At 35.9% G+C, this 123,629-nt stretch overlaps 6 protein-coding genes across 15 annotated transcripts; 1 reads left to right on the plus strand and 5 right to left on the minus strand.

The window, feature by feature from the left end:
* Positions 1-3,256: 3,256 nt before the first annotated feature.
* On the minus strand, positions 3,257-5,189 carry LOC133815812 (UPF0481 protein At3g47200-like). Its single transcript, XM_062248605.1, has 2 exons — positions 5,009-5,189; positions 3,257-4,852 (listed from the first exon to the last, which is right to left on the minus strand). Exon 2 carries the CDS (start codon positions 4,825-4,827, stop codon positions 3,484-3,486), a length of 1,344 nt encoding a protein of 447 aa, XP_062104589.1. The 5' UTR covers positions 4,828-4,852; positions 5,009-5,189; the 3' UTR covers positions 3,257-3,483.
* A 43,471-nt stretch (positions 5,190-48,660) lies between these two features.
* LOC133817105 (probable adenylate kinase 7, mitochondrial) lies at positions 48,661-50,703 on the plus strand. The gene is made up of 4 exons (XM_062249504.1): positions 48,661-49,101; positions 49,614-49,754; positions 49,912-50,154; positions 50,265-50,703. Exons 1-4 carry the CDS (start codon positions 48,748-48,750, stop codon positions 50,415-50,417), a joined length of 891 nt encoding a protein of 296 aa, XP_062105488.1. The 5' UTR covers positions 48,661-48,747; the 3' UTR covers positions 50,418-50,703.
* A 201-nt stretch (positions 50,704-50,904) lies between these two features.
* On the minus strand, positions 50,905-56,570 carry LOC133817104 (uncharacterized). Of its 2 annotated transcripts, none has more exons than XM_062249503.1 (9): positions 56,412-56,570; positions 55,112-55,903; positions 53,746-54,902; positions 53,077-53,374; positions 52,724-52,951; positions 52,280-52,453; positions 51,841-52,038; positions 51,642-51,755; positions 50,905-51,484 (listed from the first exon to the last, which is right to left on the minus strand). In XM_062249503.1, exons 2-9 carry the CDS (start codon positions 55,808-55,810, stop codon positions 51,149-51,151), a joined length of 3,204 nt encoding a protein of 1,067 aa, XP_062105487.1. In that variant the 5' UTR covers positions 55,811-55,903; positions 56,412-56,570; the 3' UTR covers positions 50,905-51,148. The 2 variants fall into 2 exon arrangements, with proteins under 2 accessions (XP_062105487.1, XP_062105486.1); XM_062249502.1 differs by having other exon boundaries at positions 55,112-55,924.
* Positions 56,571-66,886: 10,316 nt separating this feature from the next.
* LOC133817106 (probable inactive leucine-rich repeat receptor-like protein kinase At3g03770) lies at positions 66,887-72,843 on the minus strand. Of its 6 annotated transcripts, none has more exons than XM_062249508.1 (8): positions 72,484-72,843; positions 70,741-72,247; positions 70,449-70,630; positions 70,074-70,317; positions 69,705-69,916; positions 69,588-69,613; positions 68,641-68,752; positions 66,887-67,512 (listed from the first exon to the last, which is right to left on the minus strand). In XM_062249508.1, exons 2-8 carry the CDS (start codon positions 72,089-72,091, stop codon positions 67,282-67,284), a joined length of 2,358 nt encoding a protein of 785 aa, XP_062105492.1. In that variant the 5' UTR covers positions 72,092-72,247; positions 72,484-72,843; the 3' UTR covers positions 66,887-67,281. The 6 variants fall into 6 exon arrangements, with proteins under 6 accessions (XP_062105492.1, XP_062105491.1, XP_062105494.1 ...); XM_062249507.1 differs by having other exon boundaries at positions 70,449-70,633; XM_062249510.1 differs by having other exon boundaries at positions 70,515-70,630; positions 72,484-72,842.
* Positions 72,844-78,253: 5,410 nt separating this feature from the next.
* On the minus strand, positions 78,254-84,622 carry LOC133817107 (pentatricopeptide repeat-containing protein At1g73400, mitochondrial). Of its 4 annotated transcripts, XM_062249512.1 has the most exons (4): positions 84,539-84,622; positions 81,919-82,063; positions 80,642-80,689; positions 78,254-80,464 (listed from the first exon to the last, which is right to left on the minus strand). In XM_062249512.1, exon 4 carries the CDS (start codon positions 80,426-80,428, stop codon positions 78,671-78,673), a length of 1,758 nt encoding a protein of 585 aa, XP_062105496.1. In that variant the 5' UTR covers positions 80,429-80,464; positions 80,642-80,689; positions 81,919-82,063; positions 84,539-84,622; the 3' UTR covers positions 78,254-78,670. The 4 variants fall into 4 exon arrangements, with proteins under 4 accessions (XP_062105496.1, XP_062105495.1, XP_062105497.1 ...); XM_062249511.1 differs by lacking the exon at positions 84,539-84,622 and having other exon boundaries at positions 80,642-80,686; positions 81,919-82,170; XM_062249513.1 differs by lacking the exons at positions 80,642-80,689; positions 84,539-84,622 and having other exon boundaries at positions 81,919-82,170.
* A 1,250-nt stretch (positions 84,623-85,872) lies between these two features.
* On the minus strand, positions 85,873-91,658 carry LOC133817108 (protoporphyrinogen oxidase 2). Its single transcript, XM_062249515.1, has 18 exons — positions 91,516-91,658; positions 91,225-91,264; positions 90,765-90,900; positions 90,556-90,621; positions 90,208-90,258; positions 89,981-90,037; positions 89,767-89,840; positions 89,601-89,637; positions 89,346-89,411; positions 89,069-89,109; positions 88,615-88,747; positions 88,316-88,495; positions 87,943-88,017; positions 87,447-87,570; positions 87,202-87,310; positions 86,984-87,058; positions 86,770-86,876; positions 85,873-86,282 (listed from the first exon to the last, which is right to left on the minus strand). Exons 1-18 carry the CDS (start codon positions 91,550-91,552, stop codon positions 86,152-86,154), a joined length of 1,539 nt encoding a protein of 512 aa, XP_062105499.1. The 5' UTR covers positions 91,553-91,658; the 3' UTR covers positions 85,873-86,151.
* Between the last annotated feature and the right edge of the window lie 31,971 nt (positions 91,659-123,629).

Here is a 123,629-nt window from a genome sequence, read left to right on the forward strand (position 1 = left end):
TACTTTGGCACAGCTATATGCTTTTTATAAACAACAACAACCATCTCAGTCATCTCAAGCTCAACCATCTCAATCTCAGTCTCAGCCATCTCAGCCTGTTATCAATTCCACTACAGAATCATTTCTTCAAGGACAACTACAACTTAGTGATGACATTGAAGAAGATGATCTTGAATACTACTTGAGTGATCGTCGTGAGAAACTTGATCCTACCTTTGATATTCTACGATGGTGGAAATAGAATGGATTCAAGTATCCAATAGTTGCACGTATGGCAAAAGATGTATTAGTTGTTCAGATGTCTATAGTAGCATCTGAATCAGCTTTTTCTACTGGGGGAAGAATCCTAGATTCATTTAGGAGTTCCTTATCCCCGAGGATGGTGGAGGCTTTGATTTGTTCTTAAAATTGGTATACTTGTGAGTCTGAAGAGCCTGTTGTGCTTCGACAATACATGGATGAGATTGATGGTTTAAGGCATGTGAACAAGTTTTTCCAGGTATTTATTTACTTAATAGCTTATTCTAATTGAAATATTATATATATATATATTATAGCTTATTTGTATTAATTGAATATTTGTCAGGTGATGGCTCGTGTATTACCTATGTACCTGAGAATCTGGGCAGTGGGTTTGGGAGTGGGAGTGGGACCGATAAGAACAATTGAAATCTCAAGGTAACTAGTTGAATTCTAAGATTGTAGTTTAGTAGCTTTATTTCTCTTAAAAGTACCATGTAGTATGTGTTATATATACATTATAATTTTATTATTTCTTTTGTCTTAGGAGCAGGTGGTCATGGTTGCTTAATGCAGGCCATGAAATGAATGAATGCTGGATTTTGGATTGGACTTTGTTTTCTATGTATTCTTTTGAAATTTGAACTTGATTTGTGTTGTTGTAGTCGATTAGACTTAGATTTAATTTGTGTTGTAATGGACTATGGACTATGGACTTTGGACTTTAAGTTTAAACTTTAATCGTGTGTTGAGATTTGTGGTTGTAGTCTTTTGGTTTTAAATTTTAATTGGGTTGTGTCTTGGATTGGACTAATAGATATTGGAGTATTAGACTTTTGATGATGTGTTGTGATTTGAGATTATGTTATGCTCTTATGGACTTTTAATTATGTTTCAAACTTTAAAATTTGTAAATGTAATTATGTTCTATATATTTATGTTTTAAAAACGCACAAAAATGGATTCCAACATTCCAAAAATTTTAATTTTTAACTAAAACTTTCAAAAAAAAAAAACAATAATAAATTCGGTTTGGTTGGTTTAACCGACCAAACTGCAGTCCAAAACGGTCGGTTTTTTCTTTTAACTGGTTTGGTCAGTCGGTTTTTGGATTGCACCAATCCAGACCGAAAACCGAATTCTGGATTTTATGTTGTGAAAAAACCGCCCAAACCGACTGATGCTCACCCCTATTCTCTACAGGGGATTTTTGACTCCCAACTACAGATTTTTCGCATTTTTATATTAGGTAATTCCATTCACACCATTTTTCTCTCTCTACACTCCCTCTTAATTATATCTTTCTAAATATATTTTGATTATGAATTTCACAAACATACTAACTTGTTATTTAACAATAAAATTATATTTTTTCACACACTTTCTTTCAATGCATCAACTAAATATTAAGTTTTAAATAAATTATACATGTTAAATTTTTTATTTTTTATTTTTTTATATATTATAAATTTTTATTAATTATCAATATAAAGTTAAACAAGTTGTGATTTACTAACATATTTTATGAGGAAAGTTTTTTATCAACTTTAATATTTTATTTTATTTTGTGTTTAAGGAAATAAAAATTAAATTCTTGATATTTCTGAGTTGATTCTTGAACTGATCAACTTTTGCCTCTATTTCGGCAACAAAATACTGCTCCAGAATCACGAGTAACCACGAGTATAACAATTGGTCCTGCTTAAGCCATTCTTTATACTTTGGATTAACCTGATTGCGCTCCCTTGCCGCTTCATCAACAAACTAAGATGGTGGATCAAAATCGGAATCTATGTAATCTAATAAATCGTGACCACAAATTGCAGCAAAAACCTGAGGCCGCCATAGAAGAAAATTGTGATTATCAAGCTTTATTGACAATGTATGCGAGAAAACAACGGCAAAAGACAAGGAACTAACAGTACCAGATGGATTTGAAGACGCCATGAACAAATGCAGAGAACAAAGAACGAAGAACAACGAAAGAGAAGGAAAAGGATCGCACTACGGCACTGATACCATGTAAAGAGTATTGAAAGTATTGATTTCTATATATCTGAACAAAGAATACAGCCCAAGTACTTATATAGAGAAAGAGCTAAATAGAGCTCATAACCAGCTAAACAACCTAACAGAAAACTGTTAGACAAAATGAACAACATTAGTTACAAGTAACAGACAATACAAACTTTTTGAACTCCTAACAGAGGTATTAAAAAAAATAAAAAATATATTTTAATAAAGTATGAGTTTAGAAATATATATTTTTTAAATTTATTTATAAAAGGGTAATTTTGTACTAGGATGGAGTGTGAAAAGAAAATTTAGATTTTATGATTGTAATTAAAAGTGGCTAGAAAAGGGAAAAAAAAAAGTTCAGAAGCACCTTTATATTACCAATTCAAATTCAAATGACCCTTATATAATTTTTTCTTTCCTTTTACCTGGAGTAGTCACTTGACGCTGGACTAGAAGATTTTTCCAACGATGAGCTAGTACATGCCTTCTGAAACATTCTTATATTATATATGGTATCAGATAATGACTAAATGGAGGTATATTATATTTGAGCTTTGAGATGAAATCAAATACTTAATGTTAAACCATGATTAGCTGTGATTAACTGTTGAGTTACCTAATATTTAATTCTGTTATTGTTTAGCCAATGTTTAGTGTACAGGTGTCACTTTTCACAAATTTTGAAAATGAGCTCTGCTATATATATTGGAAAAAAAATCTGCTGTCCTGTAATACTGTCTCGTTCCTGTCCTATTAATTAATTTAAAACTATTCATCTAATTTAATTAACTATTAATAAAATTATTTGACAACATTAAAATGAATTTAAAGAGCTTTTAATTCTCTCTTTTCAATTAATGCTAAATTCTTTCTCCAGGAAGAGTAATAATAATTTCAATTTATTTTTAAAAGAAAAATAATCCCAATTTAAATTTAACAATAATATCAATTGGTTTATTATAAAATTAGTTGAAAATCCTTATTAAAATTTAATCTCAGTTAATTAAAAGTCCTATTTTTTTTAAACCCATGTATTTGCATTACTCACAATACTTGCCTCAAATAAATATTTTTACAGGGTTACATGGAATACACCCTCTAAAGAAGATGATCCGATTCTCTTTGACTTAAATGTAATGAAAAACTGAATAGGTTACAAAATCAAAGAAAAGAAAAAATACAAATACTAAAGATTACAAGTACAAAGGTACTGCTATATAATATTTATTTATCTTTTCCAATAATGGCAAACACAGTCTGTAAAAAAGTAAGAATGAGCGCAATAGAAGCAGCAATGACTGAAATGAGTGCCCAAGGGTGCTTGAAATAGTCACGCGTAAGCACTCTTCGATATCTAGGCCAGTGGCGACGACGATAGTTGTTTACTTCATTCGTGAGCGGGTAATAGTAATACTCCTTGACAAAAGTGTCGATGTAGAGTCTGTTAAAGAGTTTGGTAGCATCATCAATGTTCAACCAGTTAATAATGGCCTTACTCTTGCACAGTATTTGAATATCCGCATTACCATTGATGAGGTTGTCCAAGAGAAAAGCATAAGAAGTGAATATGGGCTCGTAATTAGGGCAACACTGCTCCAAGCTGATGAGGTTTCTAAACACTGTTTCAGTAGTCTCTTGAATGAGCAGCTCTGGGATCAACATGACACCTGTTTTGGAGCAGAATGTAATGTCCAAGAGAGAAGGCGAGCGAGTGTTTACCTGGAATTTGATCCCAGAATTCCAAAGATCTGTAGCTGGATGCATTGGCTCCCATTGATGACTTTTTTGTTTTTCTATAGTAGAGGAATTCAAAATCAATGACTTTCTCAACAAATCAAGAATGTGTTTGTATTCTGGATCAGGATCGGCACATAAAAGAGGCTTCCTGGGAATTGATTCGTTTGAGAAAATGTTACCAAAAAAGTCAATGACCAGTGCAACAAGAGGCATGTTCTCATCTATGGATGGAGTAGCAGTTGTTCTAGTTTTGGTCAGTTCAAACAAAGTTTCAAGAACCAACCAAGGCATTTGGTTCTCTAGCAATATGAGATCATGGTAGAGAAATTGGAGTAAACAAGGCATGGTGAATATTGGATCATCTGTTCCTCTGAGATGAGTATATGATTTCTTACGAAAAAGCTCTATGATGAAGCAACCATCAAGCACCAACATCTCTAAGAATTCTTCTTCTTTCATATCATCAACTGGCCCTGCGTAGTACTGACGAGCCTTATTCTGAATCTCATTAATGGCTTTGGTGAAATTCTTCAACAAATTTGGATCAACATTTGGATTTGGTTTGGAAAGACGAGAGACAAGGTCAAGCAAGTACTTTTGCTTTATCTTCTTGGTGGGTTTGAGTTGCTTACTGTTATGGTGGAAAGGGCCAAAGGAAAAAGCATTTGGTGTAAAAGCAGCTGTGTTGTGCCTTGAAAGTATTGTTGGGACTCTGAAAATGCTGCATAGAGAAGACATTACTAGATTACCAGATAGCTCTTTTTCGAACTTACTACTTACCAATGCTTCGACATCTATAATTTCATGGTTTTCATCACATTTATTCGACATTGAATCTTCAATCCTCGTATGTAACCTTCAATTATTCCATTGCAAAAAAAGAGCAAACAAACAAACAAAAGTGTGTGAGATTGTGTATAAATGTAAAACTGTCATGCATAAGTGTTATAAAAGGGCTAAGAAAAGAAAATTGAAAACTATATTTTGTGTTGAAAAAAATTAAAAATCATACCACAAATGGCAATCTCTTGCTCGGAACTCGTGCTTCTTTTTTTTTTCTTTCTTTTTTAGAATCAGTGAAATACTTCGTTTATTTTAGTGATGTATGTAACACCATGATATATAGGACTTCTTGCATTGATATGTTCTAATGTGGAATATGTATTGCTTTGTCTTCACTTAATTAACGAGAAAAGAAAATAAAGTACAACTTCATCAATTATTAAATATTAAAAAGTTGATTCAAGAGCTTCAATTTAGTACTAAATTACTAAGTAAGTATAAACTTTTGCATCTAATAACTGGCTAGTTTCGAATTATTAATTATTAAAATAGTCGATTCAAGACCTTCACTTTAGTACTAAATTACTGAGTAAGTATAAACTTTTGCATCTAACTGGCTAGTTTCGAATTTAAGAGCTTTTCTGTACTTGTGAAATTCAAAAGTGCTATCTTTTTTCGGTTTGGGATAATGCATATATACTTTACTTCACCGTTTGTATTCAGACAACTGTTCAATACCTTGCTTAGGCATTAATTAACTAATGGGATTCCGTTTCAAAAGAGTTCATTTATTTATTAACTGGAGTAGTCTAATATTTTATAAATTCATTTTCATTTAACCAAATCTAATGATTATTCATCCACCATCATTATATATATATATATATTAGATACAAATAAAGTGGAATGTATATTCTTTTTTAGCTTTATTTATAGAATTTATTAATTATTTTTATTAAATTTATATTAGTGTCATATAAATTTTAAATAAATATTCTATTTTAATTAAATAATTTATTTATTTTTGTTTAACTTTATGTTTGTTGTAGTTTTTTAATTTGGGAGTGACACAAATTCAAATAGGTATTCTCTATTTAATTGTTATAATATGTTTAATGTAATATTTTGAATACACTAACCACCTTCTATCATACTTTTCTCCATTTGACAACTTTCTTATATAATAAGTAGAAAAGTGTCTACCATTTTCATCCTTTGGGAAATTGAATTCAATTACTCTAATTGGACTTTTTTCTACTAATAAGTCTATTAATTTATTATCAAGATTTTCCCATCTTTCCGGATCATAAATATAATCTAAATCATCGTTATTGACATTCTTCATCAACCATCACATCATCACATTTCATTTTTCATCATCTCCTAAATTATCTAAATGTAATTGTTCATTAGTTTATTTACTTGAGTTACTTCCATCTTTTTTGTTAGTGATAATAAACTTATCTAAAGCTCCTCTTTGAGATTCAATTAAACTTTCTACTCTCCTTTTTTTCTTAAGCTTTTCATAACCCGATGGATATTTTCTACTAGACATGCTTCAATTTTAAGTACCAAAAAAAATCACAATGAATTCAATAAAAAATTAAATTATTGCATATAAGGATAATTAATAATAATAATAAGTGTATGAAAGAAAGATATAACCTTGATTTATAGCAAGCAAAAGCAAGTGTGTTAACCTATTAAAAAAATCAATACTTCAAAATTTAAATTAAGATATAAATATATATATATATATATGTCAACAATAATATTAAAATTTATCATATAAAAAACAAAAACAAAAGGAAGAGTTGATTGTGTATGTGTACCTCTATATATGCTTTCACTTTTCTTTGTACTCAAAATCAAAATCATAAAACCAATAGCATATTTTAAAGCATATAAGATATAGAAAATGAGAAAATTGTATAAACAATAATGTGTATAGAATAGGATAGCTGAAAGGTATATATATGGTAATTGATTATTTAAAAAAAATCCTAGTTAATTAGTCATTAGCGTGGCAACAGTTGGAACATTAAAGAAAAATATTGGGATGAGTCTAGCTTGATCTTTGGTAATACAAGAGGAATTAATATTGGCGTGTCTATATTGGGATATAGAGAAGGGAAAAATTGAGAACTACCCACTTTTAGGAGTAGTTAACTAAAATTAGACACTAAATATATTTAGTTGAACTTTACCCATTATTATCATGAGACTTCCCAAATTACCCTTATTTGAGCACATGGTTCTAAGTGTTGTTGTAATGTGTATTATATGTGTTGTTATAGATTTTCTACACGCAAGTATACGTGTTCGTTTAACAAGTAATATAATGTAAGAAAGGTCGAACCCACAAGGACTATTACCAAGTACCAATCATTAATCCTAATATTCTATTTGGTTAACAATAATTTGATTATAAGAATTAAGTAAAACTATTGAAATAAGAACGTAATTGCATGAATAAAGAATAGCAAAAGAAATAGAATTCAATAATTAAATGAACTAGGGAAATTAACTTCATCTACCATTCACTTTATATTTTAGTAACACAAATTATACTATTTGTTTACCCAAAAGCGGCTGCTGATGACGTGGTAAGGATTTCTCACATGTGGTTGACACGTGGCAGAGTCAAAATAAGGCGGTGTTGTTCGGTGAACGACCAGCTACACATTGCTTCGTCAAGCCTGACTATTAGATACGACCAAGTTGGTCGTATGATTTGGTTTATTTCCTTAAAATATTGCAATCTCGTAATAACTACGTTGATTATTTTCTCATTATTATCTTGATACACGAATATTAAGGATAGTTAAGGCCCATTGGCTCATGTAACCCCCTTAAGCCTATAAATATGCATGAAATAGCTCAAGGAATGGACTTTTGATCTTTGAATCTTTTTCCTGAATATTGAAAGAGAGAGCATATAGTGCGATTATCCATCGTCTAGTTGTAATTCTCCCAAGGTTTGTGAAACTCAAGAACCCTAGTTCTTTGATCACGACATTGGGATTCAATGTTAATAATAGCACTAAGTGGACGTAGGTCATTACCATTTATTGGGGTCAAACCACTATAAATCGTTTTTGTTTATTCTTTACCATTAGATTAAACTCTTAATTATCATCCCATTTCCTATCGTATTTTTTACTCAATGTCGTTGGCCAAATCGAGGGTCAACATTCTGGTGCTTTCATTGAGAGATTGATAAAAAAAATGTAAGAAAATCTAATGGCAAAGACATCCAAGAGAGCTGGAGAGACCACTGGCGCTGCATCATCCCAACCTCCTCCCCCAAATGTGGCTGAGAATGAACCACGTTTATAGTTTGAAGAGGAGGAGTTAGATTCGGAAACACTGAGGGCAACACTAGGGGTATTGCAGGACGAGTTGGCTAATCTGAGGGCCAATCAGGAGAATGTTGCGGAGACAATGGCGCTGCAGTAGAGAGAAATTGAACGTCAGCGCCAGGAGCTGAGTGAACGGTAACCGGACATGGACCGTCGGCAGAGGGATGCCATGGCCGCTCTTGAAGCAGCCATCTAATTAGCTCGGAGTCAGGTTGTGCCAGCCTCTCAGCCAGATCAGCCACCGACTGCGCCGCCTTAGAGAGCTCCCAATCCTAGTCCTCTACTCCAGCCAGCAAGCCCTCAAAGGTCGGAGCAGCCACCTGTGGCTCAGGATGATGTCCCAGCTAGGGATCCTGAGCAGTAGCCTCCATCTCAGCCTGGTCGAGGCAATCCCCAGCGCCATAGGCAGAATAAGGCCGGGCAGCCGCCCCGCAGCCCTAGACGCCCAGGGGACGAAGAGCCAAATCCACCGAGCAGGGGACAGCGTCCTTCTGCCAATAGAAGGAACATCGAGCCAGGCTCTGCGGCCAGGGGCCCCCCACGACATAACAATGCACGGGGTCCCAACGACCAGCGCAGGCCTCCCCCTGATGCTCGGGAAATTCCAGCCCCGAGGAAGAAATAGCGTGAACAGTTGGTCACGCCGTAGTCGGCCCCAGTTTAGAGACGGCTACGATTATAATGAAGCTGACTCTGGCAGAGGGAATGCTGGTTGAAGGAATGAGGAAAGAGGCGGAGGCAGAAGCCCCCCACCTAGAGAAAATAGGCCAGCTAGCCATAACGCTGGGGGGCAACCCAGGCAGCAAAACGTCTATGATCGGCTAGGAGTTAGCGAGCAGAGACGCAGGGATGATGATTTAAGGGACGTACTCAACGACCATCGTGAAAGGCATGATGAGTATGTTGTTCCTTCGACTAGAGGTGTTGAGGCCGGCTGCTCGAGTGGAGATGGAGGTGGCGTGTTTTCCTTCGAAGGAACAGTGGCTGGAGGTTCCTCAGTTCGGGCCTTCTTTGAGGTTGTTTTACTGCTCTCCCTCCGAGTCCTCTTGTTGTCTTTCTTCCTGCCTGAGGAAGCAACAGAAGCCTTGTAATGTTTGAACACGTCTTCAGACGACATATCTGCACAAAAAAGAACAATACGAACAGTGAGACAAGATATATAGATGGAACTAAAAACGAAAGTAAAGAGATTATGAGTAAAGTGCCCGTGCTACAACTACTGGTCGCTACATTACTTACTGAATTATTTACTGCCTGGAAGAAATCCGAACTTAAGTTTGGAGTATACTTAAAGTTGTCATCCTCGTCAAATAAGTGACAGAGAATTGGCAAACTATCTAAGAATGAGAAAACAGTATCGTTCTCATTTGAAGACTCGTCGATGGGAGCGGAAGGTTCGGTGGCTTTTTTTCCCCTTTCCCAGTGGGACAGGGGGAGCGGCAGCTCGCGGAATGCTGGAGGGTTCCCTGATTGTCACTCCAGTCATCCTTCTCCTTTTAGGTTGTGACACGTTTGGGTGCTGTTCGGGAATCTCCTCGCTAGTGGCACTTCCCGCTGTTGACTCCCTCACATCCTGGCGAGATGCCAAAAGCCCGACCAGCCTAAGGTTAGCCTCTGTGCCTAGATGCTTGACGCTCTTCTCCACGTCAGTCATACTAGCCAAGAGGGCTGATCGGATTTCCATGTCTGGTGTGGGAGCCGGTCGCAGCCATGGACCTGAAAGGCGCTAAAAATCTAAGGGAAATGCAGGAAAACTTAAAGAAAAATAAACGACCAGGGGTGTAAAAATATTGCCTCCTTGAGTGAAGGCCAGGTTGTTGGCAACCATGTCTGTAGTCAAGAAGTACTCAAGGTGGTACCTCCCCACATTGGAAATAAAGGTTGTGTCACTCAAAAAAGTACGAGACGTTTCCTGGTGACAGAAGTGGAAGAACCCCGTGTTTTCTTGGTTAGGGTTAGATTTTAGGTCGAACAAATAGTTGACCTCGTGTGGTGTGGGGACAGGCCATTTCTTATGGCTATAAGGGATATAGAATGTTGAAAGCATTCTATATCTGTTGGGGGTTATTTGAAAAGGAGCGACCCTGAAATAGTTGGCCACTCCTTGGAAAAAAGGATGGAAAGGCAGGATCGCTCCTGCCTCGATGTTGGACCTCGACCAGGCGCTGAAGGCACCTCCAGAAAAATTCCCCTGTTGGTCTTTGGTAGGTTGGACTAGGGTTACCCCAGGAAGTCCGTATTTTTTTATATAATTCACAATCATCCTAACTGTTACTCGGCTAGGAGGGGCAACGTACCATTCAACATCTGGTTGAATGGCATTTCGAAGTTGAGCGTGAGTTTGGATGCTAAGGTTGGGGATATTTCTTTCTCGACCACTGGTAGAGGGAATTTCAGCTCGAGGAGCAGGCTGATTTGAAGGATTAAAAAGTTTCTTTTTCTGGGCTTTAGATTTTACTCGACCCATATTTTGGAGGAGGGTCGATGGAGTGTTTGAGGTGGCGCGAGAAAAGGGAATTTCAGGTACCAGCAACGACGGTTGCTCCTCGTCCTTGAGCAATTGGGCTAGCAAGTCGTCGTCAATAAGTCTCTCACCTCCCCACGGATCTTGCATGAAAAACTGCGAACAGAAAAAGGGGGAGATGAGAACTTAAAGCCTGAAAGCTTGTGTTGAGAGTTTGAATAACGTTGCTCACGTATAAAAGTTAAGCTTTTATACGGCCAGCAACATTCTAGCAAAAACATTAAATCTCTTACAAGCGGTTTGAGAAACAGATTAAAAGCAGAAGTAAAAAGTTTTTCAGAGAAAACTTTTTCGACTCCGAGAGGGAGGGAAAAACCCAGTTTTTCAACTAGCTTAAAAATAGAATTTTTACTTCGATTTTACGCCCTAAATCTACAGTCTCGACTACCAAACTAATTCCTAACTCCTATAAAACATTATATCACTACCCTATCAAGCATCGATCAATATGTCCATTTACCCCAAAACAGTCTCAGCTAAGAACATTCAAAAGTTCAGAGATAAAAACAGGCATAAGGAAGTTTTACATGGCATCTCAAACGACAGAAAGATTCTGGAAACTTACTTGGATGAAAGATAGAGTATGAGCATGAATGTTTCGAGCGTCTGAGCGAAAATTCCTTAAATCAGCAGTGAACACTTCAAGGTTTTTTGAGTTTCCTGAGCTCTGAAGGTTGAAGTTCTTGAAGAAGAGAAGGCGAGTGAAAGGTAAAAAGTAAAAATGTGATCTGGGGGTATTATTTATAGTGATCGTAGCGCCATAAAAGAGGTAATCATGGAATTATTTTTTTCAAAGTATGGGGAAGTGCAATAGCTGTTAGACAAGTTTTTGGGAAACCGAAAAGACTTGATTGGACATGATTGGTTACTTTTTTCGAGAAGGCATGGGCGGCTCTGACAGATTTGGTGGGGTAAGCGAAGGGTCAGTTTCCTAAGTTTACTTTATGCTGGTCACAGTAAAGTAAACTTGGGGGGCAAATGTTTACCCAAAAACGGTTGGTGATGACGTGGCAAGGATTTCTCACACGTGGTTGACACGTAGCAGAGTCAAAATAAGGCGGTGTTGTTCGGTGATCGACCAGCTACACATTGCTTCGTCAAGCCTGACTATTAGACACGACCAGGCTGGTCGTATGATTCGGTTTATTTCCTTAAAAGATTGTAATCTTGTAATAACTACGTTGATTATTTCCTCTTTATTATCTTGATACACGGATATTAAGGATAGTTAAGGCCCATTGGCTCATGTAACCCCCTTAAGCCTATAAATATGCATGAAATAGCTCAAGGAATGGACTTTTGATCTTTGAATATTTTTCCTGAATATTGAAAGAGAGAGCATATAGTGAGATTATCCATCATCTGGTTGTAATTCTCCTAAGGTTTGTGAAACTCAAGAACCCTAGTTATTTGATCACGACATTGGGATTCAATATTAATAATAGCACTAAGTGGACGTAGGTCATTACCATTCAATGGGGCCGAACCACTATAAATCATTTGTGTTTATTCTTTACCATTAGATTAAACTCTTAATTATTATCTCATTTCCTGTCGTATTTTTGACTCCGTATCGTTGGCCAAATCGAGGGTCAACACTATTCAATTTTCTCTCGTGATAGCAGGTCAACAAAAGTAACTTATATTCTTACTAGGATATATAAGTCTCAACCTTATGTAAATTTTCTACATCTCTGTGGTAAATGAACATAATACATGCATTAAGCAAGATAACCCTAAAGCTACACAAACCAAATAGGTACTCTCGTCCTATAATGAAATCTATGTCTATTCAATTACAACATAATCAATTCTCACTTCTCAGATTTCGAATCAAAATCATATAAATCATGTAATAGATGGCCAGTCAATCACAAGCATTAAGCATAAATTCGAATAGATCACAAGATATAATAGAAATCATAAAACTTGCATTAATTCAATATAAAGTTTCAGAAGAATCCATTAACACCCTAGAAAAAGAGTTTAGTTCATGACGAAATTCATAATAACCATAGAAGAATTAAAAAGCATCCAAAATACAGAAATTCAAAGTAGAAAAGAAGAAAATTGTGATGAATTCTTTGATTCCACTTGCAATCCTCCACAATGCGCCTCCAGTCGTCTTATATCGTTCCAATTACCCTTAAAAATGTCATTAAGAAAGCTTTTTATAATCCCTAATTAATTATGTGCGAAAGGAAAAAATTGCCATTGAAAAATGCCCTAAATTTGGCTTCCATACGGACTGGCGGCACGGCTCCATGTGACAGAGCCGCAGCTCTAATGCATTTTGCGATCTAGATTTCGTCTTTGGATTTTGTAGCGTTGCAGTGCTGTCTGATAGAGTCGTAGCTCTAATTATGATTTTAATAGAGCATCAGCTCTGTCTGATAGAACTGCAGCTCTAATTTTGGTAGATTCTTTTCTTCTTCTCTGAAACTCTTAGGGCTGCGGCTCTACACCATAGAGCTGCGGCTCTAATTCCAATTTTTCACCAAATCATCAATTCGACCCCCGGTTTCGCCTAGTTTCCATTCCTTAACCCGTTTAACATCGTTTCTTCAAGAATTAAGCGTTTTTCCTCCAATTTCAAGCTATTTCCTTAATAACCACACTTAATCCTGAAACACAATAAACACTGGCATAATATCTCACAAAACCAAATAAATGACTAAAATTGCATCTTAAAACTGTTGCGAAAATTAAAGTTACGCAAGTATACGTAATCGCAATTTGTAATAAATCTCGATAAGAACGAGTATCGTCCCACGAAGACTGATTTATCAATTACCAAATAATTAATTTCTAGTTTCTATTTGGCTAATGAAAACTAGATTTGTGAAATTTGAAAATAAGAAAACAGAAATAAATGAAAATTGCAGAAATCAAATAATAAAAAGAACACAAGGATTAAATTCACTATGAAACAATTAGGAATCCTAATCTTCTCTACTATCCACTCTATTATTCTTTAATTCAATTACTACTGAAACTCTTCTCACTGAAATGATAGGCATGCAAAAGTGTTAACTATTCGAGTTAAGAGATAGAAAACTCAACCTAATGTGAATTCCCTATATTTCTATGGTCAATTCAAATAATAGGAAGCAATGAATACAACCCTAAATCACATAAACCAATTTGATACTCTAGTTCTAAATTGAAATATATGTCTATTCAATTTTAGCATATTCAAATCTCACTTTTCAGATTTTGATTCAAATTCATAAATCATATGTAAAAAGTGCGCAGTCAATTACATACACAATAAACACAAATTGAATAGATTTTAGATGAAGAAGAAATAGATAAATGCATTAAATCATAATAGAGTTTCAAGAGAGTCAATTAGAAAACCTAAACAAAATTTAGTTCATAAACATCACTAAGAAATCCATAAACCTAAAATTAACATAAACTAAAAAATAAAAAGAGAAGAAAAGAAACTCTAAATGATAGATCCACTCCTCAGCCTCCTCTATCAGTCTAGGTCTGCAAAAAGTGCCTTATTTTCTCTCCTTAATCGTAATTTAAACCTAATTAGCGATTTTTTAAACATGAAAGGACCAAAACACCCTTAAATAAAAATCAGCATTTTTCTCATTTGTAGACATATCCTGCGGTCGCAGGATGTCATTCCTGCGGTCGCAGGAGTGCTCTAGAAATGCCAATTCTCTTCTAGACTTGCGGTCGCAAGACACCCTTCCTGCGGTCGCAGGAAGTGCTCCGAAACATCGTTTTCCACCAATTTTTGTCATTTTGTCAATTTTTCCATCATGTTTCCACACCTAACTCACCTAAGCCCTTCGACACCTGAAAACATACAAAAACCAGCATAAAATAGAACAAAGCAAAACAAACACCTAATACTTTACCTAAAAAACACATAGATAAACAAGTCTAAAACTTGTTTATCAAAAACACGCCTTAAAAACATACCAAAACTAGTCCTAACATGTGTCATGTTACAGTTAAATTGTAAATGCATTCTAATTGTAGCGTGTTTAAGGAGAAAAAAAAAGCATGTAATTGAAGGGGTATAATGGGTAAATTAATTGAAAATTTGGGTACTAAAATAAGAGTTAAAAATAGTGGGTAAAAATTAAAGTGGATCGTTTAAAATGAGTACCGGGTCTAATTTCCACTATAGAGAATGAGTCTAGATGCTTATTAAAAAAAACTCAAATATATATATATATATATATGGGCTCTTGGGTTGAGGGGCCTTGGCCCAAGGCGTCCACCCTTCAATCAGCCCTAAACAAATGTTATTTTGTCAAATGTAACATATATTGTGGACTTACAATTTGAGAAATAATTATCATAATAAGTTTTGTAACATATAGAACGGAGTTACAATTCTTAAGAAATGATGATTAAAAGTTTTGTAATTCTCACAAATATTCACCAATTGATGTTTTAAATGAGTTACAAATCTTGAATTTGATTTTCATTAGCTATAATATTTTATAGTTGTTGTGTGCATATTTTTAACTCCCAAGGAAGTTTGGTGGAATTAGAAAATCAAATGGTGGATGCAGTGTCGGCCTCACCTTAAGACATGTGAGTCAGTTGCCTAAAGCTTCCGAACATAAGAGGCCTCATCTTTTATATATGTATATATTACATTTTATATAAGTTTAATGTATACTAATAAATGACTAGTGTAAAACCACGTATAAATGTGTGAAAAGTATAATGAGAAAGACAAAACAAAAAAGGAAATGGAGCACAAAAAAATGAATTTTTTTTTTTTTTTTGGTGAATAAGAATCAATATATTGCTCAAAATCAACATGTACAAATCCAACTTTCCTATGAATCTACTCCTAAAGCCCCAACTGTATTACAAAGAAGAGGAAGGCTTTACAATTTTGAGAACCAATCCCTATCTATACAATTTTCCTTTTTTGGCATGAACATATACATTCTCATTTTAATATCTCTTTTAATCATATCCACTGTGTGGTTTGCATACCATAGTTTTTGAGACCATAAAACATCATTCCTCACTCTCCAAATATGGTACATTAATGCAGTAATTACAGCCATGAGGAAATTCCTTCTGGTTTTGCTCAAATTCTTCACCTTGGTAATCCACTGAAACACCTGTGCATATTGATCTGTTTGTACATGCCAATTTACCCATTTCTTCACTGCCTGCAAGCAACACTTGTTGTATGTACATTTAAAGAATAGGTGTTGAATATCTTCAGTGCTAGCTCCACATAGTAAGCAAGATTGATCTATACTATTGTTAACCGAGATTTTCGGCAACTATATTAATGAATGATATTTACTAGTAATAATAATGAAAATGGAAGATCGACACGAGGTTTTTACGTGGTTGGGGCGTTAACTAGCCTTAGTCCACGAGTCCATATATTAGAGCTAGAAGAAGCTTTTACAATGGAGTTTTCTAATTATATCTGAACAGAGTTTCTGCCTCCTCTCCCCTTTTTCTCTCTTTTTACGTTGTTCTACAGCTTATATTTATAAGTTGAGGGGGACACCGGGTCTGGGCCGGATCCGACCCGGGCCCATCAGAGGAATGTGCACAAGGGGCCTTTCTAGTGGGGGCCCAATATAAAAAGGTATACAATACACAAAATTCAAACCAGCCAAGGCCCAATTAGTTGACCTGTGACACAAGCCTTCGCCCGACAAAACGGCGCTTTGGCTCTGACCACTTCGAGTCACGAGGCTGATTCAGGAGACAAGACCGGTCAGGGTACTTGGCTGCGCAGTCCTGACACACCTGGGGGCAATCCCGAGGCGACCTTTTCTACAGGCGAAAAGTGGGGGACAATGCCCACGCGAAATGAGGCGGTTTCAGGATTCTGGACGCCTGGCCCTTTAACTGGGGAGGAGGTGATCCAGGTCCGTTTACCATTGGCCCGCTCCATTTACCTCGGGCCCGGACCATACCAGGCTCCGGGATAGGGACGCATAGGCCGCGACAGTCCGGGCGCTCTGGACATCTCCGGGACCGTTCAAGGTGACGACGAACCCGGAGGTACGTCCCGGACCACTCCAGATGGGCCCGGTCTAGGGTCCCCGGTCCATACCAATTCCCTTGGGCGATACTCAAACCAAGGGACCTTGGGCTAGGCCCATACGCCGGGTCGGACCTCTGACCGTGGGCCAGGGCGAAGGCCCAAAGCCCTTCCAGGAAATGGGGATAACACTTACCCCCCAAGCCTTCACCCAGGCTTGCCGGGAGGAGGGTTGCATCACCCTCGTGGCGCTCGCCAAGTTGTCTCCCCAGTTCCTGCCCAAGCTAGGAGGCTTGGCCGAAAGGCCGTGGCAGTGGCAGATTGCTCAGCCCGGACCGTTCACCGTGATCCGGGGACGTTTACCCTTGGCTCGCTTTAAGAAAAACGACACACGTGTCGCCATGTGATTGTTGCAAGGGCCTCAAAGAGTCGCCTAGTGTAACGCCCTGGCTACCCCATAACAGTTACGGAGAACGGTGAACCGGAAATTTGACCCGCTACCCGAGTCCTTTGGCTAAAAACGTGATCTAAGTGTCGTTAACAGGTTAAGGTGTAAAACCAGTAAAAAGGAAAGGGTACATTTCATTAAGTAAGTAAACTGCTCATGAGCCTTTTTAAAATGTTTACAAGTAGTTCATGTTACAAAAGAGTTGCTACAGTTCATATATACAATCCCCGCCGGTCTAAGCGGCAAAAATAGGGTAAACCCCTAGTCCCTCTGAGAACTCCTTGACCGTGGCGATCAAGCGGCCTTGTATGTACATTACATCGCCCAAGCTCTCCACTCAAGGCTGGCCAAGCTTTTCCTTTCCTTTACCTGCACCACAAAGCACCCATGAGCCAAGGCCCAGCAAGAAAACATAATAAGACATGATATAATATCAACAACATTCATAATAACCACTCAGGACTATCAGTCCCACAAATAGGTGACAATAGCCAAAAGTCACAGTAATGAGCATCGCTCCCTCTAGCCATGTGACGATAGGGTCACCAGGGCTTAACTGATAGGTGATTTCTTTCATAAGCTTGATCAGGACAGGTGCATGGTGATTGGTCACCAACATAACCTTCCTCACGACTCTAGAGTCGAAACTATGGACAACGTCCCTTAGCCTTGTGACAGACAGTCACCGGGGTCATATACCTTGGCTAAAATCATCTGGTCGTAGACCAGGCAAGCGCTTGTAAGTTTCTCGACCCTAGGGTCGGTCTGGCATTAATGCTATAGAGCCATTCAATGCATGATTCTCGACTTTAGAGTCGGTCCCTGACTAGTCAATGTCTCAAGCAGGTAATCAGCGTTCAATAGCATTTAATATGCAATCCATGTCCACACATATCAACCAGCATGCCTCAAATATCAAACCAAACATGCCATATATCTATACAGGGTGCAACTATATTCTTACACTGTTTTCTTACCTCTGGTTCGAGTGAGAATAATTATATGAACGACCCCTGAGAACGATCAACCTTTAAATCCTCGAAAGTCACCTGGTCATAACCAAAATATAGAATTTATCAATAAAAATGATAACCGAGGGTTCCCAAACCAAATCCTAGCCCCCGAGACCTCAATTACTACCCAACCGGGTACTAGGTCCAACCCCGAGGCCTATGGTTTGAATCCCTAAGCTAAAAACCTCTTTCTAGCAAATTTGGCCTTATGGGCCGTGGCCCCAAAAAGCCATGCCGCGGCACGCCCCCAAGCCCCATCTGCCAGACGCACATGGGCCGCGACACACAAAAGCTGTGCCGCGGCACCCAGCCCAGAATGGCTAAGTCGGCCACACAAACCAGTTTTTCTCCCTGTGAAATTCCCTCTCAAACCAGACCTTTAAACCATCATAAAACCTCCTCCAAACATGTAATTGAACCCCCTTACAACATCCTTATCTCACTCACACCAAACCCCAGTCAACTAACACCAAAAACCTCCTTTGATTCATACTTCCCACATCAAGAACATGAATTGAAAACTATAAACAAAAACAGAGTACCAGCTGTGATTAATGGAAAAACTCACCTTGAAACTTGTCTTGAACCTTCCACACAAGCTAACACAAGTCTTCAACCCAGCCCTTAAGTTTTTCCCTAGCTTGAATCTCCTCCAAGAACTCAAAACCCAAGGAAAGCAATGGAGGAAGTGGTGTGTACGGGAAGAGAAGATAGAGCCTCTGTTTTGTTCTGTTTTGTTCTACAGCCTTCAACCACTAAACATCATATAAATCCTCCCTAAAATGACCAAAATGCCCTTATGTCATCTTAAGCCTCTAAAGTCACCCCAAGGGCAAAATTGGTACTTCTAGCTTAACCCGTTAATCATAATTAACGCTTCCCAATTCCCGATAATTTCAATATCCTCGAACACCAATATTTCATAACCCGTTACCCTAAAATCCCTGGTAACGCTATAACCTTTAAATTCACCCCGAGACTCACCCCGAGCCCCGAGCTCAAACCTGTTATGACTAAACCGATAAATCATGTTTAAAGATCGTCTCATGTCGGAATACTCGAACCAATCCACATTATAATGTGGTCTCACAATATATCATTATCATACAAACAAGTATTCAATTATACCCTCAACGGGCCAAATTACCAGAATACCCCTGTAAACACATGTGGACTCACATGCATGCATTTAACATCATATGATAATATAATTCTCATAAACATGCATAAACACATTTAATGGCATAATTAAACAGTTATGGCCCTCCCGGCCTACTAATCCAGCCATTAACCATAATAGGGAATCCGGGGCATTACACCTAGGCCTCCCAGAGACCGCTAGGCCTAGACTAGGGGTCAGCGCACGTCACGAGGCGTCACATCTGCACGGGGGGGAGTCATCATTAGTGTCCCTGGAATGAGGTGGACCGTAGGATAGGGCGTCCTTTAGCATTCGCAACTCCTGGGCCGTCGGATTTGAGACGTCGAGGATCCAGACCAAAAAGGACTCATAAATGCCCCCTGCGCGATTCTTGATCGTCAGATGAAGAGGCACCTGACCGTTGGATCGTGGGCTCGAATTTGGGGGCTGATATAAAGACTCCCAGAGAACAACATTTGGCAGTTTTCCATTTTCGAACCAGCTTAAGAAAAAACCCAAGCGCTTGTTAGAGCATTGCATGTCCAACCTCGCCGACGAACTACTCCGCCGTTTGCTAGTTTTGCGTCACCGCCTGTTCCCCAGAGCCTCAACCTTCGTTCCTCAACCTGACGGTGTATCTCGGTTGGTCCCGTCGACGAATTACTGTATCGGCTGTGCCACTTCAAGAACGAAGTTCTGCCATCCTTACGGTCGGACAGCCACCAGCCTCAGCGGTCGACACCACACAGTAAGTCTTTTCTAATTCCGTTACAAACTCTATGAACTTATGCTCTCTAGATGCATGCACCTAGGCCCTGTGCTTTAGAATTTGTTAGGGAGGCTGCCCGGTTTGGGTGGCACCGTGCTCGGATGCTTACCTTAGTAGCCTTCCCTCCCGATCAGGGTCCCGGGGCTTTACAGGGTCCCGGGCCTGGTCCGACGGGACTCCAAGCAGTCCTTAGGAGACTCCCTGTACCTCGACCAACTTTTTTGGGTTTAGGTACTGACTGCTTGGTCTTTCTTTCTCTGTTCCCAGATCGTCAATCATGGCCACGGGTGTTACACTCCATTCAGAAGAAGAGGTCAATAGGGCCCTGTAGTCGCTCCCGGATCCAAGACGCCCACAGGCAACAGGTGGGAAATGGACGTAACGGCCAACTCGTTCCGGAACTACCGAATGATGCTGCTCCTGGAGACGAAGCTGGGCATCGAATTGACTCTGGGCCTCTTCCACAATCGCCTGGCTAGGCTAGAGGAACGGGCGCACACGTCCGTGGATGGATTCGGGGCTTGGAGCGCCGGACATATTAGCGCGGGAGCTACGCTCCCGCTTCATGACTACTTCGTGCGGTTCCTGACATACGTGGGGATCGCACCTTTCCAACTGCTACCGCAAGCGTACCGTCTGCTTGCCGGGTGGAAGGTGTTTTGTGTCGCGAAGGAGATCGCGGAGCCCACTCCGGCAGAAGTCTTGTACTTTTACAAGTTGGTGCCGCAAGTCAATGTTAAAAACAAGAGCTTGGACGACTTTTACAGGCTGTAGCCGCGGAGTGGCTACCCCGCTCCAACCAGCACCTGGAAGCACCCTCTGGATGTCAGGCATTACTGGTTCATGACATCCGGGTTCCTTATTGACAAGAACCCCACGCTGCTGCTAGACTTCCAGCGAGTGGGTAAGTATTCTCCCGGACCCTCTCTTTTACTCATCTTTCGCTTCCACCTCTTATCGTATCTTCCGGGTCACAGGTCCCTTCCTTCAAACCCCCCTTACCGAGTTTCTCCTGGAAAGGATGAGGTTCTATGCCAAGCTGACCGCGGAGGAGCTAGACGTTGGGGGCTATGTCAATGATAAAAACCTCCGGCTAATAGAGTTGTTGGCAGCCGCTCAGACCATTGTCGTCCCGAGCTTCTGGGGCATCCCGTGCGAGAAGGACAACGAGGTCCGGGAGAAGTTGGCCCTCGACCACATCGCCGAGGTGGTGAGAGCGGCGCGGGCCACGGCAGCCCAGCGTAAGAAGAATCAGCTTCCGGCCGAAGAGGCCACCTCGGAAGAGCTGGAGGAGCTTTTCGAAGACGCCCTACCAAACGCCGGGACTTCCGGGGCTAGTGTATCGGGGCGAGGTAACTCCCCTTTAATCTTAACTTATGCTCCCCAAGTCGGGGACTTAGCTAGGGATAGGCTAGAGCCGTCGGACCCCGCGTTTGGGGCTGATGGGGAGATGAGGCCTTCATCTCCCGTCCCTGTAGGATCAGGGATCCTAATGTTCCTGTCCGGGTTCCTCCAGTATGGGGGGTTTCTAACCCCGGATGACGTAGGAGACCAGATACACTCATTCGCTTTAAGGGAATTGAGTCTCGCCCGGGGCCTAGATGAGGGTTCATCCCGGGCTGTTCTTTTTTACTGATGTGTTTTCCTGTCTGGCTTATTATACTAACTCCTTTCTCCTGTACTTTTGCAGAGGATTCTGATATGTCTAACCCGGCCAGCGAGATGAGGAGGCTCATCAAGGAAAGGTCGGCCAAGAAGGCGGCCAGGAGGCCAAACGTCGTGGCAGGCCCGGAGCCCCTTCACACTAGTGAAACACCCGGGTCAGTGCCTTGTCCCGGCGAGGCTCTGGCAGTGGTCCCCTTCCAGGCCGTGGAGCCGACTGCAGACATCCCTGTCCCGGTGATTGATTTGGAGGCGGGCGACGCCGTAAGCCGGAGCTCAGGAAAGAGGGGCCCGGAAGACGACGCCAGGGAAGGGGAACGCAGGAAGAGGCCCCGGACGACACGGTCGGAAACAGCTGAGGATTCGCATGGGGAGAGTCGGCTAACCACGAAGGAGATCCCTGCTCCGCCAGTTCTTCCCCTCCGCCCAACTCTTCTCGAGGAGGGGGAGATCGCCCTGCGGGACGAACAGTCCCGGCTGATTAATCGAACCTGGGAAAATGGCCGGTGCTGGAGGGACGTCGCTTACAAGGCCCTGACAATCCATCGTCAGGTCGAGTTCTCGGACCGTCCTGCCGAGTTCAGCACTCCCCAGCCGATCGTAGACTGGCTAGCCGCCGAGGCGGGCTTCCGCCCCAAGCTGGGCCAAGACATCGCCCCCATGGCTGCTGACTTGCTAGATCAGGTTGGGAGCACTATGTCCAACCTTCAGCTGAAGAGGTACGCCACGATAGCTAACCCGGACGTGCTGTTCATCTCTCAGGCTCTCCGCCACCAGGCCACCGCGGTAATGTTCGCTTCACTTATATTCCTTCCGTCATTTGTTGGTTTTATTTTCTAACTTTTCTTCGTTCCAGGTTGACTTACTGTCCCAAATGAGTGCCGACCTAGTAGCCGAGCTTGCCATAAAGATGGAGACAGCCAAGCTGGAGCTGGAGGCGGCCGTGAACCAGAGGGAGGCTGTCAAGGAGACCTTGAGCCGGGAAACGGCCCATCTCCAGGAAGAAGTGGCCCGCCTGAAGGCGGAGCGCGAGGAGATTGGCCGCGCCAAGGCTGGGCTGGAAGAGGAGCTGTCTCGGAAGACAAGAGTCGCTGATGAAAGGGCGGCGCTCTTGGAGACAGCCGCGGCACAGTCCGCCCTGGACAAGGAGGAGATCCGGGCCCTGAAAGCCCGAGTCTGCGAATTGGGCGACTCCCTGCTTCAGGAGAAGGCGCCGCATGAGACGACCCGCCAGGAGAAAGAGGAGGCTGATAACTTGGTGGATGTTACATTCGACGAGGCCATCTATATGGCCTGGTGCAAGGATAAGAACATGAACCTCCTCGTCTTCCCTGACCCGCAATCGAAGTGTGTCGAATACGAGGCCAAGGAGAGGGAGGATGCGGACCTCCAGGCGGATGCGTTGTAGGCCCGTGTCTTGTCCTTGTACTTTTGTTACTGTTTTTGGCTTGTAATTAAACTTAAAACCTTGCTATTTTCTTTTGTCTTTTAAGAAAGCTTCCTTCCATTGTTCAGTGGAGATTTTGATTTGTTGCCGCGACTAACTGATTGCAGGGGGTTTTAGTCCTGGTTCCAACGGCCGAGGCCAGGCCCAACTAAATTTTCCAAGTTTCTAGCCTTGGCGTGGACATCGTTCGTCCGGGGCGGGACGAGCCTTGGGCTTGGTCCCCTTTTTTAATATACCCTCGGACATCATTCGTCCGGGGTGGGACCGGCCTTGGGCTTGGTCCTTTTTTTAATATACCCCCGGACATCATTTCGTCCAGGGCGGGACGAGCCTTGGGCTTGGTGCCTTTTATTATATACCCCCAGACATCGTTCGTCCGGGGTGGGACCGGCCTCGGGCTTGGTCCCTTTTTTAATATACCCCCGAACATCATTTCGTCCGGGGCAGGACGAGCTTTGGGCTTGGTCCCTTTTATTATATACCCCCGGACATCGTTTCGTCCGGGGCGGGACGAGCCTTGGGCTTGGTCCCTTTTATTATATACCCCCGGACATCGTTTCGTCTGGGGCGGGACGAGCCTTGGGCTTGGTTCCCTTTTTTAATATACCCCCGGACATCATTCGTCCGGGGTGGGATCGGCCTTGGGCTTGGTCCCTTTTATTATATACCCCTGGACATTGTTTTCGTCCGGGGCGGGACGAGCCTTGGGCTTGGTCCCTTTTATTATATACCCCCGGACATCGTTCGTCCAGGGCGGGGCGGGACGAGCCTTGGGCTTGGTCCCTTTTATTATATATCCACGGACATCGTTTCATCCGGGGCGGGACGAGCCTTGGGCTTGGTCCCTTTTATTATATACCCCCGGACATCGTTTCGTCCGGGGCGGGACGAGCCTTGGGCTTGGTCCCTTTTATTATATACCCCCAGACATCGTTTCGTCCGGGGCAGGACGAGCCTTGGGCTTGGTCCCCTTTTTTAATATACCCCCGGACATCATTCGTCCGGGGTGGGACCGGCCTTGGGCTTGGTCCCTTTTTTAATATACCCCCGGACATCATTTCGTCCGGGGCGGGACGAGCCTTGGGCTTGGTCCCTTTTATTATATACCCCCGGACATCGTTTCGTCCAGGGCGGGATGAGCCTTGGGCTTGGTCCCTTTTATTATATACCCCCGGACATCGTTTCGTCCGGGGCGGGACGAGCCTTGGGCTTGGTCCCTTTTATTATATACCCCCGGACATCGTTTCGTCCGGGGCGGGACGAGCCTTGGGCTTGGTCCCCTTTTTTAATATACCCCCGGACATCATTCGTCCGGGGTGGGACCGGCCTTGGGCTTGGTCCCTTTTTTAATATACCCCCAGACATCATTTCGTCCGGGGCGGGACGAGCCTTGGGCTTGGTCCCTTTTATTATATACCCCCGGACATCGTTTCGTCCGGGGCGGGACGAGCCTTGGGCTTGGTCCCTTTTTTTTTAATGTGTCTGGGATGATACCCCCCGCAAGTGAGCGGAGACGGGTCTGGGGTCACTTGGGAAAGAAATTCGAAAGGAATTCGCCCTGAGGCGTACATTTTCTTGGTGACGATAGTCCTTTACGACGTTTTACACACGTTGTTTTCATTGTTCAAAAGGGAATTAGCCCTGAGGCGTACATTTCTTACAACGTAAATACTAAACTGGGACAAGTCCTAGGACTACTGGTAGTATTTGCGGAGATGCTCCGCATTCCAGGCTCGCGGAACCTCGGAACCATCGAGCCGCTTCAAGCGGTACGTTCCGGGGCAGACCTCGTGCTGGATCTCATACGACCTTTCCCAATTAGAGCTCAGAACCCCTACTCCCGGATCCTAAGTGGCAGGGAAGACCCTCCGTAGGACTAGATCGCCGGTTTCGAACTTGCGGTTCTTGACTTTGGAGTTGAAATGTCGCGCGATCTTGCCCTGGTACATCTTCAACTGCACTTGCGATTCCTCCCGGATCTCCTCGATAAGATCCAGCGATTCCTGGAGCAAGGCGTGGTTCTGGGCAGGATCGTACGTGTCGCGTCGATGGGACGGGACAGTCGTTTCAATTGGGATGACGGCTTCGCATCCATAAACCATTGAGTAGGGGGTGTGCCCGTTTGACGTCCTTTCGGTCGTCCGGTAGGCCCACAATACGCGTGGGAGTTCCTCGGGCCATTTTCTCTTACAGGCATGGAGCTTTTTCTTCAACGTCCCTTTTAGGATTTTGTTCACGGCTTCAGCCTGCCCGTTCGCTTGCGGTCTGGCGACTGCCGAGAAACTCTTCACTATACCGTGTCTTTCTCAAAAATCCGTGAAGTGGAAGCTGTCAAACTGCTTCCCGTTGTCAGACACGATTTTGTAGGGGAGGCCATATCGACACACTATGTTGTTGATGACGAAATCTAGGGCTTCTTGGACGTGATCGTGTTCATGGGCTCCGCCTCGACCCATTTCGTGAAATAGTCTACCGCCACAATGGCATATTTTACCCCTCCCTTCCCGGTCGGGAGGGATCCCACAAGATCGATCCCCCACACTGCAAACGGCCAGGGACTGTTCATCAAGGTTATCTCTGTCGAGGGGGCCCGAGGGATCTTCGCGTACCTCTGGCACTGCTCGCACTTACGGACGTAGTCTATGCAGTCTTTCTTCATGGTGGGCCAGAAGTATCCTTGGCGCAGAATATTCTTGGACAGACTGGGCCCGGTCGTGTGATCTCCGCAAAAGCCTTCGTGCACCTCATGCATAATGGCTCCTAGTTCGGTCCCGGACACGCACCTGAGGTAAGGCATAGACAACCCCCGGCGATAGAGTTTCCCGTCCATCACGACGTACCGGTGGGCCTGGTATAGGAGTTTCCTGGCCGCGGCCCGATCATTCGGAACTTCCCCGGTGGACAGGTATCGGATCAGCGGCCCCATCCAGAAAGTGGAGTGGTCGACCGTATTGACGGTGGGAGCCCTGATGCTTGGGACGGGGAGATGGTTGACGGGAACCAGTCCGGCCAGTTCGGCCTCTGCATCGGTTGCCAGCTTCGCTAATGTATCCGCGAACACGTTCTTCTCCCGGGGAATCTGGCGGATGGAATGTGCCACGAACGTTTGGAGAATCTCCCTCGCTTGAGTCACGTATGCCGCCATCCATTCTCCCTTGGTTTGATATTCCCCTGAAATCTGTCTGACTACCAGCTAATAATCACTGTAAATTTCGAGGTTCGTTGCCCCTACTTCCCGGGCCAGACGCAGGCCGGCCAGGACAGCTTCATGTTCCGCCTCGTTGTTCGAGGCTTTGAACTGGAAACGGAGGGCATTTTGTAGCTGGTGCCCCTGTGGTGACACCAAGATGATCCCGGCGCCGGCCCCGTTCTCATTCGAGGCTCCGTCCACGAAGATTTTCCAAACGGGCGCTGCGGAAGATGCGGGGATACTCTCTTTTGGGGGAATCCCGGAACATTCGACGATGAAATCGGCCAGGGCCTGTCCCTTAATGGACACCCGGGGCACGTAGGATATATCAAATTGGCTCAGCTCCATTGCCCATTTCAGGAGTCTCCCCGACGACTCAGGTTTCTGCAACACCTGCCGCAGGGGATGGTTGGTTAAGACCTTTATGGCGTGAGCCTGGAAGTAGGGTCGAAGCTTCCGGGAAGCCATCAGTAGGCAGAAAGTCAACTTTTCGATCAGCGGGTACCTAGATTCGGCGTTTAGTAACCGCTTGCTCACGTAGTATACCGGGAGCTGTGTCCTTTCCTCTTCTCGTACCAGCGCGGCGCTGACGGCATGCTCGGTCACGGCCAGGTATAGGTACAAAGGCTCTCCTTCGACTGGCTTCGCCAGGATGGGGGCTTTGGCCAAGTGTTCTTTCAGCTTCTGGAAGGCTTCTTCGCACTCGGGTGACCACTCGAACCGCTGGCTTCCCCGAAGGACGTTGAAAAAAGGGACGCACTTGTATGTGGCCTTGGAAACGAAACAGCTCAGGGCGGCCACTCGCCCCGTCAGGCTTTGAACGTCCTTGTGCTTCCGGGGAGAGGCCATGTCGATCAATGCCTTGATCTTCTCTGGGTTAGCTTCGATTCATCGGAAGCTCACTATGAAGCCCAGGAACTTCCCAGAAGCTACGCCGAAAGTGCACTTCTTAGGGTTCAGCTTCATCCCGTACTTCCGGATAACCGCGAAAGCCTCCGCCAAATCCTCCGAATGGTCCCTCGACGTCTTAGACTTGACCAGCATATCTTCGATGTATACTTCCATGTTTCGCCCTAGCTAGGCCCGAAACATTCGATTGACGAGCCTCTGGTAAGTTGCTCCGGCATTTTTGAGTCCGAAAGGCATGACTATGTAGCAATAGATGCCCTTGTTGGTTTGGAAACTGGTGTGCTCCTGATCCGCCACGTGCATGGAGATCTGGTTGTAGCCCGAGTAGGCGTCCATGAAACTTAAGATCTCGTAACCGGACGTAGAGTCCACCATTTGGTCTATTCGGGGGAGCGGGAAACAGTCTTTCGGGCACGCTTTGTTGAGGTCCGTGAAGTCGATGCAAGTTCTCCAGGTCCCGTTAGGTTTCGGCACCAAGACCGGGTTGGCCAGCCATACGGGTTATACCACTTCGCGGATGAAATTGATGGAAGATAACTTCTCCACCTCCAGGTTGAGGGCCTCGGCCCTTTCCGCCCCCAAAGGTCTGCGTTTTTGGCGAACCGGGGTCGCGTTTGGGTCAATACTTAATGCGTGGCAGATGATATTGCGATCGATCCCGGTCATATCGGAGTGGGACCATGCCAGAAGATCCTGGTTTTCCTGGACTCGGGCGATAATGGCGGCCCGAATGTCCGCCGGTAGGCTCTTTCCCACTTGGATGACCCTGGTCGGGTCGGTTTCGCTGATGCATACCTCTTCTACTTCGTCCATTGGATCCAGGACACGCTCGTCTCCTATTCGCGGGTCCATATCGTCCTCATCCTGGACTACTTGCTTAACTGGGCGGAGGGCCGGCTCGACGGGCTCTTCCCGGACCATATATACGGGACGGGTAGAGACATGGTAACACTTACGAGCGCTTTTTTGGTCTCCGCAGACAGTCCCTATTCCTCCATTGCTGCACGGGAACTTCATGCATAGATGGCGGATGGAGGTGATGGCCCCGAACTCGACCAGGGCGGGTCGGCCAAAGATGACGTTGTAAGCGGTTGGGCAATCCACCACAACAAAGGTGCAGAACTTGAACGAGTGCTGCAACTCATCCCCCAGCGTCATCGGCAGCTGGACCTTTCCCATGGGGAGAAGCGCGTCACCGTTGAAGCCGTAGATTTGGGTCGCGCAGGACGCCAAATCAGCCTCCGTCAGGCCAATGGCGGCAAAGGCAGGCTTGAACAGCAAGTTAACGGAGCTTCCGTCGTCCACCAACACGCGGGATACCAGCTTGTTGGCAATTTGGGCATCTACGACCAGCGGGTCGTGGTGCGGGAAAAGGCTCTGGGGGACGGATCGGGCTGGCACCCCTAGGGCCCCCGGCTTGCGCTTAGGGAGCGGGTTGTTGCTGTTGGAAAAACTTATACAGGATCTTTATTTATTTTCATGTATATCTAATATTAAACAAATTAATACGAGATAGCCTAAAACATGTTTCTAAAATTGAATTCAAAGAGAAACAAAAATAGAATACTTACAGTATACGCAGCGGAATTAAGAGTCCTTCCTTCAGTTTCTCTAACTCTTGTATCCTCTCTGTCGCAGAGTATTATCAAGAAACTGAACCGATCTTCTATTTTCTTCACGATCTTCCAATGTATCCTTAGAACCACCTAGACTAGTGTGGGCAATTCTCAACACATGAGATAGATATAGAGAGAAGAAGAGAAAATACAAAGAGGCTTAGAAAAGGACTTGTGTTTAGAGAGAATATAAAACTATCAGAAAATCTGACTTATCAAAAACCCCTTGTTTTGACTTCTCTATAAGCACTCCTTTTATAGACTCAATTAGGATCAATAAAATAACAGCCATTATGAAGCCCTAGGTCGAAATTATCATGGGCTATAGGCCCGTGAAATTTCCCATTTGATTATAAGCCCATTGGACTTAAAATCAAGGCCTGTATTATTTTCTATTGATTTAATTAATTAAATAATTATTTAAATCCTTTATCAAATTAATTATTTATAATTTGAACCTTGATTTAAATTTATTTATTAATTTAGATACCAATTTATCTTAATTAATAAATCTGCCATAATTTTTCTTTTTTTCTCAAAATTACACAACTCTGTGAAACTATCCAAAATTGACCTGGTCAACTTTGATAATTCTAATTGATGATTAAATCAATTAATTGAGACTATCTAGATGATTTTATCCAAGGTACAATGGGGACCATGGGCCTATGAAATCAAGCTCCAATAAGTTATCATAAATCTAACAAATAAATTTACTAACTTATTAATTCCTCGTGACTCCACTATAGACTTGGAATTGCACTCTTGAATTCATAGAACGCTCTATAACAAATATAGATACGCTATTAATTATCCATTGTTACAACCATAATTGTCACTCAATCCTCTATAGACGGTCTACAATGAGATAGGACTAAAATACCGTTTTACCCCTCATTGTATTTTATCCTTAAAACACTTAGTTCCTTGTAAATGATATTTCAGTAAACTAATTTAATTACTGAAATGAGATCTCTATCATTTAACACCTTGAACCAAACTAAAAGGAAGCCATCGTTTCACTTCTTCATCAGAAGCTATAGATGTTCATATCTATGATTAACACTCCCACTCAATTATACTACCGAGTTCCCAAGATGTAAGTATGGGCTAGTCCGTAGGGTAAGCTGGTAACGAACAAGTCAAAGAACTCAAATAATACAATCAGTTAGAATACTAACCACTCAGAATTGAGATTGAATTGACCTATGGTCAACTATATGATATGACTAGAATAGATAATAACGGTATGTTTACTTATCTTATCAACTGTCAATATCGGTCCTGTCCGATGTAACAAATACATCCGATCTTATCTACTTTGCTAATGTTCTGGAAAGAACATAACACTGTAATGTGTAAGTAGATCATATCGTAGATTGGCAAGTCAGTGTAAATCCGGTGCACTGACTAATCTTAGGACTAACTTATTTTTGAACATATAATCATATTTATATTCCACTGTGATTACGTCACTATAAATAAGATTAGCTATATGCTCGGGATTTAATAGAAGTTTATATTAAATAAATAATCATGAAAATAAAACATGTGAGCAAAGTGATTGACCAAGTCAAAAAATGATTTCTATTCTTTTATTGATAATAAAATGAGATTACAAAGAATTTGGGTTTTAATTAGGGCATAAAACCCCAACAGTTGCGTCTCTGGTTGCGGGCCAGCTGTGGGGTTGGCTGCCGGGCCCTGCACGGCCATCAGTGCTTGCAGGGCTCGCAGAGACTCTTGCACCCGGCGGTGCGCCTCCGCCTGTTCAGCCATCCTGGTTTCCTGATCCAGGATCTGCTGCCTCAGTCTAGTCACCTCCGAGTCTTGTTGATCGTCGCGAGGGAGCCCGGGGTCCGCGGCTTCATCGTGATACTCCCCCTCGTTCTCCTCCTCGTAGTACTCTTCTTCGTTTTCTACTTCGTACTCTGCCTCACCCTCGTAGTCTTGCGACTCATCTTGGTGAGACGTCTGAGGAGGCACGTCTTCAAGCAGGTCTTGAGGAATGTGCTGAGAAGGCAGCGGGTCTCCGTTACCTTGCTCTGGGTTGGTAGGGTCGAAGGTGGTGTGACGCGTGTTCACCATCGTAGTAAAAGGCCTGACGTTGGCGCTAGCTTCCTTCAGCTCTCAATGAAAGCACCAAACTGTTAACCGAGATTTTCGGCAACTATATTAATGAATGATATTTACTAGTAGGTTTTTACGTGGTTGGGGCGTTAACTAGCCTTAGTCCACGAGTCCATATATTAGAGCTAGAAGAAGCTTTTACAATGGAGTTTTCTAATTATATCTGAACAGAGTTTCTGCCTCCTCTCCCATTTTTCTCTCTCTTTTTACGTTGTTCTACAGCTTATATTTATAAGCTGAGGGGGACACCGGGTCTGGGCCGGATCCGACCCGGGCCCATCAGAGGAATGTGCACAAGGGGCCTTTCTAGTGGGGGCCCAATATAAAAAGGTATACAATACACAAAATTCAAACCAGCCAAGGCCCAATTAGTTGACCTGTGACACAAGCCTTCGCCCGACAAAACGGCGCTTTGGCTCTGACCACTTCGAGTCATGAGGCTGATTCAGGAGACAAGACCGGTCAGGGTACTTGGCTGCGCAGTCCTGACACACCAGGGGGCAATCCCGAGGCGACCTTTTCTGCAGGCGAAAAGTGGGGGACAATGCCCACGCGAAATGAGGCGGTTTCAGGATTCTGGACGCCTGGCCCTTCAACTGGGGAGGAGGTGATCCAGGTCCGTTTACCATTGGCCCGCTCCATTTACCTCGGGCCCGGACCATACCAGGCTCCGGGATAGGGACGCATAGGCCGCGACAGTCCGGGCGCTCTGGACATCTCCGGGACCGTTCAAGGTGACGAAGAACCCGGAGGTACGTCCCGGACCACTCCAGATGGGCCCGGTCTAGGGTCCCCGGTCCATACCAATTCCCTTGGGCGATACTCAAACCAAGGGACCTTGGGCTAGGCCCATACGCCGGGTCGGACCTCTGACCGTGGGCCAGGGCGAAGGCCCAAAGCCCTTCCAGGAAATGGGGATAACAACTATCATTATATTTGGCAATGTGGTTTCTGGTGCATAGCCTTCCGAGCATAATAAGCCAGTAAATGAACCTATGTTTAGGTATGTTGAGCCTATTCCAAACTATTCTCCTCCAATGAACTTTGGGTGGAGACCCAAAAAGAATATCATAACCTGCTGCAATCGTATACTTCGTGGCAATAAATGATGCCATGTCCATTTTGGCTGTGAAAAATTCTTTAACAGCAACAAGTTTCCTCCAGTACCAACTACAATCTGGTGGATTCCTATATGTCCACCAATCTTTTTTAGATAGGTAAACACTATGAACCCATTTAACCCACAAATTATCCTTCTTTGCTGCAATGGCCCAAACATACTTACCCATAGTCGCAATATTCCAATCAATGACATTTCTGAATCCCAAACCTCCAGCTGCTTTAGAAAAACAGATATTATTCCAAGCCACTAAACCAGGCCCCGAATACACTCCCCTTCCTTTCCAAAGAAATGCCCTGCAAATGCCTACAATATCTTTCAACAGTTTTTTCGGCAAAATCATCATTTGAGCCCAATAGGCATGGATAGACATGAGAACAGAGTTAATCAGGATAACTCTACCCATATATGATATATTCCTAGTACTCCATTGTGTAATTTTCCTCATCATTTTCTCTAATAGTATTCCACATTCAGCAGCATAATTTTTTTTTGAACAAATCGGAATACCAAGGTAACGAAATGGAAGCTTACTTCTGGTGAAGCCTGATACATCCAACACCCTTTGAGTCTCATTCTCATTCATACCACATCAATAAATTTCAGACTTAGTCACATTAGGCAAAAGACCTGAACTTTTAGAGAAGAGTTTAAGCCCTTTAAGCATCCAAAGTATTGAAATATAATCACCATGACTAAATAGTAAAATGTCATCCGCGAAACAGAGATTATTCATCTTTAGGCTTGCACATCTATCATGAAATTTATATCTAGGCATAGAACCCACCTTGAGCATAATACGAGACAAATATTCCATACCTAGTACAAAAAGTAATGGTGACATTGGATCTCCTTGCCGTAATCCTCGTTTAGATGCAAAAAAACCATATAATGATCCATTAATCATCAATGAAAACCATGGTGTTCTAACACAGCACATAAAAAGATTGATAAACTTCTGAGGAAACTTAAAGGCATTTAGCATCTCTTCAATGTAATCCCACTCAATGGTATCATAAGCTTTCCTTAAATCCAACTTTATCATGCAACTCGGCTTACAGGTTTTCCTACCATAGTTTCTCACTAAATCTTGGCATATCATAATATTATGTGCTATGTATCTCCCATGAACAAATCCCCCTTGATTTTCCGCAATCAATTCAGGTAGTACCTCTCTAAGTCGTGAACAAATCAACTTGGAAGCTACTTTATATAGTACATTACAACAAGCAATGGGCCTAAAATCGCATACAGTATCAGGACATACAGTTTTAGGGATAAGTGTAATAGAGGTAGCATTGATCTCCTTAAGAAGTTTACCCAAAGAAAGAAAGGATATAACTGCAGCACTAACCTCCTGCCCAACTAATTGCCAATTATCCTGGTAGAAGGAGCTACTGAATCCATCTGTACCAGGAGCTTTCATCCCTGGAATGGAAAACAAAGCTGTTTTAACTTCCTGTGTTGAGAACTCAGTGGAAAAGATACACTTATGCTCTTCATTAAGAATATGACCTAAATTCACAATGGCCTGCAGTACCTTCCTCCTCTGCTGCATATTAATCCCCAATAATCTTTGATAATATCCAAGAAAAGCATCCCTTAAACCCTCTGGAGTATCTACCCAACTGCCAGTTTCAGTTTTGATAAACAGAATTCTATTTTGGTCTTCTTGCTTTTAATGATGCATGGAAAAATTGAGTATTTTCATCCCCATTAAGAACCCATGCTGCTTTGGCTTTTTGTGCCAAAAAAGATAAGTATGCTTTAAGGAGATGAGAAAACCGTTCACTATCTAACTGTTCTTGCTTCAGTAATCCAGAGTTTAGAGGATCTTTAAGCAAAGCTCCCTGTGTCTCTAACAACTGAAACTTAGCTTCCATTTCTGCCTTATGTAAGTCCTGATATCCTTCTCTGTTAATCTCTAAAAGAACCTGTTTTAATCTCTTCAATTTTGTAACCACCTTAAACATCTCAGTACCATAAACAGGACTCCTCCAAGAAGTACTAACTCGATCCTTATATGAAGTAGCCTCCTTCCACATACGAAAGTATCGAAATGGTTTCCTCCCTAACTGTATGTCAACATAGAAGGATATAATAATAGGATTGTGATCAAAAATACCTTCAAGAAAGAAAGTTACTTCAGATTCTTGAAATACATCAGTCCACTTCGAATTAACCATTGCACGGTCAATCTTTGAACAAACCCGTTCATCATTCTGCTGCTTGTTATTCCAAGTAAAAAAACATCCTGAAAATTTTAGATCCTCGAGTTGACAAGAAGTCATACAATCTCGACAAGCTATATCTACCATTTTCCTGACTTTTTTGCCTATTCTCTCATGTTGATATATAATCTCATTATAATCTCCTATTACCATCCATGAATCATCAATTTGCAACGCCAACCTCTGGATATCTTGCCATAGCCTTCCCCTTGCTTTTGCCTCATTAAAGCCATAGACAAAGGTGATGAAAAATCAACCTTTCCTATTTAGATTTTGGGCCAAGCAATGTATTAACTGGTCTGTACATTCTCTAATATCAATAGAGTACATATTTGGATTCCAAGCAACTACTATTCTACCTTTATCTACCCAAGAATTGTTATTGGTAAAACACCAACCAGAAAATAAACTCAAATACAATACCCCCATGCTTTTATTCTATATTTTTGTTTCAAGAAGACTAACCAACCCCACTTGCTTTGCCTTGATCAATTGCTTGATTTCTGAATGTTTGTGCTGGCTGTTAATCCCTCGAACATTCCAACATAGTATTTTATCCATTACAAATAGAGGGATCTCCCCCCCCCCCCCCCTCCAGTATTTGGCCTATGTACCTCCTCTATTACAACTTCCTCTGCCAATGTACAGTACTGATTTGTCACTAGAATCGGACTTGACTTATGCTCCTGCCTTTTAACACCTTTACTCACTTCCTGAAAACCATCTTCATCAACATTGTTCTTCACCGAAACCTCTTTCTTAGATTGCTTTGGCACCCATTCTTGTTTTACTGGCTGCTTCTTCCTACATAGTTGAGTTTCATGACCAAAACCAGAACAGTGATGACAAATAATCGGAAGCCATTCATACTCAACTTGGAGTCCAACCTCCTAATCAAATTCATTCACAAACCCAATGCTAGTTGGAAACTCCTGATCCAAGCTAACCTTAATGAGAATTCTAGGGTAGCTTAATGTTGTTCCCAAAAGAGGGTGTTTTAATATTTAAACTCGCAAGTGCACGAATCGTTTCGGAATATAATGTTCATGTAAGTACGAGGTCGAACCCATGGGAGTTGACTAACATCAAAAGAAACTATTTCAAACAAAGCAATAATATTCTAACCTAGTTCCAAATATTTGATGAGATTTTGTTTTAGAAACATAAAAGACAAGTAATAAAATGATTTAAGATTAAATAGAAAAATAGTTTTCAAATGAGATAAGTAAAATAAGATTATTAAGATGTTAGAATCCACAAAATGCAAGTTCAATAGTATTTATAAGTATATTGATTCCCAAGTTTAGATATAGTTGAAATAAATCACACTATACTTTTTTTCAAAATATATTTTCTTATTCAAGCACAAGTTACTCTTTCAAAAAGGTAGGATTTTTCTTCACTTATATAAGATATAATTTCTAAGCATTAGTTGTGTTACAACCTAATGAAACTACAAGAAATCAAAGAGATTATGTTTAGGCAAAATATGATACTTATGCTCTAAGAATTAGATGTGAACAATTTAATGAAAAACATTTAATCAAAGAATATCATATTTTTGCATAATGAAGAACTAAGTGTAATATGCTTTAACACTCAATAATAGATGAAAAATGCATATCTTTGATAGAAAAATCCATAAACAATATTACACAAATGGGAAATCAACATACAATAAAAAAATACTATCTAGTTACATTTTGCTTCATCATCATCTTAATAACTTTTGAAAAAGATTAGAAGCTCATAACTAGATAAAAATTACAAAATAACATACTTGACATGCTCTTCAAAAGATGAAAATGGTAGAGAGAAACTAGTGAAAAGAAGAGAGAAAAATGTGTAGAAGATGTTGAAAAAAAGATGAAGAAGAAGAGCTCTCCAAATGCTCTTACAAGGCTCTATTTATAGACAAAATATGGAGATTAAATTAATCAAATTAAAATAAATAAATTGATTAATTTAATTGTGTTGGGAAGTGGTAGGATAAATAGAGTAAGTGTAAGAGTATTGGAAAGATGAAATGTTTGGTTGGGTAAAAGATTAGTGAAAAGCTAGGGTAAAAAAATAAATTAGGAATGTTTATTTAGGTAAGAAAAATAGGGAAGAGTGAATTTATATTTGAGTGAAAAATATTGGGAAGGAAAAATATGATTTTTGGATCTTTTTGTGGCTCTGTGGTGCTGAAGGAGTGTTGGGCCGTGGGTGAAGTTGGGCCCGAATTGGTCTTGGGCTGGGCAGGAGGACAGGCCCATGGTGGTGAGTGCTGGGCAGAATTGATGCTTGGCATGGATTGCTTGCTTGGCGTGGATTGCTGAAGGGAGGGACAGCTGGTTTATGCATGAAGGCTGTTGGAGGCTGGATGTTGGTCTTTGCATGCACTGGTTGACTTTGCTGGAGCTTCAAGTAGTCAAGAGGTGGGCTGAACGTGAGCTAGGATGGAAAGAAGATTGATGTCTTCAGTTGGGCCTTGGAGGTGGGCCTTTATCAAGGCTTATGGCATTTTAAAAATGCCATTCTTTTCTTCATTTCCTTCCTTGAAAATACCACAATTCCTTTATTTTTCTTTCTTTTCAAGAGCAAAATGTCATAAATTTCCCTACAAAATAAATATAAAATAAATCATAATACAATATTTTCAACTATAAAATAAATCAATTTAATTCTTTGAAAATATTAATTATAACTTAATTTATATTTTACAATTAAGTTCAATAATACAACATTTTTTTTTTACCACTAACTTAACAATAATAATTCAATTAACATTTTACAACAAAAATACTTATAAAAACACACAAAATTATATAAAATCAAAATAAGCCCAATAAATTCAAAATTACTTTAAAACTTAATAAATCAATTAAAAACTCAAGAATTAAGCAACAATTAGCACATTAAAAGTGATAAAATAACTCTATTTTGTAGAGTTATCACACCCCAAACTTAATATTTTGCTAGTCCTCGAGCAAAAGAAAAATTAAAAACACACACTTTTTTTTTTATTTGGTGATATCAAAAATGTCCTCAAAGATTGCACATTGAAAATAATTTATAAAAAATATGAATACAAATTAAGCTTATGTAATTAATTCCATAGTCAATCTTGCTTTGAAAATATATTTTAAATTCGAAGTCCAAAACTATTTATCAAGTTATTATGTGAATTTTGGAAAAATTGTTGTAATACACTATCTATTTCACATATTATGATGAATAATTTTTTTTTTCAAAATTTCATTTTTTAAGCAAAATTGACCCAAGAATTAAACACAAAGCTTAAAAAAAAAAGATTCATATATTTTTTAAACTAAAATCAAACTCAATCAAGTGTATTATCAAAGAAAAAACGGATATCACCAAAATGGTTTTTTTTTCATTTTTTTTTTATAGAAAATAAAGTATAAAAGCACAAACTATATAAATATAAATTATTAGAAAGATAATATTAAACATATATAAATATTTTTTTTTTGTTTTTTTAATTAATATATAAAATAGATACTCTACCATCTAATTTTTTTGTTTTTAAAAGAAATTCTACCATTTTCAAACACATGAAAGAAGTAACCATATAAACCCACTACCCCCAAACTTAATTTATGCATTGTCCTCAATGTATCAAAATACAAATATAAATTGAAGCGTGAAAGAGTTTAGAGTTTAGAATGGTCGTACCTCATTATGGAGCATTGTCAAGAGTGCAACAAAGGAAAAAATCAAAACAAGAAGTTAACCTAAAACATAAATAAAACACACATTTACCAATAAATGATGAGAGCGATCAAGAACCATGGTAAATAGGATCCTCAAGAAGGATTTCATCCACTTTAGCAGTTTTCAATTCTAAAAATGGTTTCAATTTTTGTCCATTCACTTTGAATACATTACCATTATTAGGATTTTCAATTTCAATGGCTCCATGTGGAAAAACAGTGCGAACAATGTATGGACCTACCCACCTAGAGCGTAACTTCCCCGGGAAGAGATGCAAACGAGAATTGTATAAAAGGACTTTTTGACCAGGAGAGAAATCTTTTCGCAAAATGTTTTTGTCATGGTAAATCTTCATTCGATCCTTATATTTTTTGGAATAGTCATATGCATCATGCCTAAGCTCTTCTAACTCATTTAATTGAAGCTTTCTTCTCTCACCTGCTTTGTCTAAGGAAAAAATCAATTGCTTAATTGCCCAATAGGCTCTATGTTCTAGCTCAACGGGTAAGTGACATGCCTTTCCATACACAAGTCTATAGGGAGACATTCCAATGGGTGTTTTGTATGCAGTGCGATATGCCCATAATGCATCAATGAGTCTTAAGGACCAATCTTTCCTAGTTGGATTAACAGTTTTCTCTAAGATGTGCTTAATTTCCCTATTTGATATTTCAACTTGACCACTAGTTTGTGGGTGATAAGGTGTAGTGACTTTATGTGTAATACCATATTGTTTCATTAAATGCTCAAAAGATCTATTACAAAAGTGTACCGTTATCACTAATGATAGCACGTGGTGAACCAAAATGAGAGAAAATATTTTCTTTCAAAAACTTAAGCACAACTTTATGGTCATTTGTGTGGCATGCAACAGCTTCAACCCATTTAGACACATAATCAACACCAACAAGAATGTACAAGTTACCAAAAGAGTTAGGAAATGGACCCATAAAATCAATGCCCCAAACATCAAATATTTCAACAATAAGGATAGGATTCAAAGGCATCATGTTTCTTCTAGTTACACTTCCTAACATTTGACAACGTTCACACGATTTGCAATAAACATAAGTGTCATGAAAAATAGTAGGCCAATAAAATCCACATTGTAAAATTTTCAAAGCAGTTTTCTTACCACTAAAATGTCCACCACATGCATGATCATGACAAAAAGATATGATTTTAAGTTGATCACAATTTGGAATGCATCTCCTTATTATTTAATCAGGGCAATATTTAAACAAATAAGGGTCATCCCACATGAAATTTTTCACTTCAGAATAAAATTTAGATTTGTCATGCTTAGACCAATGAGACGGAATTTCACCAGTGACCAAATAATTCACAATGTCAGCATACCAAGGCAAAGAAGATATATGCATGAGTTGTTCATCAGGAAAAGATTCAGTTATAGTGGTGGAGTCATTATTAGTCTCAACAAAAATTCTAGACAAATGATCAGCAACAACATTTTCAGAACCTTTTTTATCTCGTATCTCTAAATCAAATTCTTGTAAAAGCAAGATCCAACGAATTAAGCGAGATTTAGCATCTTTTTTCGACAAGAGATATTTCAATGCAGCATGATCAGAATAGACAATTATTTTAGATCCTAATAAATAAGACCTAAATTTCTCCAATGCAAACACAACAGCAAGCAATTCTTTTTCAGTTGTAGAATAATTTAATTGAGCATCGTTCAAAGTTTTGCTAGCATAGTAGATTACATGAGCTAACTTGTTAATTCTTTGTCCTAGAACAGCACCAATAGCATAATCAGAAGCATCACACATTATTTCAAAAGGAATATTCCAATCAGGAGGGCGAATAATGGGTGCACTAGTCAAAAGGGATTTCAATTTTTCAAAGGCAACATGGCAATCATTATCAAAGACAAAAGCATTTTCTTTTCCTAGCAAATGACATAATGGGCGTGAAATTTTGCTAAAGTCTTTTATGAATCTTCTATAAAAACCGGCATGGCCTAAGAATGATCTAATTTCTTTTATTGTTTTAGGTGGGGGAAGTTTTGAAATAAGGTCAACTTTTGCTTTATCAACTTCTATTCCCTCAGATGAGATTACATGACCTAAAACAATTCCTTTTTTAACCATAAAATGACATTTTTCCCAATTAAGAACTAAATTCTTTTCTTTGCAACGAATTAAAACAAGAGAAAGATGGTGCAAACAGTCATCAAAAGAATTTCCAAACACAGAAAAATCATCCATAAACACTTCAAGATTTCTTTCAACCATATCAGAAAATATTGCAATCATACATCTTTGAAAAGTTGCAGGAGCATTACAAAGACCAAAAGGCATGCGACGATATGCAAAGGTTCCAAAAGGGCAAGTGAAGGTAGTCTTTTCTTGATCTTCAGGGGCAATGGGGATTTGGTTATATCCCGAATAGCCATCAAGAAAACAATAATATGCATGGCCAGCTAAACGTTCAAGCATTTGATCAATAAAGGGTAAAGGGAAGTGGTCTTTTCTTGTAACATTATTTAGCTTTCTATAGTCTATACACACTCTCCACCCCGTTTGCACTCTAGTAGGAATTAATTCATTTTTCTCATTTTCAATAACTGTGATCCCAGACTTTTTAGGCACTACTTGAACTGGACTAACCCATTGACTATCAGAAATAGGGTAAATGATACCTACATCTAATAGTTTAAGTACTTCTTCCCTAACGACCTCTTTCATATTTGGATTTAACTTTCTTTGACATTCCCGAGAGGTTTTAGCATTTTCTTCTAGATGGATTCTATGCATGCATATGGATGGGCTAATTCCCTTGATGTCTCCAATAGTCCAACCTATGGCTTCCTTATGTTTTCTAAGGACATCTAACAATTTACCTTCTTGTTCTTTATCTAAAGCAGATGCTATGATAACAGGCAAGGTTTCAAACTCTCCTAGAAAAGCATATTTTAAATTTTCTGGCAAAGGTTTAAGGTCTAACTTTGGAAACTCGGAAATTGATTGAACATGATCTAAGGGTGAAAAGGGTTCAACTTTGGTTTCATTTAAGGGTATAAACTCTAACAAAGAATTCACTTCATCATTAAAATCATCAATATGCAAGTTCATACCAAAGTATTTTTCACAAAAATCAAGTAAGTCATTTCCATCATCTTCACACATACTCCCTATCATGTTAACTTCATGCACTTCCTCACACTCAACAGATTTAGCAACATTAAAAACATTTAATTCAACAGTCATATTTCCAAAAGATAATTTCAATACACCATTACGACAATTTATCTCTATTTTAAAATTCACATTGTTAGTGTTAGATTATTTTGTATCAAATGCCAAAATTTACTATTCATAGCAAATTAATTGGCTAAAAAATGACATATTCTGGGTCTTTGTAAGTCCATCTAAGTTTTATAGGTAATAATTTATAGTTAGAAAAAAAATATCCAACATAAAATATGCATCAAATTCCCAAGGAAAAAAATATGCATCAAATTATATTAATATTAAAATTTGAAAGGAAAAAAAAACTTAAAAAGAAAAAGTCTCATTTTTTGTGTTCGCCTACGGCCCCGGATTTGCTCGGGTCGGCCCTAGGTGGATGAGAACTCTATAAATAGAAATCATCTTGCTCACTTGAATATAATGTGTGAATGTTAAAAATACACTACATAGATTAGAACACTTGTGATGACATGCTCATATTTAGAACACTATGATGAGTATGAGAGAATGCTTGATAATCCTTACAAGAATTTCTACAGAGTATTCCCAAAGTGTTATTATGAGGGAGGAAATAGATTTTAGGAGTCTTGAGATCTTCATCTTCTACCTCTTATTCTTATGTTGATTTATATAAGTTGTGTAATCTATTCTCATCTTTTTTCCTTCACTTATGTAATATCATTTGTTAATATTATATATATTTTGTGTCATTTTTATTGTAATCATTTTCATTGTTAATATTCTCTAACAGAAAGAACTCTCACACTCACACAACCAAAGTGAAGAGTAGTAGGGATTACCAACTTGAACAAGGTTCAAGACCTTTGCCCAAAAGTTTATTTCACTTATTCTCTAAGCACTAAGGGAACTCACAAAATGAAAATAGCTCTCTGGAATTATCAAGTCTTTGGTGAATTTCTTGCCAAGTGTTCTAGTGGATAGAAATTGTGTGTCTTGCAAGTGATCATTAGGCTCCTATCACCACTACAATATATAGATATTATTACTCTTTTTAATGACCCATAATTAAAAATGGGTCATTAAAAAGTTTAGAGTTTATTTCATGTCTTTTTTTATGGATCATAAAATGTAGTTTACTAAGTCCCACTTAATGTGACATGAAATCTAATATGGGTCATGAAAAGTAATTGGTTTATTTTTTAAATAAATACATTTGAAGTCTATTCGCGCCCTTTTTAAATGGACATGATATGTATTTCACGTCCCACCAGATGAGACATGAAAACTTGCTTTTCATGACCCTTTTAAAGGGAGGTGAATAATTTTTTTTATTAAATTATTTAATATTTAATTGTTCAAATATTAAAAAAAGAAAAGAAACCCTAGTCCCTAGCTCTCAGCCCTCAACCCTTCCCCTTATCTTTCTCTTTCTCCTAGTCGATGCCTTCCCTCTCTCTCATTCTTCTCTTTATCTCTCACCCCAAATGAGCTTTTTTTGCCTCCCATTCTATCTCCCTCTTTCTATCTTGTAGTGGCTAAAGGAGGCGATGGGGCTAGCAGTGTAAGGTGGGACGACGAGGTTAGCAACGCTAGGTCGGTTTCATGTTCAGCGAAGCTGGTTTCAGCAATGGGGTTTAGAGGTTCAATCAGGTTGTGCTTTTGGTTTTTCTAACTTTTATTCAAATCTTATTGTTCTTCTTCTTTGAATTGTATTACCATGTTGGGTGTATGTTTTGAAAGTGGTCTTTCATCTTTTTGTGTATTGATTTATTTTGAGGTTTAGAATCGAAAGTATTGCCCATCCCCCTCTGTGTTCTCTGCCCTGTGTCTCTCTTCCTCCCTGCTCTCTGCCTCTACGCCACCTTGTTCTCCGCCTCTCTGCACTTTGATGTCGTTGGTGATCTCTACCTCTGCCATGCCAGATTTGTAAGTCCAATGATTTAATTTTTGTTGTGTTATCTGCCTCGAATCATTGTTGTGTTTATCTTTTGTCAATTTTTTTTTGCAGATAGTATTGTTGTGTTTACAATTGCGGGTAGTAGATATTGAAGTGGATTGGGAGATTGCGCATCGACTTGGTAGTTTATTGGTTAAGGTATATTCATGATCTTGTTTGATGAAAATCCCCAATTCTGAAGGAGTGATAGTGGCTTTTAATTTTTGAGGCAATTTTTGTTTGTTAAGTATGTTTTGGATCTATTTAGTGATTTATTTTGTAATTAATTTTACTGGTCCTTGGTGGTGGCTTTAAAAGCTTCAAATTGGTGGCTTATAGATAAATTTTTGTATGATTTATATTGATTAAATCTCCAATAATCTGAAGGATTAATGATGGATGATTGTCGTGACGCTCCCACTAGTGGTGATTCATTTGTAAATGGATTTTACTTAGTATTGGATTTTTTTAGCACCCACTAGTTAGCTAATAGACGAAAGATTGAGACATTGTAACGCCCTACTACCTTAGAGTCGTTAACATGAGCTTTTAAAATGTGTCAATAACTCGCTAATTGAGGTTGTAGACTGAAAAGTGTGATTAACTCAGTGTTAAACTCATTTAATAAAAATTTGGTATAAAAGGTTTGGACATCCATTAAAGTTATAAAAAAAATACATTGGGATCCCAAAATACTGTTTCAAAAATGTATTACAATTCAAAAGTTAAAATACAGTCGACCTAAGCCGACCTAAGCGACAAAATCAACTGTTATGTGTATCCTCATCCAGAAAGACTGTTGGTGGTGCTTGGAACGTTTCCTTGAATTTCCTCATGAAACAATCGCTAATCGCTTTCCTCTTGTAAACCTATCTACCCTCATTCTTCAAAGATGTGATTGCGTTTTTCCGACTTCTGAGGATGGTAGACACGTGGAAAAACTTCATGCTTCTGTCACCATCTTTGAGCCAGTTGACTCTTGATTTTTATCTCCAATGGACCTCTTCTCTCCTCAAAGCTTCATTAAGAGCACCTCTAGTTTCCTCCTCCAAAAGAGGGTCGGGAATAGTGGCTGATTCTACTTGAAGTAACTTCATTTTTGCCTCAGCAATCTGATTTTGACGACCCTGAACTGCTCATTGTTCCATTTCGAGAGGCTCTTCCTAGTTGCATTAAGCTTAGCTCTGAAGGCCTTCATCGGCATATCAAGTTGAACTGAGCCTCACGCTTTCTTGACCACCCTGAAACATCTTAGGTCCCTTGCCCACATGTTCTCATACTTAAATAACTTTCATAATCTAGCCTTGTCCCCCAACGTGTCCCAAACAATTGGATTATGATTTGACGATAAAGTGGGCACATTCAACATTGTAGCAGAGGGGAATGAGAGTCTCCAATCAAAGTACCCCAAGCATCTATCCAGCCTAGCTCTTTTTAGTGAACTCAGCCCACCTACTGTTGATATCCTTTTCCTCCAAGTAAACAAAGTCCCGACGGCCCCAAGATCAACTAGCCCAGTACTAGACACCATCCTCCTCAAATCAAAAGAATAATATGACGTGGTTCCTTCTTTAGAATAGTTGATACATTCTGAATCACGCAAGGTTCTATTAAGATTGCCCATCATCAAAATAGGGCACCCTTCCTTCGAAATTTCCACTCCTACCTAACTCCAAAATTCCTCCCTCCCTTGCATTGAAGAAAGGCCATACACTGCATACAGTTTCAAGGAGTTTCAATCGGGTCGGGCGCGAATGAGCCAATGATCATTCATATATATATATTGAAATATAAGGTTTATTTGTGAAGGTATCGTGCTCCCCCCACCTGCTGCCACGTGTTATGGTTGTGCAAAAAATCAAAAAAAATCGAATAAATAGCTCAAACCGACTGCCCGAACACCAAAAAAACTAAAACCAACGGAACCGAAAACCATTGAAACCACCTTCGCGAAAACTGACATTAAATCGGTCGGTTTATAAGTTGGTCGCAAACCGACCGTACAAATCGAAACCGACCGAATATGCTTTGGTTCCAAATTTGTGGATGTAACATTGTAATCATGTGTTTAGGTTTTCAAATCTTCAAGTTAACAAATTAAATGAATTATTTTCATATTAAAAAAAGCTAAAAAAATGGATTCCAATAATCTTTATTTTTTAACTTAAATTTCCTAAAATATTATTTAAAAAATAAATAAAAAAATCACGTTAGGTTTGGGCGGTTTTAACCGACCAAACTGCGGTCTAAATTAGTCAGTTTTTTTGGTGTTGTAAGTAGGTCGGTCGATTTTTAGATTACACCAATCCGAACCAAAAACCAAAATCTAGATTTTAAAATAAAAAAAACTGCCTAAATCAATCGATGTTCAGCCTTTCTACGTGTAGTGAACTCTGCTCTGGTACTATACTTCTCATTATCTTGGCCTCTTAGGTATATAACTGGCAACTTTATAGTTTATATAATTATATAATGCATGGGATCTAATCAAATTTAATGATGTTTGTGTGTTGTTTTCTGAATGTCTGAAATATATCTTAAGCTAATTATAAGTTGGATAAATTATAAGTTTTTTTGTCAACTATAAATTACGTGATTGGATAAGTTTTGAGTTGTCATTTATTGCACAAATTATGAATTGATTTTGAGAAATATATGTTTTCTGAATTTTATTTTAGGTTATTATTTTTAAATGTATCTTTTATTTGATAAATTATGAATAATTTGTGTTGTGGACTGATTTTTGAGTTCAAATATAATTATGTTAATACTATAAAATTAATATTAATTAACAACCAATTTTATTAATAATTTCATTCTATTTTTTGTTGCTCACCAAACACAAATGGAAGGATAGCTTGATGAGATAAAACAATAATGAGCACGTGATATGCTACCATTAGTCCAAAATCATATTATTAAGGCACTAGTACATATTAATTTTGTTATAGGTGTAATAAATTTTGTAAATATTCTTTTATATTAATGAAAAAAAATTAATTTCTAAAATTATATTTATATTAATTAAATTGTAAATATATATATAGTGGGATTTAAAAATAAAAAATTAATATGTTTAACGTCCCTTATAAGGGACATGAAATATGGTCCTGAGGCAGAAAAAAAAACTAATATAATTCTTGTCTCTTTATATGGGTCATGAAATGTGGTCCATACGCAGACCACTTTTCATGACCCATATAAAAGGAGGTGAATTAACTTTCATGACCATTTTTAAGGGTCATAAAAAATAAATGTTTTTAATGACTCTAGATTTCATGACCCATTTAGTTGGGTCATGAAAAATATTTAATGTCCTTTCTAAATGGTCTTAAAACACAATTTTTGTAGTAGTGTATTTATAGAGTTTTGAGACACTCTTTAAATTTCACATTCTATCAATCCCTTGGTTGTTTTCAATGTTTAATTTGATATTTATGGAATTAAAATGATGAATTGAGAGTTACTTGAGATGTTAAAACCGTTCAAAATGGAAAATAGGCAAAATAGAATTTGGCTGCTGGCACGCCAAGCCACGGCCTGGACGCTAGCCTCTGACTCCTAAATCGCGACCTAGGATGCTTGTGGTCGTGGCCTAAAGGCTGTTAGAGCCTCCCAATTTTGCACATTTTTCCAAAACGTCACAATACTTTTCCCACATGATTTTGTAACATCTATACATATAATGGGAGTTAAAAACATATATTCAACAACAAAGTTAAAAACATATTTTCAACAACCATATCACATTATGGCTTTATGAATTTCAATAAAAAAATATGTGTAACTCTCAATCTACACATTATTGAGTGATATTTGGAAGTTACAAATTTATAATCGATTTTGTAACTCCAAAAATATGTTACACAATTGGGATATACACATTGTCCAATTTGTAACTCTCAATATTATTATGTTACAATATATGACAAATTCATTCGTCATATTATTTAATCTAAACATTATATTTTATAAAATAATATATCACCTACTAAGCCCAAAAAAAATTGTACAAAAGAATCATTATTTTTAGGGCAATTCTTTAGTCCCTCACTTGGATTTGAAGGACTTAGTCCTTCATCTATTTTCAGCCATGGAATCCATGGTGGATGGTGAGATTGTGGTGTTTGGTTGATGATGTGTTAAAATACACATATACCCATTGATAACTCTTAGGAAATTAATTATTATTTATGTATGACCATGACTAGTTTTCATAATTAAATGTGGTTTGAGTTAATGATAACATTTATTAACAATTGTCTTGTACAAGCCCCGTTTGATGAAAGTCATTGTGATATTTTTTGGTTTCATTCAAGTTTTTTTGTTAGAAAGTTAAGTGCAAATTGTACAGTGTTGTTGTTTAATTTGTAAGAATTATTTTATTTGTGAGAATATACCAACGTGATTGCAAGAGAATTAGGTAAATTTTTAAATAAGAGAAAAAAGATGAAAGCTATTAAAGTTACCATGCATCATGCCCTAATCTTAGTTACATTACATTTAGTAATATTAATATTCTGGCACTCTTACAATCTACTCTAATTTTGTTACAAAAAAATTCATTAAAAAAATATTTATGAAAAGTGAAACTCTTAGGTATCTAATACCATAATGGTCAAAATTTATACAAAATTAACTATACAACACTAAGGTACATAATTAGTGCTAATATATTCATCTAACCATTAAAACATATTTTAAGCTTTTACTAACACAATTCACACACACACACATAAAAAAAAATAAAAAATTAAACTGATTAGTTCAGATTTTTTTACTTTCTGCTATAACATTATTACTTACCACTTACTTCAAAATTACTTACATGTGGCAAAATGATATTTTACCAATATCGTAAATAAGTTACAAATCATTACCAAGATGATCATATTCTCCTCAACTGTACACTTTTCTGGACGTAAAATTACCTCATTGCTCTTATTTTTAACACTCACATTAATACAACTATTCACAATCGGTTTATATTACCAATTCTATAGGTAAAACACTATAAAAATAAATACACCAAACTAGCCTACATCATGACACTTGGAAAATTTAATGGACCCCACTTATGGGACTAAGTCACGAGAGGGACTAAAGAATTTGCCTTATTTTTATACTTGTGTTTTAAACTCCAAATACCCTTTGCATAAATAAAATTTTACATGATTTTGTACATAACATTATCATTGCAGTGTTGGAAAACTTTTTTCTATTTTTCTATTTTTTTTCTTTTTTATAACAATAATATAAAGTACTACCAAACCCAACAATAAATTCACTTTAATTCAATTAAACACCCCCAAAAAAATTCAAAGAAAACAGGGTAATGCAGGCCGTAGCTGATTCCAACCCACTCAACGCGGAACAATTAGAACCCCTGGTTCGCGCGAATAACAAGGACAAGCGTGGCATAACTGTAAATTAAAGCATCTAACAAGGGTATTTATGTATTTCTCTTTAATATCTACTCTTTACTCTCAGCTCTATTCTTCCCATTTTCTTGCCATACTTTCTCTCTCTAAAGTCTTTTCTCTAAAACCCTTCCCTTTCAGTAAGCTCACGCCGCCATGGCCGGACTCAACCGTCTGAGTGTGGTTGCTCCATCTCTGGCTCGCCGCCTTCTGGGGCTCGGCTTCCGCCGAGGCTACGGATCGGCTTCTGCGGCTCAGGTACAGTACGACTATTATGATTCCGAAGAGGAAGAAGAGTGGGGACACGGGGATCGGCGCCAGGCGAAGCCGCTGGTGGACTCGGAGGGATTTGTCCCTGGAAGAGGGGTTCAATGGGTGGTGATCGGTGATCGAACCGCGAAGAAACACGTGTACGCCGAAAGGCTCTCGAAGCTTCTACAAGTTCCTCACATTTCCATGGGAACCCTTGTTCGCCAGGAGCTCAATCCTCGCTCTTCTCTCTACAAACAGGTCATTATTTATTCCCTCTTGTTTAATCAAGATTTGATTTTTTTTTTCCTTTTTTATTTAACTTAAATTTTGGTTGTTTTCATGGATGTTAAAGATTGTTGGGCTTCCAATGTTATTGGGAGAATTTAGTTTGTCCAAATAAAGTGGGTTAGCTTTTGATAATTGATATCTATTTTGATCTTCATTTGAAATTTTTAAACTAGTGAAGGAAGCTTCTTTGTTTCTTTTACTTTTTATGCTTTTTTTTTCTGTTTGTTTGTGGATGAAAGTGAATAAATGTATTTTCTAAGTTTGATATTTTAGTACGTTAAGCCCTAACGTGCATACAACTAACATGTGATGCTTAAATTTATGGTCTTTTATACTAGACCCATGTTTTTGCGTAGAAGTTTTAAGAATTAGGAAGGTTTGCAAACATTTAAAATATATATTATATATTGTCTTGCTTTCTATTTTTTGAATGATTATTCTTAGACTAATTCTTTTTTATTTTAACTCTTTTGGGCAATTAGATTGCTAATGCAGTGAATGAGGGCAAGCTTGTGCCTGAGGAAATAATATTTCCTCTGTTGTCTAAGAGACTTGAAGAAGGCTACTGCAGAGGTGAAACTGGTTTCATTCTTGATGGAATTCCTCGAACAAGCATCCAAGCTGTAAGTTCCAAGAAAATGGCAATTTGTGGTCAATTACTAGCATAATTAGTTACATTTGTGTTTGCATATGATGTTTAATGGTTTGCCTATGTTAATTTTTGCTGCAAAAACTGACTTGGGCTCCCTTCAAATTGAATTTATTTTTCTTTTTTCACAGGAGATCCTTGACCAAATTGCGGATATTGATTTAGTTGTGAATTTCAAGAGCACAGGAGAGCACTTGGAGAAGAAGAATCTAGGAACTGGGAACTTCACTCCTTGTCAAGAGTATATGGGCAAGAGAAATGCCACCGGTTATAATCTAAACCTGTACTCACAGAATGGACAACAAGTCTCCACTACTACTGATTCTGATTCTGAAGTACTCTGGAAAGAGAAGTTCAGTAACTATGCAGAGCAGGTATGTATACATACAAACAAACCACTTTTAAACTGCGTTTTAATAATATGTATCTGGGGACCACTATAAGGTTGTTTGTCTTATTTGCTGTTTTCTTTTCTTTTCCTCAGAGCAAGTCATTGGAAGACTACTACAAAACGCAGAGGAAACTTGTTGATATTCAAGTAACTGATGCACCAGGAGAAACTTGGCAAGGGTTGTTGGCTGCCCTACATCTCCAGCATATAAATGCTGTCAGTTCTTCGCAGAAGCTCACTGCCTGATTTGGTTCACATGGGTCTTCATAAATTTTTGCGTCCGGCTTTATAGTAAATATGCTGTAATGATGTGAGAATCGTAGACTTTGGTGGGGTTTTCCATGTTGAAGATCCCAACCTATTTTTGCAATTTTGACCCTTTTTTTTTACGCGTGTTATATGGTGTAATGAGACGTGCCGTCATGAGCGTCTGAGTTTGTAAAATGTAGTCATGAGAGTGACGAGAAGAAAAGAAATACTATTTTGACCTAATAAACTAATGCTCTTGTATCAATATTATACTGTTTTTGCCTTTCTGGTTGTTAACTCTCTATTTTTTTAAGTTTGACTCTTTAGTTTCATGAAACGCCTGACTTCTTAGTTGTGATGCCACACAAAAGTATTGACATTTAGATGCAGACCAATTCCACTCAAATTTGTGGACCTTTCCTGCTGCATTTTTTTTTTGGCTGCTGCTTAAAGTAATAAAATATAAATCAAAACACATAAGAACTAATAAACCAACACGAAACGCTTGTAGCAATCTTTATTTTTCTAGACATCAAAGACATTCGTTACCATGAAAAATTTATTTTCTCAAATTATTGCACACACGCTCTTAACAAACATTTGAGTCTTTCTCGAATACACATCTTTTACATTTTGGTAAGAAAATATGGGATCTACGACTATAAGATGTACAACTTCCCCAAAAAACAAAAACAAAAAATCTATATTAACATGTGTGTATTTTGTAGTCACTCGCTTTCCATCCATACATCTCGAAGTAGCTCGTACCTGAGAGTATTTTGATTGTTCTTTTCTTTTGAAATCCAACTTGATTTTGTAGGCACTGGCGAAGAGCGGGGAGCATCGTTGATGATCAAGGCCAATGGTGAGTTCAATTCATCAAGCTCATCATCGCTAGTGTATGATTTTCTGAGCAGTGAGGATCCACTTCGTTTTAGATGTGCATGACCTCCAACCTCTCCAATTACGCTTGTAACAGAAGCTGTGGAAGGTGGAGAATAGAAAATTGCAGCAGCGGCGCATGGGAAGTTTGTGGCAGCCTCCTCCCCTACATCAGTAGGATCCTATACGAAACAGAACAAAGATGGTTAAACTTAAAATCATACCACTATTTTCTCGAAAATATGGAGCATATCTACTAAGTCTTGAGAAATACTCGTCAGCAGAACTGTAAGCTGACAAAATGCAGAAGAATAGTTGCAGATAATATAATTAACTGACCTCAGATTCTAGAGCTTCAAGCACAACACCAGGGATTGGATCAGGGCAAAATTCATCTGGGGAAAAATTGTCGAGAATTCTCCTTATCAATGGTGCAGCAAATGTGGGACATACCTTCAAAGTAATAGTACAGTGAATAATTAGTATTAAGGCAGAGAATACAGAGTCTAAATAGAAGGGTACGGCTCGTGTGTTGAACCTCTTTTCTGATGGATCTACTTAAGAGCATGTCCTTTGGAAGCATCAGCAGATCACTCAATGCATTAAGAAGATAGAAAGACTTAAAGGTTGTATCTTGTCTTTCATCATCACTGTCGTGGCTGTTCTCATTCTTGTCAAGTGGGTCATCATCATCCATGCCAAATAGGTCAGTCAGCCATCTAGACCAGTTCCCAATCTAATTAACATAAAGCACAAATGCAGTGAAATTAGAAAATATATATCCAGAAATCACAAATGGAGTAATTAGAAATAGCTTTGCTTTGAAGTTAAAAGCATAATTCCATACTATCGTCATCATTTAGAACTTGACATCACCGGGAAATCAAATTATTGAAGTCTTACATAAATCTAAGAAGCAAAATGAGTAAACAATGCATTAGATTGAAGCTAATCGTCCAACATTAAAGTTAGCTTACCGCAACTTTCAGTTGTGCACCAGCCCCAAAGCTTGATTTCCCAGCTGGAATTGGAAGGACCTTAGAATCACTGATGGGATCTGATACAGGATCAGTAGGAATCTCATCACCAGATTCTCGAAGAATAGCATTGAACATTGCCACATCTAATCTTGCCACGCACTGCTCCATTATCTATGCATTGAAAAAATAATAAAGGTAAAAAATTGTCAGAAAATAAATAGATGCATCTAGCAACAATTTTGTATATTAACCAGGTGACATTAATATCGGTTCAGCTCATGAAATTTGAACATTGTTGAGCTTTTGCAGTTAATCATACATATGAGTTACTTTCTACATATGACAATACTCTTTTATAGGAAGCACCTATAATATCCAATTGCATCCCCCTACTTCCCTACCCCAAAAGAAAATAAGAAATATGTGATCATGTAAGCTTACCAATCTGGCCAACATAGGCAAGCAGCCACATTCATGCCCCCCAGCCCGTACAGGACAAAGCCTTTCGAAGGAATCTCTAAAGGCCTTCTTCCATAGGTCTAATGAAAAATTCCCTTGTTCTTCTTGATCACCTAAACTAGAAGTCCTGCTGTAGCTTTTTCTTGTTCCAGGACCATTATTTTTATCAACATCTTTTTCCGGGACAGACTGCATGTGTGGGGTCAAAGTCTGCAAGTAATAATGAAAGGAATGAGAAAAGAAAAATATAAACATTCACACTCGAAAAAAAAAAAATCTTAAAGAAAGCTCTTGCTACAGAAATTGGAAATTCAGAAACTAGAGAAAACTCTGACCTGCCACCAAATAGATTCAACAATTCTAGAAAAAATCCAACTTTCAATCTTTTCTAGTGCACGTGTAAATGTATGTGGCTCCTCCCAATCACTTAAACTGCTGTACAAGAGATCCATGCCTTCCCTTTTGCTGGGAGAGAATGCCTTCCATTTCAAGGGAGATGTTACCTTGCCTTTTACCTTTTGAGTGCCATTCCTATTATTTGAAGAACCAGTAGAAAGTGGAAGCTCCAGGCTCCCAGCAGCTTGGCTTATTATTGTTCTCAACACAACAGAATTTGACAGCCAATATGTTAACCTGGAGAAAATGTCAGGGGAAATAGGATAAATACAGGAGGGAAATCATTAGATAGATTAGATTATATATCATTCAAAAGAGATATTAACATAAACAGAGAAACTTCTGTTTAGAAAACTCAAACCAACTCAGGGATCTTTAAAGGAGATATCCTATTATTATTATTCTGCTAAGTATGGTCTTATCCAATTTCTACTTAAGCCTATCTTTAAAAGAACCCAAAAAATTATAAATATCATTGGAAGAGAATGTTCACTCAAAGATGCTAATGCAAATATGAAATTACAAATAGCTAAAAGAAGATGACTAGACAGTAGAAAAACATGTAAAGGAAAATGCAGAAAAAACTATGCTAACAGTCTATACTATACCTAGGGACATCATTTCCACAAGCTTTTGCAACCAAAACTAATCCTGAAACAGCACTTCTAGCTGCATTTGCCCTTCTAGACTGGGAACTCTCTCTGCAAGCATGAAGGTACAGCCGAGAAAGGCGCCTAGCTGGGGCGTGTACCTTACTTGTAGAACTTCCATGCTCAGCAATTACTGAATAAAGAGAAGCCTCAACTGCAGCAGCTTCCCTCAACTCTCCTTCAAGCATTTTTATTCTGTGCTCCAACTGCTGCATCTTGCTTTCTAAAATGGCACTTCTAGTGTCTCTTGGGAAGACCTTAGCATCTTTTCTTTCCTTAAGTCTGAGGCTACCCATGCCGCTCGGAGCATCACCTGGAACACCAGTTTCCTTACTCTCTGCATACTGATTACTAACAACTGATCCATTCCTAGAAGGGTCTGCTCTAACAGATTTCACATGTTTTAATCTTTCATTATTCAGAATACTTTCTTTTATTCCAAGATTTTCCCTGCTTGGAGATGATGTATCACTTCCCAATGATTGCTTTCTGGTAACACCTTGTGCATGTGCAATGTTAAATTCATCTTCTTTTGAATAACTTTCCTCATTTAAGTGCTGCCCATCATCCTTAATCTTTTCTTCCTCTTTTCTTTCTCTGTCCACCGTAGAGTTATCATAGTTGTCATCAATTGTTCCAGCCGCCTCCGAGAAATCTCTACCAATTTCCTTAGCATGTCCGTTATTGTTTCCATTAACTTTGGAGTTACCATTGGATGTCAGTTGCTCAACTGCCTGGGAATTCTCATTTGTTAAATTACTTCTTCCATTAGCAACATTCCCGTGAATCTCTTCAGCTAAATATTCATGGTCAATGCTTCTTCTTCTTGTGTCAGAATTCTCTTCCACATTTTCATTCACCAAAGATGAAGAGGAATGAACACGCTCAACACTTTTCCGGATTTTGGCAGAATTTGAAACTGGAGAGTGGGACACAGAAGCAAGATTATTTTGTGGACTACCCATATCAGAAGATAAGTCTATTGATGACGAGCGCGACGAACTTCGCCTCATATTTTCACTTGACGAGTTCTGTCGAACTAGATTTGATTTTTCAAGCTGTAGTTTCGAGGACCCAGTATTTTTCTTGCTACTCCCATTTGTGTCTATTCCATTCTGCAATAAGGTGCAAAACAGGTTATAAAAAAGACATAATCATATGAAACTCTACTCGTATGCACACACGCACAATCATAGTGCGTGCTGAAGAAGCAATAGTTTCCTTATTAATGGTAGGAATCACCAAAGACAGCGGCAGTCACGGTAGCAATAGAGCAAGACTGATAGTGAAGATAAAAGATAGGAAAAAACTTAATGAAAAATACCTCTTCATTACGAGGATGTAGCCCCCCATTAGAAGAAGCTGCAACAGAAGAGTGAGAGGAAACATCATCATCAGTGAAAGATGCAATTTCAGCTTCTTCAGCATATTCTTCATTCATCAAGGCTGAAACTGATTCTCCACCCACATTTTCCATTGACATCGCCCTTGATAAGCTCTCCCTAGATGAGGTGTTACTGCGAGCCTTCTCAACAGACTGAAGTGTAGCATATAAAACAGGTTGATTTGTGTTTTTAAAGCTCCTCTTACAGTTCATTGGAGTACTAACACTTAAGGTTTCTTTCGGCACACCATATTCTGCTAAATCTATAATGGCAGAAGCAAGTAACTGGCCCTTGACGGTCCTATCCCTTCGAGGCTCATACAAGTTGAGCTCCAAACAATTCTTCTGGAATGCATCTCCATCCCCACCTTTGACAGACATATCCCTTAGCAGAGTCACAGGTAGCCTGAAAGATTCATTGAATTCAATTTTTCCCTCGCCAACAATAGACCCAATTGATGGAACGACAGCGCTTGTTGACCCTGAGCATCGGTCACCGTTTTCCCATTGAATCAGCACACTTCGAAGTGATCTAAGCGACTGTGATGGGGGCCAGGGCTTAATCTCCTGAATATGGACAAGGTAATCAATCTGAACAGCAGAGCTCCTCCTGGTCTTCGTTCTCAAGCCTAGGACCATGGTTGCAGAAACAGCAGAGTTCCCCTATATGACTATTCTTCTCCAATGCGGTACAGTAAGAGCAATAACAAGCACCCTCAACTCCGACTGAGTCTATAAGAAAAACCCACAAACCTGTGATTCAGTGACATTCAGTGACGGGAGATAAGGATTAGAATTACAACATTATCAATCAAAAATCCAAATTCCAGCAAAGAAACAAAGATATGAAAGGTACTAGCTTTCAGCTCGCTCAGGCATGGAGATAATAAACGTAAAAAAGCAAATTAATGCTTCAAAATCACAAACTGAGCTCAGCTCATTACAACACCATACATACAAACATAGATATACATATAACAAACACACGAATAAGAAGGAAATGCAGTTGCAGAAGTGACCAGCTTCTGTATAATCCTCACAAATTACTTAACAATCACTCAGATCCATCCAAACAATGAACCAAATGATATCAAAACCAATCAATTTCAAACTCAAAGCAAGCAAATTTAGGACAATGCAAGCTCAAAAGCAACAAAGCGAAGAAATTTAATCGAAATATTACAGTAAATAACACTTGAAAATTCCAAAAAAATAAAATTCTAGACAAGTACATCATTACCAGTACAAAAGAGGAAAGAAAATCATAGAAATGTAGGGAAGATGACAATGGAATGGTTTGTTGTTGAGAATGGAACCATTTTTGAGCTTCTAGATATCTGAGTTTCGGAGGTTGTGATTCTGAATGAAGGAGAAGCCAGAACAGAACAGAATGTGTCTTAATAAAATATTTGCCAAAAATAAAAAGTGAAGACGACATAAATAAAAGAGAATTTTTATTCATTAATTTATTTATTTTGGAGAATAAATTTATTTGCTAAAGGCCAATGATTATTCTCAGTCAAGATGAAACGACATCGTTTTGGTGCATTTTAAATATTTTTTCATTTTTGTATATTTGTTAATGTTGAGGTTTTAATTTTGAGGTTGGTTGATAGTGACATCTTGGCGGAAACACCTCCATGGTGGAGGATTCGCATTCGTACGCGCTGAGTTGAGGCTGCGTTCCACACTCTCCGAGTTGGTTGACCCGAACCAGGACCCACTGGGGGGTTTGGAGCGGACTGAGTTAGTTAAACTCGGGTGCGTAATCTAACAAACTCGAACGAGCGAGTAATCATGACTCGTGTATGAACTGGCGCGTGGATATTTGTCGGGGAAGTAATATTTTCGGGCGCGCGTGTAATTTTCCTGACTTGGATGGATTCTTTCACCGACACAAGGCAGTTGGCATCAGTCAATACACAGCTTCCGAAATAGTGGCTCCCACGCCACCCGAGGTATGGGCTTGGACCTGTTCGGCCCAGGTTTGGCCCAACAATTAATAGACTTTAATTTGGTGGGTTTAATTAAGATTTTATATTTTATTATTTAAGTGTATATTTTATTTTATTACCCATTTAAATTCTCCCTTTAGATAAATTAATCTTATATTTTATAAAATTATTCAAATAGCTTTTAAACTATAATTTGAATGAATAAAAAAATTGAATATAATAACATATTTATTAAGCAAAATAAGTGTGCTAGTTATCAATTCATAAAATTATTTATGGTTTTAGTTCAAAAAATTTTGATAAAAATTGAATTTAGGTGTCTATTTAAATTATTTTACAAAATATAATCCAAAAATTAATTTATCAAAACACAAGTTTCAAACAAGTAATGAGACAAAATATAAAGTCAAAAAAAAATTCATTTAGGTTGCGTTTGGTAACACTTAAAAAAATAGTTTTTTTATTTAATTAATTAAAAATTTGATAATTAAACATAAAATGTATTTGGTAACTTTATTTTTATTTATTATTTTTTAAAATTTTAATTAAAATTTATTAAATTTTGAAAATAATTTTTTTTATTTTCAAAAAAATTTTAAACTATTTTTTTACTTTTTTTTTCTTCTCTTATTCAAATCAACACCTTATATTGTTAAACAAAAAATAAAAATAAAATTATCAAACACGTTTATTATTTTTTGTTTTTAAAAACAAAAAACAAAAATAGTTACCAAACATATTTTTATTTTTTAAAAATAATATTTCCATTTTTGTGTTTAAAAAATTTAAAAACAAAAATTTTACCAAACAGAACCTTAATTAATTAATAATGTTATATAGCTACTAGCCTAACTGTAAGTGATTTATTTTCTTAGTGTGTATTTTATGTAACCACCATTTTAAATTTAGTGTTTTGATAGATTTTTTTTTATCTTATATTTTATAAAATTGCTTAAATAGCCTTCAAAATCTAATTTTAATGAATAAAACATTGAATATAATAATATAGTTAGTAGGCAAAATAAGTGTGCTAGTTATAAATTATTTGTAATTTTAGTTAAAAAAAATTGATAAAAGTTAAATTTAGATGTTTATTTAAATCATTTTATAAAACACATGATAAAAAAATAATTTATCAAAATACAATGTCTAATTAAGTAATGGGATAAGACATAAAGTCCAAAAAAAAAAATCATTTAATTAATTAATTAATAATGTTAATATAGCTTAATCCCAAGCCCCAACTAAAATTATTAAATTATCATATCGTTTTCTGAATTTAAGAGAAGTAATTTAGATGAGTAGAATAAGGTGAGCAAAGATAGTGACTTGTGTTATCATTAAAAAAGAAGATTATGATTTGCTTATTAAATTATTTTCATTAAAATGCATAAAGTCGGACATTGTTGGTGTTTCAATTTCGAGGTACGAAAATCATTAACATTTAGTTTACTCTTATCCTTATTTAACTCCATGCCACCAAACGATGTAATGTGACACGTGGAAACTTAATGAATATTAAACAAAAAATTAAGAGAGCAAGTCATTATTTATGATCGTATCTCACAACCTCAACAAAAATAATAAATACTACTAAAAGAGATTTTGGATGTTGCTTAATAATCAGCTTAAATTCTTGAAACCATATTATATATAATAATTACAAAGTTGGGTAAGTCTATAATTTTCTCCATGTTAGTGAAAGTTGCACTTAAAATAGAAACTTTGGAAAGAAAAAGTAAAATTATACTCTTGTATTTCAACTAAAACACATTACTGTAATCTAGTATCCCAACTAAAATTTTGCAAGTCATCAAATACGATATTCTAAGCTTACAAATATCCCAACAAATTTTTTTTTATTTTTTCTAAGGGTAATGATATGTGCATTCAAAATATGCACATAAACATTACACGTAGTAACGTAGCAGATTAGCTTAATCAATCACATTTATTAAAACTGAGACTCACTGTTTTAAAAAATATTGTCACGTCACTGTATATAATGTTTTTGTGCAAATTTTGGGTGCACATATCATTATTATTTTTTAAAATCCATAAAAGAAACATAATTAAGTATAATTACCATATAACTAAATGAATAATCTCGAGTATTATTGACTAGTTATAGAAGTCTAATTTCAATAACTTAAATATTGTATTATCAGTTTTTATTTATACACTGATAAACAACTAAATCATAATTTAATACATTAATAATACACGCTAAAGTGAAAGACGTGGCTCATTTATTATTTAATCATAAATTTGAGGAAATTCGAACATCCTTGCCACTACATCAAACAACTTGTTCTAATATTCTAAAGAGAAATGATATGTGCACTCAAAATATACACTCAAACATTACACACAGTGATGTGGCAGTTTAACCTAACCAATCACATTTAATAAAACTGAGACTCACTATTTTAAAAAACAGTGACACATCACTGTGTGTAATGTTTGAGTATATATTTTGGGTGCACATATCATTACTCTATTCCAAATAAGTTGACAGACTAATCAAATAGGTACAACTTTCATAGAACAAACTTATTTTAAGAGTTTGGGTTCAAATTCAGAAACTCTATATCCAAAACCCATGAAATATTACAAGCCTTTGGTAAGTAAAAACTAATATGATCCTCAATCATGTACATGTGCAAGTTTAGTATCATCAAATTAAAGTGTCTCTTAAGCTATGCACCAAACTTTCTTGGCCACTATAACATCTTTAGCAAAAGACTAAGGTAGTGGATGGAAGTTGCACCCAATTATTAACAAAAAAATTAATAAATGAAGGTGACAGTAGCTAAAGCTACTAGTTAGCCCTAGCTGTAAGTGATTTAAGTTGAAATGTCCACTTTCATTGTCCAAATATATTAGAAATGGTCCAATTTGTTGCTGGTCTTGAAGGTTATTGACTTGTGATGATGTATATGGCAATTTTTAGTATTTCAACCTTGTCAATTTATTACAATATATCTTGAATGTGACTGCTCATCCGTTGAAAACCAACCTGTTCTTTATCTAATTTTTTTAAGAGAATGAAATCTTTTAGAATTTATTGAAATAATGTGTTGGTTAACTAGATATTTAAAATGTAATGGATCAACTCTATCGATTTAATGAGTTTTCAATTTTTGCAATCTAAGATCCAAACTCTAGTAGCTGAATTGGATTAATCGATTTAGTTAGTTTGAACTTAATTTTATCGATTTCAAGGTTTGTTGGTGTTCATTATTTTCTAAGAAATCTGTGAAATTAGTTCTTAAAAAATTACAAGTAGTCCTACATTGATAAGTATTGATGAAAATGAGTTAGTTTAGTTTGATAAATATAAATATGTTCATCTATTCTCATTTATTATGTTTCTTTTTAAATTATAAATAGTATCTTTACATTTTGATTCTACATTAAATATAAATTATAAATGTAATATATAATTTAAATTTGGAAGAATATTTAGCAAAATTGACACATATTAATAGTCTTGTTGCTGTATTAAAAAATAAAAATATATAATTTTCTTATTTTTTATTATCTATTTAAAATTAATTTATATATTTATATTTATACCACCGACATTTATTTTTTTCATTCATTTAAATAATGTCTTGACATAAATAATTAAAATATAATTAAAACAAAATATTATATTTATTTAATTAAAATTTATAGAATTTTTTTAATATGATACAAAATATCTAATTTTAAATTAAACTATACCATATGTCAAATGAATTATAATATAAAAATTATAGAAATAAAATTAAAATAAGTAAAAGTGAATTGTAACACCTGTACTCGACTTCTCGCACTTGAACAATTGTACCTTTTCAAAAACCCTATAGGTTTATCATCATCTCTATTTGATCCCTAACAATAAATTCGAAACTGTAAAATATGAAGGTTAATTCCTTGAGTTCTCTTTCATCTTGGGAACCCTGCTGTATAGCCAATGGGGCTATTGCCTTCGTCACTTTTTAAAAGTTAAAAAATGAATGTAAATTTTATTATATTTTAATCTATTTTATATAAATTTCTACTATAATTTTGTGTTGAATTTTTTATAAACACTTATTGCACGGTTTCTCACTCCCTTATATTTATCATACTTGATAGTTGTTTATATATCCATAAGATGTCCAATTTCTGCATTCTCACCGTGTCATACATATTTTCTATAGTTTTGAAAAACATTTTGGTATCTTTAGTGTCGGCAAACCACTCAATAGATGTTCATGAATGGACTTCTTCATAACAATGAGACTAAGATGATTTGACTTTTCTCATTGTGCATGGAGAGTTATTTGAGTAGTAGTATTTAAATCAGTAGGAGCATCAGGTTTATCTTCTCGCAAACATAAGTCCAAGTCCATTATCTCAAACTAAATTCTACATCTCGTTTTTACTTCTTGTAGTTGGAAGCAGTCATAATTTGAATAGGGTATTATTGTTTTTCACAGAAAAAGATACTAAAAAGTACAAAAAAAAATTAACAACTTGATTAAATTATGAACAAAACAGAAAGAAAATATATAAATAGAGTCAAACTGGTCATCATAAACTCCCCAACAGGGTGAGAATACGATACAAATATGATCATCCCTTCATGAAATGTTAAAAAAGAACAAATATATAAATTAAAAAATTATCACCTTTGGGAAAAATAATTATAAATATGCATATTTTTAATTAACACACTTTATGAACCTTCAACTAATATACATAACTACTTTATTTGGGAAGTAACTACACATATTAATTAACCAAGAAAAATATTTTCTATAAATCGATGAAATTTGGCAATAAAACAATCATTAAAAATGAATATAATTAAATCACTTTGATGATAATAATTATAATATTCTCAACCAAATTTCCAAACAAAAAAAAAATTACACATTAATATGTTGATAATCAAATTAAAGTGTCATCCATAATACTTTATATCAACAAATCAATGTATTCATTTAGAACAACAAAAAATAGCTTAATTTAAGAAAATGAAGTTTATCATTTGAGTAAAGAGTATATCATGAATTGGAGGGTAACCAAGAGAGTGAGTGTGTACAAACGAAAGAGAAAATACTCAAATAATTTTCTATGATTTAAAGTTTTCAAAAAATATGACAAAAGTATTTATTAAGATAGTCTAATTGCCAAAATAGTAATAATTCGATAAGAATTATTTGGTGGCATAAAAAAATACCAAAAAATCTGTTGATCCCAAAAGATGGTGTTTTAATATTTAAACTCGTAAGTGCACGAATCGTTTCGGAATATAATGTTCATGTAAGTACGAGGTCGAACCTATGGGAGTTGACTAACATCAAAAGAAACTATTTCAAACAAAGTAAGAATATTCTAACCTAGTTCCAAATATTTGATGAGATTTTGTTTTAGAAAAATAAAAGACAAGTAATAAAAAGATGTAAGATTAAATAGAAAAATAGTTTTCAAATGAGATATGTAAAATAAGATTATTAAGATATTAGAATTCACAAAATGCAAGTTCAATAGTATTTATAAGTATATTGATTCCCAAGTTTAGATATAGTTGAAATAAATCACACTATATTTTTTTCAAAATACATTTTCTATTCAAGCACAAGTTACTTTAAAAAATGTATGATTTTTCTTCACTTATATAAGATATAATTTCTAAGCATTAGTTGTATTACAACCTAATGAAACTACAAAAAATCAAAGAGATTATGTTTAGGCAAAATATGATACTTATGCTCTAAGAATTATATGTGAACAATTTAATGAAAAACATTTAATCAAAGAATATCATATTTTTGTATAATGAAGAACTAAGTGTAATATGCTTTAACAATCAATAATAGATGAAAAATGCATATCTTTGATAGAAAAATCCATGAACAATGTTGTACAAATGGGAAATCAACATACAAAAAAAAAAAAAATACTATCTAGTTACATTTGCTTCATCATCATCTTAATAACATTTGAAAAAGATTAGAAGTTCATAACTAGATTGAAATAAAAATTACAAAATAACATACTTGACATGCTCTTCAAAAGATGAAAATGGTAGAGAAAATAGTAAAAAGAAGAGAGAAAAATATGAAGTGTAGGAGAGATTGAAAAGATGAAGAAGAAGAGCTCCCCAAATGGTCTTACAAGACTCTATTTATAGGCAAAATATAGAGATTAAATTAATCAAATTAAAATAAATAAATTGATTAATTTAATTGTGTTGGGAAGTGGTAGGATAAATAGAGTAAGTGTAAGAGTATTGGAAAGATGAAATGTTTGGTTGGGTAAAAGATTAGTGAAAAGCTAGGGTAAAAAAATAAATTAGGAATGTTTATTTAGGTAAGAAAAATAGGGAAGAGTGAATTGATATTTGAGTGAAAAATATTGGGAATAAAAATATGAGTTTGGGCTCTTTTTGGTGGTGGCTGTGGCAGCTTGCTCCAGGCAGGCGTGGTGGGCCTGATTGGGCCGAAATGGGGCAGCTGGGATTGAAGGAATCCTGGGCCGTTGGCTTGGAGAGAAGTGGAGTGCTTGGACACTGAAGCTGGCAGGCGGAGAACCGTTGGAAGGTTGCTGCTTGTTGTGGTGTTATATGCTGAGGAAACTAGACAGGTGGCGGCATCTGGAGCTTGGAAGGCTGGCGTGAAGGAGCTGGTGATATATGCTGAAGAAAGTGGGATGTTGAAGCTTCATTGATGCTGGCAGGTGGATGGGCGGATTCCCGCCTGGCATATGGGCCTGGGCTTATGGCAAATGGTTGTCTTTTGTTGGGCTTAACTTTTCAGATTTGTCATTTTTTTCAATCTTTTCCTTGTAAATGTCACATTTTCCTTACTTCTTCAAGCACAAAAATACAATATATTACCTAACAAAATTATCATAAACTAAATCATAATAAAATATTTTCAATTATAAAATAAATTAATTTAATTATTTGAAAATATTAATTATAACTTAATTTATATTTAACATTTAAATTCAATAATACAACATTTTTTTACCCCAAACTAAACAGCAATAATTTAAATAATTAGCTACAATATTTTACAACAAAACAACTATGAAAACACACAAAAATCTATAAAATTAAAATAAACCTAATAAGTTCAAAATTACTTAAAAACTTAATAAATCAATTAAAAACTCAAGAATTAAGCAACAATTAGCACATAAAAAGTGATAAAATAACTCTATTTTGTAGAGTTATCAAAATCATAAATTGAATTCTAATCATGGTGAAAAACAAATCGTTGAAAAACTCACCCTGGAGACACCGCATGCACCCCCATGCGCCGTTGCCCGAGAGTTGGCATTGCACCAAGAGGTTGTCTTCAAGCTCCAGCCGGGTCTGAAAACGGGTTGCTCGATCCGGTTTGTTCCAGGAAGGTCGGAGGTGGATTTCCGACCAGCAAATTGCGTGAAATCAATGGGAAAAATATGGGTTTTGATTGGAATGGAAATTCTAATGGATCTATGGAGTTTAATTCAAGCGAACCAATAAAAACAAGTAGATCCAAAGCTACAATATCCGAAAATAATATCAAAGAGAAAAGCTTGAAATTGAACATATAAATTCGTTTATACAAGAAATTAAACCAAGCTTAAACTATACAATCTATGTATAACTACAAATTACTAATCAATTTAAGATTTGAACCACTAAATTGTAAAATGGTAGGTAACCATTTGGTACCCTGTATTATAAAATCGTACATATTTGATACCCTAAACTCAAATTTAATTAATAAAATTTTATAAATTTAATCAAAATGCTCTCAATTATATAAGTTCCAAATTTATATTTAATTACTTAATTACATATAACTGATGACAGCTTGGTCATATTGACAAAATTTTATCTATCAAATCCAAGTCTAGGGTACCAAATATGTATGATTTTAAAATATAGGGTACCATATAAGCATTATTGAAAACAGAGGGTACCAAAATGATACTTTGCAAAATCATAGGGTACCAAATGAGTAAATTCCCATTATAAAATCATTAAATTAAATTCATAATAAATTTATGTAAAACCCTAAAACTTTAAACATGAAATTCTCATAAATTACGAAACGAAATTTAGCATGAAATATATCAACAGAAAGATAATTTCATGAGAAAAAATAAAAGCCCTAATGTTTTAGGATCAAATTGTAAAAAATTCAACATAAAATAATAATGAAATTAATATGTAAGTAGAAAAAATTAACCAATATCAATTAATGGTTAAACAAAATATAGATCATAAATCATAGGTATACAGTAGGCAATCTGATACCACATGTTAGAAATTCATAAAACATCAGGATACAAGATTTAATATAATTTAGAATACACTGAGAATTTGAAAAATAATTAGGAATACATACATGATTGTTCCATAGAAATAACTGAGATTTGGTAGTAGCGCAATACTAATCAACTAAGTCTTCCTCCCTAAATCAACTGACCAACTAAGTACAACCACATACAATTGTGATGAGACAATATGTATTTATAGAGTTAGGAATGTGACTTAGCTATATAACCCTAGTTAGATTGGATTTTCTCATCAAAGACTTCAGTCAACTAGAAAGCACATATTTCTTCTTCAACTAGACTTCACACAGATGCTAAACTCATTAACTATAGATCACTAATTATATGGGCTAATACATCAAAAAACAATCTAACAATCCATATTTTAACAAAACAATTAAAATGTTAATGTAAGCCCAAAATAAAAGTCTTAAAGACTAGATATTTAAAATGCAATTAGTCAACTCTATCCATTTAATGAGTTTTTCAATTTTTATAATCTAAGATCCAAACCCTAGTAGCTGAATGAGTAATGATATGTGTACACACTTTTTATACTAAAATATTACACACACTTATGTGGCAAGACTATTTGATTTAGTGGGATCCATCTTAAATCATTGTAATTGGTTAATTTTTTTGTCACATAGGTGTGTATAATATTTTGGTGTAAAAAATATGTCCACATATTATTACTCCTAGCTGAATTGGATTAATCGATTTAGTTAGCTTGATGTTCATTATTTTCTAGGAAACCTGTGAAATTAGTTCTTAAGAAATTACAAGTAGTCCCGCATTGATAAATATTAATGAAAATGAGTTAGTTTGATAAATATAAATATGTTCATCCAATCTAATTTATTATGTTTATTTTAAAATTATAGAAAAAAAATTTAATTTCTATGCTACATTAAATATAAATTATAAATGTAAATATAAATTATATTGTTAGTTGTTAAAATATGTTGAATAATTGTTGTAAAATATGTTGAAAAACAGTTGTCAAAATATGTTGAATAGTTGTTAAGCTTCTTGTTGTTTGAAAAAATAAAATTATATAATTTTTTTATTATTTATTTAAAATTAATTTATATATTTATACCACTTACATTTATTTTTTATAATTCCATTGAATTTTTTTATTGAAAACTCTCTTATATATTAGTGGATTGAGTTCTCTTTCATCTGGTGGACACTGCTGTATAGACAATGGGGCAATTATCATCTTGACTTTTTCAAGGTTAAAAAATTAATATAATTTTTTTTTATATATTTTAATCTATTTTATATAAAATTCTACCATAATATGCTTGTTGATTTTTTTATAAATACATATTGCCCAGTCTCTAATTTCAAGGGGACTAGCAAAGCCAACTAGTTGAGCTGAGCTAATTAGCAATCACATACTCTAATTTTAATATTTCTTCTAATAAGAATACTGGGTACCAACAAATCAAAATCAAATATCAATATATGAAGCTGGACACCAAATTCTTGGTAGCTAATATTTATTCAATATATCAATAAATGAAGTCTCTCCTATTCTACATACAAATCTCCAACCAAACTCTCTCCTATCAAAAATAAAAAAAATTCTATATCTCTATAATATTGTGCAATACCTTTACAAGCTTTACATATCATGATATGATAATAATAAAAAAAAAACAGCCCAAAAAACTAAACCTTTCTTTCTTCTACTTGGCAAATGAGTGAGTGAGAACTGAGGCTGCTCAAGTGTGCTTTCATGGCAGCAATTGTTGTTGTATGTAGGCTTCCATAGAGATGGGATATTTTGTGTTAGGTGTTATGAAACCCTATAAACTTGCTTACATGTGTAGCTAGCTAGGCCTGTGATGCAGAATCTGATTTCTGATCAGCATCAGCTGTGGCCTGAACTTGAGCAGCATACTGTAGATTCCAAAGCACATCTTCAAAAGATGGCCGAGATGGCACGTCGTGAGATATGCATTTTCTGGTGATTGATACCACAATTGACAATGACTCCTGTGAGGACGTGGTCAGCACAATTGGATCCACTATCTTCTTTCGGCCATCTTGACTACCAAACGATGCCTGTGTGGTTCATGACACAACACTAGTAGTGTCAAAGATATTCCATCTACAACTTACTAAAAAGAGCACACTATTTTCGTAATGAGTAAGTAGATTGAAAATGTTTAAAATTTTGGACCCTCGCTATTGGCTGGGTAGGTCTAGGCATAGACCTTAGACCCCCAACTAAATAGGGATCCTAATTTTCTTTTAAATTAACATTATTTGTATAGCTTTTAGAAAAATAACAATGGAAACAAGGCAGCTAATTGGCAAAGGGTGCTCCCCTGCTCCCATCCCCGTTAACTATTTTAATCCTCATTTTTGCTCCCTTCCTGCTTATTTCTTATCAGGGTGGGGTGGGGCCCTGTTGGGACAGGGAATCCCTACGGGTACCCATTTATTTAAAAATAAAATAAACAAAGGTAGATTACCTAAAATTAATATATATTGCATTATTTTAATCGCTCAAAGTATTGAATATGTCCAAAATAAATTAGAAATATTTAAAAAGTTACTAATATACTACAAAATCACATAAAGAAACATGTAAAATAAATAAAAAAACATATTACAAAATAAAAATAAATTAAATAGGGCTATGTTTGGGCGAGGAGTGTTATCCTCGTCCTCGCTCTGTTTAACATTCAAGATTAGAAAATGGCCCTAGTCCCTACCCCGTTTCCTATTTAGGCAGGTATCCACAGGATCTCATTCCCGTAAGGAAAATTTGCATCCCTACTTTTATATATATATAGTATGGTTGATCCTCAGTATAGACCAGTAGGCCTAAACGTAAGGCCCCAAACTAAATAAGGGTCTCAATTTTTTTTAAAATTGATATTATTTGTATAAATTTTAGAAAATAACACACATATATAGTAGGCGACTAACTAATCGGGGCCCCAATTTTTTTTAAAAAAGAATTAACTCTATTTATGTAGCGTTAGAAAATATCATTTTTATATGTATACTTTTACTAAAATAACAAATGTATTTTTATTGGAAGCCCCATAATTTTACTTTAATATACTTTACTGTACTATACAGTTTTCTACACTTTGCCTCCAATTCCACATTGAGGACCACAACAAATGTCACCAAAGCCTTGAAAATGGAGTTCATTAAATGAAAGAGTGAAAGGCTTACCATTTCATTTAGCAGAAAAGTCTCTCCTTTTCCACTTACTATTGGTCCAACAAGTGATTCAAGTAATATAAATCCAAAGTTGTAGACATCATCCTCAACTGTTTTCTTATGGCTGCAGTTAAGAATATATGACAACATTAGCACAGTTCAATCACTTGAATCAGATGAAAGTTCTATACATATGATTGATTCAATAGCATTCTATAGTATTATAAACTATGGCACAAAAATTTAGTTGCATAAACCAACTAAGATGTTGACAATAGATATCAACACAACAATGACAAATAGGTGAGTAAGAAGAAAAAATGTGGTAGTTGTAGTGGCAAAAATGGCTGCAATGTAATGATTCATGATTCTTGTCATGGTATCAAGAGTCGATTCCCTAACGGGTATTCGATCCACACCGATCCAAAAAAAGTGACCCAAGCCGCACGAGATCCGCATAGTGCAAAAAAGACACTTGAGATCTGAGATCCACATAATGCGAAAAGACACTTGAGATCCAAAAAAAAATAAGCGAGCTGAAAAAAAAAATGAGTCACCTGTGATCAGGTGATTCAAGATTGGTGAGCAAAAAATCGCCACCATCTTGAGAGGAATATTAGACTATTGTGTCCCACATGGAATAAGTGTAAGAATATTGAATCATTAATAAGAACATGTGTAACTCCACTAATCACCAATTGATTTTTAGATGGAGTCTCATAATTCTTGTCATCGATGGTTGTGACAGCAAGGACAAAAAGAGGAATTGTGGAATAGTGCTGTCTGTACCAGCACACATCTTTTTGGCCTAAGAATTCAAATTGTAAAATGCTTGGGTCCTAATTGCTTAAAAAACATATTCTAGAATGCTCAAGTGATCACAACCGAGCCCCATAATGCTGTACAAGACATTATTCCTAATGCATGATTCTCATTGATAGTACTCTGCTATGCATTACCTTGATTTTGTGCGCTCTCCCTTGGCCTACAGATGAAAAAAGATGTGTCAGTGCAGCATTAGAAACAAACCACTAAGTACCAATCAATCAATAACTTTAGTTAGTCAAGAAACATACCTCAACTTTTTCAATTGCTTCTCTGATGATGGAAATCCCATAGTCACTCAACTTTGCAATCCGATGCTCGTCAAGCAATATATTGTTCGTCTTCAATCGGTTGTTGAAGCAACCGGGAATAACCCCAGTGTGGAGAAAATGCACAGCCTTGGCTACTCCAATTAGAATAGCTAGTCTGTCAGACCATTTTAGAATCTTTTCTGGAGAATTTTCTGCATACATCAGTATAGATAAGTTAAGTGCTATCATAAGCTAAGATCAAATGTACTCATAACAAGTAAATAAAAAGTCATATTACACAATGTTGAGACTATGACACATGGCCATTTTGTGAAAACAAAGGTTTCAAAAGGTCAGTGGATTTTGTACCTGATAGATATGTGCGGTAGCTCCCATTAGGCACATATTCATAGACTAGGAAGACTTTGTTGGCACTATTATCATCTTGTCCACCATTTTCAGTGCAATAGCCCAACAGAGCAACTAAATTTGGATGGTGAAGCTTTGAGAGAAAATCAAGCCGGCCTTTGAGGTTCTGAATTGAATACTTCTTTGAAAAAACCAGAGATCTTACAGTAACATACGTTCCATTTTCCAGTTTTCCCTTGTAAAGCTGAAAGAAAAAAAAGACACATATATGCAGTTAGGAACATTTTCAAAGCTCATTTCTAGTTGACCCTGGCTATCCTCATGAAATTTCAATGCTTAGAGAACCTTAATTGTTAAAAGAGTTTAGGTACATACTTTTTCTCTCTGCAATTTTTCAAGTCTGACATCTAATTCTATAGCAGATTTGAGTTTGGTGGGTACCTTCCCTGTGAAGCCTTCACCCAAAAATATGGACTTGTCAAAGTTGTTTGTTGCTTCTCTCAACTCTTCATAAGAGAACAATCTACAGACTGGGGCTCCTTGTGTCCCCAGCTTGGCTGCTTGGGAAATAAGCCCTGAAAGTAGAAAGATAAGAAGACACTTTGTAAAGATGAGGTTTTAGGTGAGAAAATTAAAACAAAGTAAAAGAACCAAATTTACAACTTACTGGCATTTGTAACAAGTTCAGAACAAAACACTGATGGTGAATTCTCTTGCTGTTTTGGCAATGTGTTCTGCTGCTCAGCAGGCTTCCTTGGATGGTTTCGTCTACGAAAGAAAAGCACCCCAAATACTAAAAGCACAGCAAAAAGTATAGTGCCACTAATGGCAGCAACTAGCACTGTTATAACTATTCCTCTTGATGGTTTCTTTCCTTTAATGGCTTCTCTACAGTATGCACCATGATGCTGATGATTGGAATCAATGGATAGACAATTTGCATTGTATTTAACAAATCTTTTGTCTGAATTACTAGCCAAACAAGGAGGAATTCCACCCACTAATCTGTTGCTTGAAATATCTACAAACCCAAGTTTGGCACCACAACTTAGCTTGTCTGGAAGTGACCCACTAAACATATTGGATGCTAAGTTCAAATAGCTGATGTTTGGCAAAGAGAACAAGGCAGAAGGAGGGGCCCCAGTTAGATTATTGGATGAAAGATCAAGGTGCTGAAGCTGAGTAAGATCACCAAAATGCTCAGGAATATCTCCTGAGAATGAGTTCTTGCTAAGAAGAACTGTAATCAATTGAGTTGGCAATCGTGGCAATTTAGAATCTAATTGATTCTCTCTTAAATCTAATACACGCAAACTAGTTAAGGCACTCAAATCAGGTAGTTTACCAGATATCTTGTTATTAGCCATGGAAATATCAGTAAGTGTCTCAACTCTAGAAACTGAATCAGGAAGCTGACCCTGCAACAGGTTGTTCTTCAAGCTCAAAATAGTGAGATTTGACAAAGATTCCAGCCAATCAGGAACAGTTCCATTGAAGTAATTCCCATCTAGTGCTAAAGTATTAAGCTTAACCATCGTAGATATCTTAGGAGGAACAGAACCATACATGAAATTTGAGCTCAAGTCCAAGAGTTCAAGTGAAGATAGCCTATGAATCTTATCAGGAAATGGTCCCCAAATTCCCAAAGACACTAATCTAAGAACTCTCAAGCTGCTTAACTTGGTCAGTGTTGTGACAAACGAGTCAATAGAAAAAGCCTCTGAAAGAGTCTGATTGGGGATTGCAAAGCCATTAAACTCATCACCCTTAGGAACCTTATCTCCCATTATTTTGAGCTCTGTCACTGAAGTGTCCTGGCATAATATGCTGACATTAACAGAGGGAGGAATGTTACACAAGTCAACATAATTTTCCCAAGCTTGTAACGAGTTGGGATTCTCCAATTGCTTCTTTAGTTGAAGCAAGATTCGGCTTTGAGAAGTTTGCTGTTGATATGAACCCGGAAGGAATATAACCTCAGAAAAAAGTAATAGAATAAACGAGAAAAACAACCCCATTGAACAACTTTTTGAGCTGTAACAGACCAGTTTTTACAATAATGAACAAGACTACTCTCAGAACTGACAGTGACCCAGTTAAAGACTATAACTTAGAACCACCAAAACAGACTCCATAGTTCATGTAATCCAAAACAATGTCCCACCCACTTGCTCCTGAAACAAACAACAACCCAAGTTGGTAATCAAGACAACAAGAGAGAAAAGCATGAAAGTTTTAACATTGGAGCATTTCCCAGATAGTTTGAGCAAGTTTCTATAAAAAAACACATAATAGAAACAAGGGGGACAAAGCCAAGTAAGACAGTAGGCTTCAGAAGAATGTTTCTTATAGTAATTTGCAGAAAGAAAATTTTAAGAAGAAGAGAAAGGAAAATGCAGAGAAGATGAACCTTGGGAAACGGAGTTCAAGAGAGTAGTAATAATGAGATAGTGGAACTAGTCCAAGTCTTCTTCTTCTATTTTAGTAAACGCAGTGTAATAGAGTAGGAATCATAGCGAGAGAGAGCTATAATGGTGGTAGTTGGAGAAGAAGAGCCGTACACATGAGATGAGAGTGCTTAAGGCAAAATAATATTTAAGTGGTGCTTTTACGGTGGGAATAGGGTCTTGACATTAATGGTGTCGGTTCTTTTCTTCTTCTTCTTCTTCCACGAGCAGAAAGATCTTTATTATGCAAAGTTTCAGAGAGAGAGAATGGACTTGAACAGAACATAACAGAACATAACAGTGACTTGGTGAGTTCTTACAGTGCAAAACCAATATCCATAAAAGATAACAAAACAAGTCTTAATACGTTATGATTATATTATGAAGAAGTTGATTTGTCATTAATGCCCTTTGATTACTTTGCTAATTACAATATTAGCATCATCACATTCACATGCAACAACATGTTCTTTGTTTTTTCTTACCGTTGGTACTTAAAAATATGAGCAAACTCTCAAGACAATGACGTTGTACTCTTCCAACACCGTTGATTTTTCGTATCTATCCAATAAGGCTGCTCATTAAATTCAAGGATATTATATTATACTGTCAGAACTTCACATTCATATAAATATATATATATTTATTTTTAATCCTAAGTAGGCATTTGTTAAGTTATATAATAAGATTGTGGGGCTCTACGTATATAATTATGAATTATTTGCTATTTAGCTTAGTGTATCTTGCTATAATTAATCCAACAATTAAGTTGTCGGTCAATTCAAGTTTAGAAGATTTAACAAATATGTTTGTGCAAAAGTTGGAATTATTTAAATAAATAAGTGAAAAAAAAAACAATAATTAGGTTATTATGGAGGTTAGGAAAAAAGCCAAAAGCCATAACGAATGGGGTCCATTTGGCCGTTGAACAGGCTGTTGTGAAAGCAAAATCCATGTTACCAAAAACCATTTTAACAAAATACACATACATACATATGTATATAGAATACACTCATAGAATCCCATGAAACTCTATCTCTCTCTCAATTTGTAAAGAAATAGATTAATAGGTGGAAATAATTTTTTTAAAATAGTATTTTTTTAAATAATATTTTGTATTTGATGAAGTGAAATTCTATGTGAGCTCATGTCCCCACCAATGAAAATTAGACAACTTAATTATGATACCATATAAAGTGACATTTTCATTGATTTGTCTTGTATCTTTATCGGTTATCAACATGATGACACAAAAAAAAATTGATAAATAATTACAAAAAAAATAAGAAATTGGTGAAAATGACATCTTTTTTAATTGATTTTGTACTCTGGGTTACTTTTTATAATTTTTTGCATAATGGCATCTGTCTAAAATCCGACCAGTTGTCTAAATTTTTTTACCAACTGTGTAAAAATTTTGACCGGTTGTTTGAATTTTTCGACCACCTGTCTAAATTTTTGACTAGTTATATAAATTATGAAAGACCATTTTACAAAATATTATTAATACCAAACTAAAATACAAAATAACTTTAAAAAATAAATCATTCTCCCATGACCCTAAAAAAAATACTATTACACAAAGTGACTTAAATAAATTATTTTGTGAAGTACCCTACACAAATAAGATAAAATAGAGGTACTCCCAAATGGGGTTTTTTTATTATTATTATTACTATTATTTAGCCGTATAGTCTCATAGAGCTATAAGTACATTTGTATCATTAGACCTTAGTACCTATATATTATTATTATTTTCAATAGTGTCGAACACATGAGCCAAAGAGGGGCAGCATATGTGTGCGCATGTGTGTCCGAGCAGTGGCTGCAGTGCCACTGCCACGGCACCAATCTCCACAGTCCACACAGGCCTTGTTGTTAGTGATGATGAATCATGTGTTTTATAAAAAATATATATATTGTGTAGTGTTGTGTTCGTGGGTTTTCAGGTTCCACTCGTTTATAATTGCCTCGAATTTTGCATGCAAATATGGGAACTTGAGAAGAAGAAGAAGCAGAGTTAATTAAGTATAGTAATACTGGGGAGTTGTGTTATCAACTACACCACTCTGAGTCGTTCGATCAGACATGTTTAAAAAATCTAAAAGAAGATGAAGAAAAAGAAATAAGAAGCATGTTGGTTTGGTTGATAGGGGTCCCCCTGTTAATTTAAAGAGCTGTACCACTGACTTTGCCATTTCTCTTTCTTTGTCTTTTTTTATTTATGGCTCTTTTCTGACTCAGTCAATCTCCAACTCGTTCTACACGTCTCGTAACAATAACTTAAATCTCTATCCATATATAAATCTCTCGTGTAAAAATCAACCTTATGTGTGTGTTTGTATTGATATAAATATGATAATTTTTATAGGTAGTAGCATTAATTTTGTCCTTAACGTAGGAACATTTTATGTTTTCGGTACTTATAGGAGAAATTATAACTTAATTTATTTTTGCATGATGACGTACATTATAGTTATAATGATCTTTCTGTCAATTTTTCAAAAAATTCCGAATAATTTATAGTGCCGAATTCAAACTTTAAATAGTCAGTTGCACGTGTGCCTGATTTTTTTTATACGAGTGAAAAATAGACTATATTTTGAACTCTAATTTTGACACTATAAATTATTCAAAATTTATTGAAAATTGCAGGATGCATACTATAACTATCATGTATCTGTCATTAAAAAAAATGAGTTATAATTTCTTTAAGTACTGAAAATAAAAAACACTCCTAGGGTAGGAGCAAAATTAATATTCCTGTCTAAAAAGCTCTCTATAAATATATATAAGGAAATTTTATTGTAGGAACTTTAAAAAGAATCTCACCTTTGTAACTCTTGTGTGGGACTCTTTTTATCCCTGTAATAAAATCTCCATATATACATATATATATATATATATATATGTATGATATTAAATAAAGATGATAGAATGGAACTGCTTTGGATTTTACCTTATCATTAATATTCGACCCCACTTTCCATACTATCATGTCACAACTTAAGGCCCCAAAATAATAGCAAATATCAATGAAGAATTGATTCTCACTTGGCCTCTTTTTGTAAAACTTATAATAATTAATAGAACTAGAAATTGGTGAGAATGAACTCCTTTTTTGTTAAGTGATTTTTTTCTTGGCTTATTTTTTATATTTTTTTATAAAATAGTCTCTGTCTAAAATTCGACTAGCTTTTGATTAGTTATTTAAAATTTTTGACTAACTATCTAAATTTTCGATTAGCTGTCTAAATTATGAAAGACTATTTTACAAAAAATTATTAAAACTAAACTAGAACGCAAAATAAGATTAAAAAATAACTCGTTTTGCCAAAAACCCTAATAGTATTGATATGATACATTGTTTTTTACTGCTGTTCTTTTTATTATGCTTTCCTTTTTTATCACTAAAGAAAGGTATGAATTGATTTCATAAATATTCCCATGTAGCTATATATCACTTTTAAGATTCATCATTCCAATAATTCTTGTGTATATATAGCTAAAGTGTTAAAGTTTCTAATATATTGTGCAATAAAGCATTCCATTCCATGCAACAAAAAAAAAAGAAGAAAGAAATAAATAAAGGCCAATATAGTTGAATGATATACCATTAATAACTTTCCAACTTTTTGACCTTATATGGCTCAGACAGCTATGTCTCCAATTTTTTTTCCATGATTTTTTTGTATAATTAGATGAATGTACGTACGTGGATATAACAAAACCATAACTCAAAAAAAAATATATTGGTATAAAAATATATATACTTATGAAATTCATTGTTTTCGTTTAATTATACAAATTTAAATAACTTAATAAATAATATATATATATATTGAATTTTAGGTATCTAGTAACAAAAAAATAAAAAAGGCAAATAGGTACTAGGTAGTACTTGACACAAAAGCATGCAACTCAACTACTACTACAGCTTCTAGAAATTATATATATATATATTGTGTATTTATAAATTATAATAAGCAACTTGTATAAGTACTACTCTACTCTATATTAAAAACAAATCATATATAATAATAAGCTATTAGTCAAAGTAAAAAAGATTCTATTACACCAAAGACGCACAAGGCAGACAAAGACAATGATTAAAATATATATATATACATAACTGGAAAAATAAAGTAGAGAACTCTTACTTTCATGTAAACCCATTTTACAAAATTCAACAAAAGTTTAGCATCATCTACTATAATGAGACAATAATGTGTATTATTACATAGGGAAAAGACAAATAATAATAATTAAGAAAAAAAGAGAATCTAAAAGCATGTTGAAAACAAAATGACAATAATTAGCCTACGTTTGTTTGAGTGGTATCTGTCAAATTGGAAGACATTGATGAACAAAACAAAAAATCTTTTGGAATTAATTCCCACATATATATATATATTATCCAATGTGTTTTAAGACAGCATGGCTTTCTACTTGAAACAAAATTTGGATATGCTTCATGGTTGGCCGATCTATGGACCACTTTAAGGTGAATTATTTGGGTTTTTTTTTCTGATTTCAAGACAGAAAATTGTATGTGAATCTCGTGAGCTTTTAACATTCCAATATGTAAAATATGCATATACATATATATATATATATATGAATTTAAATCGTAGGCATATAACCATAGCCATTGGGGCAGGTTCTTGCATTTGTGTCATTTAGCATAAGAATTATCAAACATGTGTAGAAATTCAAAATATGACTTCATTTTTCAAAGGAACAAAAAAATTAAGCTGGAGAAGTTTTGCTAAGATTGCATCCAATGTTTGGTTCATGCAAAAGACAAATTATTTTCAATCCCACACAGTCGGGAATGAAGTTAGGGGAGATTTTTTTTTAGGTTATAAGGTTAGTTCGATAATACTTTTTTATTTATTAAATAAAAAAATTGAAAATAAAATTACAAATAAATAGCAATATTAGAGTACTCTCAATAGATATTATACTCTATCCTTTAAAATACTTCACAAAAAATTACTTTTTTTATTTTACCTCAAATTTTTATATTTTATCATACATCATATTCTCTCTGTATTTTTTTTTTAAATAATTGTGCTGTTTGGTAACCATTAAAAAAGTAGTTTTTTATTTAATTAATGAAAAATTTGACAATTAAATATAAAATAGCGTTTGGTAACTCTATTTTTATTTTTTATTTTTTTAAATTTTAAACAAAATTTATTAAATTTTGAAAATAGAAAATTTTCACTTTCAAAATTTTTTTAAACAGTTTTCATTTTTTCCTTCTCTTCTTCAAATTAACACATCACATTGTTAAACAAAAAATAAAAATAAAAGTTATCAAACACGTTTATTATTTTTTGTTTTTAAAAACAAAAAACAAAAATAGTTACCAAACATATTTTTATTTTTTTTTAAATAAAAAAACAAAAATAAAATAATATTTCTATTTTTGTGTTTAAAAAATTTAAAAACAAAAATTTTACCAAACGTACCCAATATATTATACATCATCGATTGAGACTGCTATTAGAGTATCATGTTAAAGATAATAAGAATCTATTTTTGTTAACTCAATCTCATCATTATTATTAAAAAAAATTAAATCCAATAATTTTTATAAATTTTAATATTTGTAAAATTATAATTTAATTTAAAATAATTTTCATTTGTTTTTTAATTCTATTACGTCTCTCAAAATTTAAAATTACAAATCATAAAAATTATACTTTATAAGTTATAACAAAGATGTAACAAATAAAAAATAATATTACAAGCAATAGACTAAACGATATATTTAATCCAAAAAGATTTTGTACATGAATATACATGTTCTTTCTTGCTACTTAATTCTGCTATATTTTGCACTAAAATAGGATCTCAATTAGGACATCCAGCCCAAATGATTTTAAAACTGAAATTAGATCTGAGACAAATTATGAGATTCAACAACAAAAAATGAGCATGAATAAATCACAGGAGTGGCAAGGTTAATAAAGCTCCACGGAGATCATTCTAAAGAATTCATGCACATATTTCAGAATTTCCCTGAATGATAAAGAGGGTGATGATCCATTAGTGCTTTCAAATTAAGGCTCCCCAGACTGCACTAGCATGCAGGAATTGGACAAACCAAAGCACTTAATAATAACCTGGCCTCAAATCCCATTACTTCCCTCTCAAACTCGTGTTTTTTCGCTTCTCGTTCAGTGCAAAACGCCTAGCCATAGCGGGGTTGTAGAACTGCCTCATATGTTCTGAAAGCCTATGGATAGCCCGCAGATCACCAAGGTTAGAAAGTTGTGTCAGAAAAATGTCAAACTTCCTATAAGGCAATTTCATTCTCCTGTTTACCACTTCTTCCAAAAGGCAACATGCTTCTTCAACTTTATTGCAACCAAAAAGCCCTTCAATCATCACACAGTAAGAATCAATGTCTTGAGCACAACCATTTTTATCCATCTTGTGCCAAGTCTCAGTTGCCCCATCTGGATCACCCATCTCAAAATACATGGAAATCAACATATTATATGTCTGCACACTTGGCATACAACCTGCCTCAACCATTATGCCAAAGAGTCTAAGTGCTTCATCACTATGTTTATTGTCACACAGGACCTTAAGAAAACAATTGTAAGTTACAATATCAGGAGGGTAACCTTTGCTCCCCATCTGTTGAAGGAATTTGTATGCGACATCAACTTTTCCAGCCATACACATCCCTTCAATCAATTCCTTGTATGTTGTAACGTCGGGAAGGCAACCGCTACTTATCATATGTTCCAGATATTTGAAGCACTCTTCCATTCTATCATTCTTGATAAGAGCCACAATCATGATCACATAATTTTTGGCAGTGGGAGAAGACAAGGTAGAACCACTTAATCTCATGAATTCAAAAAGCTCAACTGCATCAGTTACCATCCCTGCTCTGCAGAAAGAATCAATGGCAGCACTATATGTAAAATTATCAGGTGTAAGACCCATTTCAATCATCTCTTCTAGTACCTTCATTGCTCTTTTTGGATTTCGAACTCTACACCACCCGAAAAACAAAATGTTATAGGTATTAGCATCAGGCTTAACTTTTCTCTTCACTCTCTTAAACATCCCTTCAGCATCCACAACCAAACTGCATTTGCATAAAGCATCAAGTAGCAAGTTAAAGGCATTGATCTCTGGCTGAGTTTTCACTCTAATCCTCTTTTTCTTTGCGAATTTATGCACATGGGTCAAATACTTTTCACAATACTGCCTCAAAATTGTCAAGAGAACCTCAACAGGAACATTGTTCTTGTTATGCCTTTTCATATAATCCAGCATATCACAAACAATTTGAAACTGTTTTATCTTGTATTTTGTAGTAGACAGTATGTCAATCATTTCATTAAACACACTAGGTTCATGAGCATAGTTTTCTTGGTGACCAGCCCAAGTGAAAAATCTAAATGCTAGTTTCTCCTCAAAACGCAGCCTTTGGAGAATCTGGGCAACCAATTCAGTGGACAAACCAAAACCAACACGGTCCAAAGCTTCCTCCATGTTAGAATATGCAAATGAATTATCCATAATAGTCCTATACAACTTTTCTGCATTGCTTTCTTCACAATTCACTTCGAAATCAGTACGATCAGAAATAAAAGACTCATCCGATCTAACAACTTCTGAACAAAAGAAGCGCTTAGGGACCCTATACGCAACAAAAGCATTGGAGGAACTCCATCGACGAACTAAACCGAAGCATAAATATGGAAAAACTGTAAAATTGGGAAAATAATTTGTGGGTCTGATAGTTGAACTACTCAAACCTGTAAGAATAGCATCAACGGTTGAAGAGAGGCCTCTAGTGTTGGAACCAATTGAAGAAGAAGAAAATCCAAAATAGTGACGCATTATAATGATATTTTTCCACTTTGGAGGATCCATTGTTGAGATGTGGCTGATAGGTTCACAATTTGAAAACTGTATTTTTAAAAAGAATGATTATAAAATAAGAATTTGAATTTAGTATGTGAATATATTTCTGAATTCATTAGTTCGATTCAATAAAAATTCAACATATAGATTAAATAAACAAATCCATTTTGAATCTGAGAAATGAACTCTATTAATATAGAGTGATAATAATGAAGCACTAACCTTGTAAAACTAGTATATTATTGACAATCCCCAAGTGTGGAAACGCTGCTGCCAGCAAGAAAATTGTGGTCACAAAGAGAAAGAGGTCAAAAATCAAAGAGGAAAGGATATTATCTATGAAGGGGAAAAGGAAATATTGGCAACTGTAATTTACTCTCGGTGAGAAAAAGAAAAAAAAAGGAGAGGAGAGGAGAGGAAAGGAGAAAAAATTGATTGACCTTAAATCTGAAAACAAGTTTCATTTAATAAAGGGTGGGTAAACATTTGTTACATTGTTTTTCGTAATGTATCGTTTCAGTACCTGTGTTTATAATAATGCTTATTTAGTATACTGTATTTTGAAATCATACATATTTGATACCTGTATTTTAATATCGTAAATATTTGTTATCCTAAACTAAATTTTAATTAATAAAATTTTACCAATTTAATCAAACTAGGTAGATGGTCATATTAACAAAATTTTATTTATCAATCATGAGTTTGAGTACCAAATATGTATAATTTTAAAATACAGGTACTATATAAGCATTATTGAAGAAAAAAAAGAGGTTACTAAAACTATACATTGCAGAATCAAGGTACCAAATATAAGTAAATTTCCTTTAATAAAAATTATTTAACTAAAAATTTAAAAATAATAAAATAATTTCATAACGTTTGAAAAGTCTCATAAGTAATTTTGTAATCAAGTAATATTTTACAAATGAATCCCAAGACATAAAGAAAGCAACAAACGAAAATTTAACAATGAGATCATAAACATCATGATGTCGAGACCAATGGCTATGGAGCTTGAGCCAACAGAGGCCACTGAGGTAAAAAGCTGAGATTAATTTAAAGAAAAAAAATCTAATAAAATAGTCACACATAGAAAAATCAAGTTCATCATTTTCATTGCTATGACAAATAACTAAAATCCAGGCATAAGCATTACAACATTTTTCATGCAGAAAACACACCAAAGTATCCTCTAACTGAAGCTATATAATATTGGTATGGTATGCCTCTTCCACTCATTGCAAATAAACGATGCATAAACGCATGAGATAAGGCTAAGCATTCAAATCATTAGCTCCTAAACTGGAAGCATGAATAACGCAAGTCATTGAGGAATTAAATCAAACACTTAATGGGCACACAAGTTCTGCCACCTTTCACACATGGTCTCAACACAAACAACTCTATTGATTATGCAAACATATTTTTATGAAAAGTAAACAAAGATAATAAGTAGTAGAAGAAACAACCAACTCAACCAAACATTCATAACTCACCAATAATGGAGTAAAACACCTAGCTTTTGGCTGTGACTGGACGGAAAACCACCAAGCTGCGGGAAGATGGACAAGCTAACGGCGATGGACGGAAAATTAGAAATGGGCTGAGACTTTGATCAGAGAAGGCGAGAGTGTGCACTCACTGTGAATAGAAGAAAAGAATGAAGTGATTATGTTTTCAAAGTTTTTGGTTGAAGCGATTTGGGTAGAGAGAAATTGTGAAAAGAGTGTTTCATTTTAGTTTTGTAGATTAAATATTAGAATCTGTAATTGAATTTAGGATTGGTTCACGATTATAAAATTGTATTTTTGAAAAGTGAGATTCTAAAATGAAAATTTGAATTTAGTGACTAAAATTATATTTCTGAAAATGTAATTGGTTAAATGTCAGTAAATGAATTTGGTATTAAATTTGAAAATATAACATAAACTGAATATGTGATTGTAACTGCTGAATTTGAATATTATTTTAATTTTATATATTTTATATACATAGGTTATATAATATTAAATTTTGATTTATCAATAGATTTAATTAAGTAAAATTTAATTATATTGATAAATTAAAATTTAATAATAATTATTGATTAAATTTATAATAATATTGCATTGTCATCTATAAAAATACCAGCACAACTTATTTTTAAATTGTGCATAAATATCATAAAATATTCCATAAACACCTTATTACTAATGGGAACATACTCAAGTCATAAAAATTGGCAAAAAAAATAAATAAATACAAGCAATGATACAAAGAATAGGAGTAGAGAGAACAAATAAATTATGATTTTGATTTTGATTTTAAGTTTTTGGAGAAAAAATCACAAAACAAAGAAAACGCAAAATTGTTGTTTTCTAAATTACAACATAAAATTAGAATTCTGATTAGGATATAGTTTTAAAAAACAATCTACCAATCAAATATTTTGGTAGGTCCCACAAATTTTAAGTTTTCAAAAACATAAAATCATTTCCAAATCTCCAACCAATCACACCCTAGAGGGTGTTTGGCACCTTAACTAAAAAATAGTTTTTTGTTTTTAAAAGCTAAAAACAGTTTTTTGAAAACAAGTTGGGGTGTTTTGCGTTGTTTTCAGAAAACAAATTTTAAAAACAAAGTTACAAAAAACATAAAATTTTGAGAACAACAAAAAATTGTTTTCTGTTATTCTCAAAAAAAATTTGTCTATATATTTTTTTTCTCACATTATTTATTTATTTATTATTATCTAACATCATTTATTGTCACATAATTTTCTCTCTCATTAGTTTCTCTCTCTTCAGTTTTTCTCACATCAATTTCTCTCTCATCACTTAATATATCATAATTTTCTCTCTCATCATTTTTTCTCTCTCGTCATTTCCTCTCTCATCACTTTCTCTCTACTCACTTCTCTCTCTTCACTTTCTTTCTTATCACATTCTTTTTTTTTTTTTTTTTTGATCAATTTCTCTCTTCTCAATTTCTATTTCTTCAAATTTTCTCTCCTTACTTTCTCACTTCTTATTTTTCATCATTTTTTTTCAAATTATTTTATCTCATTATTTATTACAAACTTTTAAAATATTTTTCTCTTTGTAAATATATTTGTTAATATTTTATTTAAAATTTTAAAAAAATAAAACTAAAAAATTATTTTTAGAAAACATTAACCAAACACCTCTTGTTTTTTGAAAACTACAAAAATAGTTTTCTGTTCTCATTTCTGAGAACACAACTTTGAAAACAAAAAACTGAAAACAATACCAAACAGGCCCTTAGTTTCGGAAAAACTCCAGGTTTTTTTTTTTTTTTTGTGCTTCATAAATAAATAATAATAATAAAATGACTCATTTGTCAAAATATAAAATAAAATAAAATAAAAATGACAACTTCCTATAAAAACGACAAATTTCTTAAAACATGACATTCGCTTGAAAAACAACAACCTTTTTAAACGACAATTTTCATTATAAAAACGATAATTTATTTTAAAAACGACAACGTTTTTTCTGAAACAACATTTTGATAAAAACGATAATAATATTGAAAAACGACAACTTCTTCTGAAAACGACAACTTTCTTTTAAAACCATAATTTTCATAACAAAAGGGCGACTTCTATCAAAAACGACAACAATATTCTGTAAAATGACATTTCCAATCAAAACGACAATATACTGTAAAAACCACAACTTTAATAAAAACGATCATTTATCTCAAAAACGACACGAGAATTTTCTCAAAAACTACAATAAGGTTAAAATACGAAGATTTTTCAATAAATCGAATTATATAAAATAATCCTTTAAAATATATATAATATAATATTCAAATTATTAGCTCTCAATGCAATACTGTTAGTATGAAAAACACTTTAGAAAGTCGTTGAGGAATTTTATCAAACATTTTATGAGCACGCAAATAACTCTTTAAAACTAACTAGCATGTCATTGAAAAATTAAATCAAACACTTTACAAGCACACAAGTTTTGTCCACCTTTCACTTCATAAGCACGTAATCACATCACGAACAACTCTAGTAATTATGCAGACATACAATAAGCAAGCACTAAACTCAAAATAGAATAGAAGAAAGAAGCAATTAACTCAACCAAAACATTGATACCTCACCAATAATGGAGTACAACACCTCAATTTTGGCAGTCCAAAACCACCAAGGTGACAGCGATGGAATAGAAGAAAGAAATGAAAAGATGATGTTTTCAAGAGTTTTTTGTTATAATGAGATAAAAATCGGGAAATGAATGTTTTTTATTTTTGTTCATTACAATTATAATAATTTAGGTTGTTCGGTAAAATTTTTGTTTTTGAATTTTTTAAACATAAAAATAGAAATATTATTTTTATTTTTGGTTTAATATTTTTAAAAAATAATAAATGTTTTTGATAATTTTTATATTTATTGTTTATTTAACAATATAGAATGAAGTGTTGATTTGAAGTAGAAAAAAAAAACAACAAAAAGTCGAAAACAGTTTAAAAAAAAATTTGAAAGTGAAAAAATTATATTTTCAAAATTTAATGAATTTTAATTAAAATTTTTAAAAATAATAAATAAAAATAGAGTTAACAAATACTGTTTTATATTTAATTGTCAAATTTTTAATTAATTAAATTAAAAAACTATTTATTTAAGTCTTCTGAAAACAAATAACTTCATTATTTTGTATTTTTAAAATCTTAAAATTGTGTTTGGATGAAGAAAATAAAAATTGTGACACGAGTAGGGACTCAAGGGAGAAATTTTGCTAAGTAATTGCCTATAATAAATGGAGTCGTTTTGAGTTACTTTTACTTCATTTAGATTTAATTTATTCATGCAAATACTTACAAATACCACATGGTCGGGGCATACAATTAGTGGAAGGTTTTCTTAGATTAAAAGATGATCCCATTGTGTTAATTAATTATCATGTTTTTAAAATGCAAACATTCGAGCTTTTTCATACAAAATAATACTTTTATTAAAGCAATTTGACTTGAAGTTTTAAAATTGTGTAGAGCGGATGACTTGGGAGAATAAATATATAGCCATTCAGAGCAAATTATTGTTAGAATTATCTTTAAATGATATTACCCGATAATCAAAGTTATATGTAGAAAGTTAAGATTATTTGATAAGTAGAACAATAAAATTTTAATAATTTTTAGTTATAAATATAAATGAGATAGTAATAAACATACAACAAATGAAAATAATTTACTTACTCATGTTTAAAAAATTATTTTGAATTATTTACTTGGTGTCATGCATTATAAAAGTATTGTTTTAATGATATTTTGTTAACCATCATTTTAGTTACTCTCAACTTTTATATCATTACACAAATATTAAAGGATAAAGTTATCCTTTATTAGTCGAATGTTAGAGAGGATGAAGGTGACTCAAAATATAGTAAATCATATCCGCAATCTATAATCCATAAAATAAAAAAGACAAAGCATAACAAATTGACCATATTTACCAAAATAGTCATAATTCATTAAAAAAAAAATCAGGGAGAAAGCTAGACATGTGTGATAATTTAGGTATAAAGAAATTGTAATTTCTCCTAAATATATTTGATTGCGCATCATGTATATATTTACTACACTACACATAATTCATAAATAGATGTTAATAGATAAGTAGCAAGAGACTTTTGGACTATATATCTTGCCTAGCAGCTTACCACAGTATTTTACATCTCTATGTCATGTAATTTGGGCAGAGTGACTATTTTTTACTCCTTTTTGTTTTCCATGTCTATTCTGTTTTGGTCTGGAGAAGAATCCAAATAGGAGATGACCATATCTGCCGCCTTGCATCCAGAGGCTATTGCCTTGCCAACAGAGAGTCCACCTTTGTGATTTCCTAACCAAAATAAATTCATTGTATGGTTTTAAGTACAAACATGATGAAAACTTTACACACTAACAGTACTAGTAGTAGTGTCTATGAACATCTCAAAGCAAAGGACAAAGTTTTCAAAGTAATCTATTCTCAAGAGAAAATCAGGCTTGCTGTTAGAGAAAAATATCCCACATGGAAAGTATGTGGGTAAATTCAACAATACATAAGAGCATGGTTACTCCACTAATCACCAATTGGTTTTGAGATGGATCACCAATTGGTTTTGAGATGGAACTACATGTTTCTTACCATGCACCTCATTCTACTTCTAAACCATGGTTACTCCACTAAGGTTTTGAGATGGAACCACATGCTTCTTACCATGCACCTCTTTCTACTTCTAAATCACTTTCCACATTCTAACCTAAACCACTTTCCACATTCTAACACTTGCTTCCGGTTCAAGTTCTGAGTTTAGAATAGCAGTTTTCAATCTCGTTTAGCATACCTGCGTAGAAGAATCCAGGAAGATCTTTCTCCATGGTTTCGATTGCTTCCATAACTAAATGATAGTTACGCCCGTACAAGGGAAATGCATTTTTCCAGGTAAAACGACTGTCATTGAGCACACTTAATGCATAAGAGAATTATCCAATAAACAAACATAATCAATGGAGTTTGGTTTTTTTTCATATTGATTGACATAAGGAAAAGATAATTACTTTATGAACGTCGGCTCTCCTTCAGCTCCTAATAACTGTTTAAGGTCAGCGGTAACAACTTGCTTCAACTCGTCTCTACAGCATTAGACAATAGTAATTTGAACAGGAGTTAATTGCACAATGTGTATGGAAGCGGAGAAATTATCAGGACAACGAGTCAATAACAGATTATTTGTACCAAAAGGTGAAAGAAATAAGAAGTATCAAAGCTTCCTTACGTTGACGCGAATGCTAATTCCTTGTTTCTTGTCCCCCCAACAAAGGTTGTATAAAGATGCAAGTCGTTTGGTGCACGATCAGGAAAAAGCATAGAGGAAAAGAGAGTACCTGCAGAGCATATACAAATCAATAGTTAATGATCAGCATATGAAACAAATTTATTAGCTTTTTTAAAGAACATGGACACAAAATCATATAAGTTCCAGCAGAAGGCCAAAAAAATAGAACCATACACAAGTATTACCAAGAGTTTTTAAACCGTTCTTCTGCTCCACCGAAGGAACAAGAACACCAAATCCCTCAAGAGGCTTCTTAACATTCTCCTTCTTGAAGGTGGTTATCAAAACGGTTAGTGGCAAATAAGTCATCTGAAACGTACAAAGATGATACTAGCATTAGTGAATTGTTATCAAGACCTTTCGTCTCAACCAAAGACATGAAAATTTAAAGATGAAAACCCATAACAAATAAAACTTCATACATCTTAATATCTTGTTAAAAATTTCATGTTTTCAACATTAATGATGCAAAGATGCACAAGCTTTCACATAATGCCAACAGCTAAAAGAATAAGGAAATTTCATGTAAGATAAAAAAATGGGCAACAAATCTTGTTGGAAATATGGACAAACTTTCATATCATCTACCAACTGCTAAAAGTAAAAAAGAAAAGTCCATGAGATGAAAATATCAGAAACAATTGTGTGCATAAATCTTCAAATCATATGGTAAAAAGATACCTCAGGAAGAAAATTGAGAGGGAAAAGGGTTCCCCTTTTGGTGATCGTCATCTCTTTGACATTGCGTAACGGCGCCTGTGGTAGACAAGTTCATCCTAGTTAACATAATTTTCCTTCACAAGGTACTCAACTATTCATTATATATATTATATACATATAGAAGAAGTGTAAAGAGTAGGAGCAATATCTGAGCACATATTGTAATCCTTTCCTTCTCTGCTGCTTAATATTTTCTCAACATTCAACCATTACATTGAGCAGCAGTCATATCAAATTGATAACTTTTTCATGTTTTGTAGGAGCCTCAAAGTACTCAGATAATTTTAATACAAGCTAAACACCCTATTAACAGATAATCTATAATTATACTAACCGTCATGACTACAGCATCAACTGATAAAGCATTGGAGTTCTTGTCAGGATTAGCAGAAGAAGAAACTGTCCAATTTCCTGTCAGAGACTTAACATTGTGGTCATAAGATAATGATAAAATCTTTGAGCTCAGTTTCAGCTCATCTTTGTCAAGCTCTTTGCACAATGTGTCAGCTAGTGTCTGCACAAGATAGAAAGCAGAAAAACATCGACAACCTTGTAAAGGAGGAGCATGGAACAACATGTATGACATGGGACCACACTAGTATTTAGGAACAGACATAATCCAAATTAAGAGACCTGCATTCCACCGTGAAAGGAAAATGAACCACGTGGACGCTTCTTTTTTTCCAGAGAACCCTTTGTTCCTCCACTTTTCTCCTTTCTGGAAAATAACTTTGATTGAATCAACCCTCCAACAATTGAACCAAACCTGATATATAAGTGAAAACAGAGTGTTCATAGACAGGGATATCATCACAATACAAATTATAGCAATTAAGCAACTTCATTTTTAAGTAGAATAACTGCAAGCTATCCATAAAGATCATAAATAAAGAGATTTTCTTGTAAACACCATTGCAAGAAATAAAACCACAAACATATTTTCTACTCATGAACCATGAAATAAGAGACCTGAGTAACAGAAAATTGAAATCCCAACAACGAATGGATAAGATTAAATAAAATTAATAAAACAAGAAATAAAGAATTAAGGGAAGTGATGGAAGAGGATAAGTCAACTAGATTTTACCTATTCTCTAAAGTCCATAGTTCTGGAAACGAATGCTGCATCTGTTCCAAAAAAAAAAAAGTTGAGAAGAACTATTGACACAAAAAAAATACAGAACTAAGATGCCATGAAATTTGATAGCAGATGCTGACAAAATCAGTTGATAGATGTAATAGTAGCTAGCTTTGTAAAAGCCTAACAAAGTTTTTCCCTTCTGAACCTTAACCGGACTAATAAAAGAACAGATATCACTTTAAGTATTGAGAAAACTTCACATTTATGATGAGACATCACTCACAGATAGAGATTCAGGGTCTGCCGCACTTGTGCCCCCGACAAAAGGGTCAATGAGATAATCAACAACCTTTCAAACATAAACAACACCAAAAAATGAGAATGAGAATAAATAAAAATTGATGATAATGAAGAAACTGTACAAAGAAGTTGACTGGCCAATGATCTGTCATGTGCATAATCAAGTTATCAAGAAATCAACAAATTAGCTTTAGCAAGCATATAAATAAAGTATTATGTCAAGCTAACACCGAACTACCTCTTTCCCAAAGTGACGCTGAAAGAATCCACCCACACTGCAGAAAACCAAGTAAATTCATAAGAACGAAAACTACTTCCTCAAACAATTACAAGCAAGGAGGTTAGAGCACAAAGAGTTAGTTGGATAACATAGAATTTAGAAACTATGAGTTACCAATTATCACCTTTCTTGGGTATCATCATCTGCTATTTTTGAATTTCTCTTCTTCCACGTAAATGGCTCCAGAAATATCTGAAACTGCAAGCCGCATTTATGAAAGAGTGAAAAACTTTGTTAACATTATAGTCAATGAACATACCAAACACACATGAAAAAAAAAGGAAAAACATGATATACTTTATACTGATGAATGTGTTGCAAGAACATAGTTATCAAACCTTTGAGCGTGAAGAAAGAATGTTGCTCGTAATCAGAGCAATTGGGTTTGTAGGTATCTGATAGGAACCATAGAGCAAATTCGATGGTCACAATTAGAGACAGAAAACTGCCAAGTTTAAATAATGGTAATAACACAATATATTTATATAATTTATAACATTTTCTTTCAAGTTAGGTGTAAATGAGGAGCTACAATGGCAATATGAATACAGCAAGCAGAACATACCAACACCGGTTGCCCATTTCTTACAACATATCGTTTGCTCTGTGAAATTGGCTGTATAACAGAATAAAAATAACCATGATCAGTCTCCGTAAGGTTCCAATCAAGTAACCAACTATAAGTAACAGTGTATTGCTTTAAGAATTCGAAGCCGTGGTAGAGAAAATTAAAAATATGTTAAGGAAATTAAACTAGCTCAACAATACTCTTTTTTTTGAAAAAGATACAAAGGTCAGAAGGCTGACCTCTACTCAAATAGTTGAGAAACCTCACTTATGGCTCAACAATACTCAACATAAAGTCTGACTCTTACACAAGTATTATGTACAACAAGATTCTCAAAAAACTTACAAATTGTTGCTTATCTCTTAGTCCAAGATTATCAAGCAGATCTTGTACCTCAACTTCACTCTCAGTCTACACAAAGTGGGAAAACTTTATAATTCAATTCAACAACATAAACAACATAGCAATTTTCTTCAAATCAAAACAAGATTCCAGCGTCAACAGTAATCCAACATGACTTAAAATTCAGTGATTTATGCACAAAACCAATTTACCATTGAATTGGCTCCTTCATCCCATATCAAACCATTATGCGAAATACTCCTCAACTTCCCACCAGCTCTTGCCTCAGCTTCAAATACTGTAACGTCAAAACCATTTGACTTCAATTTATAGGCTGCAGCAAGCCCACTACACCATGAAAACATAAAGTCAATCAAATCTTCACAAACACTCGTCAAACCACCTTTATAAGAAAGAAAAATGATCATAATTATTAATTATTGTTGTTGTTATTATTATTAGTATTTATATATTAGTTCCATTTCAAATTCACTTGAAAATTTATCACATTTTTTATTTTATATATGTGTGCGTATAAGCATCTAATGTAGCTTCGCATTTAAATGGGTCCCAAGAGAAATTAATGAGCAGCCTCAACCCAACCAAGAATTATTCAATTATATGACATATCAACCAGTAAAAGCTACAAAAGCAAAAATGAAAAATGGTTACCTGACACCAGCACCAATAACAGCAACTCTTTTAACAGAACCTGAACAATTCCATTTCCATCAATAAATCATCACCATTCTAAATTCTTGTAAAAGGAAGATAACGTTTGACATAAATACATAAAAACATGCCATTTTGAAGAACATACAATTGAATAGCCCAAAATTTATGAAAATTTTAACAATTATATAATTTGACAACAAAATGCAAGGAGTTTTCACAAGAATTTGAACTTTGTGTTGGTGTTGATCTCAATTATGAATCATGAGGAGAGAGAGAGGGTAGACTTACTTGGCGTATCTTTTTTGGTAGACGAAGCCATTCCCATTTTCGTTTACTCTTTTCACTTTTCAGCTTGCTTGTGATTAAATTCAGCAGTCTAGTCTAAAATCGAATCAAAAGAGACCCAGTCCAGGAGGAGGAGGGGAGGTAATGCTACTAAAACGCACCGTTTTGACAAACCCGTACCGAAGAGAGAACACATGTCCGACTTGCCCGAGAAGACTGACTTGATTGTCGTCCACGTCAGCATCCAAAACAAGTCATATGTAAAAGGGCCAAGAGAGAAGCAAATGGACTGGGCTGGACTGGACTGGACTGGACCCATTATGAAAGGATACTGGATTGGACACTGTCGCACTTGTTTGGCTCGCTATATCCTTGTCGTTTTAAGGTAAACGACTTGTCGTTTCAATATATAGTGTTGTTACTGGCCCATTATGAAAGGATTTTGGACTAGACACTCTCATACTTGTTTTGTTCTCTATATGCATGTCTTTTTGGGTAAACGACACATCTTTTTCTAGATATGGAAGTTAGACCACTCTTAATACTTTAGTCTTTAACATATATCACTAAAATCTTATATTTTTTTTATTTTATATAAAATATTTACATTACATCATATTTCACATTCTCTTTTGTTTATTTATATTTTCTCTACATCAATAAGATATTTATAGCTCAATAAATAATTATCTCTAAATATAGAGAAATACAGTTGATTGAGGTAAAAAAAATTTAAAATAACTCACTCAACCATTATAAATTTATTTTTATCATTTTTTCTTTATAATTTAAAAATGAGCTATTTTGCTTTATTTATTTATTGGGAATGCTCAAATTGGCCCATTATGAAAGGATGTCAGACTGGACACTTTGTCGTATTTGTTTGGTTCACCACTATGTCGTTTTTTTAGGTAAACGACACGTCATTATTTGATGTAAAATAAACATGTTGTTCCTCTTTAAAAAAAAACGTGTCATTTGTTCTAACTCACCACGTCAGTCAATTTCAATTAAAAGAGCAGATATTTTTTTTTTTTTTTTTTAGTCTTAAGCGTTTATATTGACTATTTTCTTTTTTTTATATATGGTAAACGTTTTTTTTCGAGATAAATAGTAAATGTTTATTTGAAATGTTGTTCTTAGAGCATTTCTAATGGATAAGGTAAAATGTTTTATTTTTTATGATATAGAGAAAAATTTGTTGAATAGTCTTCTAATTTGTGATGTAAATTTATATTTTTTTTAATTAAATAAATAGCATTATGAAATACTATTCATCAAGCTATAAATATTTTATTATTTTTTTTATGAACTTTTGTATATATATGAGAGTGATACTATTATATTTAATTATTTTATTTCTTAAAATGAATAAAATATTTTTAAAAATATAATATTTAAATGATATTTTAGAAAAAAATAGAGCTGCTGTATAGTATAATGTAAAAGTTTGAGGTAAATTATAAAAAAAATATATTTTAATGATGTATTTTGTAATACACTTTTTCTATAATATTTGGCTAAAACTCACAAAAGCATATTTCATCAGCTCTTTTATACATATATTTATAATAACTATGCACAAATTTCAATTAATCCATATCTACATTTACATATCATTTATATAATATTTTAATATTATTATTTTTCTTTATAAAGTTTCTCTCTCCCATTTAAGTATATATTTATTATTTATTTATTTTTTTTCAAATATTTTATTTTACTTTAATTAATAAAATATATTTAAAGATATAATATTTAAATAATATAGAGAAATATATAGAGAAACTGATGTATGGTATAATGTAAAATAGAAAAATTTGTATTTTAGAAATGTATTTTAAAAAATGTAGTAGATCACCTATTGAAAGTGCTCCTAAGTTATAAAAAAATATATATATTACTCTTAGGAAAAAGTTCAGAATACAATTTAAATCGTAACGCATCATTTATTTATTTTATTAAAAAAAACCATGTATGTTAATTCCTCGAAAAATAAAAATAAAAAAGCTTTCGGTAGAGATTAAAGACATCGTCTCTTGTTTTTTTTTTTTATAAAACTTTAATAAATCAAAACAAAACTTTAAAACCAAAAAATGAGTCACGCAGCACATTTTAATAAAGATATCGTCACACAAATCTTCAATATTGGCTATCAAAAGAAAAAGTACACTGCAAAATGATGAACTACTTCCATTAAGTTAGCTTATTACACGAATGAATAATTGCGTTTGTAAAGAAAGTGATTGCTTTAGCTTACATCAATTTGAAAATCAAATTGAAACAAAGCAAGACTTTATCAAAGATAAGGTTTTCAAATCAAATTTTTTTATTACGAATCATGATAAGTTTTAAAGATTAAGATTCTTGGCTCCTTAATTTCTATCATATCCATTGATCATGTAGTGGGGCAATTCTACAAACATGTTTAAAACTAATCATTAGTATAGGCTTAAGTGGCCTAAAAAGGGAGGGAGACAATCTTCAAAATGTGATATTTGATGCCACTTGTTTGAGTTCAATATAATTTTTAAGCAAAGTCAAATTCGCTTGAGTTTGGGAACACTAAGGCACAAGCAAAGCAAGTGCAACATTTTCAAAATTGACTTTTTTTTTTTGGATTTTAGGGACAATTGAATCGATCCAATCATGAAGTGCCATTTGGACTATAATTTCAAATTGGGTCGTGCCCACATGAATCAACAAATACAAAATTAAATGACAATTTATTTATGGTCCACAAAAATGGAAAAAGTGAATTAAGAGATAATGTGTTTGGTGGCAAACAAAAGAAATTAATGAACATAAATTGGTTAATGATATGAGTCATTGAATAACACTTTAGCGCCAAAACAACTTAAATTACAACCCAATGATTTGGTTTGGTTAGGTGGTTTTTGAATAGGTTTGAGCCAAGTAAAGTAATATTGGTTAAGCAAAGGAGTTTGAATGAGTGTGTTGTTGTCCTATTAGTGGAGGGCAACTTCAGTGAGCTCCACCAACTTAGCCATGGACCAAATATTGGGGGGGTCCAGTGTATAGTGGGCTTGGCTCAGCATATCAGAATTTTGGAATGGCCTGGCCTTGTACTATATTTTAATCATTATTACACTATTCAAATTTTTGAACTTTGCATTCCAATAAAGAAAACCCTACTAGCAATTCAACAAAATATTTTTTATCCTAAATTTAATGATATTTATGGCACAGAAGCTTTACTTCATTGTCCAAACTGCTCATTCAATTTTGAAAATGGAAATTAAGAAGTGTTTGTATCTCACTTATAAAAACATTATTATGGAACACACTTGAGTACCACACACAAGTAGGCTCCATAGAAATAAAATACTATGTCAATTCTATAATTGTGTTAGTATAGTGTTTAATACCAAGATACTTATATGGGGCTCTTTAGCATTAATACACTTAGAGCATTTTTAGGGGCTATTCAAAATAATGTTTTAGAATGTTGTTATTTGGCACTTTAAGGTGTCTAACACCACATGAGATGACACCCTATGGTTGGTTAGCGATATCTCATAATATTTATTGAATTCAAATATGTGGAACCCGATATTAAATTGCACCAATAGCAGTACGCGACCTTTTTGTGGTGTTAGGCACCAGTGGTGTCCTTAGCAATTCTCTTTTAGCTATAGATAGTATAATATAAAAATTTATATATGTAAAAATAACTCTCTAAAATAATATTTTAGTTATTTTAGCTCAAATTTAGCTAAAATATAAAGAGCATCCTATGATTTTTTTTATAGATCCAATGAGTTATTCTTATAAACTGAGAATTCTTTAGAGATTGATATTATTAAATGAAAGACAAAAGTGTATATTAAAATTTCAGAGGTGCTTGCCAAATTATGTATATAGTGTGGTGTAATTTCCTACACCAATTCAAGAACAGAATCCAATATATGCAACAAGACAATGAGAATCAAAATATTAAACAAGAAACAAATGAACAAAATGAAAAGAAAGAACTAATGATGGAGAAAATAGCCAAAGGCAATGGCTGATGATTCCTTTATTAAATCTCCAAAGAATGATACAAATAGAGTCACAAAGAGCCTAGCTTTACACAATTACAAATCAGCTCACACTGAGAGGCATTGATCAAATACACAATGCTCTCTTTTACAACCCTCCAAAACTCTCTTTTATGACTTAGAAAATTCAGTACAAAATGAAGAAGCTAGGACTCTTATTTATAGACTCAGATAAAAGCAAAATAAAGCTAACTACAAACATTACAGGTAATTAACTAACTAAACAATGACATGTCAGCTGAGTTGGACAAGTGGTTGAATCATCACAACAAATCCACCTTGATTTGACTACTTGGACAGCAGCAGCAGACATAAAGAATTGAGCTTCAAAAGGTTTGAAGATCAACAACAATTATCAATGTTTAGGAGATTTAGACAGTGTTTAAACTTCTGGAAGGTCACACTCTTAGTCAGCATATCAGCAGCATTATCTTCAGTGTTGACCTTCTTAGCATGAACCTGCCCTTTGGCAACAATGTCTCTTATAAAATGGTACTTGATATCTATATGTTTTGATCTTTCATGTAGCATAGGATTTTTAATCAAATGCAAAGCACTTTGATTATCACAGTAGATAGATATCTTACTTGAGTCAAAACCAAGTTCATGAGTTATACCTTTGAGCCAAAGTGCTTCTTTAAAGGCTTCTGCTGCAGCTATATATTCAGCTTCTGTAGTTGAGAGAGCAACTACCTTTTGCAAATTAGATTTCCAGCTGACAGCACCTCCACATACACAGAATACTAAACCAGAAAGTGACTTCCTGGTATCAAGATTTGCAGCATAATCACTATCTACAAATCCAATAACATCTCCTTCTTGTTCTGTTTTCTTCCCAAAAATTAATCCAAGCTGAGTTGTTCCTTGAATATACCTCAGAATCCATCTTAAAGCCTTCCAATGTTCTTCTCCAGGATTAACCATGTATCTACTGACTACATTGAGAGCATGAGCCAAATCCGGTCGAGTACAAACCATAGAATACATGAGGCTGCCCACAATGTTGGTGTATGGAACCTTTTCCATGTTTCTTCTTTCTTTCTCACTTTGTGGGCACTGATCCTGAGATAATTTGAAATGAGGGGCTAGAGGTGTTGAAACAGTTTTGGCTTTATCCATCTTGAACCTCTCTAATACCTTCTCTAAATATTTCTTTTGATGCAGCATAATGATTCCTGGTTCAGGTCTTTCAATCTCAATTCCAAGGATCTTCTTGGCTTTGCCAAGGTCCTTCATTTCAAACTCATTACTTAGCTGCAACTTCAGATTGTGAATGTCTCTTTTGCATTTGCCTACAATTAGGATATCATCAACATATAAAAGCAGATATATGTTGTTGTTTAAGTAGACACAAGGGTCAAAGTTACTTTTGACAAATCCAATATTAGTAATGAATTGGTCAAATCTGATGTTCCATTGTCTAGGGGCCTGTTTAAGACCATAAAGAGACTTCTTGAGAAGACAAACCTGATTTGGATTACCATTTTCAAAACCTTCAGGTTGATGCATAAAAATTTCTTCCTTCAATAAGCCATGTAAAAATGCAGTTTTTACATCCATTTGTTCCACCTCAAGCTTATCTCTAGCTGCCTTTGCCATTATGATTCGAATTGATGTTTGTTTCACAACTGGAGAGAATATTTCTGTGTAATCTATTCCCTCTTTTTGTGTAAATCCCTTGGCCACAAGTCTGGCTTTAAACCTTTCTTTCTCAATTCCAGGAATTCCCTCTTTCAGCTTGAATATCCACTTGCATCCAACCAGTTTTTTCTTCTCTGGTTTTTCAACTAATACCCAAGTGTTATTTTTCTGTAGGGAAGACATTTCTTCCTGCATTGCCTTCTTCCACTGTTTGCATTTGTTACTCCTCATAGCTTCTTCATATGTCAGGGGATCTGTGTCAATTTCTTCTTCTGCAACAGACAAGGCATATGCTATAAAATCAGCATATCCAAGTCTTTCTGGTGCCCTGATGTCTCTCCTTTCTCTGTCTCTGGCCAGTTGATAATTATCAAGATTGCTGGTCTCATCTGTGACTTCTACAGATGCAATTGCACCTGTTTGAGATCTATCCTCAGGTGTTGTAACAGTTTGATCCCTTTGAGCATTATTGGCATCTTCCACCTGAATTCGAGCAGTCTGATTTGTATTGACAGGTTGAGCTGTAATAGGTGTCTTCATTGGCATTTCTTCTTCTCTGAAAACAACATCCCTGCTCACTATGCATCTTTTAAATCCAGGTTCTAGGCACCATAGCTTGTAGCCTTTAACACCAGTAGGATACCCAATAAACATGCATTTGATTGCTCTTGGCTCTAACTTGTCTTGTTTAATATGAGCATAAGCTGTACATCCAAACACTTTCAAGTGTTCATAGGACTGTTTCCTTCCTGTCCAGATTTCTTGAGGAGTTTTAAAGTCTAAGGCTACTGAGGGACATCTATTAATTAGATAGCCTGCTGTAGTGACAGCTTCTCCCCAAAATTTCTTTTCCAAACCAGCTCCTTTAAGCATGCATCTTACTCTTTCAATGAGTGTCCTATTCATTCTCTCAGCTAATCCGTTTTGCTGAGGTGTTTTCCTTACTGTCTTGTGCCTAGCAATGCCCTCTTGTTGACAGTACTTGGTGAATTCATTGGAGCAATACTCAAGACCATTGTCTGTCCTGAGTTTTTTAACCTTTTTTCCAATTTGATTTTCTGTCAACTTCTTCCAATTAATGAAAGTTTCTAGAGCTTGATCCTTTGTTTTTAACAGTAATATCCACACCTTTCTTGAGTAATCATCTACAATACTCATAAAGTAATTTGCTCCACCTAGAGAGGATACTTTTGCAGGCCCCCATAGGTCTGAATGTAAGTAGGCTAGAGGTTCTGTTGTAGTATGTATTCCTTTGCCAAACTTCACCCTACAACTCTTTCCAATAACACATTCCTCACAGAAGTCTAGTTTCCCACTTAATTTTCCACTGAGCAGACCTTGTTTTGTCAGTTCTGTTATACCTCTCTCACTTACATGTCCAAGCCTTTTGTGCCAAAGTTGAGTCATGTCAACATCCTTTTGAACGACTGAAGCAGTACCTGTTATTGATTTCCCAGCTAGAAAGTAGAGTCCACCTTTAAATTCTCCTTTCATAACCAGTAATGAACCCTTCATAACCTTCATAGTGTTACTTTCAATCTTTATTACACAGCCATTCTGAGCTAAAGTCCCAACAGATAGCAAGTTCCTTCTCAGATTAGGAACATATCTAACATTTTGTATTGTTCTGATCACACCATCATGCATCTTTATTGTGACAGAACCAATTCCTCTCACTTGACATGCCTTGTTGTTTCCAAGTAGCACAGAACCACCTAAAAATTCTTTGAAGTCTCGAAACAACATTTTGTTAGGACACATATGGAAAGAGCAGCCAGAGTCAAGAATCCATTCATTACCTGAATTTTCACTCGATACAACCAAGACATCTGCAGAGTCATATCCATCAGAAACTACACTAGTTTCTCCTCTTTCTTGACTTTTATCTCTGTTTTGCTTGTTCTTCAAGAAGTAGCACTCAGTCTTGTAATGCCCTTCCTTTTTACAGTAATTGCAAAACTTTCCTGATCTGAATTTTGCCTTTGGTTTCTGGCTGTTGTGCCTCTTATAGCCATTGTTACCTTTTACATGCCTTTGATCTCTGTGTTCAGTCCTGCCTCGAGCAATTAACAGCCCTTCACCTCCTGCTTCAGATCTTTCTTCTGATCTTTTCTGAATTTCTTTTGAGTTTAAGGCAGCTTTCACTTCTGCCATTGTGAGAGTATCCTTTCCATACAATATTGTATCAACAAAGTGTTCATAAGATCTTGGCAATGAACTGAGTAAGATTATACCTTGATCTTCTTCCTCAAGCTTGACACCAATATTGTTCAATTCCAAAATGATCTTGTTGAAATCATCAAGATGCTTTCTGAGTTCTTTTGCATCATCCATCCGAAGTGTATACAACTTTTTCTTCAAATACAATTTATTTGCCAAGGATTTCTTCAAGTAAATTGCAGCCAACTTTTCCCATAGACCAATGGTTGTATCTTCATTTGACACTTCTCTAAGAACCTCATCTCCAAGGCTGAGCAAGATTGCACTATGAGCTTTTACTTCTGTCTCACTGAATTTCTCTCTGTCATCCTCAGCTTTCATTTCATTATTGGGATCAATGGCCTTCGCAAGTCCCTGATGCACCAAGAGTGCTTTCATTTTGATTCTCCAAAGACCAAAGTCATTATGCCCTGTGAATTTGTCAACTTCGAATTTCACACCAGCCATTCTTGAAGCTTTCTTGAATTCTTGAAGCAAGTTCTTGATTTCTTGGAGCTTGAAACCTGGCTCTTGATACCACTTGTGGTGTAATTTCCTACACCAATTCAAGAACAGAATCCAATATATGCAACAAGACAATGAGAATCAAAATATTAAACAAGAAACAAATGAACAAAATGAAAAGAAAGAACTAATGATGGAGAAAATAGCCAAAGGCAATGGCTGATGATTCCTTTATTAAATCTCCAAAGAATGATACAAATAGAGTCACAAAGAGCCTAGCTTTACACAATTACAAATCAGCTCACACTGAGAGGCATTGATCAAATACACAATGCTCTCTTTTACAACCCTCCAAAACTCTCTTTTATGACTTAGAAAATTCAGTACAAAATGAAGAAGCTAGGACTCTTATTTATAGACTCAGATAAAAGCAAAATAAAGCTAACTACAAACATTACAGGTAATTAACTAACTAAACAATGACATGTCAGCTGAGTTGGACAAGTGGTTGAATCATCACAACATATAGTTATTTTGCACAATAAATATTTTTTCATAATTGTTTACAATGATATTCTAGACATACTCAATATCTTATTTAGTCGAAAATTTTTCTTATTATTTTACAAAAAGAGTATAAAAAATAACATTAAAAATATATTTTCAACAATTACCCAAAATTTAAACAATGTGTACTGGCAAGTCTGAGATACACTGAATTAGGGGTGGGCAACATCCAAATCAATCTAATTACACCGAACAAATCCAATATAATCCAATTACAAAAAATTGGATATCAATTACAATTGGATTTGAATAATTTGATTTTAATTAGATTGGATCAGAAGGTTGATGACAATGTCAAAATCCAATTAAAAACTGATTCAATCCAATTACATATAATTATATTAAAAATATTTAATTATTTATATTTATTTTAATATATTAAAAAATATTTATATTTTTTTAATACATTATTATTGGCTAACTATATATTAGTCTTCCCCTATACACTTCTAAACCTAATTAGATGAGAAAACACTAAAAATGTACATTTATTCTCATCGTTATCTCTTATTTTCAATACTACTTCAAGCTTTTAGTTAGATAAAACTTGTAAGGTTGATAACTTTATGTAGTTTGAACATAAATAAATGATGTTGTTTGATTTTTAAGTGATTTTTTGTATATTTTTTAGTTTATATTAAAAATCAAGTTTCAACTTAGTTTTGAAAAAAAAAAAATCAGCTTCCAACTTGAAATCTATTAAAAAATTTGAACTAATCAAATTACTAATTTGATTGAATTTTGATGCATAATTAGATTGGATTAGATAATAATTTTCGAAATCCAACATTTAATTAGATTGGATTACATCAATACAAAAAAATTTGATTGGATCGGAAGGCCACCCCAACCTACACCGAATAGCATAACATGCAACAACAAGAATAGCATTATAATAAGAATTAATTAATGCTATAGAAGTAATATATAAATGCACACTATAGATACACCCATACATATGAACCTTCGAGGAAACTATATGCTATAAGATTTGATTTGATATAAGTCTACCAACAGTCAAAATTCTTTATATATATATATATAAATATAAATGCATTAAAGAGGTTTCACATAAATCACGACTATAACAACTATAAAAAAATTCCAAAACAATATTAAACTAAAAGACACTAAGGTAAGGACTGAAGAAACTCTTACCTTAGTTTGTATCACGTGTAAGGCCATACTCCTCTACTTCATTATCTCTATCTCTCTCTCTCACAAGTACTAGTAGTACTCTTTTCCTTTGCTCCACAACTTTTCACAAACTGATAAATATTCTTGCTCGTAAACCGGATCTCTGCTATCCTTTTTTCTTCACAAATCATTTAATGCTTTCGATTATTGATCGAATCTTACGGCTCAAATTGTTGCATATTTGGACACACTCCTACTCTCTTCCCATTCTTCTCTACATTTTAATATATATATATATATATATTATACTAATGGGTAAAAATAAATCATTTTATAATGTTATTATGTAAAATAAACTTCTATTCTAGATATGGTGTCAATAATTTTTCACCGACAATGTGTCCATAATTATTAGAGAAAAATATCTCACATGAAAAGTGTGTGTACACATTCAACAATACATAAGAACATGAGTAATTCTACTCATTACTAATTGGTTTTGAGATGAAACTTTATGCTTCTTACCATGCTCCATATTCTACTTTCAAAACCGAACCGGTCCAAAAAAAGAAAAATAGCCAAAAGAAAGTCACTTGTGATCGAGTCATCTAAGATAAAATAGGCACTATCTTAAGGGGATGTTAGAGAAAAATACCAGAAAAAATAGCCAAAAAAAAGTCACTTGTGATCGAGTCATCTAAGATTGGTGAACAAAAATAATCACCCTTTAATCTTAAGGGATGTTAGAGAAAAATATCTCACATGGAAAGTGTGTGGGCACATTCAACAATACTTAACAGCATGAGTTACTTTACTCATTACCAATTAATTTTGAAATAAAACCGTATGCATCTTATCATGCACCATATTCTATTTATGGACCACTTTTCACACATATTCTAACAATAATTTATTTGAAAAGTCATCTTGAAAAAAATTATTATGTAAAATCTAAAAACATTATTTTGTCAAACACTTTTTTAATTTTGAAACTCTATAAGATTTTAATACATACAAGCAAGCAACATTAAACGGATGTCCATGATTTTCGACCTTATATCAAGAGCTAGAAGTGTCAAAAATTTCATTTTGTACAAAATTATTTTATAATAGTTTTCCTCTTTAACATTAAAACCCTATAAGGTTGTAAATACATGCTAATATCATTAGAATTTACTAGATTCGATTTGGAGTTTTGGACTATGCCAACTATGAAACGTTGAATGTCAACATAGGACAAAAAGATAAAGATCTAACTTTAGTTTAAACACCTTCTGTATCAACTGTCATAATCATCACTTCCTAGGACATTGTTGGATTCATTAGTGGGAGGCATCTCTTCCCCTTTGTTTTTAAAGCCAAAACCTTAAATTTAATGAAATAGTTATAATCTCTATAAAGTTAGGGTGAGAGAAAACAGGTGACCATATGATAAAGATTCTAACCAAAATATTTGTTTTTGTTTTTATTATTATATCACTGGTCACCTGCATTGTCCTAAATGAAGTAAACGTGCGTTCTGTGAGCATGTTTCATCACCGTCTTGTCACTTTAGTTGGGCCCATATTAAATTTTGTGCGTGCAGTGAATAGAAAAATAAAGTAGTCCCCTCCCCGTAAATACCTTAAAATAAAAGGATTTATTTATATTATTATTAATTTAAAAAAGGAAAAAAGAAAAAAACATAATCGGTGGTATGGCAGGCAGGCTATATACGGACAAAATGAATTTTCTCTTGCTTCCCCACGTGTGCCAAAATCCAACAAGTTGCCACGTGGGAGACCGAGTCGACTGACTTAGCTGTGTTGTATTATTATATATGGCGGCTAAATAAGCTCGGCTTGTCTGCCACGTGCCATGGATATCTTCTGCGATACTCTAATTCGTATAAATCTGAATCTGATACGGTTGAATTTAAGTGAGAGAGGTCCAAGTGTTGTCACTACTGTAAAGATGTAAGTGTAATTTAATATTAATTTATACTTATTTAAATTTAATAAATATTATATGATATTATTAATTAATTATATTATGTCACTTTATATGAATTTTAATATTTTAAAATGTCAAATAATAATACTATTTAAATAAAATTACTGTACGATTAAGGGAACGGGTCCCACTGAGATCTTATCTTTGCAAATTATCACCCGACACGAATATTATAATTAATTAATTAAATATATCCACCGTCTTCTTAATTTTGACTTGTCTTTTTCCACGATACAAGTGAAACTGTACCGTTTTGATGGCCCTCGTAAGAAGAGATAGCATTTAAGACGTAGATAGTGTAGTGTGTTGCCACGTGTGCAAGGACGAGTGAGGTTTGGCTTTGACGAGCAAAGGAAGCTTTAATTTTGTTTGGGTCAAAAAGTTGACCAAAGTAAACTGTTAATGACAGAAGCGTTTGCTTGTCGAGTACTACTCTGTATTGACTGTGTACGAATCACTGAGACTAGAAGGACTGAAGAAGAAGAAGATACCTTTTTTTTTCAGCCAGCAAGAATTAAAGATCTCTGATTCTTGTTTTGGATTTTGGACCGCTGGATTAAGGACTCTCTCTCTGTCCCAAGATCAAGCGGTTGACGATGCTCAGTTATGCGATTAGTGAGAGAGTGTGAGTATTGATTAGTATTAGTGAGAGGTGTCTCTTTGTTTTCCCACGAGTCAGTTACGCTTACGTGTACTATTGCAACCGCCACGTCAGTGCTACGTGAACGAGATTTGTGCAATAGATTTGAGCCCCGTATATTAATCTACGCGTGATTAGCTTTAAATAAATATATAGAATATTTGGGACAGAGAACATGAATACAATTTTTGCAGTTTCCCATAAAAAGTTTTTGGATAGGCTTACATATTTTTCTTTTCTTTTTATACTAAAAAGATCTTTATATTTACACCCTAAAAAAATATGATTAGTACACTCTATTTTATTAAAAATTAATTTTTTTTTTCAATTTGTACTTACATTTCTATTTTTGTTCTTTTTTATATTCTAAAAAATACGTGTAAATAATATAGAATTTTAAATATTTAAATAAAAAATTAAAACAAAAAATTTATAAAAACTTATTAAAATAAGTTTTTTTCTAAAAATTATACATTATTTTTAAAAAATAAAAAAATGAAATTAAAGAATGCCAAAAAAATATTGAGAAAAAGTGTTAGAAATGATTTTAAAAATTAATTTTTTTAATTAATGGCGTGCATTTATATATTGGGTTTATACATTTTTGGACCCTGTGTTTTGTCTCATTAACTGTTTGGACCCTATATTTTAACAAATTACTTTTTGGACCCTATGTTTTGTAAAATGGTTCAAATAGAACCTTAAACTCGATTTTGGTCAATATTTTCTCAACTAAAATCACAAATAATTTACCAAACTAACAATTCAGAACAAAAATAAAATCATTCTGTTTAAAATCTATGTTGTTATATTCAATTTTTTCTTCATCAAAATTGAGTTTAGGTTTCTATTTTAACCATTTTACAAAACATAAGGTCCAAAAAGTAATTTATCGAAACACAAGGTTCAAACATGTAATGAGACAAAACACAAGATCCAAAAAGGTATAAACTCTTATATATTCTTGGGGTGCAAATTAGAAGTGTTCATTGGTCGGTTTTGGCAGGTTGGGTGGATTTTTGACAAACCTAAACTTATAATTGGGTTGGTATTTTTCAACCTCTAACCCACCCAATAGAAAAAATTGAAGTTCAACCAGACCATCGGTTTGGGCACCTGCCCAAACCGCCGAAACTTTTTTTTTTTAAAAAAATCTAAAAAATAATCATTTTTCACTAATTTTTTGTATTATTTTCTCTATTTTTAGTTTATATTTGTAACTAAAATAATTGTTACTTTAAAATATAGAGTTTTTTTATAAAAAAAAAATAATTTGAATTTAGTTTTATATATGTATAATTAATAATTAAATAAATATAAAATTAAAAAAAGTAGACAAATCCTTAATTGGGCGAGTCGGGTTACATTGGGCGGGTTACCAAAAATTTTAACCTGCCCAATATAATAATTGGGCGGTTTGAAATTAAAGTCGGGTTTTTCATGTTGTATTTTTTGTCAGTTTTTTTTGTTTTTGTTTGGGCGAGTTGCAAAATTGTTTGCACAACCCTAGTGCAAATATAATGCCCCAATAAAATATTCAATCATGATGGTTGAAAATTATGTTTCTCCACTTTAGGCACCCTTCGTGCACGCATGGGACTTGTTTCACCCTTCTATTGTAGGGGTGCACATCAAGGGCGTTTGTCAGATTCAGGTGTATCTGGTTCAGATTATAGAAAACATCCACCGAAGCCCGCCCAAAATATCTCGAATTTGGTCTGGTTCGAAATCTCAGATATCAGATCAAATTATGATCGGATTTCAGATTTGTTACAAGTTGGGCTTTTACATAAAATTGTTGGTCAAAACCCAATTTTCTTTTTAAAAAACACAACTTTTTATATCTCACATTTTATTTTTATCATTTTTAACAAGGGTTTATACTTTTTTGGACCCTGTGTTTTATCTCATTACCTGTTTGGACCCTGTATTTTGACAAATTACTTTTTGGACCCTATGTTTTGTAAAATGGTTAAAAAAGAACCTTAAACTCAATTTGATGAAGAAAAAATTGAATATAACAACACTGTTTTTAAGCAAAATGATTTTATTTTTGTTCTGAATTGTTAGTTTAGTAAATTATTTTTTATTTTAGTTAAGAAAACATTGACCAAAATCGAGTTTAGGGTTCTATTTTAATCATTTTACAAAACATAAGATCCAAAAAATAATTTGTCAAAACACAAGGTCCAAACAGGTAATGGAAAAAAACACAGGGTCCAAAAAAGTATAAACATTTTTAACAATAAATTTTAAATTTTTAACCATTTTAAAAGAGGTGTTGGAGCTCATTATTTTGTTTATAAAAATACATTAAATTTTAAAAAATTACTTAAAAATGAATGAGACTCTGGACCTCTTAATAATATCATTAACTTATTTTAAAACATACATGAGAGAGGTTTTCGACCTCTTAATTTAGGCTTTTGAGTTTGGTCAAATTGAAATCTTTTGTATCAAGTTGTAAGTTTAAAAAAATTAATTTAAGAAATATAAACTTATATAACCTTTGGTAAAATAAGGTAATAGATAATCAATTAAAAGATTCATTATAATTAATTTTTTCACCTTCACTTTGCTCTTTTAAAAAAATTATGACTTTAGTGTATTAAAAACTAAAATGATTAAAACATATAAACAAAACCCCAAAACGATAGAACAAATATTTAAACCCTAATTTCATATCAATACACTTAAACATAAATTTAAGAAAATAATAACATAAACAACAATGTCAAAGTTTCATATATATATATATATATAAATATATTCAATCATAAAACAAAGTTTATGGACAAAATCCCTAATTTTTTGTAACAAGTCAAAATCCCTAATTTCATTCAAGATTTTATGCACAACAAGATTAGATCTATTAGAACTAAAAGAGAAAAAAAAAATTAAAAAAACATTAAGCAATCTCAGGTATCAACAACAAAATAAAAAAAAAATCATCATATCAAGACAAGAAATCAAATTGATATAAAAATGAGTTCTTAAGATTTAAACTAAAATTATCGTTGGAAAATTAAAGCGCCATATACGTTGGGCCAGCTCTAAGGTTGGTTATACAGAGTATAGGGCAATGGGCCTCGAGGTGAATCTATAGTCCCATATCCTAGGGAAACGGGCCCCAATATGACTTATTAGTCATTAATTTAGGGTAGCGACCCCATGATGACTCTATGGTCACGTTTTAGGGCAACGGGCCTTGGTGTGACACTGTAGTCACTTATCTTAATAGAGTGCATGCATGAGTAGGGTTATTACTGCTAGACATGCTTATTATGATTCTGTAATATGTTATTAACTGCTCATGAGCATGTTTAAATTTTCTTGCTGAGTCTTGGCTCATGGGTGTTGTCACTACAAGAAATTCGGCATTTACCTACCAATTTTTTACCTACATATATTTATTGGTAGCTAAAGAATTCTTTTACTTACGATTATATTTTCGTAGCGACTATTGGTAAGGGATTCCTTAAGAAAACGGGTGGGGCTATAAAAATTATTATTACCTACCATTAGTATTGGTAGGTATTAGATTTACCTACGATTATTTTTGGATGGAAATTTGCTAATGATTCACGCTTATTTTTCCCTCCCATTTTTACATAATTTAAAAAAAAGGTGATGTGGTTGAAAAAAAAAGGTGATGTGGCTGCTGACATGTGATGAATATGGTGACATGTCAAGTGACGGATACATGTGGGCGTATCACTACGTGACACGTGTCACTGATAATATATTTTAAAAAATAAATTATAAAATTATATAAATTAAAATTTAATTAATATTATTTTAAATTTAATATATTTTTTTATATAAACCTAATAAAATCTATCTAACCCTAACATAACTCTCATTCTCTCTTTCACTCATCTGTCGCCTCCCTCACTCACAATCTCCTCTCCATTTCGACTCCTCCATTTTTTACTCCCTCTCACGACCTCTTCTCCATTTTCGGACTCCCTCTCAACATCTCTCTCCCATTTTTGGACCTCTCTCCGTGGTCATCGACGCTTGCTTCAATCCCTGAGTCACTGCCATTTTTATTCGAATATCCGAGCTGCCACCATCATCCTTCGAACCCCTGAGTCGCCACCATCGTTGTTCACTTCTCTGAGTCGCTGCCATTGTTGTTGAGTTATCTGAGCTGCCTCCATCCTTGTTGAGTTCTCTGAGCCACCTCTATAACGCCCCAACTTCAGGGACCGTTACGGTGTACCTTGTAAACAGTGCTAAACTCGCTAATCGAGTCATTTGGCCAAAATCGTGAACTAAGTATGATTAGCAGTTTAGGGATTAAAAATTTTGGTTAAGATGTAACGTTTCCCTAGAACGTTTAGTATATATATTGGGATCCCAAAAATATAGTTTCAGAGTCTATTACAGAAAAATATTTACAACAGGCCGTTCTAAGCGGCAAAACAGGGTTTAACCCTAGTTCCACTTTAAACCTCGGCCGTGGTGGTCGAGCAGCTGCACATGTACACATCATCACCTAAGCTCTCCAACTCAAGGATGGTCCAGCTACTTCTTGCCTTTACCTGCACCACATAGCACCCGTGAGCCGAAGCCCAGCAAGAAAACACAATATGACATGATATAATATCAACAGTAATTGTATCGATTATTCAGGACCAACAGTTCAACAAATAGGTGACTAACATAAGAGTCACAAGTGTGGGGACAACACCCTCTAGCCATGTGATGATAGGGTCACCAGGGCTTAATGGATAAGTGAGCATCTCACTAGCTTTAGCAGGATAGGTGCATGGTGATTGGTCACCAACATAACCTTCCTCATGACCATAGAGTCATAACCTGGGGACAGCACCCTCTAGCCATGTGATGATAGGATCACCAGGCTTAATGGATAAGTGAGCATCTCACTAGCTTTAGCAGGATAGGTGCATGGTGATTGGTCACCAACATAACCTTCCTCCCGACCCTAGAGTCATAACTATGGAACGACGTTCCCTAGCCATGTGACATACCGTCACCGGGCCATAAGCCCTGGCTCTGAATAGCTAGTCAAAGACTAGTCAAGCGCTTATAGGTTCATCGACCAAAGGTCAGTCCAGCGTTAATGCCATAGAGCCATTCAATGCATGATCATCGACCTTAGGGTCGGTCCCTGACTAGTCAGTGCCATACACAGGTAAGCCATGCCACCAAACATATATCACATGTTCAATATCCATAACAAGGTATTCAGCATGCTTACTTAACAAATATTAATGCAATTAGGATCATGCACAAACCCAGAGGCACAAGCTCTGAACAATATCAAAATCAGTACTCAAAGCATGTCCTATTCACATGTTTCTCATGCATCATATGCATTATTTTCAACAATCCAACATGCACCAATAATCGTCATGCATGTCACGTTCAATAATCCACCAACATGCATCGAGAATAACCATGCATGTCATACTTAGTAATCAGCCAATATGCATCAATAACAACCATGCATGTCTTACTCAACGGTCAACCAACATGCATCAATAACAGCCATGCATGTCACATATATACAGGGTGCAGTTTTCTTACCTCAAGGTCGAGCTAGAACGATTAAAAGGACGACCCTGGAGAACAATAAACTTTTAGTCCTTTAGCGGTCACCTAGTCATAACCAAATATAAGGTATCATCAACAAAAATGATCAACATAAGTTCCCAAACCAAAATCTAGCCTCCGGGACATAAATCCCCACTTAACCGGGTACTAGGTTCAACCCCGAGGCCTATGGCTTGAATCCCCAAGCTAAAAACATGATTTTGGTCAAAATGGCCTTAAGGGCCGCGACCCTCCCCTGCTGCGCCGCGGCACTCCCTCAAACAGAAAGGGCTCCCCCCTGCCAGACGCCAAGGGCCGCGGCGCACTACAGCTGCGCCGCGGCGCTCAGCCCAGACCAGCAAAAATGGCCGAACGCACCAGAAGTTCTCCCCTGTATTTTTCCTCTCAAACCAGCCCTTCAAACCAACTCCAAACCTCCTCCAAACACACAATTAAACCCCTAAACATCACCCATAACTCCCCCTCATCAAAACCCAAACAAACATACACAAAAACCTCCTCAAATCCACACTTCTATCAAGAAATCAAAACTGAAAAACTAAAGAGGAAAAACAGAGCACCAACTGAATTCAATGGCTAGAACTCACCTTAAAACTAGCTTTGAACCTTCCTCAATGGTTGAATCAAGTCTACAAACCCAGCCCCTTGATTTCCTAGCTTGAAACCTCACTTTGAGCTCAAAAATTCCAAAGAGGAAATGGAGGAAAATGATGCACGGGAAGGAGAAGGAGAAACCCTGTTTTTGTTATGTTTTTCTACAGCATTCCTAAGTCATATATATCCAAACCCAAATGACCAAAATACCCTTAGGTCACTTAAGGTTCCTAAAGCCACCCCAAGGGCAAAATTGTCCTTTCCAACCTATACCGTTAATTATAATTAACGTTCTCCAATTCCCGCTATTCTCAATATTCCCAAATACCAATAAATCATATCACATTACCCTTTAATTCCTGGTAATGCTCTCATCATTAAATTCACCCCGAGACTCACCCCGAGCCCCGAACTTAAACCCGTTATGACTAGACCGAACACTTACATCTCATGATCGTCTCATGCCGAATAGCTCGAACCAATCCACCTTATAATGTGGCTACATTAATTAATCACAACCATGCACCCAAAATATACAGTTACGCCCACAGTGGCCAAATTACCAAAATGCCCTCATAATTAAAATATGAACCCATATGCATGCATTCACCATCATATAATAATATAATTCATGTAAACATGCATATAATCATTAAATATTATAATAAATCAATTATGGCCCTCCCGACCTCCTAATCAAGGTCCTAAACCTTATTAGGAAATTTGGGGCATTACAACTATCCCCTCCTTACAGAAATTTCGTCCTCGAAATTTACTCGACAGCTCGAAACAAGAATTCCACACGATTGCCGCAAATTCCGTAAGTCATTCCTTGACCTCACTATTTCCATAGCCTTACCTTAACCCAAGGTACATCCTGCTCAATAGAATCTCATTACTTATGTCACAATCTGAACTGGCTAATCCTTACCGGAATACTTAACCTAACCTTCAGATTCTCATAATTCAATTTATAAGTTCCTTTAACCCATGTCCACTGCATGGAAGTACATAACTCACTGTATACAATTGTTAGTACCAAAAGTAAAACTGATTCAGAGTCACCCTATTCAGACCCAATCAGGATCCAACTGCTGAAACAAACTAGAGCTTAACTTGTCTTAATTCCTCACCCCTTTTCCCATGGTGATACCTTAGAGAAGATACATTCTTTTGCCTGGAACTCCACATCCCTACTTTTCAACCAATAACACTTTCCCATTTATTCTGGGAGATAAGCGATCAAGCTTCAATCTCCAGCAACCTCATTAATCCCCTGAACCACCTCAGGATCCAGATATACATTAACGCATTCATCTTATAAGATGTCCGTCCAATAAAAATTGGATAACCCTCTCTCTCTGATTTGCCATTAGTCTGAGAGTAACAACCTGCACTGAGTTTTATCTCTGTTTTCATGGCCTTCCAACCCTTCCAAAACCTGTAAGTTACAATAAAGTCTTCATCTAATAAGATAGACCTTGAGTTTCATGAAGGCGCTCTATCCCTTTCACAAAGAGATAAGAATATTGATCAGTTGTACTATCTGCTTATCTTTACTGATAAAATGAACTCACTTTGACTACCAGTCCCCTAGTCCACAATGACTCAATGCCAATTCATACTTCTTCAACAACCTGGGGATCCCACCGCGAAACTCATCGCGATACCCTCTTATTCCCACTATAAAATACCCAAAGGCTGTAATGGCCTTGCTGTTTCCTGATACTCTGTCTTGACCTGCTAACACATTAAGAATTTTACACATGCCTCAATATATCCCTCTTCATCACAGGCCATCACTATAATGCTTTCATCTCCTGTTATCTTTCCACGATGCCTGAATGAAGCAAATAAAAGAAAAGCATGAGATTCATCCAGAATCTCTCAGTTAATCTCACTGTCCATCGGATCCCCAGTCCGATCTTTATACCATAACAAATTCATATCTTTCGCTGTACAACTCCTAGCCAATCCAGCTAAAGCTTTCCATTCAATCTCGCCCATCTGTGGCTCACTTAACCATCTTTCCTTTTATCTTACTTGAGATAATAATCTCAAATAATAAACTGGCCATCTGGTCCACCAGAAACTCTACTCCAGTCCTGGTCAAATTCTCTAATCAACATGTTGCATAGGCAATCACTTTTCTCTATCACTAGGATGTCATAACAACCCACTAACTGATCCTGGTCTATAAAGACCCAGCACTTTCTCCCCAAGGCACCTGAAATATCCTTACTATCCATGGACATTCCTGTCCCCAAGGCACTCTAAACCAACCCTCAAGATATATTCAGCATTCACAGTGCTCTAACTGCCTAAATGTGGTGCAAATGCTTTACCTGTATGCATGAGACACTGTGTTGGCCTTGTGCCCCTGGATTATTATGAACTCTTATGTGATACATGCTGAGTGCTGAGTTCCATAAACATGTATCTGTTTGTGAATATTGAATGACTGTGGAATATGATAATTGTGTGCTTGTTCTTGGACCGTGAGGCGGTAAGAGGTTTAGTTATTACTACCTGACTGGCCGTATTGATTATTGTTTCAGTAAGGTATCAGTGACAGAATGAACCCAGAACAGACAGACACTGCAGCTGGCTAGAGTGGTCAGGGTCAGAATAATAACAACAGTCAGGGTCAAGAGAATGACCAATCCCAGATTCCACAGCCAGCACCTGCAAACTGGCAGCAATTGTTTAATGATTTGCAGGCTATGGTGTTGAAACAGGGGGAGGAGCTTCGTCTCCTGAGACAGCAACAAGTGCCTGTAGTGGCCAGTGTTGCAGAGGCACCTTCTGTGTCGGTGCCAGTTATTGGGTAGCTGCCTGAGGTTGGAAACAGATTGGAACCTCTCTATGAGCGGTTCAGGAAGCAACAACCTCCTGTGTTTGAAGGTAGTGCAGATCCTACCAAGGCTGAATAATGGATGAGCATGATTACTACTATTCTTGACTTTATGAGGGTAGTTGGTAGTGAGAGGGTGGCCTGTGCTACCTATATGTTTCGGGATGATGCCCGGATTTGGTGGGAGGTGGTTGGCCAGACCAAGAATGTTAATCTCCTGAGCTGGGAGGAGTTTCAGATCTTGTTTAATGAGAAGTACTATAATGATGCTATTAGAGTGGCGAAGGCCGATGAATTTATGAGGCTATTTCAGGGAAGCTTATCAGTAGCTGAGTATGCCTTAAAATTTGACCGTTTGGCAAAGTTTGCCAAGGAATTGGTGCCCACTGATGGGACCAGGAGAGAGAGATTCCTCCAGGGGCTACAGCCCAGGTTAGCCCGTGACGTTCGCATCACCACGGTGGCAGGAGTCACTACTTATGCACAGGTGGTGGAGAAGGCACTCACAGCTGAGAGTGCAGAGACCAAGATCTGGCGTGACAGTGCAGTCAGAAAGGACTTCAGGAGGACAGTTCCTCAATTTGTTGGTTCTGGTAGGGGTGTTGGCCCCAGTGATCAGAAGAGGAAGGTTCCTGATACCTTCCCAGTTCCAGGTCCTGACAGGAGACCCCGTGGTATTACAATGGGTCGTCCTGGGGGCAGTGAAGCCTGGAAGACTCATCCTAAATGCCCTAGGTGAAAGAGGCGCCATTTGGGAGAGTGTAGGGCAAAGGCCTGCTATTTGTGTGGAGTGGTGGGTCATCTTAAGAAAGATTGCCCTCAGATAGGGAAAGAAGAACCAGAAAGGTGGACAGCTCGGCCCCAGCTCGAGTGTTCACGTTGACTCAAGCAAAAGCTGAGGCTTCCCCCTCAGTTGTTACAGGTCAACTTCTTAGTGCAGGAACCCCTTATCATGTGTTAATTGATTATGGTGCTACACATTCCTTTGTTGCTAGTAGCATTATTGATAGGTTGTGTAGACCTTGTGATTTCTATGCTGTGGGGTTTGGTACTTTGTTACCCACTGGAGAGTTAGTGGTATCCAGAAGATGGGTTAGATCTTTGCCAGTGACAGTAGAGGGTAGAGAGTTGTCAGTGGACTTGATAGAGTTAGTTATGACTGACTTTGATATGATACTGGGTATGGATTGGTTGGCAAAGTATGGGGCAACTATTGACTGCAGAAGGAAGACGGTCACCTTTGAGCCTGAAGGTGAGGATCCTTTTGTGTTTGTTGGTACTGTGCATGAACCCCGTATTCCTATGATTTATGTGTTGAGGGCCAGGGATCTACTGCAGAGAGGTTACATTGGATTCTTAGCTAGTGTGGTTGACACCACTCAGGTCATGCCAGTGAGACCAGAGGATACTAGACTTGTATGTGAGTTTCTGGATGTGTTTCTAGAAGATTTGTCAGGGTTGCCACCACACAGGGAGATTGAGTTCGTTATAGAATTGGCACCAGGGACGGAGCCAGTGTCTAGAGCACCATACAGAATGGCCCCAGCTGAGTTGAAAGAATTGAAAGTGCAGTTGCAAGAACTGATGGATTTGGGTTTTATCAGACCTAGCTTTTCACCCTGGGGTGCGCCAGTTCTGTTTGTAAAGAAAAAAGATGGTTCTCTGAGGATGTGTATAGATTACAGGGAACTAAATAAGTTGACAATTAAGAACCGATATCCTTTGCCAAGGATAGATGACCTGTTCGATCAGCTGCAAGGTAAAAAGGTATTCTCTAAGATCGACCTTCGTTCTGGTTATCATCAGTTGAGGCTCAAGGAGGGAGATATACCAAAGACTGCCTTTCGTACCAGGTATGGGCATTATGAGTTTCTGGTTATGTCATTTGGATTGACTAATGCCCCTACTGCTTTCATGGATATGATGAACAAAGTGTTCAAGGATTACTTAGACCAGTTTGTGATCGTCTTCATCGATGATATTCTGGTATATTCTCAGACTGAGTTAGAGCATGAGTAGCATCTGAGGTTGGTTCTACAGAGACTGAGAGAACACAGTTTGTTTGCAAAGTTTAAGAAGTGTGAATTCTGGTTGTCTCAGGTATCCTTTCTTGGGCATATTGTCAGTAAGGAGGGGATTAAGGTAGATCCAGCAAAGATCGAAGCGGTCAGAGATTGGCCAAGGCCAAAGAATGCTTCTGAGGTTAGAAGTTTCCTTGGATTGGCAGGTTATTACAGGCAGTTCGTGGAAGGGTTCTCGAAGATTGCTAATGCTTTGACTGAGCTGACATGCAAGAGTCAGAAGTTTGTGTGGTCAGATAAGTGTGAGAACAGCTTCCAGGAACTGAAGCAGAGATTGATTACAGGTCCGATTCTGAGTCTTCCGACAGATCAGGAGAAGTTTGTGATTTACTGCGATGCTTCTCATTAGGGTTTGGGCTGTGTTTTGATGCAACCAGAGAAGGTTATTGCCTATGCTTCTCGTCAGTTGAAGGAGTATGAAAAGAGATATCCTACTCATGATCTGGATTTGGCGGCTGTGGTTTTTGCTCTAAAGATATGGAGGCATTATCTCTATGGAGAGAAGTGTGAGATATATACAGACCACAAGAGCATGAAGTACTTCTTCACCCAGAAAGACCCGAATATGAGGCAAAGGCGTTGGCTGGAGTTAGTGAAAGACTATGATTGTGAGATTTTGTACCATCCAGGAAAAGCCGACGTGGTAGCTGATGCTTTGAGCCGGAAGGGTCCGGGGCAGATTCATGGTATGAGGCTGATAGCCAGAGAGTTAGCAGATGATATGACCAGAGCTGGTATAGAGTTGCTGGTGGGCCAATTGGCTAACATTACGCTACGGTCTAAACTGTTGGAGAGAATCAAAGAGGGTCAGTTGAGTGATCCACAGCTGATTAAGATCAGGGAGGATGCTCTGGTTGGAGCATCCAGGGATTATGCAGTGTCTGAGGTAGGCTTGTTGAGATACAAGGGGCGGATATGTGTTCTATTAGACACTGCATTGAGGCAAGAGATTCTGGATGAATCTCATACTACACCTTACTCTTTGCATCCAGGCACCACGAAGATGTACCAGGATGTGAGATTGTTATATTGGTGGCCGGGGATGAAGAGAGATGTAGTAGAGTATGTTGCTAAGTGCTTGACATGTCAACAAGTCAAGGCTGAGCATCAGAGGACGGCAGGGACACTGCAGCCTCTGGATATTCCAGAGTGAAAGTGGGAAGACATCACGATGGATTTTGTGGTGGGCTTACCCAGGACTACTGGTCAGCATGACTCCATTTGGGTGATAGTGGATCGCTACACCAAGTCAGCTCACTTTCTGCCAGTGAGGACTACATATACAGTTGATCAGTATGCAGATCTCTATGTGAGAGAGATCGTGCGACTCCATGGTGCACCTGGGTCGATCGTGTCAGATCGGGACCCCACTTTTACTTCCAAGTTCTGGGGGAGTTTGCAGAAAGCCATGGGGACAAAGTTGAAATTCAGTACAGCTTATCATCCTCAGACAGATGGGCAATCTGAGAGGACAATCCAGATATTGGAAGACATGCTGAGAGCATGTGTGCTTGATTTCGGTGGATCTTGGAGTAAGTATTTGTCTTTGATAGAATTCTCCTACAACAACAGTTACCAATCTACCATTGGAGTAGCACCTTATGAGATGCTGTATGGTAGGAAGTGTAGATCTCCCATCCATTGGGATGAGACAGGAGAAAGGAGATACTTAGGCCCTGATACAGTTTAGAGGACCAGTGAGGCTATTGAGAGATTAGGGCTCGAATGCTTGCTTCTCAGAGTAGACAGAAGAGCTATGCGGATCCCAAGCGCAGGAACGTAGAGTTCCAGGTAGGAGACTATGTTTTCCTCAGAGTCTCGCCATGGAAAGGGGTGAGAAGGTTTGGGAAGAAAGGCAAGCTGAGTCCTAGGTTTGTAGGTCCATTTGAGATCCTTGAGAGGATTGGTCAGGTGGCTTACAGATTGGCTTTGCCTTCGGCGTTGTCTGTCGTGCATAAAGTATTCCATGTATCAGCTCTTCGGAGGTATGTATCTGATGTGGGCCATATTCTGAGTTATGAATATCTGGAGCTTGAGCCAGATCTCACCTTTGAGGAGCAGCCAGTTCAGATACTTGACAAAAAGGACAAGGTCCTCAGGAATAAGACAATACCTTTGGTTAAGGTATTGTGGAGGAACAGCAAGGTCAAGGAGGCGACCTGGGAGCTGGAGTCAGATATGCAGAGTCAGTATCCTGAGCTGTTCAGGTAATTTCGAGGAAGAAATTTCAGTAAGGAGGGGATAGTTGTAATGCCTCGAATTCTCTGATGTGTTTAACGGCGTGAATAGTAGGCCGGGAGGGCCATGCTTGCTTAATTATATTATTAATTGATAAAATGCATGTATATGTTGATTATATTATAATGTGAAATGCATGCATGTGAGTCCATATTTTTAATTACAGGGGTGTGATGGTAATTTGGCCCGTTGAGGGTAAATTGTTTATTTGGATGCATGTTGGTGATATATTTTGAGACCACATTATGATGTGGGTTTGTTCGAGCCATTCGACATGAGACGATCATGGTATGTTAATTATCGGTTTGGTCATAACCGGCTTATGCTCGGGGCTCGGGGTGAGTCTCGGGGTGCTTTTAATGATTAGAGTGTTACCGGGCATTAAAGGGTAACGGGATGTGAATTATTAGTGTTTGAGAATATTGAGATTAGCGGGAATTGGGAAGCGTTAATTATGATTAACGGGATAGGTGGAAAGTACCAATTTTACCCTTTAAATGGTTTTAGAAGCCTTAAATGACCTAGGGGCATTTAGCTCATTTGGCTAGGATATATGTGAAGTTTTAGATGGCTGTAGAAACAGAACAGAAACAGAGCTACACTTCTCCTTCCCGTACGTTCATTTCTCTCATTTTCTTCTTTGGAGTTCTTGAGCTCAAAGTGTGGAATTAAGCTAGGAAATCAAGGGGCTGAGGTTGTAGACTTGGTTCAGCCATTGGAGGAGGTCTAAGCTTGGATTTGAGGTGAGTTTTAGCCATTGGTTTCTGGTTATACTCTGTTTTAGTTTTGAGTATTCAGCTTGTGATCATTTGGTGGATAGTTGGAATTAAAGGGAGTTAGGTTGAAGTTTGGCTTGGGTTTTGATGAGGGAGAGTTATGGGTGATGTTTAGAGGTTAAATTGGGTGTTAGGTTGGTGTTTTGGGTTGGTTTGAAGGGCTGGTTCCAAGGGAAAACACAGGAGGAGGTTTGCTGGTGCGTGTTGAATTCTGGGCTATTTTGCATATTGAGCCGCGGCATGGCATAGGTGAGCCGCGGCCCAAGGTGCCTGTCAGGGTTAGGCCGCCTCTGTTTGGGGGCGCGCCGCGGCGCAGCTAGGGCGGGCCACGGCCCTTAGGGAAATTTTGGCCAGAAAAGTGTTTTTATTCAAGCCTAAGGCCTCGGGGTTGAACATACTACCCGGTTGAGTAGTGTTTGATGTCTCGGAGGTTAGGTTTTGGTTGGGAAACCTTTTATTATTCATTTTATTGATGGAATCCCATAATTGGTTATGACCAGGTAACCGCTAAAAGACCAAAAGGTTGATCGTTCTCAGGGGTCGTTCTTTTATTCATTCTAGCTCGAACTAGAGGTAAGAAAACTGCACCCCAAGTGTGACATGCATGGACATTCACGAGGCATGCTGGTTGTGTAAATATGGACTTGGATTGAATATAGAATGTTTAGCATATGTTGCTCACTTGTGCATGGTACTGACTCATTAGTCAGATTTGGCAAAGGTGCTCGTATCAACTGTGAAGCTGTGACTTATTAGTCAGGTTCGGCAATGGTAATGGGCACTGGTCACATTGAGCTGACTCATTAGTCAGGACGGCCTTAGCGTGTTAACGCAAGCCAATAAAGATTAGATCTAATCGACTATCAGCATTGAATGACTCAAAGAGCATTAATGCCAGACCGACCCCGAGGGTCGATGAAAGAAATAAGCTCTTGGAGGCTAGTGGCTTAACTAGCAGCCACTCTCCCACTTGAAACAGTGACATGCTTGTCAGTCACTTAGTATGGTTTACCAGAACCTGTTGAAGGCTAGTGGCTTACCTAGCAACCACTCTTCCATTTGAATTAGTGACTTGCTTGTCAGTCACTCAGTATGGTTTATCAGGACCTCATGTGATGTTCACTCATTTGTTTGAAAGCTTTATGCTCAGTGTGGTTATAATGATAATCATTTGATAATGTTTATGAATAGTGTTATGTTTTCTTGCTATAATTGTCTCAAAACGTCCAATATCCATACATTATTAGACCTTTTGAATAACAGTCAAGAAGACCTTCTGAAAATTAAAGATTTTCGCATAGAAGATATAAAACATATATTGGACGTTCTAGAAATAAAAAAGCATTCGCATAAATTTTAATGAGTTTTGAATCTTTAACATCATCCATATACTCGGAATATATCAAAAATAGAATTGACTAACCGTATCTAGGGAAAATTTGGGCTTTGGCTCATGGGTAATATGTAGTGCAGGTAAAGGAAAAGAAAAGCTCACCTAGCTTTGTGTGGAGAGCTTAGGTGGTGATGTGTACATATGCGGCCGCTTAACCACCACGGCCAAGGAGTTCTCAGAGGAACTAGGGGGTTTACCCTATTTTTGCCGCTTAGGTCGGCGGGGTTGTAAATTTAAAACATTAATGATCATTTTGTATTGAGAACAACTTGTAAATGTTTTGATTAGCTCTGCAGAGCAGTTTGTAATGAAAATATCCATTTCCTTTTTATTGGTTTTATACCTTAACCTGTTAATCACACTTAGAGCACATTTTTGACCAAAGGACTCGGGTAGCGAGTCAAATTTCTGGTCCACCGTTCACCGTAACTGTTCTGGGGTAACCAGGGCGTTACAGTTATTTATTTGTGATTTTGTTTAGAGTTTTTCAGTTATCTATCATTGTTGTAATCTGGTTTATGTTTTCATTGTTATGATTTGAGAAAATTTTGGTTTGATTATTACTCTATTTCAGGTCTGAGTTGCTTCACTGTTATTTAGCTGTGATTTTTTTTAGAGTTTTTCAGTTATATGTCATTGTTGTAATCTGGTTTATGTTTTCATGTTTATGTTTTTCAGTTTTTTTTTTTATGCTCAGAGAGTTCTCCTATGCTTTCTTATTTTGATGAGAAATGATTTTTACCTTACTTTGTGTATATAAATCTTGTTTATTGTTTCTGAATAAAATTTTGAACATTTATTTATACTTGTATAAATTTTGTATCTTTGTCTATTCAATTAGTAATTTTTTAGGTACTTAGTTATTTATTTTGCTAGTTTTTCCATTCTTATAAAAAAAAAATTGGGAATTAAATTAGAAATCAATCTGCCTTGTTTGTTATGTTCATTTTTTTTTTGGATATGTTTTGATTTATATATTATTTTTATCTGTCTTGTTTTAATTTTTTTTTTTGGCCTATGATGTTTAAAAATGATTATGATTGTTATGTTTTGTGATTATGTGGCTTCTTGTGCCCATATATATATATATGCATATATATATATGCATATATATATATGCTGGTATACCAAGTCATGTAAATGCCCTTAATAATTCATATTATATAATTTTCTGAAATCTTTGTGATGATCAAAGTGAGGATATTTTATTTGTTTAACTTACTATAATGATGTAATATTGTATTATGTTTTGAAGAATGACAAGTATAAATATTCAGATTGGTACTTTGTTTCTGGTTCTAATTACAACTTTCTTATAGGGTTTACTTCTTTGACAACTTAGTTTGTCCTTAGTGTTCTCGTTTTGTTGGTTCTCGTTTTGGGTTATACATAATTTTTAAATATTAAAAGTTTAAAATTCCTATGAAGTTTAATTTTCAAAATTAATAATTCTTATCAGAATTTTGAAAAAAGATGATCAAATCAAAACATAAAAACAAGAAAATGAAGTCTTAGTGGTTAAAATCTAACCACCCAAAACATTACAATCATCCAAACATAAGTCCTAAAGTTATTACAATCATCCATAACATAAGTCCAAAAAAGTTCAACCAAAATAAAAAAATTTGAATCCATCAATCAACAATAACAGTCTTGGTCTTCTCCTTTGATGTTGCCTTGGCCTTGGGTTTGTTTTTTTCTACAATTAAAAAACATAAGTTAAATAATTTATTGAAAAATAAATAAGCATAAAACAAGGAACATTATTATCAAAACAATCTATTTAGTTTATTTACCTTCTTCAAGAAACACATAAGATTTTGGACAAGCTTAATTGGATAGTTGAACTATAACGCCCTGGTTACTCCAAGACCGTTACTGTGGACTTTAAACAGTGCTTAACTCGCTAAACGAGTCATTTGGTTATAAACATGCATCTAGGTGTCATTAATAGGCCTGGGTGAAAATCTCGATCAAAAGGAATGGATACATTTTATTTAAAGCATTAAACTATACATGGGTCCATAAAAGTGTTTACAAAGTTATTTACAATCCAAAATGGTCATTACAATATAAAAATTACAACCCGCCGACCTAAGCGGCAAAATAGGGTTAACCCCTAGTTCCTCTGAGAAACACCTTGCCCGTGGTGGTCAAGCGGCCGCATATGTATGCATCGCCACCTAAGCTCTCCACTCAAGGCTAGGTGAGCTTTTCTTTCCACATAGCACCCGTGAGCCAAGGCTCAGCAAGAAAACTTATTACTGCATGTATGTAATATCAATAAATGATTCTGGTAATCATTCTAGGGCTTGCAGCCTTAATCAGATAGTGAGTCACACTCTGGGGCTCCGCACCCTAATCAGATAGGTGACTAAAGAGTCACACTCTGGATAGATGACTAATAAGTCTATCTCTGGATAGATGACTAATAAGTCACTCTCTGAATAGATGACTAATAAGTCTATCTATGGGGATCCGCTCCCTAAGCCATGTGACATTCAGTCACCTGAGCCTTTTGGCCTTGGCTCTACGTAACTAGCCTTTAGACTAGACAAGTGCTTTTAGTTTTCTTCGAACTTGGGGTCGATCAAGCATTTCATGTTCATGTTGATTAGATCTAATCATTTCGGCATGTGTTAAACACATTAATGTCGTTCTTGACTCTTAAGCCAATATCATACGACTAGTGCTCAGTATCACCGCTAAACTTGATTGATAAGTCACAGCTTCGCGATTAATACTAAACTCCATTGTCATTCCCCGACTAATAAGTGAGTGTCATACACAGATAAGTAAAGCTGCTATGCATTTACTATGCAACCAATGTCCATATGTAGAGCACTTAGCATGCTTCATCAATAACCATGCATGTCACATACTAGTGCAACTTTCTTACCTCTGGTTAGAGCGCGAAATAATAAAAGAACGACCTTTGAGAACGATCGATCCTTAAGTCCCTTGGCGGTCACCTAATCATAACCAAATATGAAATCCCATCAATAAAAATAAATAACAAATGGTTCATGGTCTAAACTCCGCTCCGGGGCCTCGAATCGTACTAAAACAGTTAGTAGATTCGATCCCGAACCTTAGGCAATGAAAACCCGCGCTTAAAACCCTTGAAAAACCCCTCTTGGCACAAAAGGAAGGGGCGGGCCGCGACTTGGTCTAGTGAGTCGCGGCACGCCCCCAAGACAGAGAGCATATGTCTGGGGTACCAGGGGCGAGCCGCGACTTGACCTAGTGGGTCGTGGTGCGCTGCTTAACAGAGCCCAAGGGAGGCTCAAGCTTGGGTCCAGGTCGTGACTTACATGAGCTCGGTTGCGACTTGACCCAGTGAACCCATCTCCCCTACCCATTTCTCAATTCAAACCAGCCCAAACCTTCATCAATTAAATCCCAAAATCACACCCAAGCATCAACACAATATATACACCAATTTAACAACAAATCCTAAGCTTTAAACCACACAAAACAACAACACATATCCAAATCCATGACCAAAACCTCAAGCTAAAGAACTAACCTTAAAACAAAGCAAAACCAAAAACTATGGTTGAAATCTTACCTTAAACACATGTTTGAATCCCTTTCAATGGCTGATCACTATCCTAAACCCTCAAGCTTTAATTCCCTAGCTTAAATCCTCAATCTTGCTTCAAAATTCCAACCGAGAAGAAGAAGAAGAAATGATCGTGGAAGAGGAAGAGAGCTACTCTGTTTTGGCTGCCTAAACCTTCTACAACCAGCCATCTAAGTCTATCCCATGGTCAAATGACCAAAATGCCCCTAGGGTCAATTAATTCTTTTCAAGGTTAGCAAGGGTAAAACTGTCATTTCCCACTGATCTCGTTAATTATAATTAATGTCTTCCAATTCCCGTTATTCCCAAT

Source organism: Humulus lupulus, chromosome 2 (genome assembly GCF_963169125.1).
Source record: "Humulus lupulus chromosome 2, drHumLupu1.1, whole genome shotgun sequence".
Taxonomy (NCBI): Eukaryota; Viridiplantae; Streptophyta; class Magnoliopsida; order Rosales; family Cannabaceae; genus Humulus; species Humulus lupulus.

What these genes read in the sequence shown, in the direction of transcription:
- LOC133817104 (XM_062249503.1), bottom strand. Translation starts at nt 55,810, where the DNA reads ATGGTCCTAGGCTTGAGAACGAAGACCAGGAGGAGCTCTGCTGTTCAG. An exon ending in GTGCACAACTGAAAGTTGCG is followed by an intron (nt 52,039 to 52,279) that starts GTAAGCTAACTT and finishes TATGTTAATTAG; the next exon opens with ATTGGGAACTGGTCTAGATG. An exon ending in GTAGATCCATCAGAAAAGAG is followed by an intron (nt 51,756 to 51,840) that starts GTTCAACACACG and finishes ATTACTTTGAAG; the next exon opens with GTATGTCCCACATTTGCTGC.
- LOC133815812 (XM_062248605.1), bottom strand. Translation starts at nt 4,827, where the DNA reads ATGTCGAATAAATGTGATGAAAACCATGAAATTATAGATGTCGAAGCA.
- LOC133817107 (XM_062249512.1), bottom strand. Translation starts at nt 80,428, where the DNA reads ATGGATCCTCCAAAGTGGAAAAATATCATTATAATGCGTCACTATTTT.
- LOC133817105 (XM_062249504.1), top strand. Translation starts at nt 48,748, where the DNA reads ATGGCCGGACTCAACCGTCTGAGTGTGGTTGCTCCATCTCTGGCTCGC. An exon ending in GCTCTTCTCTCTACAAACAG is followed by an intron (nt 49,102 to 49,613) that starts GTCATTATTTAT and finishes TTGGGCAATTAG; the next exon opens with ATTGCTAATGCAGTGAATGA. An exon ending in CTCGAACAAGCATCCAAGCT is followed by an intron (nt 49,755 to 49,911) that starts GTAAGTTCCAAG and finishes CTTTTTTCACAG; the next exon opens with GAGATCCTTGACCAAATTGC.
- LOC133817108 (XM_062249515.1), bottom strand. Translation starts at nt 91,552, where the DNA reads ATGGGAATGGCTTCGTCTACCAAAAAAGATACGCCAA. An exon ending in GAAATGGGCAACCGGTGTTG is followed by an intron (nt 90,038 to 90,207) that starts GTATGTTCTGCT and finishes GGTTCCTATCAG; the next exon opens with ATACCTACAAACCCAATTGC. An exon ending in GAACGGTTTAAAAACTCTTG is followed by an intron (nt 87,311 to 87,446) that starts GTAATACTTGTG and finishes TATGCTCTGCAG; the next exon opens with GTACTCTCTTTTCCTCTATG.
- LOC133817106 (XM_062249505.1), bottom strand. Translation starts at nt 72,091, where the DNA reads ATGGGGTTGTTTTTCTCGTTTATTCTATTACTTTTTTCTGAGGTTATA. An exon ending in TGAACTTGTTACAAATGCCA is followed by an intron (nt 70,649 to 70,740) that starts GTAAGTTGTAAA and finishes TTCTACTTTCAG; the next exon opens with GGCTTATTTCCCAAGCAGCC. An exon ending in AAGCAATTGAAAAAGTTGAG is followed by an intron (nt 69,614 to 69,704) that starts GTATGTTTCTTG and finishes TTTCATCTGTAG; the next exon opens with GCCAAGGGAGAGCGCACAAA.